The sequence below is a fragment of the Salvelinus alpinus genome, chromosome 13 (assembly GCF_045679555.1).
Source record: "Salvelinus alpinus chromosome 13, SLU_Salpinus.1, whole genome shotgun sequence".
In the NCBI taxonomy this organism is placed as follows: Eukaryota; Metazoa; Chordata; class Actinopteri; order Salmoniformes; family Salmonidae; genus Salvelinus; species Salvelinus alpinus.
This window is the reverse complement of record NC_092098.1, coordinates 22,341,042-22,485,220: the sequence shown is the minus strand read 5'-3', so window position 1 is coordinate 22,485,220 and position 144,179 is coordinate 22,341,042. Positions and strand designations below refer to the sequence as shown.

At 42.6% G+C, this 144,179-nt stretch overlaps 5 protein-coding genes and 1 pseudogene across 7 annotated transcripts; 2 read left to right on the top strand and 4 right to left on the bottom strand.

The window, feature by feature from the left end:
* The first annotated feature begins 33,775 nt into the window (after positions 1-33,775).
* Positions 33,776-36,212, top strand: LOC139536677 (olfactory receptor 5J3-like). The gene is made up of 3 exons (XM_071337295.1): positions 33,776-33,919; positions 34,233-34,895; positions 35,601-36,212. The coding sequence occupies exons 1-3, from the start codon at positions 33,776-33,778 to the stop codon at positions 35,763-35,765; spliced, it is 972 nt and encodes a 323-aa protein (XP_071193396.1). The 3' UTR covers positions 35,766-36,212.
* Positions 36,213-36,712: 500 nt separating this feature from the next.
* On the bottom strand, positions 36,713-40,452 carry LOC139536717 (olfactory receptor 13H1-like; annotated as a pseudogene).
* Positions 40,453-45,632: 5,180 nt separating this feature from the next.
* Positions 45,633-46,577, bottom strand: LOC139536716 (olfactory receptor 52N5-like). Its single transcript, XM_071337321.1, has one exon. The coding sequence runs from the start codon at positions 46,569-46,571 to the stop codon at positions 45,633-45,635; it is 939 nt and encodes a 312-aa protein (XP_071193422.1). The 5' UTR covers positions 46,572-46,577.
* Positions 46,578-60,595: 14,018 nt separating this feature from the next.
* Positions 60,596-61,540, bottom strand: LOC139536715 (olfactory receptor 8G17-like). The gene has a single exon (XM_071337320.1). It carries the CDS (start codon positions 61,538-61,540, stop codon positions 60,596-60,598), a length of 945 nt encoding a protein of 314 aa, XP_071193421.1.
* A 19,289-nt stretch (positions 61,541-80,829) lies between these two features.
* LOC139537396 (olfactory receptor 5AC1-like) lies at positions 80,830-84,838 on the bottom strand. The gene is made up of 2 exons (XM_071338631.1): positions 84,586-84,838; positions 80,830-81,836 (listed from the first exon to the last, which is right to left on the bottom strand). The coding sequence occupies exon 2, from the start codon at positions 81,817-81,819 to the stop codon at positions 80,875-80,877; it is 945 nt and encodes a 314-aa protein (XP_071194732.1). The 5' UTR covers positions 81,820-81,836; positions 84,586-84,838; the 3' UTR covers positions 80,830-80,874.
* A 12,453-nt stretch (positions 84,839-97,291) lies between these two features.
* Positions 97,292-125,667, top strand: LOC139537402 (solute carrier organic anion transporter family member 2B1-like). 3 transcript variants are annotated; one of them, XM_071338646.1, is made up of 16 exons: positions 97,292-97,413; positions 100,234-100,322; positions 100,978-101,043; positions 112,585-112,722; positions 112,972-113,134; positions 113,254-113,478; positions 114,012-114,110; positions 117,972-118,102; positions 118,732-118,828; positions 119,089-119,253; positions 120,424-120,613; positions 120,715-120,865; positions 121,335-121,492; positions 122,663-122,727; positions 123,142-123,262; positions 123,526-125,667. In XM_071338646.1, exons 2-16 carry the CDS (start codon positions 100,236-100,238, stop codon positions 123,710-123,712), a joined length of 2,043 nt encoding a protein of 680 aa, XP_071194747.1. In that variant the 5' UTR covers positions 97,292-97,413; positions 100,234-100,235; the 3' UTR covers positions 123,713-125,667. The 3 variants fall into 3 exon arrangements, with proteins under 3 accessions (XP_071194747.1, XP_071194748.1, XP_071194749.1); XM_071338647.1 differs by lacking the exon at positions 100,978-101,043; XM_071338648.1 differs by lacking the exons at positions 100,234-100,322; positions 100,978-101,043 and having other exon boundaries at positions 97,321-97,413.
* The last annotated feature ends 18,512 nt before the right edge of the window (positions 125,668-144,179 follow it).

Here is a 144,179-nt window from a genome sequence, read left to right as displayed (position 1 = left end):
GCGGCGCTGGGCAGACGGGCAGCGCAGGCGGCGCTGGGCAGACAGACAGCGCAGGCGGCGCTGGGCAGACGGGCACACCTGTAGGGAGGAGACGGAGAGACAGCCTGGTGCGTGGGGCTGCCACAGGACCCACCAGGCTGGGGAGACCTACAGGAGGCTTGGTGTTAGGAGGAGGCACCTGAAGGACCGGGCTGTGGGGGAGCACTGGAGCTCTGGTACGCAGTCTTGGCACCACTCCCCCAGGCTGGAATACTACTCTAGCCCAGACCCTCCAGAGTGCAGGCACAGGTTGAACAGGGCTGTGGGTGAGCACTGGAGATCTAGTGCCTACTACGCACACCTCTCCCTTAGGCTCCACTCCCACATTTGCCCGGCACGAGCGGAGCGCAGGCATAGGACGCACTGCACCCTCCCAGCGACCCGGAGACACAGCACGCAGAGCCGGCGCAGGATACCCTGGACCGAAACGGCGTACCGGAGACCAGACACGCTGAGCAGGCACAATACGCCCTGGCTGGATGCCCACACTCGCATGACACTTTCGGGGGGCTGCCCTATAGCGCACCGGGCTATGGGCACGTACTGGCGACACTGTGCGCTTAACCGCATAACACGGTGCCTGACCAGTAACGCGCTGCTTAATATAAGCACGAGGAGTGAGCTCTGGTCTGCTACCTGGCTTAGCCACACTCCCCGTGTGCCACCCCCCAAAACATTTCTGGGGCTGCCTCTCGTACCTGTCGCGCTGCCGTGCTGCCTCCTCATATCGCCGCCACTCAGCTTTCGCTCCCTCCAGCTCAGCTTTGGGGCGGCGATATTCCCCAGCCTGTGCCCAGGGTCCTTCTCTGTTTAAAATCTCCTCCCATGTCCAGGAGTCCTGATATTTCGGCCGCTGCTGCTGCTGCTGTTGCTGCCCATTACCACGCTGCTTGGTCCTTTTGTGGTGGGTGATTCTGTAACGACTGTCTTCGGGTGAAAGAGAGGAGGACCAAGATGCAGCGTGAATATCATCCATATTTAATGGGAAATACTTAAACACCGAACAAAACAACAAACCGACAAAAAAGGAACGAAGACGATACAGTCCCGTAACGTGAACACTAAACACTGGTACACTGGAACAGGAACAATCACCCACAAACAAACAGTGAAAACAGGCTACCTTAATATGGTTCCCAATCAGAGACAATGAAAACACCTGCCTCTGATTGAGAACCATATTAGGCCAAACAACAAACCCAACATAGAAACACAAAACATAGACTACACCCACCCAGCTCACGTCCTGACCAACTAAACAAAGACTAAACAAAGGAAATAAGGTCAGGAACGTGACATTACCCCCCTCCCCCAAGGTGCGGACTCCGGCCGCAAAACCTGAACCTATAGGGGAGGGTCTGGGTGGGCATCTCTCCACGGTGGCGGCTCTGGCGCTGGACGTGGCCCCCACCCCACCATAGTTCATTCCCGCTTCCGTGGCCTCCTCTTAACGGCGACCCTCCAAATTAACCCCACTGGACTGATGGGCGCCTCTGGACGGAGGGGCAGCTCCGGACTGAGGGGCAGCTCCGGACTGAGGGGCAGCTCCGGACCGAGGGGCAGCTCCGGACTGACGGCTCTGGCAGGTCATGGCTGACTGACGGCCCCTGCCGGTCCTGGCTGACTGACGACTCTGGCCGGTCCTGGCTGACTGACGACTCTGGCCGGTCCTGGCTGACTGACGACTCCGGCCGGTCCTGGCTGACTGACGGCTCTGGCGGCTCCTGACTGGCGGGCGGCTCTGGCGGCTCCTGACTGGCGGGCGGCTCCTGACTGGCGGGCGGCTCTGGCGGCTCAGGACAGACGGGCGGCTCTGGCGGCTCAGGACAGACGTTCGGTTCTGTCGGCTCAGGACAGACGGGCGGCTCTGGCGGCTCAGGACAGACGGGCGGCTCTGACGGCTCAGGACAGACGGGCGGCTCTGACGGGGCTGGGCAGACGGACGGCGCAGGCGGCGCTGGGCAGACGGACAGCTCAGACGGCGCTGGGCAGACGGGCAGCGCAGGCGGCGCTGGGCAGACGGGCAGCGCAGGCGGCGCTGGGCAGACAGACAGCGCAGGAGGCGCTGGGCAGACGGGCACACCTGTAGGGAGGAGACGGAGAGACAGCCTGGTGCGTGGGGCTGCCACAGGACCCACCAGGCTGGGGAGACCTACAGGAGGCTTGGTGTTAGGAGGAGGCACCTGAAGGACCGGGCTGTGGGGGAGCACTGGAGCTCTGGTACGCAGTCTTGGCACCACTCCCCCAGGCTGGAATACTACTCTAGCCCAGACCCTCCAGAGTGCAGGCACAGGTTGAACAGGGCTGTGGGTGAGCACTGGAGATCTAGTGCCTACTACGCACACCTCTCCCTTAGGCTCCACTCCCACATTTGCCCGGCACGAGCGGAGCGCAGGCATAGGACGCACTGCACCCTCCCAGCGACCCGGAGACACAGCACGCAGAGCCGGCGCAGGATACCCTGGACCGAAACGGCGTACCGGAGACCAGACACGCTGAGCAGGCACAATACGCCCTGGCTGGATGCCCACACTCGCATGACACTTTCGGGGGGCTGCCCTATAGCGCACCGGGCTATGGGCACGTACTGGCGACACTGTGCGCTTAACCGCATAACACGGTGCCTGACCAGTAACGCGCTGCTTAATATAAGCACGAGGAGTGAGCTCTGGTCTGCTACCTGGCTTAGCCACACTCCCCGTGTGCCACCCCCCAAAACATTTCTGGGGCTGCCTCTCGTACCTGTCGCGCTGCCGTGCTGCCTCCTCATATCGCCGCCACTCAGCTTTCGCTCCCTCCAGCTCAGCTTTGGGGCGGCGATATTCCCCAGCCTGTGCCCAGGGTCCTTCTCTGTTTAAAATCTCCTCCCATGTCCAGGAGTCCTGATATTTCGGCCGCTGCTGCTGCTGCTGTTGCTGCCCATTACCACGCTGCTTGGTCCTTTTGTGGTGGGTGATTCTGTAACGACTGTCTTCGGGTGAAAGAGAGGAGGACCAAGATGCAGCGTGAATATCATCCATATTTAATGGGAAATACTTAAACACCGAACAAAACAACAAACCGACAAAAAAGGAACGAAGACGATACAGTCCCGTAACGTGAACACTAAACACTGGTACACTGGAACAGGAACAATCACCCACAAACAAACAGTGAAAACAGGCTACCTTAATATGGTTCCCAATCAGAGACAATGACAAACACCTGCCTCTGATTGAGAACCATATTAGGCCAAACAACAAACCCAACATAGAAACACAAAACATAGAATGCCCACCCAGCTCACGTCCTGACCAACTAAACAAAGACTAAACAAAGGAAATAAGGTCAGGAACGTGACAGTACCCCCCCCCCCCCAAGGTGCGGACTCCGGCCGCAAAACCTGAACCTATAGGGGAGGGTCTGGGTGGGCATCTGTCCACGGTGGCGGCTCTGGCGCTGGACGTGGCCCCCACCCCACCATAGTTCATTCCCGCTTCCGTGGCCTCCTCTTAACGGCGACCCTCCAAATTAACCCCACTGGACTGATGGGCGCCTCTGGACGGAGGGGCAGCTCCGGACTGAGGGGCAGCTCCGGACTGAGGGGCAGCTCCGGACCGAGGGGCAGCTCCGGACTGACGGCTCTGGCAGGTCATGGCTGACTGACGGCCCCTGCCGGTCCTGGCTGACTGACGACTCTGGCCGGTCCTGGCTGACTGACGACTCTGGCCGGTCCTGGCTGACTGACGACTCCGGCCGGTCCTGGCTGACTGACGGCTCTGGCGGCTCCTGACTGGCGGGCGGCTCTGGCGGCTCCTGACTGGCGGGCGGCTCCTGACTGGCGGGCGGCTCTGGCGGCTCAGGACAGACGGGCGGCTCTGGCGGCTCAGGACAGACGTTCGGTTCTGTCGGCTCAGGACAGACGGGCGGCTCTGGCGGCTCAGGACAGACGGGCGGCTCTGACGGCTCAGGACAGACGGGCGGCTCTGACGGGGCTGGGCAGACGGACGGCGCAGGCGGCGCTGGGCAGACGGACAGCTCAGACGGCGCTGGGCAGACGGGCAGCGCAGGCGGCGCTGGGCAGACGGGCAGCGCAGGCGGCGCTGGGCAGACAGACAGCGCAGGAGGCGCTGGGCAGACGGGCACACCTGTAGGGAGGAGACGGAGAGACAGCCTGGTGCGTGGGGCTGCCACAGGACCCACCAGGCTGGGGAGACCTACAGGAGGCTTGGTGTTAGGAGGAGGCACCTGAAGGACCGGGCTGTGGGGGAGCACTGGAGCTCTGGTACGCAGTCTTGGCACCACTCCCCCAGGCTGGAATACTACTCTAGCCCAGACCCTCCAGAGTGCAGGCACAGGTTGAACAGGGCTGTGGGTGAGCACTGGAGATCTAGTGCCTACTACGCACACCTCTCCCTTAGGCTCCACTCCCACATTTGCCCGGCACGAGCGGAGCGCAGGCATAGGACGCACTGCACCCTCCCAGCGCCCCGGAGACACAGCACGCAGAGCCGGCGCAGGATACCCTGGACCGAAACGGCGTACCGGAGACCAGACACGCTGAGCAGGCACAATACGCCCTGGCTGGATGCCCACACTCGCATGACACTTTCGGGGGGCTGCCCTATAGCGCACCGGGCTATGGGCACGTACTGGCGACACTGTGCGCTTAACCGCATAACACGGTGCCTGACCAGTAACGCGCTGCTTAATATAAGCACGAGGAGTGAGCTCTGGTCTGCTACCTGGCTTAGCCACACTCCCCGTGTGCCACCCCCCAAAACATTTCTGGGGCTGCCTCTCGTACCTGTCGCGCTGCCGTGCTGCCTCCTCATATCGCCGCCACTCAGCTTTCGCTCCCTCCAGCTCAGCTTTGGGGCGGCGATATTCCCCAGCCTGTGCCCAGGGTCCTTCTCTGTTTAAAATCTCCTCCCATGTCCAGGAGTCCTGATATTTCGGCCGCTGCTGCTGCTGCTGTTGCTGCCCATTACCACGCTGCTTGGTCCTTTTGTGGTGGGTGATTCTGTAACGACTGTCTTCGGGTGAAAGAGAGGAGGACCAAGATGCAGCGTGAATATCATCCATATTTAATGGGAAATACTTAAACACCGAACAAAACAACAAACCGACAAAAAAGGAACGAAGACGATACAGTCCCGTAACGTGAACACTAAACACTGGTACACTGGAACAGGAACAATCACCCACAAACAAACAGTGAAAACAGGCTACCTTAATATGGTTCCCAATCAGAGACAATGACAAACACCTGCCTCTGATTGAGAACCATATTAGGCCAAACAACAAACCCAACATAGAAACACAAAACATAGAATGCCCACCCAGCTCACGTCCTGACCAACTAAACAAAGACTAAACAAAGGAAATAAGGTCAGGAACGTGACAGGGCGGGTGCGGGCAGCAATCGGTTGAAGAGAATGCATTTAGTTTTACCTGCATTTAAGAGCAGTTGGAGGCCACGGAAGGAGTGTTGTATGGCATTGAAGCTCGTCTGGAGGTTAGTTAACACAGTGTCCAAAGAAGGGCCAGAAGCATACAGAATGGTGTCGTCTGTGTAGAGGTGGATCAGAGAATCACCAGCAGCAAGAGCGACATCATTGATGTATACAGAGAAAAGAGTTGGCCCGAGAATTTAACCCTGTGGCACCCCCATAGAGACTGCCAGAGGTCCGGACAACTCTAAGAAGTAGTTAGTGAACCAGGCGAGGCAGTCATTTGAGAAACCAAGGCTGTTGAGTCTGCCGATAAGAATGTGGTGATTGACAGAGTCGAAAGCCTTGGCCAGGTCGATGAAGACGGCTGCACAGTACTGTCTTTTATTGATGGCAGTTATGATATCTTTTAGGACCTTGAGCGGGGCTGAGGTGCACCCATGACCCGCTCAAAAAACAGATTGCATAGCGGAGAAGGTACGGTGGGATTCGAAATGGTCGGTGATCTTTTTGTTAACTTGGCTTTCGAAGACTTTAGAAAGGCAGGGTAGAATAGATATAGGTCTATAACAGTTTGGGTCTAGACTGTCTCCCCCTTTGAAGAGGGGGATGACCGCGGCAGCTTTCCAATCTTTCGGTAATAGGCAATAGTCCAGCCTTGAGGAGATAAAAGCATGGACAAGCTCCTCTGAGTCAGACTGAGTGTGGGACGAACTTTGGCAATGTTCTTCAGGTATTGAATGGCATTTTACAGTTGTTTGATGTGGCTGTCAAAGGTCAGGGAGGAATCAAGCTTAAGTGTTACACACAAGTGTTTGAGAGTTAACCTGGGGCAGAATGTAGCACATGGAGTCCTTAGGGTGTACATGTGTGTGTACGTGCGTGAGTCTGTTTGATGTAATAGCTCATTAAGAGAGGTGATGGCCCCAGGTGTCTGCATTGAACATTCTCTGAAGTGAAGACTAATAGGGCAGTGTCAACATAAACACACTTTTCCTACTAATTAAAACCCCACTAACTATCATGAACCCTTATGACCTCACTATCACATACACAAAACAATCACACACATGAACGCACACACTTGCATGCTGCCAGGTTAATTGGGGAATAGCAAACTCCCCCTCTCTGTATCTCTGGCACCCCTTCTCTCGCTCACTAAATCTCTGTCTCTTTGGAAAAGAATGCAAATAAAGCCTTAATCTTGTAATTCCAGTATATAACAAACTGACGAAAACTATAAGGGCACAGGGCGAGACCCAGATGCAGACATGGTTCGAGTCTCTGATATTTATTAGTATCCAAGGGGCAGGCAAGAGAATGGTCGTGGACAGGCAAGATGATCATAACAAGGTCAGAGTCCAGGAGGTACAGAGTGGCAGGCAGGCTCGAGGTCAGGGCAGGCAGTATGGTCAGGCAGGCGGGTTCAGAGTCAGGGCAGGCAAGGGTCAAAACCGGGAGGACTAGCAAAAGAGAAAGAAGAAAAAGCAGGAGCACGGAAAAAACATGCTGGTTGACTTGACAAGACAAGACGAACTGGCACAGAGAGACAGAAAACACAGGGATAAATACACCTGGGAAAATAAGCGACACCTGGAAGGGGTGGAGACAGTCACAAGGACAGGTGAAACAGATCAGGGCGTGGAAAAAACACGACTTGTGCAGTGTTCCCTCTGCTGTTAATGTGTGTGGCCCTCCCAAAGGCAGACACAATATTCGGACCAGAGTTATAGTTACAGATGTAGGATCTTAATTTCAGGCAGTTTGCTAGAGCAGGAAAATAATGCTGCTGCAACAGGAAATGTGAATTATTATGTGGATTATAATTAATGGAATTTTTATTTAGGGGTTGATACATTTTTCTTTATGGCAAATTAGGTCGGAAATTTGACAGTAGAAATGACCAACTTAGAAGTTTGCAGTTCCTGTATTACAGGAAAATTCTCAGCAACAAAAGAGTGATCATAGTAAGATCCTACATCTGTACCTACATCTGTACCTACAAGTGAACTACCCTTCAGATTCATTCCCCCACCATATCCAAATGGAAGTCTACAGGTTTTAACATTCCCTGTGTTTCCAGAACTAGACCTACCCTTCTAAATAATTACATCATATAGCTCCGATACAGGTCACTGCCTCAGTAAGTTCTTTAAATCTATATCTCTCTAATGATTAACCTTGTTAAATCTGTCAGTCATTGTGTTGAGAGGGTCAGTGCTCCTGTAGGTTGTCTAACTCTCAATGGTTCTATTGAATCGGTGTTTAAAATCATACTGCCACTCTGTGAAGGGGAATTTCGACCTTGAGATGGTTCTCAGAGGTTCTTGCTTACTCCTTAATAACTCTGCTAAGATTCAGTCTTAGAGGGTGCCAGAGGAGGAGAAACAGCCATGCTGCACTTCTGCCCTGATTACCACCAGAGCCTGATCTCCTGACTCAGAATCCTGCTCCCTCTCTCTCTTTCCTTCCCTCTCTGGTTGTCTGTCTGCTTCTTTCTACCTATTTATATACTTTGCCTTTTGTTCTCTCTTTCTTCCTGAACTGACCATTTCTCCTACAGCTACATTCTTAAGTGTACATGTGTCAACTAATACAACAAAATACCTTTGCTTTACATTGTCTTTATTACCTGTAAAGTAATCAGAGAGTGCTGTAATGACATAAAGATTCAAGAGGATGGGCTGAGGGAAGCTGAGGGTTGGTATTATAAATTGGAGACAAGTGGGAATGGAGTTACTGTGTGAGAGATAGAATGATGGTCAAAGATAAAAGTAAGAAAAAAATCCAATAAAAAGTCAAAATAAAACATAATATAAAGTACTAAGTGCCAGTGTTTTTACAACTAATGCCGGTTTGCCTGAGGCTGATGCCGTGCAGGTGTTTGTACACATGCATATACACACACTCTCATTCAAAAAAACACATAAAAGAACACACACATACATGTAATAGTGCCAGACATGCACACAAAAATATACAGTTGGCATTGCTGTTATGATTTTAGTTGTCCTTGATGTCCTTTGTTTTAAATGTATTGTTTTGTTTTATTTATTTTTCATTTTTTATTTTTGCATTGTTGTTTGCTGTTTTCTTCTGTCTTTTCCTTTTTTCTCTAGTCCATTCTCTTGGTTGTTGGTGCATTGGGGGGGTTCTTGGGGGTGGGGAATGGAATTCATTGTATTTTAACTTTTTTTTCTTCCTGGGGGGGAACTGTGGGAGGGGTACTGTGGGAGGGGTCTCGAATAGTTGAGGGACAGCTATTGGGGAACTGTGGGGGGATCTTGGAGGATTTGGGTTCACATTTTTTGGCCTGGTGGTAGATCGGTCAACATGCCCTTGAGCAGGGCATTGACCCTGGATGGTTCTGTGTGTCTCTCTGAATGGGAATCTGTGAAACGAACGTCGTCGGGAGAAGGAGAAGGAGAAGAGGACCAAGGTGCAGCGTGGTAAGTGTTCATTTTTAATGTTATAAAATAAACTGAACACTGAAATGACAAAAACAACAAAGAGAGAGAACGAAGCGAAACAGTTCTGTAAGGTATACACACAAAACAGAAAACAATCACCCACAACTCAAAGTGGGAAAACAGGCTACCTAAGTATGGTTCTCAATCAGAGAAAACGATTGACAGCTGCCTCTGATTGGGAACCATACCAGGCCAAACACAGAAATACAAAACCTAGAACAAAACATAGAATGCCCACCCCAACTCACGCCCTGACCAAACCAAAATAGAGACATAAAAAATAAACTAAGGTCAGAACGTGACAATCTGTTGGATGACTGGTATGATGTAGTTATTGAGCGGCTTCACTGCAGGTATATTGTATTGTTTCGAATATTCAATAAAGAAAAAAGGAAAAAAATAAATCAGACAAAAAACTGAACTTGAGTGTGCATAACTATTCACTCCCCCAAAGTCAATACTTTGTAGAGCCACCTTTTTTGCAGCAATTACAGCTGCAAGTCGCTTGGGGTATGTCTCTATAAGTTTGGCACATCTAGCCACTGGGGTTTTTGCCCATTCTTCAAGGAAAAACTGCTCCAGCTCCTTCAAGTTGGATGGGTTTCGCTGGTGTACAGCATTCTTTAAGTCATACCACAGATCCTCAATTGGATTGAGGTCTGAGCTTTGACTAGGCCATTCCAAGACATTTAAATGTTTCCCCTTAAACCACTTGAGTGTTGCTTTAGCAGTATGCTTAGGGTCATTGTCCTGCTGGAAGGTGAACCTCCGTCCCAGTCTCAAATGTCTGGAAGACTGAAACAGGTTTCCCTCAAGAATTTCCCTGTATTTAGTGCCATCCATCATTCCTTCAATTCTGACCAGTTTTCCAGTCCCTGCCGACGAAAAACATCCCCACAGCATGATGCTGCCACCACCATGCTTCACTGTGGGGATGGTGTACTCAGGGTGATGAGAGGTGTTGGGTTTGTGCCAGGCATAGCGTTTTCCTTGATGGACAAAAAGCTCAATTTTAGTCTCATCTGACCAGAGTACCTTCTTCACAATGTTTGGGGAGTCTCCCAAATGCCTTTCGGCAAACGTGTTTGCTTATTTATTTATTTATTTAACTTCTACCTGCTACGCATCCTGGATCCGGGAGCACCCCCATCAGTAAAAAAAGCTGACTAGCATAGCCTAGCATAGCGCCACAAGTAAATACTAGCATCTAAATATCATTAAATCACAAGTCCAAGACACCAGATGAAAGATACAGATCTTGTGAATCCAGCCATCATTTCTGATTTTTAAAATGTTTTACAGGGAAGACACAATATGTAAATCTATTAGCTAACCACGATAGCAAAAGACACAACTTTTTTTTCTCCACCATTTTTTTCCTGCATAGGTAGCTATCAAGATTTCGACCAAATAAAGATATAAATAGCCACTAACCAAGAAACAACTTCATCAAATGACAGTCTGATAACATATTTATTGTATAGCATATGTTTTGTTAGAAAAATGTGCATATTTCAGGTATAAATCACAGTTCTACATTGCAGCTGCAATCTGAAATAGCGTCGATGCAGCCAGAATAATTACAGAGACCAACGTCAAATACCTAATTACTCATCATAAATCATTTCTGAAAAATACACAGCGTACAGCAAATGAAAGCCCAACATCTTGTGAATCCAGCCAATATGTCAGATTTTTTAAGTGTTTTACAGCGAAAACACAATATAGCATTATATTAGCTTACCACAATAGCCAGAAACACAACCGCATTTACCAGCAGCAAATGATAGCGATCGTAACAATCCAGCAAAATATATATAATTGGACTAACCTTGATAAACTTCATCAGATGACAGTCCTGTAACATCATATTACACAATGCATATAGGTTTTGTTCGAAAATGTGCATATTTAGCAGCACAAATCGTGGTTATACAATGTGATCAGTAGCAGCATTTCATGCATTCTGGCCGGCGCCATCTTGGAGAGGCACCTAATCTAATCGATAAATAATCGTAAACTTGACTAAAAAATACAGGTTGGACAGCAAATGAAAGATGCATTAGTTATTAATGCAACCGCTGTGTTAGATTTTTAAAATTATCGTTACTAGACATACAGTGTGCGTTACAGCCAGACCAGTGCCGCAATAATGGCGGACAAATCCTTTTACATTTTTCCACATAAATACGGAATAACATCATAAATAGCTCTTACTTTTGGACGAGCTTCCATCAGAATCTTGGGCAAGTTGTCCTTTGTCCAAAAGAATCGATGCTCGGTTGTAAAACGTCCTCTTCAACTTTGGAACTAGCAGCTAACAATAGCTATGTGGCGCAGACATGCCCAAATGTTCAAAACGCAATACTAAGGAAATTCCGAAAATCACAATATACTCGCATAAACTGATATAACTCGGTTTAAAATAACTTCGTTATGATGTTTCTAACACCTATATCGAATTAAATCACAGACGGATATATCTTAGGCCTATAACGAGAGCTTTTGAGCATGCCATCCTGAGGTCCTCCTTTGCGTCTTGACGAACGTCGAAAAGAGCGCACCCCCCATGCCATGGCCTTTTATAAGGTCTGAGATCTACGTAGAAACTCCATTCCAATTCTCATTGGTTACTGACATCCAGGGGAAGGCGCGTGCAGTTCATGTCGACCCATAGGATACATACAGAGCTTTAAACTGATCTGAGAACAGAGCCTCGTTTTCAGACCTTCGCAGTTCCTGTCATGAATTTCGCTGCAGAAAGAGTTCTGTTTCACCCACAGACATAATTCAAACGGTTTTAGAAACTAGAGATTGTTTTCTATCCAATAGTAATAATAATATGCATATTGTACGAGCAAGAATTGAGTACGAGGCAGTTTAATTTGGGAACGATTTTTTACAAAGTGAAAACAGCGCCCCCATATTGACAAAAGGATAACTTAGAGATGTCTTCAAGAAAGAGCAACTTGCTCATATACATACGTTGCATCCTCTTCCACCACAGTGGTCAGGGGCATATTTGAGGACTTTCCAGAGGTCCTGCAACACATCAACCTCCTGAGTTTTCTGGCTTTTCATGACACTGTAAGCATAGAAAGAGAAGAAAATAAATAAACGATTGGCATTATGTGGGCATGCAGGATACGACAGAACCGTAACGCATAGTAAATAAAAGCACCAAAAATGTCTCATTGGCTATGTCAAATGTCTCATCTGCTCACATTTACTTACCAAATAGAATGGAGCACAAACGAGTGGTAGCAAAGGCATGTTTGCTCCTCTGTGTCTTCATATTGAAGTGGGACATTCATTCATCGGTAGTCTGAAACATTTTAAGAAAGAGGATATCAAAAAGTAGACAGTAGTTGAATAGATATATATATATTTTTAAATCTTTAAATGGTAAAGCTTTGCTTAATCCTAATACATGTTGTAATATTCAAACAACGTTTTATAAACACACCGCTCCATAATCCTGAGGACATTGTCCTGGACAGAGGTTCCCCCAATTGAAGACAGCTCTGCAGTCTTAAAAAAATAAATGTAAATACAAAAATTAAAGTATGTGTAAAGACAATAAAATATTATCTTTTTCAAAAGTTATGTGTGTATATCATATGATTCCTGCAACAAACATTGTTAGAAATGGGTGTAATTGGAAAATCTCTTCCTCTTCTCTGCAACTGAGCATGTGTGAGTTTGAGATAGCGACAGGGAGAATGGCCAAGAGAGAGATTGGGCTCTCGAGTGGCACAGTTGTCTAAGGCAATGTATCGCAGTGTAAGATGTGTCACTATAGTACCTGGTTCAAATCCAGGCTGTATCACATCTGGCTGTGATTGGGAGTCCCATTGGGCCAGCTTTTTCCGGGTTTGGCCGGAGTACACCGTCACTGTAAATAAGAACTTGTTCTTAACTGACTTGCCTAGATAAATAAAGGTTAAATGTATATATTTTTAAATCAACAATTGAAATGGACAGTTGAGAGGTGTAACGTTAGAATGAGTGTTGAGGGGGAGCAGGGATAGGCAAAATGTATGATTGTCAAACACAAAATACACAAAGATACAAGGATCCCTGATGAATCAAGGAAAACTTCACGTCTATATTGGGGGTGTAAGGGACATTTTTATGTTTGTGCTATTCTTATGACTAATAATATTCTTATAACTAATTTCTGTGTTCTATTCATGTGCTGTTCTATAAACCAACTTCTGTGTTCATGCAAGTGGTTGTACAAATCACACCTATCAGTAGCTGCAATTTGGCAGTACGCCCAAACGTTTTCTTGAGAACGAATGACCGTGTTTTAAGAACAAACGAAAGATATCTCAGTTTCAAGGTCTCAGCTTAGAGAGAAGAGGCCTCGTGAGGTGTTGGTCTGTCACATGTAATGAAACTGTATTGGTCGGTCACATGAATGAAACAAAATGGTAATGATTTAATAATTATGCTAAACCATGCAAATATAACTTGTTTGTCTATAGCCGTATATAAGACAACTGTTGGGACTGCTACGGCAGAGTTTTCTGACAGACACGTGTACTATGGTGCATTGAGTTGGTTGGAACCTCTCCAGCAGGCTGACAATAAACAATGATTCATTTAAGATTGACTTTGAGTGTCTCTGTGTAAGAATTTCCATGACAGGGGGTACAACTTTCAAGAATTAGGCTAGCTAGCAATCTCTCTCTCTCTCTCGCTCACACACACACGCTCACACTCTTTTCTATAAGTTATTGTGATCATCATTACCTCCTCACTTAGCTACTGAATTAAAATAACTGTACGCATTATATTAATTGCTTAAAAGCTTTCAGAGAAAATATGATTGTCAAATTTTCAGAGTCAAATTCAGGTGCAATAATTTGGATAAAATAGGGATTGGAAAATCCTGGTGGATGGTAGTAGGATATTTCAGTGTGTGATCATAACTGAAGGGGCCTATACTTCAGTCAGAGCAGCAGAAAATGCCATCTTTGGTCTGTGAAGACAGGAGAGAGAGTACACTGAGAGACATTTCCCAGAATTGCTGTAAATAACAAACATCATCCTCATTTGCTGAAGCTCGAATATTCCTTCAACGTTTTATTAAAACATACCCTATTGTCAGTGCTTGACTTTCTACTGCTTTTGTTCCTTCACTTCTTATGGAATATAAGCTAAAATGTATTGCAGTTCCTGCACCTAAATATAAACAGTATATTCACACCCATTGACTTATTCCACATTTGTGTTACAGCCTGAAATTGATTACAATGAGATTTTGTAATGACCAAGTGGAATTATGTATTTAGAAAATGTTACAAATTAATCATGAAAAGCTGAAATGACTTGAGTCAATAAGTATTCAACCCCTTTGTTATGGCAAGCCTAAATAAGTTCAGGAGTAAACATTTGATTAAGAAGTCACATAATAAGTTGCATGGACTCACTCTGAGTGCAATAACAGTGTTTAACATTATTTTCGAATGACTACCTCATCTATGTACCCCAAACATACAATTATCAAACACAGATCCAACCACAAAGACCAGGGAGGTTTTCAAATCCTCGCAAAGAAGGGCCCCTATTGGTAGATGGGTAAAAAATACTAGATGGCTACAAAATAAGCAGACATTGAATATCCCTTTGAGCATGGTGAAGTTATTACACTTTGGATGGTGCATCTGTAACGGCTTTCGTCCTCGTCTGAATAGGAGTAGCAAGGATCGGACCAATGTGCAGCGTGGTAAGTGTCCATAATAGATTTTTAATAAATCAAAATGAACACAGAACAAAAATAACAAAACACGAACAAACAACCGAAACAGTCCCGTATGGTGCAAACACTGAAACAGGAAACAACCACCCACAAAACACAATAGAAAACAGGCTACCTAAATATGGCTCCCAATCAGAGCCAACGACTGACACCTGCCTCTGATTGAGAACCATACTAGGCCAAACACATAGAAATATAACAACAGAACAAAGCATAGAAAAACAACATAGAATGCCCACCCCAACTCACGCCCTGACCAACTAAAATAAAGACATAAAAAAGGAACTAAGGTCAGAACGTGACAGCATCAATACACCCAGTCACTACAGAGATACAGGAGTCCTTTTTAACTTAGTTGACAAGGAAGAAGGAAACCGCTCAGGGATTTCACCATGAGGCCAATGGTGACTTTAACCTTCCTATTATGTTGCGGCTCAATTTGACACATTTTCACACATTTTCACTTTTGAGTTGTCTAAAATATTAGTTAACCTTTCTTTTTCTCCATGAAACTAAATTACTTTTCCTAATTTACGGTCATGAATCTAACTTCAAAATGTGGACACGGATGTGTTCTGGAATGTCTGTGTAGATTTTGTATACAAACATGATGTTGTAGGTCATTTTGACCCAGAGGTTTCATGTGTATAGATATTTGCACAGGTCCAAAATAAACAAGTGTCTTTGATGTATTTTGTTTTGATTGGTTCTGGTTGCACTTTCATAATTATGTTTGGGTGAAAAGGAGCTTTCCCAAGCTTCTACTTCACAGTGCAAGAGCAGCAGATCTCTGATACAGACACTCAAATGAGCTCCAAACAGAAAATGCTTGTTTGTGAGAAAGGAAATATGTTTAATAAATAGTTCTTAAATGTAGAGTTTTTGAAACCAAATGTTCTTGTATTTCCTCTGTCTGAAAGGTCTGATAAGACAAAATAAAGTTTTGCCTGTTTTTACTTGATTCTTTGACTGTCTTGAGTATTACATCTGCTCCTGCCACGCCCTTACTGCTCATCCTGTGTCTCCTTGACCTGCCGCCACTCTCCCAGTGCCCTCTCCCTCTCCCTCTCCCTCTCCCTCTCCCTCTGTGTGTGTGAATGTGTGGGCGGAGACAGATGTGCTGGAGCCAGAGCAGATCCCCACCAGCTGCAACCTGTTCCATAATCAAGACCTCTACAAATACTCAGTCCTGCCACTTCCACACTGCCAGATCGTAATCTCTGCTCAGTCAGTCTATGTTTCTAGCCGTTTGTTACTATTTAGATCCTGTTATTCTGTTGTGCCTGTTTCCTTGCCTGACACGGTTTTCCTCTCCGCTACAGTTCTGCCGCTCTGACTCTGGTCCCTGTCTCCAGTCCCACGTCTCCTCATCCTGCTACTCTGCCCTGGATTCCCCACTCTACAGCTCCCTTGTATTCCCCTCCGGGCCTGCTTACCCTGTCCCAACCCCTCTCGCTCCAGCCTCAGCCTCTGCACCTGGTTTCCTGCAACCCACCCGAGCTTCCCCTGGCCTGCACTCCATCTTCCCCCTGTGTTTCAATAAATACCTTGGTGATAAAGGAATTTGATTTCCTATATGTTCGTTAACCAATTTAATTATAATAAAGCAAACACTCTGTCCGTTTCTAAGAATTTGTAAGATCCTTATTTGCATAAAATAGACAAAGACCAGCCACCAAATTAATCAATAGCGTTTATTCTCGAGAGATCTCTACTCAAAAAGCCATGTTCATTAGGTTATATATCACACACAGCGTCATAGCTTTCTAAATGTCCCTCCTCTTCTCCGACAAGGACAAAACGGACCAAAAGTCCATTCCAACACACTAACGCACATACCTTAAACACAATATCTGGATTATCTCCTGAAGTCTCACCACAGTTTATTACCACTTAGCTGACAGTTCCAGTCCCCCCCCCCCCCACCCCCCAGATGTGGAAAACCTAGAGGGGCTCTTGCTGTCTTCCCTTATCTCTACAGAGTTATAGCTTGGTCGGTTCAAACATAGGTTAACTTCTTATGGCTGCAGGAGCAGTATTGAGTAGCTTGGATGAAAGGTGCACAGAGGTGCCTAGAGTAAACAGCCTGCTCCTCAGTCATAGTTGCTAATATATGCATATTATTAGTAGTATTGGATAGAAAACACTCGGAAGTTTCTAAAACTGTTTGAATTATGTCTGTGAGTATAACAGAACTCATATGGCAGGCAAAAACCTGAGAAGTTCCACTTCCTGTTTGGATTTTTTCTGAGGCTGGTTGATTTTCAAACAAGCTCCCATTGAAATTACAGCGAGATATGGATGAGTTTTCACTTCCTACGGCTTCCACTAGATGTCAACAGTCAATAGAACTTTGTCTGATGACTCTAATGTGAAGGGGAGCTGAAGGAGACAGGAATGATTCACCACTGCCATGAGGTGACCACGCATTGAACACGCGCGTTCACGTGAGAGGCAGCTCCATTCCATCGCTCAACTGAAGTCAATGTAATTCTCCGGTTGGAACGTTATTCAAGATGTATGTTAACAACATTCTTAAGATTGATTCAATACATCGTTTGACATGTTTCTACTGACTGTTACGGAACTTTTGGACATTTTGTCACGTTATAGTGGACGCGCTTTGTGACTTTGGAATTGTTTACCAAACACGCTAACCAAAGTAGCTAATTGGACATAAATAACGGACATTATCGAACAAATCAAGCATTTATTGTGGACCTGGGATTCCTAAGACTGCATTCTGATGAAGTTCATCAAAGGTAAGGAAACATTTATCATGTATTTTCTGGTTTCTGTTGACTCCAACATGGCGGCTAATTTGACTCTTGTTCTGAGCTCCGTCTCAGATTATTGCATGGTTTGCTTTTTCCATAAAGTTTTTTTGAAATCTGACACAGCGTTTGCATTAAGGAGAGGTATATCTATAATTCCATGTGTATAACTTGTATTATCATCTACATTTATGATGAGTATTTCTGTTGAAACGATGTGGCTATGCAAAATCACTTAATGTTTTTGAAACTAGTGAATGTAACGCGCCAATGTAAACTCAAATTTTCTGATATAAATATGAACTTTATCAAACAAAACATGCATGTATTGTGTAACATGAAGTCCTATGAGTGTCATCTGATGAAGATCATCAAAGGTTAGTGATTAATTTTATCTCTATTTCTGCTTTTTTTGACTGCTATATTTCGCTGGAAAATGGCTGTGCTTATTGTGGTTTGGTGGTGACCTAACATAATCGTTTGTAGTGCTTTCGCTGAAAAGCATATTTGAAATCGGACACTTTGGTGGGATTAACAACAAGATTACCTTTAAAATGATATAAAACACATGTATGTTTGAGGGATTTTAATTATGAGATTTCTGTTTTTTGGATTTGGCACTTTCACTGGCTGTTGTCATATCGATCCCGTTAGCGAGATGCAGCCATAAGAAGTTAACCTCTTGACGCTAGGGGTCAGATTTTTTTTTAAATAACGTTCCCAAGGTAAACGGACTATTTCTCAGGTCCAGATCGTAGAATATGCATATAATTTACAGATTAGGATAGAAAACACTCCAAAGTTTCCAAAACTGTCAAAATATTGTCTGTGAGTATAACAAAACTGATTCTGCAGGCGAAAACCTGAGGAAATCTAACCCGGAAGTGATTTTCTTTATTTTTTTATCTGTGTTTCCTTGACCGTCTTTCTTCCATTTAAAGGGGTATCAACCATATTCCTTTTCCAATGGCTTCCTCAGGCTGTGACCAGGCTTTAGACATAGTTTCAGGCTTTTATTTTGAAAAATGAGCGAGATTTTTCAAAAGTAGTCAGGTGTCCTTTGATTAGTTCCTGCGCGCGAGAGGGGTAGCTCTCCATTTTCTATCTCTCTTTTATTGAATAGGTTACGGTCCAGTTTTTAAAAATGTATTTGGAACTTTTAGCAACTTTTGAAAAGTGTCTCAAAGCTATAATGCACGCATTATCCCTCTAATATGACACAAACAATTTTCTCTGTCACACCCTCAGTCACAACATCATTGCCTGGCTGCACCAGTGCATTGTGAGTGACGTCAGCAGCAGGCGCTCAGCCTGTACCCAGGCAGCAGCAATTTCAGCGATTTGCAAATCATTATTGGCTGACTGTAGCAGCAGTTCTACAGGTTCGACAAGCCAAACCCAATTAATATCGTTGGTAACGAATGTTTGATTTTGAACAGAACTTACAACATCAATCAACATCTCCCAATCAAAATTGTACTGCCAGAAGTACAGAAAAGAGTGGGAGTCTTTCAAATCAATTTGAGTACCGTTATTGTATATTCTACGTAATGACACAGTTTTACTACGTTATCACGCAATGATATCACAATGTCATTTAGCAACAACTCAACCTGCCTCCAGCACTTACCCTGAAAATTAGTCGGCAACACTGCAACCCAACTCTCTTATTCTTGCCTCTAGGCAAAAATATACCCCCTCCTCAAACTGAGTTCTGCTTTAGTTCTATCGTATCTATCTATAGTTCTAAGACTAAAATCAAACTTTCCAACTTTCTCTACTCCAAAATTGAAAAGTACCATGTACTTCGCTAAATTTATATGGTATGTCAGTCAATCTATAAGAATAAAAACTTTCGATGGGCACAACTATCGTAATTATCTCTCCGTTATAATTTAGAATTCATTAGATTTAGGTAACTGTCTCTTCTATGATTCAGTAATTTAAATACGATTCCTTTCCCAATACGTTATTCCAGCGGACCATTTAGGCAAGACAACTTATTTCATCGAAATCGACTTACTATTATTTAGAATGGATGAGTCTTTCAATATAACCTAAACAAGCTATTAAAACGTTCAATTTATATCCTATCCAAACACTAGCGACCGTATCTTTCCAGGCAAAACATATCAATAGTTGAATTACAATCCAAATTAATTTTAGTCTATTGGTGCATAGTCTGAGATGCAATCCCGAGTCTCCCGTGTTGTAGGCAAGAGTTCTAACGCTGCACCACCAACACTATTCAAATGATGAAAACTTCTCGCGTATAACCCTATTTATAATTGTCTAATTAGTCGTAAAATCAGTCACGTTCTACCGAGATAATTCCCAGAAACTTGCCCTAAATTTAAGGTCCAAGCGTTTCTCCAACGATGATTCTCCTTCCTCACTTTACCTTTTTTTTTCTTTTCTCGGTCACAATGTTTACAGGGAGCCTTACACTCCCGGGCGACATATCCTGTCTCATCGCAATTTAAACCTTTTCTATCCTTCTTGGTTAGACACTCTCGGTTATTATGTCCTGTTTTGATACAATATTCACACGGTGCCTCACAATCCCTGGCTAAGTGCCCGCTCTGGCTACAATTATAACATTTGTCATTATTTCTATCTGTCCCCTTTCCTCCCTTGCGGGAAGGTTTCTGTTTACAATCGCGGTGATTATGGCCCTTTTTATCACAATGTTTACAAGGTGTCTTACATTCTCTGGCGAAATGTCCAGTTTTATTACAATTGAAACATCTCAGCTCATTATTTCTCCCTCCCTCTTGGTCTACTAGAGAAGGATATAGTTTTTTTACTCCCACCCCCGCCCAATTGGCTAACTTTTTCGGCTGCGGGAGCGGAGGGCAGCGTTTCTTGGCTCTCTGTTTCTCTCTGTTCCATGAAGCACTCATCTCCCGTTAATTCCGGGACCTCCTTTGAGAATATTCTGCCCATTGTTAGTAAAACTTTATCTCTAGTTGTCTCACAATTAATGTGTATGTCACTACTCCCTATGTGCGTGTGTCTATATTATGATCAATATATCTATCGCACACGCAAATTATTATCTTCTTATTCTATGTGTGTGCTTTTTAAAACTCTGATCTCTTCACACACTCTATGGTGTGTGTGTCTATATTAGGTCTCTATGATCTATGTGTGTGCTTCCTACTGTTATCCAATTACAATAGTTATGTTCTATGGTATTTTTTACACACTCTATGTGTATGTAATGTTTAATGTGTGTTTCTCCTTTCTGGAAACCTTATCTATAGAGGTGCATTTATTGGACATTAAATCTTACCTGTACAACTATAAGATATTTCCCCGGGGTCGTAAAGTCCCAGTTAACAACCTATTTTCTGTTGTGTCAAAGGACTTTTAAAGTTAATATCTCGTATCTTACTCCGCTACTTTAGGCCTCCCTCTCCTCCTTTTTGGATATTAATTTATTTTAGTATTGAATAGGTTAAGTTATTTTGTTCGCCTAGAATTACCTTCCTTTCTCACCAAGCCTAGTTTATATCCTCACCTGTTTTAATATATCTATCGCTACTTTTCATACTCCCGGACTACTTCCCATATACAGATAGACTATTTAGGTCTTAGGACTTTATTTAGGTATGTCTTTTGAATTTATGGCTGTCCTATTTGTACAAAACGACCGTCCTATCTAACAACACCGATTATATCCCTTCCTTCCGTTATTTTTATTTGTGGTAGTGCACATTACCTCAGGTCTTTTCGGACCTGCCTTCCTTCCTTTCGAATTTGGTTAAACTACAAAGTAGAAACCTAGTGTATTTGTTTAGAATAACCAAGCACCTATTATTGATTAATTCAAAAAATTTCTAGAACATCCAATCAAAGATATCTTAAATCATTCCCCCCAAATTCGAGAATAAAGACTACTGACCTTTAGCTGACAGTCCCAGTCCCCCCCCCCCCCCCCCCAGATGTGGAAAACCTAGAGGGGCTTTTGCTGTCTTCCCTTATCTCTACAGAGTTATAGTTTGGTCGGTTCAAACATAGGTTAATGATCTACTTTGTTTTCTTTAGGCAAACACATACATTCCTTTCTTCCACAATGGTTATCATTTTTAATTACCCCTTGTCCATGCTACAAAACCTCTAATCCTAATGGTTAAGTTTCTGAGTAGAATTATTTAATAATTTATCTTAAACCTTGATAAAATATCTTAACACTTGGTTACTTCATCCCAGTCTCCTCGTCTGAGTCTGCTCTTGGGATTCCCTGTTCCACTCCGCAAAACATTAAGTGTGTTTAAACTATGTGGGTCAATCTGACCCATACCACAATGGACGTAAAAAAAATTCAGCAAAGCACAAGGGTTAAAACAGCTACAGATTTTAATGGCTGTGATAGGAGAAAACTAAGGATGGATCAACAACATTGTAGTTACTCCACAATATTAACCTACATTACAGTGTGGAAAGAAAAAAGCCTGTACAGAATAAAAAATATTCCAAAACATGCATCCTGTTTGCAATTGGCACCAATGTAACACTGCAAAAAAATGTGGCAAAGAAATTAACTTTATTTCCTGAATACAAAGCGTTATGTTTGGGGCAAATCCAACACAACACATCACTGACAATCACTTTTTATATTTTCAAGCATGGTGGTGGCTGCATCATGTTATGAGTATGCTTGTCGGCAAGAACTAGGGAGTTTTTTGGGGGGATACAAAATAAACACATTAGAGCAAAGCACAGGCAAAATCATAGAGAAAAACCTGATTGTCTGCTCTCCAACAGACAATGGCTGACAATTTCACCTTTGCAGGACAATAACCTAAAACACAAGGCCAAATATACACTGGAGTTGTTTACCCAATACGACATTGAATGTTCCTGTGTGGCCTAGTTACAGTTTTGACTTAAATTGGCTTGAAAATCTATGGCAAGACTTGAAAATGGCTGTCCAGCCATTGCAACAATCAACTTGAAGGAGCGTGAATACTTTTTTTGAGAATAATGTGCAAATATTGTACAATGCAACTGTGGAAAGCTCTTAGAGACTTACCCAGAAAGACTCACAGCTGTAATTGCTGCCAAAGGTGAATCAGGGGTGTGAATACTTATGTAAATGAGATATTTCTGAATTTCATTTTCAATAGCATGTTTTCACTTTGTCATAATGGGGTATTGTGTGTAGATAGGTGAGAATATTTTTTTATCCATTTTGAATTCAGGCTGTAACACAACAAAATGTGGAATAAGTAAAGGGGTATGAATACTTTCTGAAGGCACTGCATTTTAAATTATAAACCAGGTAGTTTTGCTCCTGAATTCTGATTGGCTGAAAGCTGTGGCATATCAGACAATATACCACTGGTATGACGCAAAATTACTTTTTTACTTGTCTGATTATGTTGGTAACCAGTTTATCATTGTAATAAGGCACCTCGGGGGTTCATGGCCAATATACCATTGCTAAGGGCTGTATCCAGGCACTCTTTGTGGCATTTTGCCTAAGAACAACAGGAGTTCAAACGTTCCTACATTTGAACATAAAAATTGCTTTTATCAAACAAAACTATGCTACATTTTATCTCTGGGACCCCCAGGATGACAAATCAGAGTAAGATTACTGAATGTAAGCACATTATTTACCTTCAGAGGTGAATGTATCAAAAAGGTTGCCGTGATAAAAGTTATTTGTTGTTGTGCACTCTCCTCAAACAATAGCATGGTATTTGTTCACTGTAATAGCTACTGTAAATTGGAGTTAGATTAACAAGAATTTAAGCTTTCTGCCCATATAAGATATGTCTATGTCTTATATGTTCTTGTTACTTACAACGTCATGCTAATCACATTAGTGCACGTTAGCTCAGCCGTCCTGGTGGAGAGACACCGATCCCGTAGAGGTTAAATACACCTTAATTCTTTATTTTTATCTCCACTTCGCTCTCACTGGCACTGTCTACCTTCCAAGACTATAATCATAATAATATTTTTTATAATCTAAGCCCCTCACAAATATTAGATAAAACAAGTTTAGCAATGCTTTACCTGCAGTTTCACTTTTACTCTGTCATTCTGTCCTCCAAGGCTGACAGTTCTGCTTCTTGGGCTTGAATAACAATCAATGTGAAGTGATTTATATAGGCCTAACTCAAGTTTGTGTCATTTTGCCTGTATTCTCTCTCTTCAGCTCATCTACCTGGTTCTCGCTGACATTCAATCTGACAGCTAATGCTGCAGTGGAGAGAAACATGGACAAACCTAACCATCTTATTCAAAATATAATAATAGTAATAATTATTATTATTATTATGAATTTGTAGACCACCTTTCCCACCCTCAAAATATGTTAGCCTATCATAAACGTATTACTTAACACATACAGTTGAAGTCGGAAGTTTACATACACCTTAGCCAAATACATTTAAACTCAGTTTTTCACAATTCCTGACATTTAATCCAAGTAAATATTCAGTTAGGATCACCACTTTATTTTAAGAATGTGAAATGTCAGAATAATAGTAGAGAATTATTTATTTAAGTTTTATTTCTTTCATCACATTCCCAGTGGGTCAGAGGTTTACATCCACTCAACTAGTATTTGGTAGCATTGCCTTTAAATTGTTTAACTTGGGTCAAACGTTTTGTGTAGCCTTCCACAAGCTCCCCACAATAAGTTGGGTGAATTTTGGCCCATTCCTCCTAACAGAGCTGGTGTAACGAAGTCAGGTTTGTAGGCCTCCTTGCTCGCACATGCTTTTACGTTCTGCCCACACATTTTCTATAGGATTGAGGTCAGGGCTTTGTGATGGCCACTCCAATATCTTGACTTTGTTGTCCTTGTCCATTTTACCACAACTATGGAAGTATGCTTGGTGTCATTGTCCATTTGGAAGACGCACTTGCGACCAAGCTTTATCTTCCTGAATGATGTTGCTTCAATATATCCACATAATTTTTGTTCCTCATGATGCCATCTATTTTGTGAAGTGCACCAGTCCCTCCTGCAGCAAAGCACCCCCACAGCATGATGCTGCCACCCCCATGCTTCACGGTTGGGATGGTGTTCTTTGGCTTGCAAGCGTCCCCCTATTTCCTCCAAATATAACGATGGCCAAACAGTTCTATTTTTTTTTTTCTCCATCAGACCAGAGGACAGTTGCAAACCGTAGTCTGTCTATTTTATGACTGTTTTGGAGCAGTGGCTTCTTCCTTGCTGAGCGGCCTTTCAGGTTCTGTCAATATAGGACTCGCTTTACTCGTTTTATTCTTGTACCTGTTTCCTCCAGCATCTTCACAAGGTCCTTTGCTGTTGTTCTGTGATTGATCTGCACTTTTTGCACCAAAGTACATTCATCTCTAGGAGACAGAACATCTTCCTGAGCGATATGACGGCTGCGTGGCCCCATGGTGTTTATACTTGCGTACTATTGTTTGTACAGATTAATGTGGTACCTTCAGGCATTTGGAAATTGCTCCCAAGGATGAACCAGACTTCTGGAGGTCTGCAATTTTTTTCTGAGGTCATGGCTGATTTCTTTTGATTATCTCATGATGTCAAGCAAAGAGGCAGTGAGTTTGAAGGTAGGCCTTGAAGGACATCCACAGGTACACCTCCAATTGACTCAAATGATGTCAATTAGCCTGTCAGAATCTTCTAAAGCCATGACATAATTTTCTGGAATGTTCCAAGCTGTTTAAAGGCACAGTCAACTTAGTGTATGTGAACATCTGACCCACTGGAATTGTGATACCGTGAATTATAAGTGAAATAATCTGTCTGTACACAGTTGTTGGAAAAATGACTTGTGTCATGCATAAAGTAGATGTCCTAACCGACTTGTCAAAACTATAGTTTGTTAACATGAAATTTGTGGAGTGGTTGAAAACGAGTTTTAATGACTCCAACCTTGTGTATGTAAACTTCCGACTTCAACTGTATCACATATTCTTACCCACATTTTCTCTCTCAGTGGTGGTCACTCTGGCCTCCAAGGCTGCTACTTGAGCTGGAAAACAAAATGAATTACATGGATCAGTATGTGAATCTTCATCATAACTAAATAGGTTGCAAAATTACTTCAAATCCCCAACAGGGTATTCATTGCCTGTTGTCTCTCTCTCTACAGCTCCCCAACCTGCTACTCTGTGTTCCTCAGCTCCCCTCTCTGTTCCACCACCACGTGTCTCAGCACTCTCAGTTCAGCCCAGATGTCAGCAGAGGTCTGACCTTTCATCTGTTTGTGAGTTGTCTCCTCAGACTCCGTTACTTGACCCCACTCCCTGTTCGCTGTAGGCCTGTGGTGTGATGTCAGACCCCTCCCCTCTCTCCCTGAGCCTATGTCCCGAACAGACCGAACAGCCAAACCAGCAGACCTACAGCACCCCTCATTCTGAAACTAATCCTGTTCAGAAATGTACTCTCTGTGGCTGCATCTGTGTCCTTATATTCATAGGTGACCAATACATGAGAATCTAACACTTGTCTTCATTGGAATACAGTGCCTTGCAATATTATTCACCCCCTTGGCGTTTTTCCTATATTGTTGCATTACAACCTGTGGATTTCATGTTATGGACATACACAAAATAGTCCAAATTCAAAATAGTCCAAATTGGTGAAGTGAAATTAGAAAAATTACTTGTTTGAAAAAATAAAAAATATCCTGTCTAGGACATGCGTTCCGCTAGCGGAACCCCTCGACAACACTCCGCTGAAAAGGAAATTCCATTTTTTTTTTGTTGAAATATGTAACTTTCACACATTAACAAGTCCCATACAGCAAATTAAAGATAAACATCTTCATAATCTACCCATCGTGTCCGATTTCAAAAATGCGTTACAGCGAAAGCACAACATATGATTATGTTAGATCACCACCAAGTCAAAAAAAGACACAGACATTTTTCCAGCCAAAGATAGGAGTCACAAAAATCAGAAATAGAGATAAAATGCATCACTAACCTTTGATGATCTTCATCAGATGACACTCATAGGACTTCATGTTACACAATACATATATGCTTTGTTCGATAAAGTTAATATTTATATCCAAGAACCTCAGTTTACATTGGCGCCATGTTCAGAAATGCCTCCAAAATATCCAGAGAAATTGCAGAGAGCCACGTCAAATAACATAAATACTCATCATAAACTTTGATGAAAGATACGTGTTTTACATAGAATTAAAGATACACTTGTTCTTAATGCAACCGCTGTGTCAGATTTAAAAAAAACTTTATGGAAAAAGCAAACCATGCAATAATCTGAGAAGGCGCTCAGAAAATAAATAAAATTCCCGCCATGTTGGAGTAAACAGAAATCAGAAATTACATTATAAATATTCCCTTACCTTTGATGATCTTCATCAGAATGCACTCCCAGGAATCCTAGTTCCACAGTAAATTGTTGTTTTGTTCGATAATGTCCATTATTTATATCCAAGTAGCTACTTTTGTTAGCACGTTTAGTACACATAGCCAAATGCTCGTGCAGGTCCAGCCGAACGTCGGACGAAAACTTCAAAAAGTTATATTACAGGTCGAAGAAACTTGTCAAACTAAGTATAGAATCAATCTTTAGGATGTTGTTACCATAAATATTCAATAACATTGCAACCGGAGATTTCCTTTGTCTGTAGAGAAGCAATGGAACGCAGGTCGCTATCATGTGAAATGCGCATGACCAGGACCTGGCTCTCTGCCAGACCACTGACTCAAACAGCTCCCACCCGGCTCCACATCACAGTAGAAGCCTCATTGAAGGTTCTACAGACTGTTGACATCTAGTGGAAGCCGTAGGAAGTGCAAACAGATCCATATCCTACTGTGCATTCAATAGGGACTGAGTTGAATATCGACCAACCTCAGATATCCCACTTCCGGGTTGGATTTTTCTCAGGTTTTTGCCTGCCATATGAGTTTTGTTATACTCACAGACATCATTCAAACAGTTTTAGAAACTTCAGAATGTTTTCTATCCAATAGTAATAATAATATGCATATATTAGCATCTGGGACAGAGTAGGAGGCAGTTCACTCTGGGCACGCTATTCATCCAAAAGTGAAAATGCTGCCCCCTATCCCAAAAAAAGATATATAAATACGGAAAGTGGTGCGTGCATGTCTATTCACCCCCTTTGCTATGAAGCCCCTAAATAAGATCTGGTGCAACCAATTACCTTCAGAAGTCACATAATTCGTTAAATAAAGTCCACCTGTGTGCAATCTAAGTGTCACATGATCTGTCACATGATCTCAGTATATATACACCTGTTCTGAAAGGCCCCAGAGTCTGCAACACCACTAAGCAAGGGGCACCACCAAGCAAGTGGCACCATGAAGACCAAGGAGCTCTCCGAACAGGTCAGGGACAAAGTTATGGAGAAGTACAGATCAGGGTTGGGTTATAAAAAAATATCTGAAACTTTGAACATCCCACGGAGCACCATTAAATCCATTATTAAAAATGGAAAGAATATGGCACCACAACAAACCTGCCAAGAGAGGTCCGCCCACCAAAACTCATGGACCAGGCAAGGAGGGCATTAATCAGAGAGGCAACAAAGAGACCAAAGATAACCATGAAGGACCTGCAAAGCTCCACAGCGGAGATTGGAGTATCTGTCCATAGGACCACTGTAAGCCGTACATTCCACAGAGCTGGGCTTTATGGAACAGTGGCCAAAAAAAAAGCCATTGCCTAAATAAAGAAATAAGCTAACATGTTTGATGTTTGCCAAGAGGCATGTGGGAGACTCCCCAAACATATGGAAGGAGGTACTCTCGTCAGATGAGACTAAAATTTAGCTTTTTGTTCTTCAAGGAAAATGTCTGGCACTAACCCAACACCTCTCATCACCCTGAGAACACCATCCCCACAGTGAAGCATGGTGGTGGCAGCATCATGCTGTGGGGATATTTTTAATCGGCAGGGACTGGGAAAATAGTAAGAATTGAAGGAATGATGTATGGCGCTAAATACAGGGAAATTCTTGAGGGAAACCTGTTTCAGACTTCCAGAGATTTGAGACTGGGATGGAGGTTCACCTTCCAGCAGGACAATGACCCTAAGCATATTGCTAAAGCAACACTCAAGTGGGGAAACATTTAAATGTATTGGAATGGCCTAGTCAAAGCCCAGACCTCAATCCAGTTGAGAATCTGTGGTATGACTTAAAGATTGCTGTACACCAGCAGGAACCCATCCAACTTGACGGAGCTGGAGCAGTTTTGACAAAAATCCCAGTGACTAGATGTGCCAAGCTTATAGAGGCATATCCCAAGAGACTTGCAGCTGTAATTGCTGCAAAAGGTGGCTCTACAAAGTATTGACTCTAGGGGGGGGTGAATAGTTATCTTCTCACGAGTCACCATCCCGGATCCGGGAGCACCCTCATCAGTAAAAAAGCTGACTAGCATATCCTAGCATAGCGCCACAAGTAAATACTAGCATCTAAATATCATGAAATCACAAGTCCAAGACACCAGATGAAAGATACACATCTTGTGAATCCAGCCATCATTTCCGATTTTTGAAATATTTTACAGCGAAAACACAATATGTATTTCTATTAGCTAACCACGATAGCAAAAGACTCAACCACATATTTTCACAATTCTTTTACCGCATAGGTAGCTATCACAAATTCGACCAAATAAAGATATAAATAGTCACTAACCAAGAAACAACTTCATCAGAATGACAGTCTTATAACATATTTATTGTATAGCATATGTTTTGTTCGAAAAATGTGCATATTTCAGGTATAAATCATAGTTTTACATTGCAGCCACCATCACAAATCTCACCAAAGCAGCTAGAATAACTACAGAGACCAACGTGAAATACCTAAATACTCATCATAAAACATTTATGAAAAATACATGGTGTACAGCAAATGAAAGACAAACATCTTGTGAATCCAGCCAATATTTCAGATTTTTTAACTGTTTTACAATTAAAACACAATATAGCATTATATTAGCTTACTACAATAAACTACCACACAACCGCATTCATTCAACGCAACGTTAGCGATAGCGAATAAACCAGCAAAATATATAAATTTTTTCACTAACCTTCACAATCTTCATCAGATGACAGTCCTATAACATCATATTACACAATACATATATGGTTTGTTCGAAAATGTGCATATTTAGCGGCACAAATCGCGGTTTTACAATGTGAATACATAGTCAAAATGCAGAAATATTGTCCGGATAAATCTTGGAGAGGCACCTAATCTAATCAAATAACTAATCATAAACTTTACAAAAAAATACATGTTGGACAGCAAATGAAAGATACACTAGTTCTTAATGCAACCGCTGTGTTAGATTTTTAAAAATAACTTTAGTACGACATACAGCTTACGTTATAGCGAGACAGCGCCCAAAATCAGGGCGGAAAAAACGTCTAAACATTTTCGACAGAAATACGAAATAACATCATAAATGGTTCCTACTATTTGATGAGCTTCCATCAGAATCTTGTACAAGGTGTCCTTTGTCCAGAATAATCGTTGTTCGGTTGTAAAATGTACTCTTCATCTGTCGAATTAGCAAACAAAGCTAGCCATGTGGCGCAGGAGTGTCCAACTCACCATAACGCAAAACAAAGAAAAGGCCGAAAATCGCAATAAACTGATATAAACTGATATAACTCGGTTTAAAATAACTACTTTCTGATGTTTTTAACACATATATCAAATAAAATCAGAGCCGGATATATCTAACGTCTATAACGAAAGCTTTTCAGAACGCAATCCAGAGGTCCTTCTCGCGCCACGCTGAACAATGAAAAGACTGGTCACGTCATTCCAAGAGGTCTTATTCGGCCTCAGATAAAGCTATACACCCCATTCCACCTCTCACTGCCTATTGACATCTAGTGGAAGGCGTATGCAGTGCATGTAGACCCATAGATTTCATGCAAATTAATAGGATGGCCCTGGAACAGAGCCCCCGATTTCAGATTTTTCAGTTCCTGACAGGAAGTTTGCTGCAAAATGAGTTCTGTTTTACTCACAGATATAATTCAAACGGTTTTAGAAACTAGAGAGTGTTTTCTATCCAATAGTAATAATAATATGCATATTGTACGAGCAAGAATTGAGTACGAGGCAGTTTAATTTGGGAACGATTTTTTACAAAGTGAAAACAGCGCCCCCATATTGACAAAAGGTTATGCACGCTCAAGTTTGACGTTTTTTTGTCTTATTTCTTGTTTGTTTCACAATAAAAAATATTTTGCATCTTCAAAGTGATAGACATGTTGTGTGAATCAAATGATACAAACATCCCAAAAATCTGTTTTAATTCCAGGTTGTGTCGGGTTCACCTAGGGGTCATAAAAAGGGTTTTACCCAAATGTTTGATGTATTAGAAAAAATGTATTATGCATATGTTTTATTAATAGAAGGGGAGGGGTTAAAAGACCCCTCCCTCCTTACATTTATAGGGTTTTAGACTACTGATTAACAATAGATATATTCATTGTAGAAGTTTAGTATTGTTCTACAGTTGTATTTTAGTTCTCTCTCTCTCTGCCTCATTATAAAGAGGCCCTTAGACAGAACTCTGCAGGGGAGTGAAGGAGATAAGACTAGGTAAACATTCCACAATGGGTCAACTTTGGGGGAAGGGGACATTTACTGCTAAGTGTTTAGCTAACAATAAAGGGCCTGTTTATACAGCTTTGTAGGCATGGTTTTGGTCCCAGGAGTAGAGGATGATGATATAGGCAGTGACATCACCAGGGCGCGACTTAGGGCAGTGACATCACCAGGGCGCGATTTAGGGTTTAATAAAAGCACTGGAGACCTTTTGGTGGGGGCAGAACTTACTCAGAAACATGCATGCTATGTTGCTGTTTGTCAACTTCTGTCTAAAATTGCATTAATAAAGGTTTTTGAATGATTTAATTAAAGATATTGTCATAATGCTAATTTCACCAATGAACCAATGATTGACAAAGAAGGACGTAAGGAACGAACCCTAACAGTTGTAAGGCAACAAAATAGGAAAAATGCCAAGGGGGTGAATACTTTCGAAAGGCACTGTACATTTAAGAACTCTGATAAACCAGAGAACATAAAGGAAGAGGACCTTACAACAGGGTATTCTAATGTTGATATTGTACAAGGCTGTGGGAGAGGTAAACCTGTTGTTTTATCTGAAGGTCTGTGTCTCAAATGAGCCCTTATTCCTAACTTTTGACAAGAGAACAAATGAGGCCCAAAACGTGTACACTGAATGTGGAGGACGTCATTTGAAATTTGCCTTGAGGCCTCTTTTTCTTCTGCTTATGTCCAGTTGTTAATTTATCTGTTTCTGTTCCCTAAGTAAAAAATGTATATTCTCAGAGTCACAAGTACAATGCCATGTGTTACAGTTCTGGCCTTTGTTTATCCACCGTAGGAATAGAAGACAGTGCACAGTAAGAGTTGTTAAACATGACGTTTTTACGGACAGTTCCACCAGTAACAAAATCCAAATTTAACATCTGTTTGCAGCTAATGAGGCCATACATAATTACTCACAAGAGAAGTAAACACATACACACAAACACCACCAATTACAGTTAAATACAGTAGCTAAATTACTTTTTATGATTAATATTCTGTAATGATGCAATTTACCTGGAGTTTAATGTAAACATACGTTGCATTGGAGTTCTCTTGTTTAATTAATCCAGGGAAAGTTCTTAATGAATGTAGTGTAGACGTACAAACTAGATAAATAACAAGTCCCTTCGGCCTCTCACATCGTCTTGTGGAAAAACAGGGACTATGGGATGCTGGTAAAATAATTGTATTTAAGAAGCTGCTCAGCTTCAAGATCACTGAGTGTGACCTGCACTCACTCAGGTAAGAGGTTAACCCTCCAATACTGCAAAATTATCATTTAGATTTTGTTTTTTAACAGTTGGATTTGTGGATTTGTCTGAAAATATTTCCGTAGGAAACACTATGTGAATTTGTATAGATAACTCATAGAGATATTATTTATAAATGAGCGTTAAGTGTAAATGTGTGTTTTGTTTACAAACTTTTATGTTATAGTAATCAGGTTTCAACAGATTAGTGCACAACATTTGCATTCACTAACACATTTTGAATTCAGTGTTCAATCTTTTGGCTGGAATTGTTAAAGGCCGAATGCAGGCATTTTTATTTCAATATCAAATCATTTCTGGCTAACAAATAAGTACCTTACTGTAATATTTTTCCATAAAAATTGTCAAAAAGAAACAAAAATAGCTTTTCAGCAAAAAACTATTTCTCAAGCAATAATTTTTCTTGGACTGTCTGGGAGTGGTCTGAGTGGGGAGAGGGATGAATATGTCATCTGAACGGTAATCTGTTATTGGCAAAAAGGTTTGGAACTGTTTGTTATTGGTCTATATTAACAAATGTTACTATATATATATATATATATATATATATATATATATATATGTATATGTATGTATATTTGTGCATATGTGGCTATGTATGTATGTGTATATATATTTACCAAAAAATATATATGGGGGATTAGAAATTATGCAGACAATTACATTGATGGAAGTTACAATCTATCTGCAATATTAAAGCTGACCTTTAATAATGTAACTTTCAGGACAACTGGGAACTCAAAAACAAGGTAAAATCATGATGTCAGTGATCTCCAGGTGGCAAAGTCAGAGGGCTAGAAAGATGTCGGTTTCCGACTTGAAGATGGAAGTTGGAGTTCCAAGTTCCCAGTTGTATAGATCGAGGCATTATAATGCCTCGATCCATACACATCTCCACCCATACAAAACCTCCCGATTAGAAGGTCTTGTGTAGATTGTATTTTCAACTAGCAACTATCAGGAAATAACACTGATCAAATTTCTTCACACTTGTACAGTCTGCGTTTTATCAGCTGTTGTACAATATGATACAAAACACAGGAAAACAGAATTTTGACTGCATAGGACCTGTAACAAAACATAATTGAGAGCCACTTGCTGTGAATTATTATACATGTTTGTGTTATATCACATTGAATATATCACAGATTTCCCCACTCTGACACCACCCAGGTTGAAAATCTGAAATAATAAGAGTTATATTTTTTGCTTCTATAGGCAACACTTTCCATAGAAATTATAGTTACACCATGGATTATTGTAGATACTTTCGTAACAAGAATATAACTGTACTAAGCCATGTTTGTTAAGAAAGAGCTTCTTCTATCTCTAGGCTACAAGGTATCAATGTATCTCGCTGTCTGCACCAGGTTTGTCTGAGGTCCTATCAGGCCCACTGGTCCAGAGGTATGAACAGCACCCAGTCCAGCCCTGTCGCCTTCTTCATCATCCAGGGCCTGGCCAGTCTGGGGGAGAAGAAGATGGTCCTGTTTATCATCTTCCTGCTGGCCTACACCATCATCCTAGGTGGAAACATCATGATCATCTACCTGGTACTGTACATTGTACACGCACAGCCAGAACCAGATCACAATAACATTAGATAGAGATTATGTTATAAGAGAGACCATGAGGTGTAGTTAGTGTAAGTAATCAAAAGGTTTTGTTCAGGTCCTCTCACTTAGAATTTGCTCTAAGTGCCCGTAGACTACACTATACTCCTCAGGAGTCAGGAGTTTTGTACTCTTGAGATTTATGGCTTGGGCCCAGAGTTTCCCCTGGTCAAGACATGTTGTCAGGAGAAAGTCTCTGCTGGGCCTATCTATGACATCACTGTCTAACCGCTTTCTTTATCTCGTCCTAAAGGTCCGGACTGACCCGAAGCTGGGCTCCCCCATGTACTTCTTCCTCCACAACCTGTCCATCGTGGACATGATTTACACAACGGTCACCATCCCCAACATGTTGTCAGGCTTCCTGACTGAGGTCAAGACTGTGTCCGTCCCCGGCTGCTTCCTCCAGATGTACTGTTTCATCCACATGTCTGTTACTGGCCGCGCCCTGCTGACCGTTATGGCCTATGACCGCTATGTGGCCATCTGTAATCCTCTCCGCTATGCCGCTGTGATGACCCGCCCCGTCTGCCTGCTACTCATCATTGGGGCGTGGACCTTCGGCGCCATCTGCACCTTCCCAACCACTAGCATGGCATTGCAGCGTTCATACTGTGGACCCAACGTGGTGCGCCACTGCTGGTGCGACCCGTCCTCAGTGAGGCTGCTGGTGTGTGGGGACACTCAGGTGGACAGCATCGTGTCACTGTCTTCTGCTCTCGTAGCGCTGCTCACCACGGGTGTGCTCATCCTCACTTCCTACATCCTCATCGGTGTGAAGATAGCTAAAATGGGCGCCACAGAGCAACTGAAGGCGTTTAGCACCTGTGCCGCCCACCTGACGGTTGTGTCCATTTCTTACAGCTCTGCCTCATTTGTCTACATCTCCTACCGTGTGGGAAACTTCTCTCCAGAGGTGACCCTCCTCTTCATCCTCTTTCTCCCCCTCCTCCTTTCTCTGTTCTATTGACTGTTTAACTCTACCATCAGTCACCTTCAGTCAACACTGTGAATCTTACATTCACCAGTTGAAGAGTTTGACTGATATTTGTGCCATTACTCTGGTTACCCATGTCCTCTCTGATTTGTCATTCACTGTTGATGTCTAATGGTACGCAAAAGGCATTCCCACCAGGAGATGGCACTGTTGTATTAATTGTGTGTAACATACTGATGCTCTTCAGTCATTGTAGATTTGTGTCATGGTGGCAGTACTGTGAGAATCCTAATAACAAAGTTGGGGTCTAATTCCATCTAATTCCATTTTCAGTCAACTAAGAAAGTATACGAAATTCCAATTGTAATTCCATTTTCCTAATTGAAAAGCATTGAGGATAATTGGAATTTCAGAGTACTTCCTGAATTGATTGGAATTTAAATGGAATCCAACCATCCAACCATAAGATTATTAATCTTATGTATATGTTTATGGTTGAATATGATCAAGGTCATACTGTTAATAACGTTGTGATAAGGTTAGATAACGTTGTGTTGATGTTGTTAGTGCGTATCATTGTTGTTTAATAATGTGTAACTTTTTGTTTATTATATTGTGGTTGTGGGTATCATTGTTGCATTGCGGTTGTCTTAATGTTGTATTCATGTTGTGTTATTGTTGTAGGTGCGTATCATCGTGTCGGTGCTGTACTCGGCTCTGACTCCTTTCCTGAACCCGATGATCTACAGCCTGAGGAACAAGGAGCTGAGAGCGGCCATCAAGAGGGCCTTCTGCCGACACAGAGACGTCTCACCGCGGGGCCGCAAAACACTCAACACACTGTCTTGACAGCAAAACATTCAATACAATCTCCTTTAAAATAGTTTAGTATGGGCTAAAAAGTGTGATAATTTTCAGAGATTCCAAAATAATGCCAAGTCACTGTTTCCAATTATTGTTTGTTCTTTGGAAGGCAGAAGAGCTAAATGTTTCATTATCATGCACTTATAAACGAAACCGAACAATAACAGTGTTTACCATTTGGTTCATGGTGTAGGTTACACAACTGTATACAACTGTTTAATAGTTTTAAGTTTATTGATAAGAACCACAAAAATGAAATAACAACTATACAGTCCTGTTCAATCGCATTGTACAACTACCAGATACAGTACTAAATGGTATGCGATTATACTTGTTTTTAATCAATACCAAAGAAACAACAGTAATTGTTAGGTGATTATTGTGTAATTACAATCTCGTAATATAATTTCTAAATATCAGGGAAATAGCACACTGTCAAATAAAGTGTACCAACAGATTTTGGTTTTGTGCCTCTGCCTTCTCTGTAAGCGTCGCACAATAAAATATTCTATGATGGTTTGCATGTGGAAATTAAATCTATAAATGATTAATGGAACACCCCCCAAAACGTTGCACCACCTAAAATAAATGTCAGTTTGAAAACATACAGTAGTGTTCTTCCTAGTTATGTATTTTACAGTAGATTTGCATTATGCCAGGAATTAAGATTTTTTTTCCATCAGTACTAACCCAAACCGGGGCAGCTGTATGTTTTAATTGTTACAACAGGCTTTGAATATGCATACCATCAATGAAATAATGTCTCTCAGCTAATGTTAGGGTCCAATTCAACAGAACCCTTACAGGTCCCTCAGGTGGTGGTTGAGAAGAAACTCCACCCTTGTTTTATGAACGCCACACACATACACTGCAGTTCTCATTATATTATATATTATTTATTTTCCCATCAAATTTAACACAAAATCCTGCGTCTACCTTGGCTCTTTGAACACCCTAAATATCCTCTGTTTAATCTCTTTAGTCTGTAAACCATATATTATGTGGTTGACACAGGTAGGGACCACACTACCCAGCACACTATTCAGTTTGCGCAGGTCTGCATAGGCTAGGAAGCGATGGAGGATGATAATGGTAAACCCACATCCCAGCACAATATGGTAGACCAGTAAGCGTGTGCTACAGGTTGTCAGGACCTTGCTGTTTAAAGAGCTGTTCTACTACTCAGACAAACAATGGCAATCTTCAGATAGGCGAGACTGATGCTGCCTATGGACGAGACAAACAGCATAACAGTAAATGTTAAGACATATATGTTATTTATAAACCCGGTCTCGCAGGAGAGCTTGAAAAAGGAGGCACTGTCGCAGTACGGGTTAAATGTGTTAGACCTACAGCGTGATAGGCGGATATGATGCCCAGCAGAATCCCCACTAAGACTATGGCCACCCCCCAGGCAGACACTGACAACCTGATTACCATTTTGCTGTTCATGATGGTAGCGTACGGCAGGGGGTTGCAGATGGCCACATACCTGTCAAAGGCAATGATCATGAGAACGGTGTGTGATGTCGTAGCATAAACATGAGCACAGAAAGCCTGAATGACACAATCTATGTAGGTGATATATCGCTCAGGAGCTGCGGTCAAAATGTCCCCTAACAGACGAGGTATCATCGCTGTAGCCCCGACTATGTTATTAAGAGACAAGTTTCAGAAAAGGATGTACATGAGATGATGCAGGCTCCTCTCCATGGAGATCAGTACTATGAGGCTGATGTTGGCCACAAGGTGAAGATGTAGATAATAAGGAAGAGGATTAGGTCAGGGTAGGAGGTCTGTTGAGTGACCTTTAAGTGATTGAAGGGAAGTTCAGGATTTTATAACTTGATAGAAGAACTGTAATCATGATTTGTAATCCATAACCTTATCAGTCCCGAGACCCATCTGACTTTCATTTATCTGCATGTTTATATATTTTTATTATTAAAAAACCTGATAAAAGGAATTTATATGAATGCTGTAAGTACAGAAATTGTTTGCTCAGTGGGAAATAAATATCCAACTAGTCAGTGACAACTGTGTGGAGTTTGTGACAGCAACTATGTGAGTTTATTACAGTATTATAGACACTACGTCCTGGGATTTCCTATGATCTTTCTGTGTTATTTGATTGTTGTTTCCTTAGGTTACTGCTAGAGGGCACCCTTACCCTGTTTTCTAGTTTTCAGGTTACCCTGATTATTACTTATTGGATTTTCCTGTGTTTAATTACCTTCTCTGTTCACCTGGTTGCCTTGTTATTTAGGTTCCTCAGTTGGTCTGTATCTTTGCTTAGGTCTCATGTTTTATTAGTGTGCTCTTGTGCGGTTGCCTTGTTTCTGTTAAGACTAAGTAAAAGTTCTGGATTTATCCTTACCCCTGCTTGCTGTGTTTCTCTGCGCCTGGATTCGAGTTCGTACTAGCATTATTGGTACAGTAGTCCTAAGCCTACAATGGACCCAGCAGAGATTTTTCAGTCATCCGAGGAACACTCTGAATTCTATCATTTATGGTCGGCTCACACCCACCATGGAACTGTGATTGGATGTGCATGTACATGCCTAGTTAAATAAAGGTGAAATAAAAAAATAAAAAACATTGGTCGCAATGAGGCGCGGCTGCAGACATTGTCGGATGATTTTAGAACTCTTGTGTCCGCTCTGCAGACAGGACAGTCGGTAGCAACGGCTGCTGCACCTGTGGCTGTTCCTAATCCTCCTCTCCCTACCAGCTCAGCGTCTTCCTCCCTTTGGGAGCCTCATCTCCCGGCACAGGAGCGCTATGAGGGGCATCCTGGGAGGTGTCGTGGGTTACTGCTCCAATGCTCACTGGCCTTCGAGCTGCTAACAACAACGTTTCCCACCAAGCGTTCCAGAGTGGCATATGTCATCTCCTTGCTCTCAGGACAGGCTCTGGCCTGGGGTACGGCCATATGAGAGAAGCAATCAGACATTTGTTTTAATTGGCAAAGCTTCACCCAGGAGATGAAGAGGGTTTTTGATCACCCCATCAGTGGCAGGAACGCTGCTCAAAGACTCATTATGCTTCGACACGGCAGCCGGAGGGTAGCAGATTACACCATTGACTTTCGGACGCTTGCCGTTGAAAGCGGTTGGATACAGAGGCACTTCACTCAGCCTTTCTGAACGGACTCAGCGAGGTTCTCAAGGATGAACCGGCTTCCCGGGACAACCCGGACACTCTGGATGAGCTTATCATTCTGGCCATCCGGATTGACAACCGGCTTCGGGAACGTCGTCGTGAGAGGACGGAGGGGATCAGAGTTGTTTTGGGTTCCGCTGAGGGAGTCGATTCTTTGTTTGTTCCACTGCCTTATGCTGCGTCTGCTTGTCCTGTACCCCGTCAGAGTCCTCAATTCGGCTCTGGTTCTCCTTCATATACTTCAGAGAGCCAATGCAATTGGGACGCACCAGGTTTCCGCTCTGGAGAGATGGTGCAGGATTAACAAGCAACGTTGTCTTTACTGTGGTCAGTCTGGACATGTCCATGCCTCCTGTCCCAAGCTGACGGGAAATGGGATGACTCGTCAGTAGACGGGAGAATACTGGCGAGTCAAATACAGTCTTCAGCTGCCGACACGGTACGCACCTTGCTTCCTTCCAACCTGTGGTGAGACAATGGGCAGTTGGACATTCCTGCTTTCATAGACTCTGGGGCTACCTGTTTTCTGGATCACACATTAGCTCGCCAACAGGGGCTGCCTCTCACTAAGCTGGAAGTTCAACCCCTTGGGTCTGGGAAGGTGAAGCAACTCACCATGCCTATTCAGCTACGAGTTCTGGATTATCATGTGGAGTTTATCCAGTTACATTTGTTGGACTCTCCTGAGCTTCCCCTGGTTCTTGGACATCCGTGGCTTTCTATCCATAATCCTCAAATTGACTGGCCTTTGGGAAGAGTTCTGTGATAGAATCCTTCATGCCAGTCCACCTGCCAGTAACTCTCTCTACATCTTTCCAGCCCTGCTCGTCTGGAGGCTTCTGATTCTCCTGTTCCCCCGGCTAGGGATGACAAGCCTGATCTTTCCCGCGTACCTCGGGATTACTGGATTCTGGGTCAGGTCTTCAGTAAATGAAGGGCCAGCGAACTGCCTCCTCACAGGTCCTACGATTGTGCCATCGACCTCCTGCACGGCACCACTCCTCTGAGAGGAGTGCTGTATTCTCTCTCAGGTCCAGAGACTGCAGCCATGAACAGTTAAATTAAGGAGGCGCTGGCGGCTGGTTTTATTCGGCTGTCCACTTCACCTGCAGGAGCGAGGTTTTTTCTTTGTTGGAAAGAGGGATGTGGGATTCCGTCCCTGTATCAATTACCGGGGTTTAAATAACATTACCATCAAGAACCGTTACCTTCTTCCTCTTATGTCGTCAGCCTTTGAGAGACTCCAGGGAGCTACATTTTCTTCAAAATTTGATTTACGGAACGCATACAATGTGGTGCGCATCAGACAGGGAGACGAGTGGAAGACAGCGTTCAACACTCCAAATGGACATTATGAGTACCGTGTCATGCCGTTTGGATTTACAAATGCTCCGGCCATTTTCCAGGCCCTGGTTAATGATGTGCTGCGCGACTTACTTCACCAGTTGTGATTGTGTACCTGGATGACATCCTCATCTTCTCCAGGTCCATGGTTGAACACATCCAACATGTTCGCCAGGTTCTTCAAAGACTCCTCTCCTCTCGCTTTTTGCAAATGCATTCGAATGATCTAAAGTTGTGCTGTTGCAACTTTCTGTAAACACACCTTCCAATTCAAAGTGAATGGCAGGCCTGTGTGGCAAATTTCTTGTTGGCATGAAGGCCTACTGTAGCTCTGATTGGCTATGGTGCACCGGTCTGCGTAGACTCCGTTCCTGGACAAGACAGGTTTTATTTACTGCAGTGTCTATTAAATGTCCAAACGCACGGCTGCTTTTAGGTCAAAATGTTGTGGGATCATACCAAGAAAAACCTTTTAAAGTCAAATGGCAAGTCTATGCCACATCCTCAGATTATTCAAGAGTGGGAGGACGATATGAAAAAATGGCCACATATCACCAACGAAGACATCTTTAATTATTTATTCTTGTCTCTCAGTGTGGATGGGACAGAGATGAGGAGCTACAAAAGCACAGAGAAATATTAATACCTCCACAGTGGCAAAGTTGGGTGCGGGCTTATTCACTGTCTTGAGGATGACAATCTGGTATACCTCAAAGCAGATGTCCAGCCCAGTCTGAGCTAAACACACCATCATTCTGCCTGGATTCTTGTGTCATCTGTCGACATGGTGGAGACTGCAGGATGTTCTTCTGTTGCAGGGCAGGTCGAAGACTTGCAGTCATGCAGCTGCAATACTATGGAAGGTAGCTAGCTCACTGGCTTTTTATTTATCATAACTTGCCTAACTTGCCTTTCTATGACTGATACGTTACTTAGCTAGCTAGCTGATTGTGATGATACCATATCACTGACCAGAACTGACAACGTTAACTATTACAACATGCACACATGGTTCTTGGTTTCAATGGCTCATTGTGTAAGTATATCAGTCTAATCTCGAATGGCGATGAGGTAGGTACAGAATCAAGGTGAGTTTTACAATTAAATAGGAAATTACCAACATAAAACCTAAACTTTTTACCCCCTATTTCGTGGTATCCAATTGGTAGTAGTTACAATCTTGTCTCATCGCTGCAACTCCCATACGGACTCGGGAGAGACAAAGGTCGAGAGCCATGCGTCCTCCAAAACACAACCAGCACTGATTCTTGACACAATGCCCATCGAACCCAGAAGCACCAATGTGTCAAAGGAAACAACATACACCTGGTCAGCGTGCACAACACCCAGCCCGCCACAGGAGTCACTAGTGCACGATGAGACAAGGATATCCCTGCCGGCCAAACCCTCCCTAACCCGGACGACGCTGGGCCAATTGTGCGCCACCCCATGTGCCTCCCGGTCACGGCCGGCTGCGACAGAGCCTGGAATCGAACCCAGAATCTCTGGTGGCACAGATAGCACTGCAATACAGTGCCTTAGACCACTGCGCCACCCAGGAGGCCAACATAACCTAAACTTACTAGTTAAAAGGGAACTGTGTAAACTAGTCAACTGTGAACACCATGTTAACGAGTGTTCCATACTGTAATTGACTATTCTAACAATAGGTGCAATGCTGGGTATGGATGATTGACAGGGGTGTCCTGTACAGATGAGCAATGCCAGTGGAACTCGGGGACGCAGCGGAATTTCACTCACAAAAGGTTGAGCGGGATCTGTTTTAAAGTTCACAAACCAAATGACGAGTTCTCTGACAGCACCCCAGCTGCTTCTCCATCTCTACCTCCAACTCCTGTATACCACTCCCACAACGCACTTAAGAAGAGTTTGGAAGGGGCCAATGTTCTGCACGAGTGCATCAAAGCTAAACCAGTCATCAAGTTCCAGCAGCAGCCACACAGCTACAGCAGCCTAATGGTTTACATGGCATCAACATGCAGTGTCAGAAATGCTTGTCATTTTATTATGTTTTTGCTAAGCTGAAGGAGTGTAAACGTGCCAGCTTGGAGGAGGTCACTAAAGGACAGAGTTCCTCCCGTGAGTAGTATGATGCACGTAAACTTTGCATCACTGCTAGCTCAGCAAAGAAAGTTCCTGTGCGCACCTCAACAAATCCTTACAACTTTGTGCAGGAGCATCTCTTCCCCAGGTTCCATGGGAACTCAGCAACCACATATGGCAAAGAAAACGAGCAGGTGGCCTACACATGGATGGGAGAGCTGTGGGTTTAGTCTGGAGAGTAGAGGCACAGTAGTGTGTCAAGGAGCCATGGTTTCTGCAAGCCCAGATGGAGTGTTAAACTCTCAAGAACTTCTAGAAATCAAATGTCCTGTTCTGAGTAAGTCTCTGACTGAACTGTTTTCTGGCAAACTCACCGATGTGAAGCTGGTGGATGGAGTTCCTCAGCTGCAACCTAATGGAGCCTGTGGGTACTACATGCAGGGGCGAATGGGCATGTTCTGCACAGGACTGGAGAGATGCAAACTACTGTCTGGGCTCCATCCGGGCAGGTTGTTATTGTTGATGTGAATGTCAGTGCTGATGTTATCCCTGAACTGAAGACATTTTATTTCATACATATGCTGCCAAGGACAGTATATGAGTTCCAGTCAGGCAGACTAACTCTGTGCTCCAAATATGTTAAACTATGTGGTATTTAGGCTCAGGGCCTAATACTTTGTGTTTTTAAATAGTTCTCATATTTTGTGCCTTCTACAGCTCTCTTTGTCAGCTCTACCTTATTATCTAAACATAACACTTGATTTTTCTGTCTTGCACAGTTCTCTTCATATGCATATTTACATGATTATATTTGCATAATTGTTTTATGGCTTGCCTTGTACAGCTCTCTTCATACATGTTTATCTAATGCCTAAGGATAACTCCTTATGATTTATGAATATTTGTATTTATTGTTTAGCTCTTTTCATATGGCACTTCATGAACTAAGCATACCGTAACTCATCTTGCACTTGGCAAATTATGGTGTTAATAAAAACACTATGAAATTCCACTTTGTTGACATTTTCTTTAATACTTAACATTTTGAAATGAAGGAATAGGAGAGTTTCAAATGTGTTTTCAGTTTGATTCTGGGTTTGGTTTTCAAGTGGCACAAATTATGAAAAACAATGTGGCACTTGATAAACAGTTGTCTTCCCTCTTGGTCTGTTAGAGACATCTTGGTATGATTGCAGCACCATGCAGGGGTGGGCAACTCCACTCCTCGAGGGCCTGATTGGTGTCAGACTTTTTCTCCATTCCTAGCAAACACAGCTGATTAATCAAATTGCATTCTAAACTGAAGATCATAATTAGGTGATTATTGGAGTCAGGTGTGTTAGCTGGGGCTGGGGCAAAATTGTGACACCAATCAGGCCCTCGAGGACTGGAATTTGCCCACCCCTGATCCTAGTGGATCCCTGTAATGATCAGGAACAGGCAAAGGTACAGTACATGTAGGAGCATTAAAATGAATCAGATTAAACAGGAAACTATAATACAGTATATATTTAAGCAATAAGGCCCGTGGGGGTGTGGTATATGACCAACATAAATCAAATCAAATTTTATTTGTCACATGCTCTGAATACAACAGGTTGTAAACCTTACAGTGAAATGCTTACTTGCAAGCCCTTAACCAACAATGCTTTAAGAAGTTAAGAAGCCTTTTGGACCTAGACTTGGCGCTCCGCTACCTCTTGCTTTACCGCAACAGCACTCCCTCCTCTAAAAAGTTTGGTGGTCAAAACACTCCTGCTCCATGAACAGCTTCCTTTTCTGTCAGTTATTGTGGCATCCCTTACTGAACATAAAAGGCACATTTTGCGTGAATCCATGTTTGGGAAGTTGTGATAGCGATAGCGAGTTAGTTAGCTAAATGCAAACTATTGTCCGGAAGTGTTTTAACGGTAAGGCCCCCACAAAAAAACTAGAGACCCTGCCCATATTTCCATTGAAAATGAGGCAAATAGAATTTTCACAAATGCTTTAGTATACGTAATTCCCAAACATTGTACGAATTTATGAAAACATGAAAATGACCATATCTAAGTGCTCGCTTGTCAGAGAAAAAAAATTAAAAGATTTCATGTTGATAAAATGCTGCCAGTTCCACTTTAACTAAACAATGGAAGTTGCACAATCCATGACTACTCTGTAAATTAGCTTGACGTGCTAAAAAATAATAGAAACAAGTTGAGAAAAAAAGTAACTAAAATAAATGTTTTATCTTCTGATCCAGATCATTATCTTCTGAATCAATTCTCCTGTCTTGAATATAGAAGTTCTATTTTGCGATCTCCCAAAATAAATGTGATATCTTTGATGAGAAGTTCAGTCAGTGAAGGTCATCTCCATGGTAACCAGAAACTCATTCTTCTGTACATGCCTTCAAACTACCGTACAACCCCTTAAGTATGCCCTAACCTAAGAAAAACTTTGAGGGTATTGACCTTAATGTAATGACCTTAAATAATTCCCTCAGGTAAGGGAAATTCTTCCTTTCAGTAAAACTATTTTTGCATGCACCAAATTTCGCCCCCAGCTTTGGTTCCATTGAAAATGAGTGGGCCACCAACTCGCCGTTTTCTGTCTTTATTTTATTCAGACGGTTGATTAGAATCAAGCTTTCAGAACATTCCCATCTGGCATATTTATCATTCAGCAGACAGCAGTGGTCTCCTTTTCATATCCGAAACAATGCAACTGGTAGCCTAGAGCAATGGCCCCCCCATCCTGCAAAAAAAAGAGGAACTGAGTCCATCTTTAAACTTACTCTTGAATGTTGTAATACAATAGTCTAAATTGAAATTGGGTAGTGCATCATCAGTTCCTCTATACATTGTAACATTGCAAAATGTACAGAATTGTATGAAAATTAGCTTAAAAACTGCATCAGTTTGTGTCATGAACAGTGCTTGTGCCCATAGAAATAGATGTTGCACAGGTGATGTTCCTCCGAGTGAAAATGTGAACCCCTGGCCTAGAGGGTGCAACAATTCAACACCAATGTCAGTTGGCTTTTCATAACGAGAGAGAGAGAGAGAGAGAGAGAGAGAGAGAGAGAGAGAGAGAGAGAGAGAGAGAGAGAGAGAGAGAGAGAGAGAGAGAGAGAGAGAGAGAGAGAGAGAGAGAGAGAGAGAGAGAGAGAGAGAGAGAGAGAGAGAGAGAGAGAGAGAGAGAGAGAGAGAGAGAGAGAGAGAGAGAGAGAGAGAGAGAGAGAGAGAGAGAGAGAGAGAGAGAGAGAGAGAGAGAGAGAGAGAGAGAATTAATACACATTCATCATACAGTCACTTTATTATTATGAAACTTGTTGAAGATTTTCTGTCTGATCTCTTTGGTCTGCAGACCGTAGATAATAGGATTGAGCCAAGGAGGAACCACATGAAACAAAATGGCTGACAGTTTCCTGTGGTCGGCCCACTGAGGGAAGCGATGGAGAAAGATGATGGTGAAACCGGACACCAGCATGATGATGTACACAGACAGGTGTGTGGAGCAGGTCTGCAAGGCCCTGCTATTCAGAACCCTGTTTTTGTTTCTCACACACACAATAGCTATCTTAAGGTATGTTAGTGTCACACTCCCTATGGAGGACCCCAGGAGTAGGACGGTAAAAGTGAGTCCATAGATATTGTTAATAATAATGCTTTCACAGGAGAGCTTGAATAACGAGGCATTGTCACAGAAGGGGTTGAAGATTTCAGATCTGCATCGTGACAAGCTGAGTGTGAGGCCCAGGAGGACCCCCACAAGCAGAAAGGCAGACCCCCAGGCAAAAGCAGTCAGTTTTGCAATCATCCTTTTGGTCATGATGGTGGCATATCGCAGGGGGTTGCAGATGGCCACATATCTATCAAAGGCCATGATAATCAGTATTGTATGTGATGTTGTGCCAAACATGTGGGCGCAAAATGCTTGGACGGCACACGCAACGTCGTTAATGTAGCGGTCTGTGCTTGCCACAAATATGTCACTCAGCAAACGAGGGACGATAACCGTGGCTCCAAGAGCGTCATTGAGAGGTAGGTTGCAGAAGAGGATGTACATGGGCTGGTGCAGGCTCCTCTCCATGGAGATCAGTAGTATGAGGCCGATGTTGGACACCATCGTGAAGATGTAGATGATGAGGAGAAGGATGAAGGCAGGGTAGGAGGACTGTTGAGTGACCTTTAACCCCTCCAGGAGGAACATGTTCTTAGGGTAGGTGTGGTTCTCCATTTGCCACCCAGAGTGAATGTCACAACCTGGAGGAGAATGCAATAAAGTTATTTAATAATAAATACCAAATAAATAGCAGTGGTATTATGACTTTAAAAAAATCTACCAAGCAACAAATACAATTTGATAATCCTTGTTCATTACCTTGCCTCTCATTAATATCGCTCATTAAATACTGTTTTAGAACAATTACTGTCAATATATTTAACCAAATGATTTCATGAAAAAGTGAAAAAAGTAACCAAAAACAAACCAACATAATATATTTCACAAAAGAGAACAACAACTGACTATAATTCAATGTTGTATAATTCAATAGATGTAGATACAATGGACACAATAACACTTTCAACTCTAACAGATATAAAACATCAGCATCACAACAAGCACATTAGATAACATAAGAAGGATTGTACCTGACATAAATTGTTGAAGTATAACACTAACAAAAAGGGTGAGATGATCTTCCACCCCTCAAGACTGAAACAGCATCACAGCCTTTTATCCAAAACTCTGAACATGGTAATACTCCCAACCCAAACTCCCATGGTTACAAGGTTGGAGGCCTCTGGTGAAATCAAACTCCAGGAAAAATAATTGGCAACTGCTTCAGATTGTAACTTGAGTGATGTAAGCTAGTCCATTTAGGCATTGTGTGTGCAGTCAATTTTTCATGTTAGTTTTTAAAGGCAAAATGGAATTACATTGCCCTTTTCAGGAAGAATAGTGGGTGATTGGCATAGGTGGACAAAACATAAACAGGATTTGAACCTCAGTCTCCAGTAAGGGATATGTGTTCTCTAGACTTGACGGTTTTACCACTCAACCAACCTCTGTCACCTCATGTTTCTTTTTGACAGTTATGTATATAAATGATGACTGACAGGGTGCACTGTTTTGAAGCCACTGCACCACAATGTTTGTTATCCTCCACTATTGTTTGAAAGGTTTTGGAAGATATAGAAATGCATTTATTAATGTCTACATTCATTTTTGCCAACTATTTTATATTACAGACTCCTAATTAATGCATACTTTTAAATTATATTCCGTGAACAAACACATTTTTGTGAAAACCTTTTCCTTAATCCTTTACTGAAAATACTTTGGATTGTCACGTTCACTGTCTTCAAACTCCCTGTCATAGATGAGCCAAGGCGCAGCGTGCATGTAATTCCACATTTCTTTTAATCGTAGTGAAACCTTCACAAAAAGAACAGGTAAACAGAAACAAACGTGGCGCACACAAACACACAGAGAAAATAAATAATTACCCACAACATAGGTGGGAAAAAGGCTGCCTAAGTATGATTCCCAATCAGAGACAACGATAGACAGCTGCCTCTGATTGGGAACCACACTCGGCCAAAAACAAAGAAATTGAAAACATAGAATGCCCACCCAAATCACACCCTGACCTAACCAAATAGAGAAATAAAACGGCTCTCTAAGGTCAGGGCGTGACATGGATACTGTACATTCAGTAACATAATAACAATATTTATGGAAAATGTCAGGTAGGTGCAACATAAGACAAAAAAATGACAAGGGTTTGCGTAAAAGGACTAACTGGCGTCTCCAAGTGGTCACACACCTCTCCAAAGTTTGCGCTATTACTAAATTCACGAGGTTCAGCTTTCCACCATTTGACAAACATGTTGGCAGGGGTGGTAGTTGTTAGAGTTTTGTTTGAGGGTTTTGGCGTGGATGGTGGTCGAGGAGGCCAGCCCTCAGTCATAAACTGTTGTTGTGGTGAGCATGCTGGCAGGATGTGAACGTGTAGCAAACCAAACCTCATTAATCACACATTTTCAGTATTAATTTTACGGTGCCTTAGGAAAGTATTCAGACCCCTTGACATTTTCCACATGTTGTTATATTAATGACTAAATAAAACAATTTCCTCATCAATCTCCACACAATACCCCATAATGACAAAGCGAAAACAGGTTTTCAGAATTTTCTGCAAATTTATTAAAAACAGGAATACCTTATTTACATAGGTATTCAGACCCTTTGCAATGAGACTCGAAATTGAGCTCAAGTGCATCCTGTTTCCATTGATCATCCTTGATTGGAGTCCACCTGTGGTAAATTCAATTGATTGGACATGATTTGGAAAGGCACACACCTGTCTATATAAAGTCCCACAGTTGACAGTGCAAGTCAGAGCAAAAGCCATGAGGTCGAAGGAATTGTACGTAGAGCTCAGAGACAGGATTGTGTTGAGGCACAGATCTGGGGAAGGGTACCAAAAATGTTCTGCAGCATTGAATGTCCCCAAGAACACAGTGGCCTCCATCATTCTTAAATGTATGAAGTTTGGAAACACTTCCTAGAGCTGGCTGTCCGGCCAAACTGAGCAATCAGGGGAGAAGGGCCCTGACAGCGCTCCAGACTTCCTCTATGGAGATGGGAGAACCTTCCAGAAGGACAACCTCTCTGCAGCACTACACCAATTAGACCTTTATGGTAGAGTGGCCAGACGGAAGCCACTCCTCAGTAAAAGGCACATGACAGCCCGCTTGGAGTTTGCCAAAAGTCACCTAAAGGACTCTCAGTACATGAGAAACAAGATTCTTTGGTCAGATGAAACCAAGATTGAACTCTTTGGCCTGAATGCCAAGCGTCAGTTCTGGCGGCAACATGGCACCATCCCTACGGTGAAGCATGGTGGTGGCAGCCTCATGCTGTGAGGATGTTTTTCAGTGGCAGGGACTGGGAGACTAGTCAGGATTGAGGCAAAGATGAACAGAGCAAAGTACAGCGAGATCCTTGATGAACACCTGCTCCAGAGTGCTCAGGATCTCAGACTGGGGTGAAGGTTCACCTTCCAACAGGAGAGCGACACTAAGCAGACAGCCAAGACAATGCAGGAGAGGCTTCGGGACAAGTCTCTGAATGTCATTGAGTGGCCCAGCCAGAGCCCGGACTTGAACTCGATCGAACATCTATGGAAAGACCTGAAAATAACTGTGCAGCAATTCTCCCCATCCAACCTGACAGAGCTTGAGAGGATCTGCAGAGAAGAATGGGAGAAACTCCCCAAATACAGGTGTGCCAAGCTTGTAGCATCATACCCAGGAAGACTTGAGGTTGTATTCGCTGCCGAAGGTGTTACAACAAAGTACTGAGTAAAGGGTCTGAATACTTATGTAAATGTGATATTTCAGTATTTTAGATTTTTATAAATTAGTAACCTTTCTAAAAAAGCAGTTTTTGCTTTGTCATTATGTGGTATTGTGTTAATATTGATGCGGGGGGGGGGAATATTTAATCAATTTTAGAATAAGGCTGTAACGTAACAAAATGTGGAAAAAAATCGAAGGATCAGAATACTTTCCGAAGGCACTGTATATAAAATTGGAAATTTTGACTGTAAAATGTTGTTGACCTCTAAAACATAATTTTGGAATGATGAAATTATTCAAATGTTGTTTTATCATTTTAGGAACGCTAGAAAAATGTTGTCTACCAGGTGGTTGAGATGTCCATTAAATGAATGTTATTTGGACAATGGAGAAATATTGTTATGGAATTTTTTGGTCTGTGTAAATAGAATAATATTTTCATATTCATTTCAGTATTTACTGTTTGCCTGTTATCTTCAATATGTTTCACAATATTATTCAGTACATTTAATTTTACAGGTAGTATTACATTTCGCTCCACAGGTAGTATTACATTTCATTTCATTTCATTACAGTACAACGGTTTGATTTGTTTGATCTTAGCAATTTTTTCTTAGCTAGCTACATAGCCGTCTTTGTATCAAAGATAATTGTGTAGTTTAGAGTAATTATCGAGGTTAGCTAGCCAGCTATTTTCGTCCTTCTAACGTAGTAAACACTGCTAGCTAGCCAGCTAGCCAACTCCTACCGAATAGCAGCACTGTAGAAACTATTACATTACAACGGAACGACCTGATTAGTGTAGTGTTAGCTAGCTACATAGTTGTCTTTGCTGTCTTTGTATCCAAGATAATTGTGTAGTTTAGAGTAATTATCGAGGTTATCGAGGTTACCTAGCCAGTTATCGAGGTTACCTAGCCAGCTACACTTTCAAACAAAGTCAACAACGCAGCCACTGCTAGCTAGCCTACTTCACCAGCCAGCAGTACTGTATCATTTTAGTCAATAAGATTTTTTGCAACGTAAGCTTAACTTGCTGAACATTCGAGACGTGTAGTCCACTTGTCATTCCAATCTCCTTTGCATTAGCGTAGCCTCTTCTGTAGCCTGTCAACTATGTGTCTGTCTATCCCTCTTCTCTCCTCTCTGCACAGACCATACAAACGCTTCACACCGCGTGGCCGCTGCCACTCTAACCTGGTGGTCCCAGCGCGCACGACCCACGTGGAGTTCCAGGTCTCCGGCAGCCTCTGGAACTGCCGATCTGCGGCCAACAAGGCAGAGTTCATCTCAGCCTATGCTTCCCTCCAGTCCCTCGACTTCTTGGCACTGACGGAAACATGGATTACCACAGATAACACTGCTACTCCTACTGCTCTCTCCTCGTCTGCCCACGTGTTCTCGCACACCCCGAGAGCTTCTGGTCAGCGGGGTGGTGGCACTGGGATCCTCATCTCTCCCAAGTGGACATTCTCTCTTTCTCCCCTAACCCATCTGTCTATCGCCTCCTTTGAATTCCATGCTGTCACAGTTACCAGCCATTTAAAGCTTAACATCCTTATCATTTATCGCCCTCCAGGTTCCCTTGGAGAGTTCATCAATGAGCTTGACGCCTTGATAAGTTCCTTTCCTGAGGATGGCTCACCTCTCACAGTTCTGGGTGACTTTAACCTCCCCACGTCTACCTTTGACTCATTCCTCTCTGCCTCCTTCTTTCCACTCCTCTCCTCTTTTGACCTCACCCTCTCACCTTCCCCCCCCTACTCACAAGGCAGGCAATACGCTTGACCTCATCTTTACTAGATGCTGTTCTTCCACTAATCTCCTTGCAACTCCCCTCCAAGTCTCCGACCACTACCTTGTATCCTTTTCCCTCTCGCTCTCATCCAACACTTCCCACACTGCCCCTACTCGGATGGTATCGCGCCGTCCCAACCTTCGCTCTCTCTCCCCCGCTACTCTCTCCTCTTCCATCCTATCATCTCTTCCCTCTGCTCAAACCTTCTCCAACCTATCTCCTGATTCTGCCTCCTCAACCCTCCTCTCCTCCCTTTCTGCATCCTTTGACTCTCTATGTCCCCTATCCTCCAGGCCGGCTCGGTCCTCCCCTCCTGCTCCGGGCCTCGACGACTCATTGCGAGCTCACAGAACAGGGCTCCGGGCAGCCGAGCGGAAATGGAGGAAAACTCGCCTCCCTGCGGACCTGGCATCCTTTCACTCCCTCCTCTCTACATTCTCCTCTTCTGTCTCTGGTGCTAAAGCCACTTTCTACCACTCTAAATTCCAAGCATCTGCCTCTAACCCTAGGAAGCTCTTTGCCACCTTCTCCTCCCTCCTGAATCCTCCTCCCCCCCCCCCCTCTTCCCTCTCTGCGGATGACTTCGTCAACCATTTTGAAAAGAAGGTCGACAACATCCGATCCTCGTTTGCTAAGTCAAACGTCACCGCTGGTTCTGCTCACACTGCCCTACCCTGTGCTTTGACCTCTTTCTCCCCTCTCTCTCCAGATGAAATCTCGCGTCTTGTGACGGCCGGCCGCCCAACAACCTGCCCGCTTGACCCTATCCCCTCCTCTCTTCTCCAGACCATTTCCGGAGACCTTTTCCCTTACCTCACCTCGCTCATCAACTCATCCTTGACCGCTGGCTACGTCCCTTCCGTCTTCAAGAGAGCGAGAGTTGCACCCCTTCTGAAAAAACCTACACTCGATCCCTCCGATGTCAACAACTACAGACCAGTATCCCTTCTTTCTTTTCTCTCCAAAACTCTTGAATGTGCCGTCCTTGGCCAGCTCTCCTGCTATCTCTCTCAGAATGAACTTCTTGATCCAAATCAGTCAGGTTTCAAGACTAGTCATTCAACTGAGACTGCTCTTCTCTGTGTCACGGAGGCGCTCCGCACTGCTAAAGCTAACTCTCTCTCCTCTGCTCTCATCCTTCTAGACCTATCGGCTGCCTTTGATACTGTGAACCATCAGATCCTCCTCTCCACCCTCTCCGAGTTGGGCATCTCCGGCGCGGCCCACGCTTGGATTGCGTCCTACCTGACAGGTCGCTCCTACCAGGTGGCATGGCGAGAATCTGTCTCCGCACCACGTGCTCTCACCACTGGTGTCCCCCAGGGCTCTGTTCTAGGCCCTCTCCTATTCTCGCTATACACCAAGTCACTTGGCTCTGTCATATCCTCACATGGTCTCTCCTATCATTGCTATGCAGACGACACACAATTAATCTTCTCCTTTCCCCCTTCTGATAACCAGGTGGCGAATCGCATCTCTGCATGTCTGGCAGACATATCAGTGTGGATGACGGATCACCACCTCAAGCTGAACCTCGGCAAGACGGAGCTGCTCTTCCTCCCGGGGAAGGACTGCCCGTTCCATGATCTCGCCATCACGGTTGACAACTCCATTGTGTCCTCCTCCCAGAGTGCTAAGAACCTTGGCGTGATCCTGGACAACACCCTGTCGTTCTCAACTAACATCAAGGCGGTGACCCGTTCCTGTAGGTTCATGCTCTACAACATTCGCAGAGTACGACCCTGCCTCACACAGGAAGCGGCGCAGGTCCTAATCCAGGCACTTGTCATCTCCCGTCTGGATTACTGCAACTCGCTGTTGGCTGGGCTCCTTGCCTGTGCCATTAAACCCCTACAACTCATCCAGAACGCCGCAGCCCGTCTGGTGTTCAACCTTCCCAAGTTCTCTCACGTCACCCCGCTCCTCCGCTCTCTCCACTGGCTTCCAGTTGAAGCTCGCATCCGCTACAAGACCATGGTGCTTGCCTACGGAGCTGTGAGGGGAACGGCACCTCCGTACCATCAGGCTCTGATCAGGCCCTACACCCAAACAAGGGCACTGCGTTCATCCACCTCTGGCCTGCTCGCCTCCCTACCTCTGAGGAAGTACAGTTCCCGCTCAGCCCAGTCAAAACTGTTCGCTGCTCTGGCACCCCAATGGTGGAACAAACTCCCTCACGACGCCGGGTCAGCGGAGTCAATCACCACCTTCCGGAGACACCTGAAACCCCACCTCTTTAAGGAAGACCTAGGAGAGGAGAAAGTAATCCTTCTAACCCCCCCCCCCCCCCCCTTACAAGAGTTAGATGCACTATTGTAAAGTGGTTGTTCCACTGGATATCATAAGGTGAATGCACCAAATGTAAATGTAAATGTTAATGCATTCATTTACGTACATACCAGTCAAATGTTTGGACAAAAGTTTGGCCTGATTCACGCAGTCTCCTCTGAACAGTTAATGTTGAGATGTGTCTGTTACTGGGACTGCAATCTGAAGTCCAGTTAATTGCAGATTTCTGAGGCTGGTAACTCTAATGAACTTATCCTCTGCAGCAGAGGTAACTCTGGGTCTTCCTTTCCTGTGGTGGTCCTCATGAGAGCCAATTTCATCATAGCGCTTGATGGTTTTTGCGACTGCACTTGAAGAAACTTTCAGAGTTCTTGACTGACCTTCATGTCTTAAAGTAATGATGGACTGTCATTTCTCTTTGCTTATTCTTGCCATCATATGGACTTGGTCTTTCACCAAATAGAGCTATCTCTGTATACCACCCCTAACTTGTCACAACACAACTGATTGGCTCAAATGCATTAGGAAAGGAAAGAAATTCCACAATTAACTTTTACCAAGGCACACCTGTTAATTGAAATGCATTCCAGGTGACTACCTCATGATGCTGGTTGAGAGAATGCCAAGAGTGTGCAAAGCTGTCATCAAGGCAAAGGCTGGCTACTTTGAAGAATCTAAAATCTGAAATATATTTTGATTTCTTTAACACTTTTTTTGGTTGCTACATGATACCATATGTGTTATTTCATAGTTTTGATGTCTTCACTATTATTCTACAATGTAGAAAATAGTAAAGATAAAGAAAAACCCTTGAATGAATAGGTGTGTCCAAACTTTTGACTGGTACTGTATATTTACATTTTCATGTTTTGGCACACAAATGTATCTTCCATTATGAGTAACTGAAGCAGACATAATGTTAAGTAAATTTTTAAAAGTCTATGCAAATTCTAATACTAATTCCTAATTGGGCAACTCAACCGTCTGGTTGAAACGTGCTTTATATATCACGTTTTAAGTAGGCATTTAAGTCTAAAAACATCATTTTTATATTTGTTTCTTGGTGAGCCAGTTAAAGCGCAAATCCTGAGACATTCTTAAAACCAATTTTTTAGGGAATTGCAAATTGAACCTTGTAGTTCTGTAATGTCAATCTGGGTTTAGTAAAAAGGTTCTATCTGGTACAGAATGTTACAATTATTTCAATTTTTGAAGCAATAGTTCACTAAAATGACAAGTACACTATATCCTTTTCTTCCCTGTATGGGACCTCCTATGTGGATTTTTTTTAATGAGCTGAATAGTAAAGACATGTAATTTAACTGTAACCAGGAATTTATGTTATCATATGATTGTTAAACAAATCACTTCAAAAAGTAGGCTACCTGTGCACATTTGTTCAATCTAAAATAATTCAAATCATGGCACCTGCCATTTGATGAACGGAAAGAGACGTCAATTAAAACACCAACATTTTTTATGACATTTGCTGACTGGCATTAGGCACACTTTTAGCCTGAATTGTTTGATGCGAATCCACTGCTGTCCGCACGCGTCTCAACCCCAGCCAGTCATCTTTGCATTGGCAAGAATGTTGTGTTCATGTAGAACCACATCGCTTATACCACCTGTTTTTAAGTGCATTTGCTAATTTTTCATGCGTCTGACAGGCGTAAATGATAAATGATGGTGTAATAGCCTACAGTTTTCTATTCATCTTTGTTTTAATTATTGTGATAAGCTGACGTTTTACCGGTACCAGCACTATTTATTTGGCTTGTACTGTCACATCTGCTCCCGTTCTTCCCTCCCCTGGCGCCCTCTGCCCTGCATCACGCACTCCTGCCATCAATTACGCACACCTCGTCACGCGCTTCAGCGATATTTCTACTCACCTGGACTCACTTATCATCTGTTTATTACCTCACCTATATTTGTCAGTTTCCCTGCTCTGTTCCCTGCTGATGCATTGTTTTGTGTCTTTCTTTTCTTGTATGCTGACTTGATCAAATCAAATCAAATTTATTTATATATCTCTTCTCATATCAGCTGATATCTCAAAGTGCTGTACACAAACCCAGCCTAAAACCCCAAACAGCAAGCAATGCAAGTGTAGAAGCACAGTGGCTAGGAAGCACGGTGGCTTGATCACGTTGAGGGAGAGTTTGTTATCCTGGCACCACACGGCCAGGTCTCTGACCTCCTCCCTATAGGCTGTCTCATCGTTGTCGGTGCTCAGGCCTACCACTGTCTTGACGTCGGTAAAGTTAACGATGGTGTTGGAGTCGTGCTTGGCCATGCAGTCATGAGTGAACAGGACGTACAGCAGGGGACTGAGCATGCACCCCTGAGGGGCCTCCGTGTTGAGGATCAACGTGGCAGATGTGTTGTTACCTACCCTTACCACCTGGGGGCGGCCCATCAGGAAGTCCAGGATTCAGTTGTAGAGAGAGTTGTTCAGTCCCAGGGTCCTTAGCTTAGTGATGAGCTTGGAGGGCACTATGGTGTTGAACGCTGACCTGTAATCAATGAATAGCATTCTCACATAGGTGTTCATTTTGTCCAGGTGGGAAAAGGCAGTGTGGAGTGCAATAGAGATTACATCATCTGTGGATTTGTTGGGGCGGTGTGCAAATTGGAGTTGGTCTAGGGTTTCTAGGATAATGGTGTTGATGTATGCCATGACCAGCCTTTCAAATCACTTCATGACTACAGACGTTAGTGCTACGGGTCGGTAGTCATTTAGGCAGGTTACCTTGGTGTTCTTGGGTCTGCTTGGAACATGTTGGTATTACAGACTCGGTCAGGGACAGGTTGAAAATGTCAGTGAAGACACTTGCCAGTTGGTCAGCCCATGCTCGGCGTACACGTCCTGGTAATCTGTCTGGCTCTGCGGCCTTGTGAATGTTGACCTGTTTAAAAACTCACATCGGCTACGGAGAGCATGATCACACAGTCGTCCGGAACAGCTGGTGCTCTCATGCATGCTTCAGTGTTGCTTACCTCGAAGCGCGCAGAGAAGTAATTTGGTTTGTTTGGTAGGCTCATGTCACCGGGCAGCTCACAGCTGTGCTTCCTTTTGTAGTCCATAATAGTTTGCAAGCCCTGCCATATCCGACAAGCGTTGGAACCGGTATAGTAGGATTCAATCTTAGTCCTGTATTGACGCTTTGCCTGTTTGATGGTTTGTCGGAAGGCATAGCGGGATTTCTTATAAGCGTTCGGGTTAGAGTCCTGCTCCTTGAAAGTGGCAGCTCTACACTTTAGCTTAGTGTGGAAGTTGCCTGTATTCCATGGCTTCTGGTTGGGGTATGTATGTGCGGTCACTGTGGAGATGACGTCATCGATGCACTTATTGATGAAGCCATTGACTGTACTCCTCAATGCCATCGGAAGAATCCCAGAACATATTCCAGTCTGTGCTAGCAAAACAGTTCTGTAGCTTAGCATCTGCGTCATCTGACCACTTCCTTATTGAGTGATTCACTGGTACAATTTCTTGTTTGCTTATGGCCTTACACAGCTAGTTGTGTGCGGTCTTAGTGCCAGGATCGGTTTGTGGTAGTAAATAGACAGCTATGAAAAATATAGATGTAAACTCTCTTGGTAGATTAAAAAAATATATATTTCACCTTTATTTAACCAGGTAGGCAAGTTGAGAACAAGTTCTCATTTACAACTGCAACCTGGCCAAGAGAAAGCAAAGCAGTTCGACACATACAACAACACAGAGTTACACATGGAGTAAAACAAACATACAGTCAATAATACAGTCGAAAAATAAGTCTATATACAATGTGAGCAAATGAGGTGAGATAAGCGAGGTAAAAGGCAAAAAAAAGGCCATGGTGGCGAAGTAAATACAATATAGCAATTAAAACACTGGAATGGTAGTGTCACGCCCTGACCTGAGATATCTCTGTTTTCTTTCATTTTTGGTTAGGTCAGGGTGTGACTAGGGTGGGTACGTTAGTTTTTGTATTGTTTAGTTTTTTTTGTATGTCTAGGGTTTTTGTAGGTCTAGGGGATTTGTATGTCTATGGTGGCCTGATATGGTTCCCTTGCAGTGGAAGAATGTGCAAAGTAGAGATAGAAATAATGGGGTGCAAAGGAGCAAAATAAATAAAAACAGTAGGGGTTAGAGGTAGTTGTTTGGGCTAAATTATAGATGGGCTATGTACAGGTGCAGTAATCTGTGAGCTGCTCGATAGTGTAGATAGTGTGGTCTACAGCTTATCATGAGATACTCTACCTTAGGTGAGCAAAACCTTGAGTCTTCATTAATGTTAGATTTCGTGCACAGTTATTAACAAATAGACACAGACCGCCACCCATTGTCTTACCGGAGGCAGCTGTTCTATCTTGTCGATGTACGGAAAACCCAGCCAGCTGTATGTTATCCATGTCGTTGTTCAGCTACGACTTGGTGAAACATAAGATATTACACTTTTTAATGTCCCATTGGTACGATAGTCTTGATCGGAGCTCAGCCAGTTTATTATCCAATGATTGCACGTTGGCTAATAGGATTGACGGTAGAGGCGGGTTACCCACTCGCCATTGGATTCTTACATGGCCTCCCCGACCTACGACCCCTATATCTCTGTCTCTTCTTCATGCGAATGGCGGGGATTTGGGCCTTGTCCGGTGTCTGAAGTAAATCCTTTGCGCCCGACTCGTTAAAGAAAAAATCTTTGTCCTGTACGAGGTGAGTAATAGCTGTTCTGATATCCAGAAGCTCTTTTCGGGTCATAAGAGACGGTGGCAGAAACATTATGTACAAAATAAGCTACAAATAATGCAAAAAAACAATAGCACAATTTGTTATAAGCCCGTAAAACAACAACCACCTCCTCCAGCGCCATTATAGGATGTTATAGGATGTAACATGTTGTAAGTTTGTAATTTTAGGAAAATACCCCTTCCATGGAGGTTTTCATATTGATATAAAAAATAGCAATGCCTCTCCAATGGGCCTTTCATTTAATATGTTCTAAGACACCTGTATTTATTTGTTTTTACCAGAAAAAAGCTTAAGTTATGGCCATTCTTCTGAAAAAGTGGTGAAAAAAATTGGAGTAATTGCAAATGAGGACCAGAACCAATGCTATGAATAATCAAGGACTTGGGACTATAGGGTTCTATCTGGAAAATGTATAGTTTTGAGATATTTAGTACTTTTCAAGTCCCAGATCTCTGAACTATTTTGTGATGTCTTCCTCTTTTATGACTCAATAAGTACATCACCTTACATTATAGTATTAGAACCTTATAGAAGCAAGTTCAAAGATGTTTGCGCAGATGGAAAAAAAAATCTGACATACAGTATCTCACATGTGAAGGACCACCTAAAGAGCAATTCTACGTGAATAGAATTTTTGACCAAAATGCCAGATAGAACCTTATAGTCCCAAGGTCTCAATATTATAGATTCTGCCTATTATTTACTTCTACCATCTACCAAATCAAAAGTGGTAATTTCAGATGATGTAGATTCAGTTATAAATTCAATAATATTTCATAAACCTCATGGCACGAGGCAGGACTGACCACTGTCCACTCGTGTTTTCTGGATTCAGTTGGGTCAAATACTTTCTCAATATTTTCATTTACAGCGTGGCACTAGGAAGGGCTGACCACTGTCCACTCCTCTCTTCAGCATAATCGTCGAGCCACTTGCCATAGCTTTACACAATGATCATGTGTGTGATGTGTCAACATTCATCAATTAGCCAGCTAGCTATCCCATGCAAGATTTGGTCCTGAAATTACTATCAATGTGGCTTTCACATGTACACCCATATTTGACATGTGTTTATTTGAAAAGATTAGATGATGGGGTACTAAATGATTCACAGAATACCCCTGAATACTTCTGTGTTGTTCAATAGTCAACAGCAGAGGGCAACTCAACCTAAATAGTGACAATGCTGGGATAGAATAAATAACTCATTCAGATTTTGGAAAGACCCTTTATTTTAATACAAAAATATAAATGATATGCTATAATTCATATATTACATTCAAGTATTGCTATACTGACATCGATTATACATACACTGTATATATATTTATATATAGATGTGGGGTTGAGGATAGGGAGATTAGGAGAGGATAGATACTTTGTTGTGGACAATTAAAAAGTGCTGCTGCTTCTACATAGAATACATAATCATACTACATAGAATACATCATCATACACCCCCCTCCCCACCCACACAAAAACATGTTATGCCATGGAAAGGTTGTCACTTGTTGGCAGTTCTACATTATTAAAGCCTGCTAGCCAGATATATGTCATGCCTATGAGCTTCCCTGCTGTCTAGGTCAGTCTCAGGATTTGGGCTTTGAGCTGCACTTTCAGGATGCCAAACCAAGTAAAAATGCTGTAGCGTAGGATCGACTCCAATGGTTGTTCTATAGAAGAGAAGCATTATGTTCTTGTTTACTCCATAGACCCTGAGTCGATACAGGAAGTACAGGCGCTGTTGGATGCGTGAGCACATGTTCTCCACATGGTGCACCAACACAGCATGCTGTCAATGTGAAAACCAGGATACCTGTATGAGCTCACCTACTTGGTGTCAAGGACGCAAAGGGAACAGTTCCTCCTATTCACCCTTAGCCTCAGTAAACCACACTGGTGCTTGAGGTCGAGGATTGAGGATGAGGATTGAGGATGATAATGACAAATTATGAGTAATAATGTAAATGTTTCTCTCCTCTTGGCATACGATTTAATTTATACATACAGTACATACATACATATACGTATGTTTGTACGTATGTGAACAATATAATGTGTGTTAAACTAATGGAGAAACTTTCTTGCAATGGGAGATATTTACAACTAGTTTGCGAATGTCTTTGGACTGCATCCCATAGATAATGGGGTTCAGTGCAGGAGGAACCACATAAAACATAATTGATGCAAGTTTCCTGTGGTCTGACCACTGTGGGTACCGATGAAGAAAGACAATGATGAAACCTGTCATCAGCATAATGAGGTATACAGCCAGGTGTGTGAAACAGGTGTGCAGAGCTTTGCTGTTCAGCGACTTGCTCTTACTCCTCACACACACCATGGTGATTCTAATGTATGTCAGAGCCATACTCCCCATGGAGGTGATGAAGAAGATAGTGGTGAAAAATAGTCCATAAATGTTATTTATAAGCACACTCTCACAGGAGAGCTTGAATAATGAGGCATTGTCACACCAAGGGTTGATGATTTCCGACCTGCAGCGTGACAAGCGGAGGGTGAGGCCCAGGAGGACAGCCACAAAGACAAGGGACACCACCCAGGCAAACACACACAGCTTAACCAGCATTTTGTTGTTCATGATGGTGGCGTATCGCAGAGGATTACAGATGGCCACATACCTGTCAAAAGCCATGATCATCAGTATCGTATGGAAGTTTGAACCAAACCAGTGACCCAAGAATGCTTGGGTGAAACACTCATTGTAGGTAATATATCTGTCTGATCTAGGTGTTAAAATGTCGAACAGCACTCGAGGTATGATGGTTGTGATACTGAGAGCATCGTTGAAAGACATGTTGCAAACGAGGATGTACATGGGCTGGTGCAGGCTCCTCTCCATGCAGATGAGCACTGTGAGGCCGATGTTGGCCACCATTGTGAAGATGTAGATGACAAGGAGGATGATGAAGGCAGGGTAGGTGGACTGATAAATTACTTTAACCCCCTCTAGCTTGAGAAGGTCCATGCTGAATGTGTGGTTCTCCATCTGTGGGGCGGAGAGCCGAGACTGAAATACCAACTGAAATGTGCTCCGTTACACTATTGTTTCACCTCAATGATTCCGTCCATGCATACCTTCACTGAAACAGTTGGGGTTTTGTGCTTGTTTCTGAAGTAATGCTAATTGGACCTGCAATTCTTTTGCTGATTCCAAGTCCTTCTCAATTGGAGCAGGAACAGTAGTGAACAGTAGCAATATTTAGCGTGTATTCCAGGCTATGGAGAGCCTAGAGAAAATACGACAATATGAATCAGTCAACCACACAGTCAACAATACACCAGATACAGCACCAATAAATCCAATATCCTTATTTGATCATACTGTAATACTATTTTAACATCTCTTACCATTGACAAAGAAAGAGACAGTTGGACTGTCTGTGTGTCCTGTTCACCCGGTCTGACACACAACCCCACAACTGAGGCCAGTCAAATAACATCACCACCTTTTATTAGGTTAGGTGTTGAATCTCTAACATTGGGGCACATCCTGTGCACTCTGTGAGGCAAACCGTTTCCAAGCAACAAGCTCTCAGTTTGTCTCATCTCTCAGGTACTGTCTGTTTACAGTACCTCCCATTACAGTCAGTCCAATGTGGGTTTTATGGTGTTGACTGAATCTATAACCAACAGAAAGGCTATGACATTATTTAAGGCAGGTTGAAAGACGATCAATTTGTTGTTATCTTGCTAAGAAAAGGCCAGTCTAGGATTGTTATGTTTGTTCCTTATATAATGACAAACCGGGGTGTAGGTTTAACTACTTTTAATGAACATATACTTCAGCTAGAAACACTCCATGTTTAGCCATGCAAGACATTCTTCAACCCCCTGCCCCCCGCATAGCTTGCTGGGTAACGTAGTCTAAATGTTATTAACACATAACAACACAAGGATGAAGCTATTGTAATGTATGGGAGGTGGTACCATACGTAACAATTTATGCACGCTTGACTGTAAGTCGCTTTGGATAAAAGTTTTATAAGTAACATTAAAGTAATGAAATGTAATGGGGGTTTTCAAATCAAATCAAATCAAATTTTATTTGTCACATACACATGGTTAGCAGATGTTAATGCGAGTGTAGCGAAATGCTTGTGCTTCTAGTTCCGACAATGCAGTAATAACCAACGAGTAATCTAACCTAACAATTCCACAACTACTACCTTATACACACAAGTGTAAAGGGATAAAGAATATGTACATAAAGATATATGAATGAGTGATGGTACAGAACGGCATAGGCAAGATGTAGTAGATGGTATAGAGTACAGTATATACATATGAGATGAGTAATGTAGGGTATATAAACATAAAGTGGCATAGTTTAAAGTGGCTAGTGATACATGTATTACATAAAGATGGCAAGATGCAGTAGATGATATAGAGTACAGTATATACATATACATATGAGATGAGTAATGTAGGGTATGTAAACATTATATTAAGTGGCATTGTTTAAAGTGGCTAGTGATACATTTTTACATACATTTCCATCAATTCCCATTATTAAAGTGGCTGGAGTTGAGTCAGTATGTTGGCAGCGGCCACTAAATGTTAGTGGTGGCTGTTTAACAGTCTGATGGCCTTGAGATAGAAGCTGTTTTTCAGTCTCTCGGTCCCTGCTTTGATGCACCTGTACTGACCTCGCCTTCTGGATGATAACAGGGTGAACAGGCAGTGGCTCGGGTGGTTGTTGTCCTTGATGATCTTTATGGCCTTCCTGTGACATCGGGTGGTGTAGGTGTCCTGGAGGGCAGGTAGTTTGCCCCCGGTGATGCGTTGTGCAGACCTCACTACCCTCTGGAGAGCCTTACGGTTGTGGGCGGAGCAGTTGCCGTACCAGGCGGTGATACAGCCCGACAGGATGCTCTCGATTGTGCATCTGTAGAAGTTTGTGAGTGCTTTTGGTGACAAGCCGAATTTCTTCAGCCTCCTGAGGTTGAAGAGGCGCTGCTGTGCCTTCTTCACAACGCTGTCTGTGTGGGTGGACCAATTCAGTTTGTCCGTGACGTGTACACCAAGGAACATAAAACTTACTACCCTCTCCACTACTGTCCCGTCGATGTGGATAGGGGGGTGCTCCCTCGGCTGTTTCCTGAAGTCCACAATCATCTCCTTTGTTTTGTTGACGTTGAGTGTGAGGTTATTTTCCTGACACCACACTCCGAGGGCCCTCACCTCCTCCCTGTAGGCCGTCTCGTCGTTGTTGGTAATCAAGCCAACCACTGTAGTGTCGTCCGCAAACTTGATGATTGAGTTGGAGGCGTGCATGGCCACGCAGTCGTGGGTGAACAGGGAGTACAGGAGAGGGCTCAGAACACACCCTTGTGGGGCCCCAGTGTTGAGGATCAGCGGGGTGGAGATGTTGTTACCTACCCTCACCACCTGGGGGCGGCCCGTCAGGAAGTCCAGTACTCAGTTGCACAGGGCGGGGTCGAGACCCAGGTCTCGAGCTTGATGACGAGTTTGGATGGTACTATGGTGTTTAATGCTGAGCTGTAGTCGATGAACAGCATTCTCACATAGGTATTCCTCTTGTCCAGATGGGTTAGGGCAGTGTGCAGTGTGGTTGCGATTGCGTCGTCTGTGGACCTATTGGGTCGGTAAGCAAATTGTAGTGGGTCTAGGGTGTCAGGTAGGGTGGAGGTATATGGTCCTTGACTAGTCTCTCAAAGCACTTCATGATGACGGAAGTGAGTGCTACGGGAGGATAGTCGTTTAGCTCAGTTACCTTAGCTTTCTTGGGAACAGGAACAATGGTGGCCCTCTTGAAGCATGTGGGAACAGCAGACTGGGATAAGAATTGATTGAATATGTCCTTAAACACACCAGCCAGCTGGTCTGCGCATGCTCTGAGGACGCGGCTGGGAATGCCGCCTGGGCCTGCAGCCTTGCGAGGGTTAACATGTTTAAATGTTTGGGCCGTGTCAGTGGCACTGTATTGTCCTCAAAGCGAGCAAAAAAGTTACTTAGTCTGTCTGGGAGCAAGACATCCTGGTCCGCGACGGGGCTGGTTTTCTTTTTGTAATCCGTGATTGACTGTAGACCCTGCCACATACCTCTTGTGTCTGAGCTGTTGAATTGCGACTCTACTTTGTCTCTATACTGGCACTTAGCTTGTTTGATTGCCTTGCGGAGGGAATAGCTACACTGTTTGTATTCGGTCATGTTTCCGGTCACCTTGCCCTGGTTAAAAGCAGTGGTTCGCGCTTTCAGTTTCACGCGAATGCTGCCATCAATCCACGGTTTCTGGTTTGGGAATGTTTTAATCGTTGCTGTGGGTATTACGTTGCCGATGCACATAAGGTAAGTGGGACGTTATTCAGCTAAAGTTGTGTAAAAACATAATGGGGATGTATTCTAATCAGTTTTTGTGTGCTTTAAGGAGCTACAAATTTGCATGCTAAAATGTTGTGGTAATATGTACTATGTATTTCTTACATTGTTATCCCAGAAAATGTTATGTGTTATTACATACAGCCTGGAATAACGATTGGGTATCAGAACAGCGGTAACTCACCAGTATTATCAGCATTACGACCAGGAAAACGACTTCCCCGAGGCGGAGCCTTTGTTTCAGTGCAATTGAACTTATTCCAGAGGCCGACCCAAAACAACGCCGGCAGAGATGAGGTAGTCGGAGCAGTCTTCTAGTCACTTAGGAGGCGCGCTCACCACCCACCACTTCCGAGTATATTACTCGCTAGTGTTCAGCCCCTGGATAACAAGGTTTATGAGATCAGGGCAAGAGTTTCTTTCCAGAGAAAAATCTGGGATTGTAACATACTCTGTTTCACGGAAACCTGGCTCTCCCGGGATATACTGTCGGAGTTGGCCATCTGGATTCTCTGTCCATCGCGCCGACAGGATTAAACATCTCTCCTTGAAGAAGAAGAAGGGGGTGTATGTTTCATGATTAACAACTCATGGTGTACTGTAATAGCATACAGGAACTCAAGTCCTTTTGTTCACCCGAACTTGAATACCTCACAATCAAATGCTGACCGTATTATCCTTTCACGAGCCTCTACCCCGGGTCCGGGATCACCCCCCACCCCCCCCACACACTGATTAGCATAGCTAGCATAGCTTCACAAGTAGATAGTAGCATCTAAATATCATTAAATCACAAGTCCAAGACACCAGATGAAAGATACAGATCTTGTGAATAAAGCCACCATTTCAGATTTTTTAAATGTTTTACAGGGAAGACAAAATATGTAAATCTATTAGCTAAACACGTTAGCAAAATACACCACTTTTCTAACTCCATCAGTTTCTTACTACTTCAGGTGCTATCACCAATTCGGCTAATCTAAGATATTGATAGCTACAAACCAAGAAAAAAACTCATCAGATGACAGTCTGATAACATATTTATGGTATAGGATAGGTGTTGTTAGAAAAAAGTGCATATTTCAGGTAGAAATCACAGTTTACAATTGCACCGACCATCACAAATCGACTAGAATTACTAGATAGAGCAACGTGTATGACCAATTTACTCATCATAAAACATTTCATAAAAATAGACAAAGCATAGCAATGGAAAGACCCAGATCTTGTGATTCCAGACAATATTTCAGATTTTCTAAGCGTTTTACAGCGAAAACACAATAAATCGATAAGTTAGCATACCACATGTGAAAACGTTACCAGAGCATCGATTCCAGCCAAAGAGCGCTATAACGTAATCACCGCCAAAATATATTAATTTTTTCACTAACCTTCTCAGAATTCTTCCGATGACACTCCTGTAACATCATTTTACAACATACATATACAGTTTGTTCGAAAAGGTGCATATTTAGCCATACAAAACCGTGGTTATACAATGGAAATAGTCACAACTCAAGCCTCAAAATGAGGAACGTCAGCTTTCAGAGTGATCTAGTTTAATCGAAAGCTAATCATATACTTGACTAAAAAATACAGGGTTGACAGGAATCGAAAGACAAATTAGTTCTTAATGCAACCGCTGATTTACATTTTTAAAATTATCCTTACTTTTCAATACAGGGTTCGCCAAGTGAAGCTATACCAAACAAAATGGCGAAATATGCGTTTAAAATATTTTGACAGAACAACGATTTATCATATTAAATATTGCTTACTTTGAGCTGTTCTTGCATCAGATTCTTGGGCAATGTATCCTTTCTATGTTATAAACGTCTTTTGGTCGATAGATGTCCTCTGTCCTTGGAAATATCCACTAACGATCGAACGGGACCACAAAACGTGTCCAAAGTTTCAGAGTGCACAACAAAGAAATTCCTCAAAATCGCACTAAACGGATATAAATTGCTATAAAACGGTTCAAATTAACTACATTATGATGTTTTTAACAACTATAACGACTGAAAACATGACCGGAGAAATATTGCTGGTTAGACAACGATTTGGAATGAGGCAAGTCCGATGTCCTTCACGCTTCAGGCGCGCGACGAGAAAGGGAGGTCCCTATACATTTTGTGGTTTTATAATGGCTGTGATTGTGCAATCGATTCCATTCAAAACGTGATGACGTACAGACACCCAGAGGAAGACGTAGGCAGTGTCGGTTTCTTCATAGCATTCACTGTCGCCTTAAAAACAGACTCCAGATCAGGGGTAAAAATTTCTGAAATCTGACCCCTGTCATGAAAAGTGCTGTAGATATTGTTCTGTACCACTCAGAGACAAAATTCCAACTTCTATAGAAACTAGAAGGTGTTTTCTATCCAATAATAACAATAATATGCATATTGTACGATCAAGAATTTAGCACGAGGCAGTTTAATTTGGAGACCCAAATATGCTAATGCGGAACAGCACCCCCTATAGTTCCAAGAAGTTATCTCCCAAGAGAATTCTCTTCGGTTATTGTCACAATGTATATACCCCCTCAAGCTGATACCACAACGGCCCTCAAGGAACTTCACTGGACTTTATGCAAACTGGAAACCATATATCCTGAGGCTGCATTTATTGTAGCAAGGGATTTTAACAAAGCAAATTTGAGGAAAAGGCTTCCTAAATTCTATCAACATATCGATTGTAGCACTCGCGCTAGAAAAACATTCGACCATTGCTACTCCAACTTCCAGGATGCATACAAGGCCCTCCCCCGCACTCTTTTCGGCAAATCTGACCACGACTCAATTTTGCTCCTCCCTTCCTACAGGCAGAAACTTTAACAGGAAGTAAGGACTATTCAACGCTGGTCTGACCAATCAGAATCCATGCTTCAATGTTGTTTTGATCACGCGGACTGGGATATGTTCCGGGTAGCTTTGGAGAATAATATTGACATATACACCAAGACGGTTACTGAGTTTATCAAGCAGTGCATAGGATATCTTCTACCTACTGTGACTATTAGAAACTATCTTAATTAACCAGAAACCGTGGATAGATGGCAGCATTCGTGCTAAACTGAAAGCGTGAACAATCGCATTTAACCATGGCAAGGGGACTGGGAATATGGCAGAATACAAACAGAGTGGTCATTCCCTCCGTAAGGAAATCAAACAGGTGAAACGTCAGTATAGAGACAAAGTGGAGTAGCAATTTTAATGGCTCAGACATGAGACGTATGTGGCAGGGTCTACAGGCAATCACGGACTACAAAAGGAAAACCAGCTACGTCGCTGACACCGACGCCTTGCTCCCATACAGCTAAACACGTTCTTTGCCCGCTTTGAGGATAGCACAGTGCCACCGACGAGGCCAGCTACAACTGTGGGCTCTCCTTCTCCGTGGCCGACGTGAGTAAAACATTTAAACGTGTTAACCCTCTCAAGGCTGCCGGCCCAGAAGGCATCCCTAGCCGCGTCCTCAGAGCATGCGCAGACCAGCTGTTTGGTGTGTTTACAGACATATTTAATCTCTCCCTATCCCAGTCTGCTGTCCCCACATGCTTCAAGATGGCCACCATTGTCCCTGTTTCCAAGAATGCAGAGGTAACTGAACTAAATGACTATTGCCCCGTAACACTCACTTCTGTCATCATGAAGTGCTTTGAGAGACTAGTCAAGGATCAGATCACCTTCACCTTACCTGTCACCCTAGACCCACTCCAATTTGCTTACCGACCTAATAGGTCCACAGACAATGCAATCGCTGTCACACTGCACACTGCCCTATCCCATCTGGACAAGAGGAATACCTATGTAAGAATGCTGTTCATTTGACTATAGCTCAGCATTCAACACCATAGTACCCTCCAAGCTCATAATTAAGCTCGAGGCCCTGTGTCTGAAACCTGCCCTGTGCAATTAGGTCCTGGACTTCCTGATTGGCCGTCCCCAAGGTGGTGAAGGTAGGAAACAACGCCTCCACTTCGCTGATCCTCAACACTGAGGTCCCGCAAGGGTGCGTGCTCAGCCCCCTCTTGTACTCCGTGTTCACCCATGACTGCGTGGACATGCATTCCTCCAAATAAATCATCGAGTTTGCAGATGACACAACAGTAGTAGGCTTGATTACAAACAACGATGAGTCAGCTTACGGGGAGGAGGTGAGGGCTCTGGGAGTGTGGTGACAGGAAAATAACCTCTCACTCAACGTCAACAAAACAAAAAAGATGATTGTGGACTTCAGGAAACAGCAGAGGGAGCACCCCCCGATCCACATCGACGGGACACCAGTGGAGAAGGTGGAAGGTTTTAAGTTCCTCGGCGTACACATCACCGACAAACTGAAATGGTCCACCCACACAGAGGTTGAAGAAATTCTGCTTGTCACATAAAACCTTCACAAACTTTTACAGATGCACAATTGAGAGCATCCTGTCGGCTGTATCACCACCTGGTACGGCAACTGCACCGCCCACACCCGCAGGGCTCTCCAGAGGGTGGTGCGGTCTGCACAATGCATCACCGGGGGCAAACTTCCTGCCCTCCAGGACACCTACAGCACCCGGTGTCATAGGGAGGCCAAAAAGATCATCAAGGACAACAACCACCCAAGCCACTGCCTGTTCACCTCGCCATCATCCCGAACGCGAGGTCAGTACAGGTGCATCAAAGCTGGGACCCGAGAGACTGAAAAACAGCTTCTATCTCAAGGCCATCAGACTGTTAAATAGCCAACACTAGCACAGAGAGGCTGCAGCCTACATACACACACTTGAAATCATTGGCTACTTTAATAAATGGAACACTAGTCACTTTAAATAATGTCTCTTTATTAATATTTACATATCTTGCATTACTCGTCTCAATCAGTATGTATATGCTGTATTCTATACTATCTACTCTATCTCAGTCTATTGCGCTCTGACATTGCCCATCCATATATATATTCTTAATTCCATTCCCTTACTTAGATTTGTGTGTGTTAGGTATTTGTTGTGAAATTTTTTGATATTACTTGTCAGATATTACTGCACTGTTGGAGCTAGAAACACAAGCATTTCGCTACACCTGTATTAACATCTGCTAAACAGGTGTATAACAAATATAATTAGAATTGATTTGATTTAATATTATGTAAAACTTTAACATTTTCGAAATGTTTTTGCAATGTTCTGAGGACCTCTAAGAAAGGTATAATGTATATTGCGTGAACATCTATGGAATATTATGATAAACCGAAAACAAATATGCCCATGAACGAAATATACAGACTTATTTGGAAATCATAGAACATTGTGCAACATTGAGGGAATGTTTTGTGCAACTTATATATCACAAGAATATTCTTGCAACATCCCCAGACAACTCCCATAACTTAATTAAATGTTCTGGGAACCTGTAGCCTTTTCCTGCAGTCAAATGAGTGGTCTCAATGGTGGAATGTTATTCATATTTTTCATAATTAATACTTTTAATTAATACATTTCATAATTAATACACCTCACAATGTTCCCACCAGACTGTTCCCTCAACCTAATAAAACATTCTGATCATCTTTAAAGAACAGATTACATGTGTTCTAGGAACGTTTCCACAACACCAGGTGAATGTTTTTTTACAAACATTCTATAATCATCAGCACGACAGGACAGTTTTATGTTATGAGAACATTTTCCGCGACCTAACGAATGATGTGGAAACTTCAATGAACAAATTTGGGTTTGCTGGAAATGCTCCGTTAAATGAGTTAACAATTGTAAAAAATTAAAAAAAATGATGCGAACTCCCCGTTTTTCCGTAGCGCTCATAAGCTTCCATGAATTTCAAAAGAAAGCTTGACCTGGGCCTGAGCATCAGACTCCAGAGCCCTTTATTGCAGAGTTGTGTCAATGACGTGGTCAGTTTACAATTGGCTAACATTTATCATGTGGTATGCGCAGGCTAAAACATGGTGTGTTCAGAAGCAATCGTAAACTTGAACATTTGAAACAAGCATGGTAACAAATTTTAAGCATCAGCTGTCAGAGCAGCTTACCGATTACTGCACCTGTTGTCAAGGCCGTTGTAAGGAGGAAACCAATGCGCAGCGTGGTAAGCGTACATTCTTCTTTATTATAAGAACGAACACTGAACAAACAAACAAAATAACAAAACGAACCGTGAAGCTAATATGAGTAGTGCAGACAGGCAACTAAACATAGAACAAGAACCCACGAACACCAAAGCGAAAATGGCTATAAACGATAAACAGCTGCCTCTGATTGGGAACCATATCAGGCCACCATAGACATACAAATCACCTAGACCTACAAAAACCCTAGACATACAAAGAACCCTAGACAATACAAAAACTAACGTACCCACCCTTGTCACACACTGACCTAACCAAAATATAAAGAAAACAGAGATATCTCAGGTCAGGGCGTGACACCTGTACACAGCCCATCTGTAAATAGCCCACCCAACTACCTGAAACCCATATTATAAATGTTTTGCTCTTTTGCACCCCAGTGTCTCTACTTGCACATCATCATCTGCACATGTATCACTCCAGTGTTAATGCTAAATTGTAATTATTTCGCCACTATGGCCTATTTATTGCCTTACCTCCCTAATCTTACTACATTTGCACACACTGTACATAGATGTTTCTATTGTGTTATCGACTGTATGTTTGTTTATCCCATGTGTAACTCTGTGTTATTGTTTTTTTGTCACACTGCTTTGCATTATCTTGGCCAGGTTGCAGTTGTAAATGAGAACTTGTTCTCAACTGGCCTACCTGGTTAAATAAAGTTTAAAAAATAAAAAAATAAATTATTACAATCAATTACAATACCTGTTACACTGTAATTTGATATGTAATTACACACTGTAATAACAACCCCTTAAAATCCAAAGGTATGTATGCTCTCTCTAATTCTCTCTTTCTCTCTTTCTTTCTCTCTCTCGAAGGACCTGAGCCCTAGGACCATGCCTCAGGACTACCTGGCCTGATGACTCCTTGCCACCTGGTCGTGCTGCTGCTCCAGTTTCAACTGTTCTGCCTGCGGCTATGGAACCCTGACCTGTTCACCGGACGTGCTACCTTGTACCAGACCTGCTGTTTTTGACTCTCTCTCTCTACCGCACCTGCTGTCTCGAACTCTGAATGCTTGGCTATGAAAAGCCAACTGACATTTACTCCTGAGGTGCTGACCTTTTGCACCCTCTGTTGCACCCTCTACAACTACTTGGATTATTATTATTTGACCCTGCTGGTCATCTATAAACGTTTGAACATCTTGGCCATGTACTGTTGTACTCTCCACCTGGCACAACCAGAAGAGGACTGGCCACCCCTCAGAGCCTGGTTCCTCTCTAGGTTTCTTCCTAGGTTCTTTCCTTTCGAGGGAGTTTTTCCTAGCCACCATGCTTCTACATCTACATTGCTTGCTGTTTGGGGTTTTAGGCTGGGTTTCTGCATCACACTTTGTGACATCAGCTGATGTAAGAAGGGCTTTATAAATACATTTGATTGATTGGTTGATATTTATTAATTGTTAATGAGTGCATTTGTAAATGTGGGTACATGCTCTGACTAATACTTTGAGAGGCTATTAGCCCATACAAATGCATTGAATGACATATTCACTACAGATTCACCCCCCCAAAAAATTGAAAGGAAGTTTGTTCTGAGGTGTCTGTCCTATATCTGAGAGATACATGAAATATCAGGAAACATTTTTTTTATTTTTTTTTATGTATGTAACCCCTCATTTTTGGCACTAAGCTGTCTCCATATACAGTATACTTCCATAAAAAAATTCAACTGGTAACGGGGAACGTTTAGACAAGTCTTGTGCGACCTGTGGGTATCCTAGAGCAAAACCGACATGTACGTGTTCGTGAGAGTCTCACCTTTCCACAGAGGGGTCATTAGTGTGTAGCCCAAACTGTTCGGACGCTACAGACAGAAGTTGGCAGATTAGCTGTACCGACTTCAGACGAGTTCCAAGATGCGTGTGGGGGTTGTAGAGCAAAACGGAGAACACCATCATTTTTGTGAGAGTTTCATCATTCCATAGAGGGTCATTATAGCTTGTAGGTCAAACCATTCGGATGCTATAAATTATTTGTGAATTTTGTGAGAAGAAAGATTTTCGGGTTGTCTGATGGTCTGAAAAACACCGCTCTAGCTCTGTCAACTTTCACCACAGATACAGATGTGCAACATACAGTAGGTGGATGCAGTGGATTGAGATGCAGCCAATGCAAAACAACTGATGTCTCTAGCCTAAATTTACAGATTTTTATGGGGATACTCTACCTACATGTACATATTACCTCAATTACCTCAACTAACCTGTGCTCCCGCATACTGACTCTGTACCAGTACCCCCTGTATATAGCCTCGCTATTGTTATTTTTCTGCTGCTGTTTAATTATTTGTTACTTTTATTTTCTATTTTTTAACACGTATTTTTCTTAAAACTTATTAAAGCATTTTTGGTTAAGGGCTTGTAAGTAAGCATTGCACTGTAATACCTGTGTCACGTTCTGACCTTAGTTCCTTTGTTATGTCTTTATTTTAGTTTGGTCAGGGCGTGAGTTAGGGTGGGCATTCTATGTTGATTTTCTATGTTTTGTTCTGTAGGTAATTTTCTTTGTGTTTGGCCTAGTATGGTTCTCAATCAGAGGCAGGTGTCAGTCATTGTCTCTGATTGGGAGCCATATTTAGGTAGCCTGTTTTTCATTGTGTTTTGTGGGTGATTATTTTCTGTGCTGGTTTTTGTTTCACCGTACAGGAGTGTTCGTTTGTCGGTTTATTGTTTTTGTTCAGTGTTCATTTATTCGTATTAAAACAATATGGACACTTACCACGCTGCGCATTGGTCCTCCTCTTCTTCCAACCACGACAAGCGTTACAACCTGTTGTATTCGGTGCATGTGACAACAACAAAAAAAATTGATATTATTATTATGCTAATTCAATTTCTGTGGGGGTGTGGACATTATGGGGTTGACAAACTATTTTGCAGATCCTCATCTAAAGTGTGCACTATATACACTTTATAAACATTTATACATTACTTGTTACTCCCCAAAAGCTGGCCACATTAGTAGACAGTACCTGATTCTCCACCAATGGCAAAATATAAACTAAAACATGCAATTTTCAAGGACATTCAGACTTGGCTGTGTGTTTAGGGTCGTTGTCTTGCTGGAAGGTGAACCTTCGCCCCAGTCTTATGTCCTGAGTGCTCTGTAGCAGTTTTTCATCAAGGATCTCTCTGTACTTTGCACCAATCATCTTTCCTTCGATCCAAACTAGTCTCCCTGTTGTCATGACGTTGGCCTGTGGGTAAGGTTTATGACCCCCCCCATAAATACCTTTCTCCCCTCTCTCTCTTGACTCTACTGAAGGACTCTTGAATAGCCTTTGTTAAACATAGAGAGTCTGGGAACATCAAACAAGTGGGGGAAAGGAACCATATTTCGGTAATAGAACCAGTTGAAAATATACGTTGGTACTTAATGAATATGATGTCAGATCGGGACATTATGTCATCTGAGACATAATCTCAGACATCATCTCAGTCATAATGTCATCTGAGACATTATGACTGATGACAGGACGACATAAACTGTATCTGGGAAAGTCTACACATTCTAGTTATCAGATTCACATGGAATTATTGTGCAATTTAAATGTTTAAAGATGACACTATTTGTGAAAAGATTAAATGTAAATTTAGCTTCCAAATGAGAGATTTGGGTTTTCATAAAGTTAGAGCTCTGCTCAATCAGTGGCACGCCCCTGTGAAGAGACATGGGTTATAAACTATGAAACACACCCTTCTCTCCCTCCACTATATAAGCCCTTGATGAAAATGTAACTATCTGTTCCGAGGACGATAGGACGATGGTCCATACGTTGAAAAGGACTAACATGTCAACTACAGAACTAAGGTATAAACTTTGAACTCTTATTCACTAAATAAGTGAGACATCCTAGCCGTTGAGTTAGCAACAGCAGCTGTAAACGTGGGCTAGGAAAGGACGGACGACCTATCCCGTCTACCACACAACGACAATACTACAACGTATACAATTTACCACCAGTGACATTCTTCCGAGGACAGGAAGATCTCTGTTGGCCAACACGGCCAGCATCTACGACCAACCTACCGAAGCGCAGCTCAGAGTAAATATTTATTGCATTTTCCTTTTCCAAATGGGCGGTAATTTAGAATGCATGATACTGTATTTACGATAGCAGAGCTTATCCATTTGTTCCTCAGTTTCCCCCTCTTTCACTCAAACCCAATCCCCTTTCCTTTGTGTAACCAGAAATTATGTCGGCTCCGTCCACCAGGGACGTTTTCTGTATGACATCATTTGCATTCTGTGTATATGTAATTCTGTGTGATTAGTTAGTTATTTAGTAAATAAACAACTAAACCCAATTTTGTATTGCTGATTCAACTTGTTAGCCAGGGTTCGTGAAGAATTTGCAACTTTCAGATGAGACTGAAATAAGGTGACGATTAATATTGATGCAATTGATGTAAAATATTACTTGGTCTTTAAGAGTTTATTCGGGAGATAACAGCTCTATAAACACTCTTTCGTGGTGCCACGAATTTCTAATTAATTACATTTACATGATTAGCTCAATCAGGTAATATTAATCACAGAGAAAGGATTTTATAGAATAGCATGTCATATCACTTAATCCGGCATAGCCAAAGACACGACACTGTCAATGGTGTGCGTACTGGTAGCGAAGTCAGGTGCAGGAGAGCAGAGGGTTGTGAACAGGCGCACACTTTATTGAGGCAGGAGAAACCAACAGAAGGACGCAACTGTGTCAAAACCTCCAGCCAATTGGCAAAAGTGCAAAAGCGCGCAAACAGTCACAAAATGTATGTTTAACAAATAAACATACCTCGTGAACAACACGGAATATAAGAATACCAGTCAGGCGCGTCACAAAGGAGGAGAGGAGCCGAACAAGGAGCCCGAACAAGGAGAGGAGAGGAGCCGACTTCGGTGGAAGTCGTGACACTCCAAGTCCCTGCCGCTGAAAAACATCCCGACAGCATGATGCTGCCACCACCATGGTTCACTGTAGGGATGGTGCCAGGTTTCCTCCAGACATGACGCTTGGCATTCAGGCCAAAGAGTTCAATCTTGGTTTCATCAGACCAGAGCATCTTGTTTCTCATGGTCTGAGAGTCCTTTAGGAGGCTTTTTCGCAAACTCCAAGCGGCTGTCATGTGCCTTTAACTGAGGAGTGGCTTCCATCTGCCGACTCTACCATAAAGGCCTAATTGGTGTAGTGCTGCAGAGATTGTTGTCCTTCTGGAAGGTTTTCCCGTCTCCACAGAGGAACTCTGGAGCTCTGTCAGAGTGACCATCGGGTTCTTGGTCACCTCCCTGACCAAGGTCCTTCTCCACCGATTGCTCAGTTTGGCCGGGCAACCAGCTCTAGGAAGAGTCTTGGAGGTTCCAAACTTCTTCCATTGAAGAATGATGGAGGCCACTGTGTTCTTGGGGACCTTCAATGCTGCAGAAAAAAATGTTGTACCCTTCCCCAGATCTATGCCTCAACACAAACGTGTCTCGGAGCACTGCGGACCATTCCTTCTACCTCATGGCTTGGTTTTAGCTCTGACATGACCTGTCAGCTGTGGGACCTTATCAAATAATGCCCAATCAATTGAATTGACCACAGGTGAACTCCAGTCAAATTGTAAAAACATCTCAAGGATGATCAATGGAAACAGGATGCACCTGAGCTCAATTTCGAGTCTCATAGCAAAGGGTCTGAATACTTATGTAAATAAGGTATTTATGTTTTTGTTTTTTGCTTCATTTGCAAAAAAATCTTAAAACCTGTTTTCACTTTGTCATTATGGGGTATTGTGTGTAGATTGATGAATAACATTTTGTATTAAATCCATTTTAAAATAAGGCTGTAACGTAACAAAATGTGGAAAAAGGGAGGGGTCTGAATACTTTCAGAATGCACGGAACTCACCTCTTTACCCCACACATACAATTACCTGTAAGGTCCCTCAGTCAAGTAGTCGATTTCAAACACAGATTCAACCACAACGACCTGGGAGGTTTTCCAATGCCATGCAAAGAAGGGCACCTATTGCTCGATGACAAAAAAAAATCAAAAGCAGACATTGAATATCACTTTGAGCATGGTGAAGTTATTAATTACACTGTATGGTGTATCAATACACCCAGTCACTACAAATATATAGGCCTCCTTTATAACTCAGTTGCCGGAGAGGAAGGAAACCACTCAGGGATTTCAGCATGAGGCCAATGATGACTCAAAAACAGATACAGAGTACAATATCTGTGATATGAGAAAACTGAGGATGATCAACAATATTGTAATTGCTCCACATTACTAACCTAATTGACAGAGTGAAAAGAATGAACCATGTACAGAATACAAATATTCCAAAATTGGCATCCTGTTTTCAACAAGGCACTAAAGTAATACTGCAAAGAATGTGACAAAGCAATTAACTTTTTGTCCTAAATACCAAGTGTTATGTTTGGGGCAAATCCAATCAACACATTAATAAATTAATAAAAAATCCTACAATGTGATTTTCTGGAATTTTTTTCTCTCATTTTGTCTGTCATAGTTGAAGTGTACCTATGATGAAAATTACAGGCCTCTCTCGTCTTTTTACGTGGGAGAACTTGCACATTTGGTGGCTGACTAAATACTTTTTTGCCCCACTGTATACAGTATTCATACCCATTGACTTTTTCCACATTTTGTTGTGTTACAAATTGGGATAAAAATGTATTGAATTGTCTTTTTTTAATTAATGAAAATTAAACTGTAATATATTTTCATTTGATAAGTATTCAACCCCCTGAGTCAATACATGTTAGAATCACCTTTGGTAGCAATTACAGCTGTGAGTCTTTCTGGGTAAATCTCTAAGAGCTTTGCACACTTCGATTGTACAATATTTGCAGATTATTCTTTTTTAAACTCCTCAAGCTCTGTCAAGTCGGTTGTTGATCATTGCTAGACAGCCATTTTCAAGCTGATTTAAGTAAAAACTCTAACTAATTAATAACTTCACCATGCTCAAAGGGATATTCAGTGTCTGCTTTTTTTACCAATCTGCCAATAGGTGCCAGTCTTTGCAGGGCATTGGAAAACCTCCCTGGTCTTTGTGGTTGAATCTGTGTTTGAAATTCACTGCTCGACTGAGGGACCTTACAGATGATTATATGTGTGGGGTACAAAGATGAGGTTGTCATTAAAATATAATGTTAAACAGTATTATTGCACACAGAGTGAGTCCAAATGTTTACTCCTGAACTTATTTAGGCTTGCAATAACAAAGAGGTTGAATACTTATTGACTCAAGACATTTCACTTTTTCATTTGTAAAAAAATATTGAAAAACATTACTCCACTTTGACATTATGGGGTATTGTGTGTAGGCCATTGACCCAAAAAATCTTAATTCAATATCATTTTAATTCAGGCTGTAACACAACAACATTTGGGAAAAGTGGTGTGAATACTTTCAGAAGGCACTGTACTTACGTAACCGCAGTTCTATGAACTAAGTAGCTTATTCAGTGGATTTAAAATCTGGCTAGAATATCACTTATATGCCGATGCGCCTATGCTTTTCAGCTGTCTTCCAATGATGATTCTCTTCCGACTACTGATTGGATTTGTCAAAGTGTATATATCAATATACAGGAGTGAGGTTGTGGGCAGGCTGAATTGATAGATTAATGTTAATGGCAAGGAGGAGAAAATTTGGCCTCAGCAAATCCCACTGCTGCTTTGACAGATTTTATTTGCTAACCCTTATTAAACCTCTATGGGATTGGTGTTCCTCCACCGGGATGGTTGAGCTAACGTGCGCTAATGTGATTAGCGTGACGTTGTAAGTAACAAGAACATTTCCCAGGACATAGACATGTCTTATATGGGCAGAAAGCTTAAATTCTTGTTAATCTAACTGCACTGTCCAATTTATAGTAGCTATTACTGTCACTGGTGTAGAGAGGAGTAGGCAGAAGGCAGTCGCAGGTTTAGAACTACTGAATTTATTTAAGCACCAGAGATCAAAGAGGGACGAAACCCAAACGCTGTTGTGCTCAAAATATATCTTCATAAACAAAAGGCACAGGGCGAACCCAAAGTGCAAAATATAAAGTGCACAGGAAATAGTAGGAGAGATTCCTCTCAGGAAATCAAGTAACATTTACAATGACCAACAAAGACAAATGGCAGAGGGAGTATGTATAGATATACAGTGATAGAGTGGGGATTGGAACCAGGTGTGTGTAATGATGACGAGAGTCCGGGGTTGATGAGTGAAGGGCGTTTGCCAGCAGTAGGTTCGGCAGCAGCTAGAAGGCCGGCGACCCCGAAAACCTGAGCTGAACTAGAGGGGGAGCCAAAGTGAAGGCTGGTGTGACAATTACAGTGAAAAAATAGCATGCTATTGTTTGAGGAGAGTGACCATCAACAAAAAATGTATCACGGCAACTGGTTTGATACATTCACCTCTGAAGGTAAATAATGTACTCACATTCAATAATCTTGCTCTGATTGGTCATCCTGAGTGTCCCAGAGATAAAATGTAGCATAGTTTTGTTTGATTAAATAAATGTTTATATTCAAATGTAGGAAATGGGTTTCAAAGTTTGAACCCCTTGTTACGAGGTGAGGAGCAGGTGAACCCAAATGCAGACTCAGATGAGGAGACAAGGACAGGTAACCAATGTATTTATTGAAAAGTGGGAGAGGAGATGGGGTGCAGTCCAGGAGAATCTCGGGCAGGTAGTAGGGAATCCGGACTGAGGCTGAGGGCAAGGAGATTAGGAACCGGGTAAGCAGGTCTGGAGCGGAATCCAATGAAGCAGTAGAGCGGGGATCCAGGGCAGGGAAGCAGGACTGAGAAGACGAGGGACTGGAGACAGGTACCAGAATCAGAGTAGACGGGACTGTACGTGAGGCTAGGGAAAACAGGCACAACAGGATAACAAAATCTATGCAGGAACCAACAGCTAGAAATGCAGACTGACTGAGTAGAGGCTATGATCTGGCAGCGTGGAAGTGGCAGGGCTGAGTATTTGTAGGGTTCTTGATTATGGAACAGGTTGCAGCTGGTGGGAATCTGCTCTGCTTCCAGCACACCTGTCTCCACTCACACAATCAGATATACACAGAGAGAGAGAGAGAGAGAGAGAGAGCACTGGAAGAGTGGTGGCAGGTTAGGGGGTCCAGGATGAGAAGTAGAGGGCGTGGCAGGAGCAGATGTAACACCCCTGCTGTTTCTGGCCCCACACCCACCCCGTGTGAAGATTAGTGTCTTTTCTGTAGGGAAGCAAATTTTCCATCACGTAGAACCTTCCTGGGAGTGTGTAAACTGAAAATGTTTTATTACCATATCATTTTTGTATGTTCTCTATAGATATGTACTTTAAAATGTATCAATTGACCAATTCGGCACATTTGCGCAGACTTGTTACAACATTTTCTGATGTATTGCAACGCTTCACTGGATCAGTTTGAAACTTTGCACATACACTGCTGACATCTAGTGGCCAAAATCTAAATTGCGCCTAACTGAACATTTTTATTATGGCCTTTCTCTTGCGTTTCAAAAATGATGGAACAAAAAATGTATTTAAAGAAATCTTGTTTTTTTGTTTGTATTATCTTTTACCAGATCTAATGTGTGATATTCTCCTACATTAATTTATATTTCCACAAACTTCAAAGTGTTTCCTTTCAAATGGTATCAAGAATATGCATATCCTTGCTTCAGGTCCTGAGCTACAGGCAGTTAGATTTGGGTATGTCATTTTAGGCGAAAATTGAAAAAAAGGTGATCCTTATTAACATTGTGCCTGGTTTACAAAGACAGCATTACAATTGGGGCATTTCAATTTTATTCACCTTTACACATTAAAAAGTATATTACAATCGAAGAGACATAATCTTGGACTGGAACATATTCTTTCCCACTTTGTAAATCTCTTTGGACTGCAGCCCATAGATAATTGGGTTAAGACAAGGAGCAACCAGAGGAAATATAATGGACGCCATTTTCCTGTGGTTTGACCACTGTGGGTACCGATGACGAAAGACAATGATGAAACCTGTCATCAGCATAATGAGGTATACAGCCAGGTGTGTGAAACAGGTGTGCAGAGCTTTGCTGTTCAGCGACTTGCTCTTACTCCTCACACACACCATGGCGATTCTAATGTATGTCAGAGCCACACTCCCCATGGAGGTGATGAAGAAGATAGTGGTGAAAAATAGTCCATAAATGTTATTTATAAGCACACTCTCACAGGAGAGCTTGAATAACGAAGCGTTGTCGCAGAAAGGGTTGAAAATGTTTGACCGGCAGCGTGATAAGCGGACAGAGAGACCTATAAGGCCCGCCACAAAGAGAAAGGCCACACCCCAGGCAAACACACACAGTTTTACCAGCATGGTGTTGTTCATGATGGTGGCGTATCGCAAAGGGTTGCAGATGGCCATATACCTGTCAAAAGCCATGATCATTAGTATTGTATGTCCGGTCGTAGCAAACATGTGACCGCAGAATGCTTGTATGGCACACTCAACATAGGTAATATATCTTTCTGCACTTGCTTTGAAAATATCACTCAGCACTCGAGGTATGAAGGTGGTGATACTGAGAGCATCGTTGAAAGACATGTTGCAAAGGAGGATGTACATGGGCTGGTGCAGGCTCCTCTCCATGCAGATGAGCACTGTGAGGCCGATGTTGGCCACCATTGTGAAGATGTAGATGACAAGGAGGATGATGAAGGCAGGGTAGGAGGACTGGTGGGTGACGTTTAACCCTTCTAGGAGGAGAACATGCTCATTGTATGTATGGTTCTCCATCTGAGGGGCGGAGAGACCTGAAAGAGAGAAGATAATTAATAGAAAAACACATAAGATACAGTTCCAATCAATCAAAAAAGTAACGATAGTATAATCAAATTCCGACACTGCCACCAATTTAATGTGAAATTTAAAGAAAATTTAAATGGCTAATGAAAAATGTGTATACATAGACGCCACTCACTTAATTTAGTGAACGGCCCCTGCTACATAAACATACAGGCTATGTTCTACATCTCATACCATTGACAGAGAGAGTGAGAAGTTATTCACTAGATTCCTCTGTGTCCAGTTCACCCTATCTGAAACACCAGCCAGAAAAAGTAACACCACCACCTTTTATTAGGTAAGGGGTGGTATCTCTAATGCTGGGGTATGTACCGTCGGTTCGGTCACAGTACTCTGTGGGGAAACCGTTGTCAAGCAACAGGCTCTAAGTTTGTCTCATCTCTCAGGTTCAGTAACTCACCTACAGTCTATAACCCTAACCCGCCAGGGTTCAACATTGACACTCTGGCCCAGTGCCAGTATACACTGCATTCGGAAAGTATTCAAACCCTTTAGATTTTTCCACATTTTGTTAGGTTACAGCCTTATTCTAAAATGTATTACATTGTTTTTTCCCCTCATCAATCTGCACGCATTACCCCATAATGACAAAGCAAAAACTGGTTTAGAAATTTTTGCTAATTTATACAAATAACACAACTGAAATATTACATTTACAGTACTTTGTTGAAACACCTTTGGCAGCAATTACAGCCTCAAGTCTTCTTAGGTACGACGCTACAAGCTTGGCACACCTGTATTTGGGGAGTTTCTCCCATTATTCTCTGCAGATCCTCTCAAGCTCTGTCAGGTTGGATGGGGAGAGTATAACCGGCATCAATTGTACCGGAACTTTAACACACTTCACACGGTGAGTACAAGGAGTTGGCACAGGACGTACTGGGCTGTGAAGGCGTACTGGAGACTTGGTGCGCAGAGCTGGCACAGATGGTGCCGGGCTGAAAAGGCACTTTTCAACGGGCTTGTGCTGAAGCATACTCCTTTCCACAACCTCTCTCCGGTATCTCTCATTACCTTCTTCTATCGACTCCCACACAGGCTCTGGCTCACTCCCCGTTTCCGCCGACAACCCCATGTGCCTCCCCCCCAAAAAATACATTTGGGCTTGTTTTTGGGCTTTCTCTGTGGCCGCGAACCCTGGCGTCGTCGCTGTCCTCCCTTCTCTTCTTGCGTCTCCCGCCAAGGAAGGCGATTCTGTCCTACCAGGATTTCCTCCCAAGTCCAGGATCCCTTCCCGTCCAGAATCTCCTCCCAAGTCCATGTTACCCTCTCCTCCTGGGCACGCTGCTTGGTCCTGTTGTGGTGGGATATTCTGTCACGCTCGTCGTACGAACTGGAAGCATACTCGGACCAACGTGCAGCGTGATCTGGGTTCCACATCTTTATTTAGTGAAACGCACAAAACAATAAAGCAAGAACGAAACATGATAACAATGGAGTGCTGACATATAACTACCCATAAACAATATCCCACAAAACACAGGTGGAAAAATGCTACTTAAATATGATCCCCAATTAGAGACAACAATTACCAGCTGCCTCTAATTGGGAATCATACAAATCACCAACATAGAAAAAATAAAACTAGAACCCCACATAGAAAATATAAACTAGACTAACCCCCCAGTCACGCCCTGACCTACTCCACCATAGAAAATAAGGACTCTCTATGGTCAGGACGTGACAACAATGCATACTGGGTTTCACGTAATCGTCTGTCGGACTAACGATGTTATAACAAAATGAGGTGAGTAAGGGTTCACTCATTTTTCGAGAACTTCCGGAAGTGAACGATGGTAGACGACACACCCCCTTCAACATGCATACTATAAATAGACCAAACTCATCTAGTCTCCTCTTATTATCTTTGCTTTCTGTGAAAAAACAAACATCGTCGGATTACTTTCTATTCCTAGAAAGTGTTTTACTCAATTATTTCAATCAATGGTGAGCTCACACATGATGGGATTAATTATACATAGTAATTGCTATTAGCTAATTCATATTGTAGTTTATGTCAGCCGAGAGTTAGAAAAATATGACCGCTTGTGTTACCTCAATCTTTCCTCAGTTAGCGCTATGACAAATGTAGCCTACATTTTTCTGATTTGGATGATTGTGTTATGTTGTAGCTACTTCTGTGAATGTCTGAACATTGCATCAAAAAATAAACTAATCACATTCTGGACATAACTTTGTAAGGACTGTGTTTGTGCAAAATATTTCTGAAAAAACAGTGTGGCCAGCTCAAATGCTGATTGTTGCGTCATACCGAAACTGATCGTAAGCTACAGGGACCACTGTAGAATGATCACACCGTGTGTGTGTTGGTACATGTGAAAAGGTTAAATAGAAGACTAGAGTGAATATTTAAACCCCTGTATGAATAGAACACTGGTGTAGAGGAGGAATTTGTGATGTGATGTGGGTTACTCGAGATAAAGTAACATAATATTGAGTATAATGGGTTACTAGAAATCTGATGAAGTAACAATAGAAAAAAATATATATATACAACTTGCACACCCTCACGTACATGTACGTAAGTGGTGTAAAAAGTATTCTGAGAAATGTTCAGGGTGGTCCCTTTATGGATCATTTGATAAAGATAAGGTTATTAAAAAGCATTGTACGGTACTTGACTTACCCCTAACCAATAAAACTATAAACAATTTTTATTTTATAAAATGTATTTACCCTTTTTCTCCCCAATTGGTAGTAGTTACAGTCTTGTCTCATCGCTGCAACTCCCGTACCGACTCGGGAGAGACGAAGGTCGAGAGCCATGCGTCCTCCGAAACACAACCCAACCAAGCCGCACTGCTTCTTGACACAATGCCCATTCAACCCGGAAGCCAGCCGCACCAATGTGTCGGAGGAAACACCGTAACCCTGGTGACCTGGTCAGTGTGCACTGCGCCCGGCCCGCCACAGGAGTTACCAGTGCACTATGAGACAAGGATATCCCTGCCGGCCAAACCCTCCCTAACCCAGACGACGCTGGGCCAATTGCACGTCGCCTCATGGTCCTCCCGGTCGCGGCTGGCTGCGACAGAGCCTGGGCTCGAACTCAGAATCTCTGGTGGCACAGCTAGCACTGCGATACAGTTCCTTAGACCACTGCACCACCCGGGAGGCCAACATAACCTAAACTTACTAGTTAAAAGGGAACTGTGTAAACTAGTCAACTGTGAACACCATGTTAACGAGTGTTCCATACTGTAATTGACTATTCTAACAATAGGTGCAATGCTGGGTATGGATGATTGACAGGGGTGTCCTGTACAGATGAGCAATGCCAGTGGAACTCGGGGACGCAGCGGAATTTCACTCACAAAAGGTTGAGCGGGATCTGTTTTAAAGTTCACAAACCAAATGACGAGTTCTCTGACAGCACCCCAGCTGCTTCTCCATCTCTACCTCCAACTCCTGTGTACCACTCCCACAACGCACTTAAGAAGAGTTTGGAAGGGGCCAATGTTCTGCACGAGCGCATCAAAGCTAAACCAGTCATCAAGTTCCAGCAGCAGCCACACAGCTACAGCAGCCTAATGGTTTACATGGCATACCTCATCCCCATACAGTATTTATTTATTTATCTTGCTCCTTTGCACCCCAGTATCTCTACTTGCACATTCATCTTCTGCACATCTACCATTCCAGTGTTTAATTGCTATATTGTAATTACTTCGCCACCATGGCCTATTTATTGCCTTAACTCCCTTATCTTACCTCATTTGCACTCACTGTATATAGACTTTTTCTTTTCTTTTCTTCTACTGTATTATTGACTATGTTTTGTTTATTTCATGTGTAACTCTGTGTTGTTGTATGTGTCTAATTGCTATGCTTTATCTTGGCTAGGTCGCAGTTGCAAATGAGAACTTATTCTCAACTAGCCTACCTGGTTAAATAAAGGTGAAATAAAATTAAAATTAAAAACAACATAGAGAATAAAAGCTTTCTATGGTCAGGGAGTGACAGTATGTTCAATGTCCACGGACGTCTGAGTCAGACAGGGCTCACTGGGACAGTGTTTGTTTACATTTACAGTGTTTGCAGTGTTTAAACATTGGAGTAAAACAAGCTTATATTTTGGCTTCTGGTGGAGCTCATGGAGCTTGTATATCATTCATTTCTAAGTCCAAAAATGTATGTAGAAACTGCGGATCCCAGCTTTAATAACTGAAACCACATTGTGTCTGGATTTGCAAATACATATCAGAAATGTCTGTGTGTACAGTATGTCAAATACATATCAAAAATGTCTGTGTGTACAGTATGTCAAATACATATCAGAAATGTCTGTGTGTACAGTATGTCAAATACATATCAGAAATGTCTGTGTGTGCAACTCTGTGTGTTTCTTACTATGCTTGTTGTTTGAAGCAGGGTAGAGGTCAATTTAAATTAAGTTCACTCAATTCAGGAAGAGATTTTAATTTAAAAAAGGAAAAACTTGAAATAATAGATTCCATTTTCAGTCTATTGAGAAGTAGATTATGGAGTGATATTAATGCCAACAGAAATTTGAATTTCAGTTTACTTGGAATTAACTCTAACCCTGAATTAACTCTAACCCTGTGTAGGCATATTGGTGTGTAAGAGTGACTCTGCTGTTTCATCACACATGTTTGTTTGTTTGTCAGTGTTGCAACTTTTTGCTGCAGTAGAGAGGCCATGTCTGACTAATGAGTACCCCAATCACAGTCACAAAGCCACTAATCACGCCATGTAACACCAGGGGGTTAATGAGGCCTCTATAGGGACACAGCCTCAAGAAAATATGTATGTAACATCTAGCACTCTGAATCAGGTGATTCAATCTTTGGTTCTATGAGACTTAGAGTACTGTCCAGTCATATGGTCATCTGCAGCAAAACAATATACAAAAAGCTCCAACTCACTCAAAACAGGGCGGCCAGATTGGCTCTTCATTCTTCTATGAATGTCAACCAAATTCATCATAATCTCTTATGGCTTCCTGTTGAAAATATTTTACAATCCAGTCTTTGGGTTTTCTTTAGAAATGCTATATTTTTCAAGGAAACATAGTATTTTTCAGACCAATAAGTGTATACGAGCAAAAAACATAACCATTAAACCAAACAGGCAAATTCTGGGCATCTGATACCCCCCAGGCCAAGGACAAATCTCCTCAAATCTACAATTTTATACAGAGCGATCACTGAATGGAATTCTTTACCAACTCAAAAGTAAATCCACCTTCAAGAAAACAATAAGAGAACATCTAATGTGATCGACCGTATGACTGGACAGATTCTGTTCCCAAAGAGCATTTACTGAATGTTAAATTACCTGTCAGGTATTTTAATTGTTTGAAATGTTTTTTTAGTTCTGTGTTGGACCCCAGGAAAAAGTATAATTAATCCCCTCCATACAGTCAGTAGTGACAGCACTGTGCAGAGACTCAGTCAATGTCCAGTCAATTAGACTAACAAACTAAAGTTTTACTTCACAAATTGACTGCACTGTACCAATTTAGGAACTATGGTTGATGTGGTCAGTGTGAGTGTGTGTGCTTCTGTATGTATGTGTGAAGGAGGTGGTGTGTGTGGTTTTGCAGGCAGTGAGCAGTCCCTTTGGCCTCAGAGGTGTTGCAGATGGCCCAGAGATAATTGAATTAGAGGAGGTGAAGTGATGCACCCTGGGATGACCCTCCAGGGCTTGGGACAGGGAATAGATTGGCCCCTCTGGACGGACTGTTCAGTTTGGCCTGTCCCTCTCCCCCTCTCTCATTGTTCCCCTGCACACACCCCTTTCTCGCACTCTCTCAGCCTGGATATCCACTGGACACTTCTGCAGGGTTATACAGCATACTAATGAGGACACAGACAATAGTGTCACACAGAAACCTACAGACAAAAAATGAAAACAGGAAATGCAGGTCAGTTTACATAATGCAACTTTATGTAGGCCTATTATTGTCGGAAATAAGAGTAGGATTCATTATGAAAACATATAATACTGACTGAGCAAAAATCTAAGTTTGAACTATTGTCTAAACTATGTCACCTTAGTAGGTTATACAGGAAAAACCCAATGCCCAAAAGCCAAACAGCAAGCAGTCTTGTGACTGTGAGGTAGAGGTGGAGATGTTGGGCCTCAAATACCAGGAGACATCATTATGGCCTCATCTCATTAGTGTGAACATAGACGGGTGGTCCCGTGTGGCTCAGTTGGTAGAGCATGGCGCTTGCAACGCCAGGTTTGTGGGTTCATTCCCCACGGGGGGTCCAGGATGAATATGTATGAACTTTCCAATTTGTAAGTCGCTCTGGATAAGAGCGTCTGCTAAATGACGTAAATGTAAATGTAAATGTAATAGCCATCAGATAAACACAAATTACCTGGTGAATCTCTGGCTCCCAAAGGACTAATTACAATCAGACACTGTTAATAGGTTTTGCTGAAGCCATCCCGCAGTGGAGCTCATTAACGACAGTGCAACAGTCTCATTATGGATCATCCAGTCGCTCCTAGGGCTATTAAAATGGGTGGTGTTGCGACTGGGTCAGGGGTGATGAAACGGCATTAGGCATTAGGGGAGCCAGCTGTTTCCGTGAGCCCATTGTGAATAACAAAGTGTTCGTGATGCTTAGTTGTCATAGAAACTGAAACACATGAGAATAAGAATTTAACAACATAACATAATAAATTCATTAAAAATCCTACAATGTGATTTTCTGGATTTTTTTCCCTCATTTTGTCTGTCACAGTTGAAGTGTACCTATGATGAAAATTACAGGCCTCTCTCATCTTTTTAAGTGGGAGAACTTGCACAATTGGTGGATGACTAAATACTTTTTTGCCCCACTGTACCTGTGTGAAAGAGAAGCTGTGATAGTGTAGCAGAGGCACATAAGGTCTTATCTGATGCCATGAAGTCTGAGCTTGCTAAACATATCAAGAATCTCGTGGAGCCTCAAATGCAGAGAACTTGCCAACAAATTGGCAAATCAAAACAACATCCCTGTCCCAGACAACTGGTCAACAAATGGAAGGGTCAGTGATATTGTAGGCATACATTTAAGATATACAATATACCACACCCTCATTCCATGAATTAAACCCACTGTCACAGGACACTAACACCCACTTACCCCAAGGGGGCTCAACTTTCCCAGTCCCTATGCTCAACTGACCCCATACCCGGGATAAGTTGAGTCAAGAGATCACTTTTAGATAAGCTGTGTTTTCAAAACTGTTATGTTTACATGAATTCTGATAATTTCCAGAGATACACAACATCCTGAAATATATGTAGATATCTTTGTCAGAAAGAATACTATATTTCCCTTGACCTAGTGATGCTGAATGTAAAAAATGGCATACCCCACTATCCCCTACACAGGTAAATGTACTGTATGGTTATCTTATAACATTCTTCCTTTTTTCCCTCTTCTTCCACTGCTTCACTCTCTCAATTGTCTATGCTGCTGTGGGCTGGAAACATCAACAAATGTGATGCTAATAGAATAAACAAGCTGATGAGTAGAGCTGGTTCCACTATAGGGTTAGAGTGGAGGACGTAGTGGTGAATAGGAAATGCAGTCAGTATCACATGCAATGTCTTTGTTCTGGTAGCAAAAACTAGAAATGTTTGTCAGCAGTGTGTGGCAGCCTCTTCTCTTTGCTAGGGAATCTGCAGACCATATTGGAATTAGAATGTCACCTTTTACCCTGGATTTTGCAGAAGGAATTTTTGAAAGAAGTTATACTAAGGGGGGTCCAGTGGTATATTTTTGGGGGTATCTGTACTTTTACTATTTATAATTTTGACTGCTTTTACTCCACTACATTACTAAAGAAAATATTAACTATTTACACCCAGTATTAACCTTTTTACATTTTCCCTGACACTCAAATGTAGTATCTAAATTTTGAATGCTTGCGGGACAGGAACATTTTCCAATTCAGGAGAACACGTGGTTGGAGTGGTTGGAGGTGTGCCCCTGGCTATCTGTCTTGCTGTTGTTTGTTTAGTACAGGTTCTCTCTGGGATTTTCTGTAGTGTGCTCCCCTTCAGAAAATATTTGTTGTGGGTCCTCAGATCCTCAAAAAGTTCTACAGCTGCACCATCGAGAGCATCCTGACCATTTGCATCACCGCCTTGTATGGAAACAGAGGGTAGTGCGTACGGCCCAGTACATCACTGGGGCCAAGCTTCCTGCCATCCAGGACCTCTATACCAGGCGGTGGCGGAGGAAGGCCCTAAAAATTGCCAGACTCCAGCCACCCTAGTCATAGACTGTTCTCTCTGCTACCGCACAGCACTGTATCCCCACCTGCTGGAGATATGATGCCATTGTAGCCTAGAGTCCTGGGGATATTCAATGAAACCACTAGAGGCCAATATCAGACAAGTGCTATTAATTACAAGGTCTATTATCTCTTATTAAGGGAACACATATCACACCGAATTAACCATCTAATGGTTGTGCTCAGTCTTTACTGTAAGCCAGATAAACAATGTGCATAGCTGTCTAACAACCAGTACAGGATGTTATGTTTAGACACTCACCCACATCCCACACAAACAAAATACTACAGTATTCACTGTATTGCTTTTGTAGACTTTACTGTGGTATTCACTGTAGTGTTTTTTCGGGACTACAGTATGTACTGTGGTATTGACTGTAGTATACTGTAGTATTTACACTTAACTATAGAATAAATACCATAGTAAAATTCAACTGTAGTATATACTATTAGATGGTACCCTCCAAGCTCACCCTGGGTCTCAACCCCGCCCTGTGCAACTGGGTCCTGGACTTTCTGACGGACCGCCCCCAGGTGATGAAGGTAGGAAACAACATCTCCACTTCGTTGATCCTCAACACTGGGGCCCCACAAGGGTGCGTGCTCAGCCCCCTCCTGTTCTCCCTGTTCACCCATGACTGCGTGGCCATGCACGCCTTCAACTCAATCATCAAGTTTACAGACGACACAACAATAGTGGGCTTGATTACCAACAGTGACGAGACAGCCTACAGGGAGGAGGTGAAGGCACTCGGAGTGTGGTATCAGGAAAACAACCTCTTACTCAATGTCAACAAAACAAAAGAGATGATCGTGGACTTCAGGAAACAGCAGAGGGAGCAGTCCCCTATCCACGGACAAACTGAAATGGTCGACCCACACAGACGTGGTGGTGAAGAAAACAGGCGGTTGCATTTTCTTCACCACCACCTATTCAACCTCAGGAGGTTGAAGAAATGTGGATTGTCACCTAAAACCCTCACAAACTTTTACAAATGCACAATAGAGAGCATCCTGTCGGGCTGTATCACCGCCTGGTACGGCTACTGCACCGGCCTCAACCGCAAGGCTCTCCAGAGGGTAGCGCGGTCTGCACAACGCATCACCGGGGGCAAACTACCAGCCCTCCAAGACACCTACAGCACCCGATGTCACAGGAAGGCCAAAAAGATCATCAAGGACAACAACCACCCGAGCCACTGCCTGTTCACCCCGCTACCATCCAGAAGGCGAGGTCAGTACAGGTGCATCAAAGCTGGTACCAAGAGACTGAAAAACAGCTTCTTATCTCAAGGCCATCAGACTGTTAAACAGCCATCACTGATACAGAGGCTGCTGCCTACATACAGACTCGAATCATTGGCCACTTTAATAAATGGATCCCTAATCACTTTACATAATGCCACTTTAATAATGTTTACATATCTTACATTACTCATATCATATGTATATACTGTATTTTATATCATCTACTGCATCTTGCCTATGTCGCTCGGTCATCATACATCCATTTATTTGTATGTACATATTCTTATTCCATTCCTTTAGATGTGTGTGTATTAGGTAGTTGTTGTGGAATTGTTAGATTACTTGTTAGATATTACTGCACTGTCGGAACTAGAAGCACAAGCATTTCACTACACCCGCGTTTACATCTGCTAACCATGTGCATGTGAACAATTGTCACGACTTCTTCTGAAGTCGAAGCCTCTCCTTGTTCGAGCGGTGCTCGGCGGTCGACGTCACCGGTCTTCTAGCCATCATTGATCCTTTTTTCATTTTCCATTGGTTTTGTCTTGTCTTCCTACACACCTGGTTTCAATCCCACTCATTACCTGTTGTGTATTTAACCCTCTGTTTCCCCTCATGTCTTTGTCAGAGATTGTTTGATGTTCAGTTTCGTGTTTTTGTATTGGTGTGCGACGGGTCCTCGTACCCACTTTGTTTTATTGTTATTATAGTTTTGGAGTTATGTTTTATTTATTGTTATTAAACAACTCCATTACCTTAAGTTTTATTCTCATGCGCCTGACTTTCCTGCCACCTATACACACGACTTTGACAGAATCAGCAGGAAGTCAGCAGGAGTCAGCAGGAGAAGGTACACCGGTCATGGAGGTGGAGGAGCGCGTCATGGAACATACGGAGATGATTTACAATCTGAGTGCCGCCATGGATCGCGTTGTCCAGAATATGGACCGCTGGGAGACACTGAGTTTTTCCAGCGCCTCCACCAGCACAACCGGGGTCTCCCCTGAGCGTCTTTTCCCCGCCTGAACCCAGCAGGATCCATTTATCCCTGGCACAGGGGTACGACGGAGATACTGCTGGCTGCCAGGGTTTCCTTCTCAAACTAAGCTTATATCTGGCCACGGTCCACCCAGCTCCATCAGACCGTGAGAAGAGTTACGCCCTCGTCTCGTGCCTCACCGGGAAAGACCTGGAGTGGGCCAGCGCTGTGTGTGGAGAAGAGGATGCGGCGTTGGACCGTTTTGAGGAGTTCACCCGCCACTTCCGGACAGTATTCGACCACCCACCCGAAGGCAGAGCGGCGGGTGAGCACCTCTACCATCTGAGGCAGGAGACGAGGAGCGCACAGGAGTTTGCTCTGGAGTTTAGGACCCTGGCTGCCGGCGCTGGATAGAGCGACAGGGCCCTGATCGACCATTACCGCTGTAGTCTACGCGAGGATGTCCGTCGGTAGCTGGCCTGCAGAGACACCACCCTCACCTTCGACCAGCTGGTGGACCTGTCCATCAGGCTGGACAACATGCTGGCTACTCGTGGACGTCTAGATCAAGGTCTGGTTGTTCCATCCTCCCACACCCTCTCTCCTGTACCCATGGAGTTGGGAGGGATGGTGCACAGGGAGAACGGAGGGGGTTCCCGCTCGTGCACCATATGTGGTCGCAGAGGTCACACTGCTGGTCGGTGCCGGGTTGGTTCCTCTGGGAATCGAGGCAGCAGGCAGGGCACTCTGGCGTCACCCCAGGTGAGTAGGCACCATTCTCATCCAGAGCCCTCCGTTGCACATATGTTTGTCTCTGTCACTTTTCCTGAATTTTCCCCGCGTTCCCAGCATAAGGCGCTAGTAGATTCAGGCGAGGCTGGGAATTTCATTAATAAAGGTTTAGCTCATAGTTTAGGGATCCCCATTGTTCCTGTGGATATGACTTTTCCCGTTCATGCCTTAGATAGTCGACCATTAGGGTCAGGGTTTATCAGGGAGGCCACCGCTCCTTTGAGTATGGTAACCCAGGGGGGTCACAAGGAGAAGATTAGTCTTTCCTTATTGATTCTCCTGCGTATTCTGTGGTGCTGGGCCTACCCTGGTTAGCTTGTCATAACCCCACTGTTTTGTGGCCACAGAGAGCTCTCACGGGGTGGTCGCGAGAGTGCTCAGGTAGGTGTTTAGGGGTTTCCGTTAGTGCTACTACGGTGGAAAGTCCAGACCAGGTCTCCACCATGCGCAACCCCCCAGAATATGCCGATTTGGCTCTTGCCTTCTGTAAAAGAGGGCGACTCAATTACCACCCCATCGACAGGGGGATTGTGCGATAGATCTCCTGGTAGACGCTGCATTTCCCAGGAGTCATGTGTATCCCCTGTTGCAAGCGGAGACGGTGGCTATGGAGACATATGTCTCCGAATCCCTGCGTCAGGGGTACATTCAGCCCTCCATTTCCCCCGTCTCCTCGAGTTTCTTTTTTGTGAAGAAGGATGGAGGTTTGCGCCCGTGCATTGATTATCGAGGTCTAAATAAAATCACGGTGAGGTATAGTTACCCGCTACCTCTTATCGCTACGGCGATTGAGTCAATGCACGGGCTCGCTTTTTCACTAAACTGGATCTCAGGAGTGCGTACAATCTGGTGCGTATTCGGAAGGGAGACGAGTGGAAGACGGCATGTAATACCACCTCAGGGCATTATGAGTACCTCGTCATGCCGTATTGGTTGATGAATGCTCCATCAGTCTTCCAATCATTTGTAGACAAGATTTTCAGAGACCTGCATGGGCAGGGTGTAGTGGTGTATATCGATGACATCCTGATATACTCCGCTACACGAGCCGAGCATGTGTCTCTGGTGCGCAAAGTGCTTGGTCGCCTGTTGGAGCATGACCTATGTCAAGGCTGAGAAATGCTTGTTCTTCCAAAAGTCCGTCTCCTTCCTAGGGCATCAAATTTCCACGTCAGGAGTGGAGATGGAGAGTGACCGCATTGCAGCCGTGCGTAATTGGCCGACTCCCACCACGGTAAAGGAGGTGCAGAGATTCTTAGGGTTTGCCAACTACTACCGGAGGTTTATCCGGGGTTTTGGTCAGGTTGCTGCTCCCATTACCTCACTGCTAAAGGGGGGCCCGGTGCGCTTGCAGTGGTCAGCTGAGGCGAACAGGGCTTTTAGGCACCTGAAGGCTTTGTTTACCTCGGTTCTGGTGTTGGCTCATTCGGATCCCTCTTTGCCGTTCATAGTGGAGGTGGACGCATCCGAAGCTGGGATAGGAGCAGTGCTCTCTCAGCGCTCGGGTGCGCCACTGAAGCTCCGCCCCTGTGCCTTCTTTTCAAAGAAGCTTAGCCCGGCGGAGCGAAACTATGATGTGGGGGACCGGGAGCTGTTGGCTGTCGTAAAGGCTTTGAAGGCGTGGAGACATTGGCTTGAGGGGACTAAACACCCTTTTCTCATCTGGACTGACCATCGCAATCTGGAGTACATCCGGGAGGCGAGGAGACTGAATCCTCGTCAGGCAAGGTGGGCCATGTTTTTCACCCGTTTTGTGTTTACCCTCTCTTACAGACCAGGCTCCCAGAACGTTAAGGCAGACGCACTGTCCCGGCTGTATGACACAGAGGAGCGGTCCATGGATCCCACTCCCATACTCCCAGCCTCTTGTTTGGTGGCGCCGGTGGTGTGGGAGCTGGACGCGGACATTGAGCGGGCGTCACGTGCAGAACCCTCTCCCCCTCAGTGTCCAGCTGGGCGTCTGTACGTTCCGTCTGCTGTCCGCGACCGACTGATCTTTTGGGCCCACACGTCATCCTGGGATAGGTCGGACGGTGCGCTGTCTTGAAGGAGGTACTGGTGGCCCACTTTAGCTAAGGACGTGAGGATTTATGTTTCCTCCTGCTCAGTGTGGGCCCAGTGCAAGGCTCCTAGACACCTGCCCAGAGATAAGTTACAAACCTTACCCGTTCCACAAGGGCCGTGGTTGCACCTGTCGGTGGATTTTTTAAAATGATGTTCCACTTTCACAGGGTAACACCACGATCCTGGTCGTTGTAGATTGTTTTTCTAAGTCCTGTCTCCTCCCTTTGCCCGGTCTCCCTACGACCTTACAAACTGCGGAGGCCCTGTTTACACACGTTTTCCGGCACTATGGGGTGCCTGAGGATATAGTGTCTGATCGGGGTCCCCAGTTCACGTCAAGGGTCATGGAACGTCTGTGGGTCTCAGTCAGCCTTACCTCAGGTTTTCACCCCAAGAGTAATGGGCAGGTGGAGAGAGTTAACCAGGATGTGGGTAGGTTTCTGCGGTCTTATTGCCAGGACCGGCCGGAGGAGTGGGCGAAGTTCGTGCCATGGGCAGAGATGACCCAGAACTCGCTCCGCCACTCCTCCACTAACCTTTCTCCCTTTCAATGTGTATTAGGGTATCAGCTGGTTCTGGCTCCTTGGCATCAGAGTCAGACCGATGCTCCTGCGGTGGACAATTGGTTCCGGCGCGCGGAGGAAACCTGGGACGCCGCCCACGTCCACCTTCAGCGCGCCATACTACGCCAGAAAGTTGGCGCAGACCGTCACCGCAGTGAGGCCCCGGTGTTCGCACCAGGGGACAGGGTCTGGCTCTTGACCCGAAACCTGCCCCTCCGCCTGCCCTGCCGGAAGCTGGGTCCGCGGTTTGTGGGGACGTTTAAAGTCCTGAGGAGAGTGAACGAGGTATGTTATAGGTTACAGCTATCCGCTAATTACCATATTAACCCCTCGTTCCATGTGTCTCTCCTCAGGCCGGTGGTGGCTGGCCCGCTCCAGGAGGCTGAAGTGCGAGATGTTCCTCCGCCCCCTCTGGACATCGAGGGGGTCCCGGCATACTCCGTTCGATCCATCTTGGATTCGAGACGTCGAGCGAGGGGCCTTCAGTACCTCGTGGACTGGGAGGAGTTCGGTCCGGAGGACAGATGCTGGGTTCCGGTGGAGGACGTGCTAGATCCTTCCATGCTGCAAGATTTCCACCGTCTCCATCCGGATCGCCCTGCGCCTCGCCCTCCGGGTCGTCCCCGAGGCCGGTGCCCGGGGGGGGGTACTGTCACGTCGAAGCCTCTCCTTGTTCGGGCGGTGCTCGGCGGTGACGTGGTCTTCTAGCCATCATTGATCCTTTTTTCATTTTCCATTGGTTTTGTCTTGTCTTCCTACACACCTGGTTTCAATCCCACTCATTTGTTGTGTATTTAACCCTCTGTTTCCCCTCATGTCTTTGTCAGAGATTGTTTGATGTTCAGTTTCGTGTTTTTGTATTGGTATTTAGTATACTGTAGTATTTACTGTAGTGTTTTTGCAGACATTACTGTAGTATTTACTATAGTGTTTTATTATCTTTGACATAGAAGTGGAGGCTTTTTCCTTCAGGAAACCTACTGGGGTTTACTAAAAGAGCAAATTTGCTTTAACCTGTAGGTAGGACTGAGGTCTAAAAGGATAGTTCAGAGCTTCTGCTCTTTTCTATAACATGTAGCGAACACAATATACGATAAATATACTTGGCATGTAGGTTTCTCACTTATGGGTGGCATGTTTTGGGAAATGGATATGGGAATGGGCCGGGTACATGCAAATTAAATACTTTCGTTTTTACTATAGTTTTAAAAAGTCTAGTGCTTTTGCAGACTAGTGTTTTTGCGAACATTATCGTAGTATTTACAACAGTGTTTTTTTGTGGATAATACTGTAGTATTTACTATATTATTCTATAGTATATTACAACATTCTATAGTAAGTACTACACATGATCGAGGGATACTACAGTTTACTATAGAATTCCCCCTCCCACTTCTAGCCCCACTCAACACAGGTCATGGAATTCCTTAACAATGAGCACGCCTATTTCATCAAGTGAGAGCTACCTCCTGTGATTCCAAGCTTAGTAGTGTTCAGAGTGAATGAGGAGTGGATACTGAACGCAACACTACACCATAGCTCTATGACAGGACTGGACACAGAACACCCCTACACCACAGCTCCATCTACAGAGTAAGTAAACAACTGTACTGTTCTGTACTACTGCTTTTAACTGTGATCCACTAACTCCAGTAGTGAGGACTCAGACACTATTATCTCAGTTAGTGTGCAGTGTGTAGTGCGTATGTGTGAAAGGAAAGGTTGCTGTTTGGAGCATGTGTGTGGTTGAACTGTCCTTCTGGCATTTAGAGCATGCGCCTAACAATTAACACCAAGGGGTTAGTAATACCTCATCTTAAAAGTATTGCTTTTGTGTGTATGAATTTGAGGAGTCTGAAATGAAGGTTGTTATTTCCATGACCCGTAATTCCAATCCCGCTGTTGTGGTATATGATGGTTCAGAATTTGTTTTTGATGACATTCCACATCTGATTGGTAGTTATCTCCCACTCATCTTATCTCTGCTGACAGCAGATGCAACAACTCCTGTGTTACACAAACATACAAAACTCCCTACAAAACACTATATATGGCAGCATAAGTGCATTGGCCCTTTTTAACATCAAAACTATGAAATTACACATATGGAATCATGTAATAACCAAAAAAGTGTTAAACAAATCAAAATATATTATATATTTGAGTTTCTTTAAAGTAGCCACCCTTTGCCTTGATGACAGCTTTGCAAACTCTTGGCATTCTCTCAACCACTTTTTTGGTTACTACATGATTCCATATGTGTAATTTCATAGTTTTGATGTCTTCACTATTATTCTATAAATAGTACAAATAAAGAAAAACCCTTGAATGAGTAGGTGTGTGCAAACTTTTGACTGGTACTGTATTTGTTTTTTTTGTGTGTGAAATGTTCATTGTTGGACATTAAAAAAACACCAGGAAATCAGCTCCAAGTGATTTTAATTTACGAAATCTGTTCCCAAGTATTCCCACTCATAACAGAGAGGCACAACGTGATCGTATACAAATGTAAGCAAGGTTTGAAATTATTATGTTTTAGTCAAACATTATATATGTTTGGGCTTCTTGCAGTCAATTTCCAGTTTACAAATTATATGTAATTATGTTCCCTGACCATCCGCTCAAGAAAAAATTGTCCCGTGGCTGAATCTAGTTGATGATACCGGCAGTATGTAATGCATCTGACTTGCCTAGTTAAATGAAGGTCACACATCTGGAAATGCTTCTCCATAGTGTGTTTCAGTGGGCAGTGCTACGCAACCTCTACTCTTTGTGGTCTGCAGGTCAGATCTTTTTTTTTACTGCATTGTTTGGTCTGATCTTGTGTGTAATATGCACAGTAATTTACCAAACTGTTACAATTCAGAGGAAAGCATGTCATTACAGCTTGGGAGTCTTGAGGGGAGGAGTGATGACTTTCATTGACTATCTATCTACTGTATCTATCTATCTATCTACTGTATCTATCTATCTACTGTATCTGTCTGTCTGTCTGTCTGTCTGTCTGTCTGTCTGTCTGTCTGTCTGTCTGTCTGTCTGTCTGTCTGTCTGTCTGTCTGTCTGTCTGTCCCCCCTCTCTCTTTTTCTTTCTCTCTCACTCCCCCTCTCTTTCTCAGCATTGTGCAATTTGTGGGGGAGAATGGACAACCACACTACATCCCATATTCCAGAAATCTCCCCTGGACAGGAAAACTAAACTAGCAGAGTCAGTCCAAGGGGGATTTACCCCTTAATAGTAATCTGTACCATACACACACATATTTCAATATGATTCAATATGTTGGAGTGGGGATTTGCTTAGAGTCAAGGCTGTCAAAATGGTGTGTTGATTTTATCTCACACATGTACAACCACACACACACACACACATTGCAATATGAGTGAGTGAGAGTTACTTGGGAGTCAAGGTTATCTTAATATCTGTAATCCAGATATATTTCTCCCCTACACAGACAACCACATGCAACTGATGCAAGTTAAAATCCTATATCTGTAGTCCTGGAGGATCTCCAGCTGTTTCAGTTAAACACCATGGAGCTGCAGACATGTGCACTTTGACAGGGCATAAAACTCCCCATCTCAAGTCATATAACACACCTGCCTGGGTATACAGGAAACCTGACCATGCACAGGGAAACAGCTTTTTTTCCCCATTCTAATGAAAATGCAGATCATTTCTCTTCAATCTGAATACTAACACAGAGCACCGTGTCTCAATATGATTTAAATGAATAGCACATCTGCATTAAACAATAGCAGTAGATACATAACACCAGCGGAGATTAAAGTAAGCAGAAGTCCAAAGTATAGAGATACAAAGTGAGTATAAAGATTGAGGATACACAGTAACCAGAGTACAAGGAATATAGTCTGACTGGAATTATTGTGTAATTTCTATAGTATTTTAACGAAGGCCACTGGAATTCGCACATTGTTTGTTGACTAGCGAAAACAGTCTAGTACACTGATTTACCATGAAATAATCAAGTTGTGTTTTATTTGGATGAACAGATTGTGCGGCTGGTCAGTGCTGGGGTGCACTAAATGCCTTCCCAAAAACTCTCTCTTAGCATGCCTCCCACATACAGCAACTCATTTGCATAACATTGTGTGATAGGGTGAGAGACTTTCAAAAGTGTAAACATTACAATAATTGTTTATATTCCCTGGGTCGGATCAGTAAGTTGGGCAAGTGTGACAGACAGGTATCAACAACGGTGGATAAATTAAGATATCCTACTCAGGCCGTTAACCATTAGAAAAAATGGTCAGTTTCAGTCTGCTTAAGGGGGTGACTCTTCCATCGGCACCAATGCGTTAGCAGCTGGGTCTGTTCTGCTTAGTTCATTGGCAGTATATGAACCAGAAAAAACTAGCGAGTGTGATGTCTCGCTTCCTCCTCCGTCTCTGCAGATATGACAGCCAGCGACCTCCAGCTGAACTCTGATTCACAGAGGTCGACTCCTCCCTCAAGAAGCAGGGGCCCCTTCAACAGCATCAAGGTAGGCTCAAGAGTTACATGTATCATTTTCACCTGCAACTAGCTCCAAATGTCAATTCAATACCAGAAGTAGCAAAGGAATAGAAATCCATGAGAGTAACATACTTTTTAGAACGCCACGTGATGCTGCTAATTAGCATTTTACCGTCTGGCTGTTGCTGTTGTGTACAACTTCCTAAATGATTGGTTCTTGTTTGCGAGGTTGACAATAGCAAAAACATTAACAAGACAAAACCTCTTCACATCCTTGCTGCAACTGATGCTATTTGGATTATGAAAAGGTAAAAAGCAATACTAGGCAATTTTAGGTGTTTCTAAGCAGGGTCTTTTAAAAAAACACCAAGAAATCTAATATGTCTTAAATATTACATACTGCTCCTGTCTATCACCTCATCTACCTGTCTCACCTCTCATCATTACTCCCAACTCTCAGTTAGTGGCCATGTTAGAGAGCATCAAATCTGCAATACTTTGTGGGTAAAATGTAACTGACTGACTGATTGATCTACAAATAATAATGAGTAGCTATTTAGGTTGCAAGCTGATTTGAGGATAATCTGTAATGTCGAATAAGCCCAAGTAATGTATCGGTCTGATTTATGGGTCGTGCTGTCACAGAACTGAGACAAAATCTGAGGTAAAATCTGTGTCTACAGATTGCTGTTCAGGAGTCCAGACATGATGACCTCGTGGGGTTAGAGGAGCATGCTAGCATGCTAACAGTAAGGAAATTAACCTACCTTCATTGACAGGATATGTTTTAGGACTGGAGAAAAAAAATCTTCAGAGAGGAAAGGGAGTGAATCTTCCTTATTTTACGATCTGTATTTTAGTTTATTTCTTACTGTAGTGAAAACATTGATGTTTTGGCATCCCGTACTGTGATTTTCCTCTATAGTCCCAGCTGGGGTTGTGTTTCCTGGTGTTTTTAGCACATCCTTGTATTGTTTCCACATTTAGAAACACATAAACATGTCCTCTGAATGGGGTATGCATGGGAAAGCTTCTAGACACTTATGAAACCGATTAACTAGCCTGCTAATACTGTTGCACTCGCTAAGTCTAGGGGTCTTAGGCCTAGTTAACTGGTCTGTAACCGAATTTAAGATGTGCATCTAAACTCAGCAAGAAAAGAAACGTCCCTTTTTCAGGACCTTGTCTTTCAAAGATAATTCGTAAAAATCCAAATAACTTCACAGATCTTCATTGTAAAGGGTTTTAACACTGTTTCTCATGCTTGTTAAATGAACCATAAACAATTAATGAACATGCACCTGTGGAACATTCGTTAAGACACTAACAGCTTAGACGGTAGGCAATTAAGATCACAGTTATGAAAACTTAGGACACTAAAGAGGCCTTTCTACTGACGCTGAAAAACACCAAAAGAAAGATGCCCAGGGTCCTTGCTCATCTGCGTGAACGTGCCTTAGGCATGCTGCAAGGAGGCATGAGGACTTCAGATGTGGCCAGGGCAATACATTGCAATGTCCATACTGTGAGACGCCTAAGACAGCGCAACAGGGAGACAGGAAGGACAGCTGATCGTCCTCGCAGTGGCAGACCACGTGCACCAACACCTGCACAGAGTCGGTACATCCGAACATCACACCTTCGGGACAGGTACAGCATGGCAACAACAACTGCCCGAGTTACACCAGGAACGCACAATCCCTCCATCAGTGCTCAGACTGTCCACAATAGGCTGAGAGAGGCTGGACTGAGGGCTTGTAGGCCTGTTGTAAGGCAGGTCCTCACCAGACATCACCGGCAACAACGTTGCCTATGGGCACAAACCCACCATCGCTGGACCAGACAGGACTGGCAAAAAAGTGCTCTTCACTGATGAGTCACGGTTTTGTCTCACCAGGGGTGATGGTCGGATTCGCGTTTATCGTTGAAGGAATGAGCGTTACACCGAGGCCTGTACTTTGGAGCGGGATCGATTTGGAGGTGGCGGGTCCGTCATGGTCTGGGGCAGTGTGTCACAGCATCATCGGACTGAGCTTGTTGTCATTGGAGGCAATCTCAACGCTGTGCGTTACAGGGAAGACATCCTCCTCCCTCATGTGGTACCCTTCCTGCAGGCTCATCCTGACATGACCCTCCAGCATGACAATGCCACCAGCCATACTGCTCGTTCTGTGCGTGATTTCCTGCAAGACAGGAATGTCAGTGTTCTGCCATGGCCAGCAAAGAGCCCGGATCTCAATTCCATTGAGCACGTCTGGGACCTGTTGGATCGGAGGGTGAGGGCTAGGGCCATTCGCCCCAGAAATGTCCGGGAACTTGCAGGTGCCTTGATGGAAGAGTAGGGTAACATCTCACAGCAAGAACTGGCAAATCTGGTGCAGTCCATGAGGAGGAGATGCACTTTAGTACTTAATGCAGCTGGTGGCCACACCAGATACTGACTGTTACTTTTGATTTTGAACCCCCCTTTGTTCAGGGACACATTATTCCATTTCTGTTGGTCACATGTCTGTGGAACTTGTTCAGTTTATGTCTCAGTTGTTGAATCTTATGTTCATACAAATATTTACATATGTTAAGTTTGCTGAAAATAAACACAGTTGACAGTGAGAGGATGTTTATTTTTGAGAAATCAGTTTATGTGCGTAGTTGTTGAATGTACATGTGCCCAGGGAGACAGCAACCTTAGCTTGGTCCAGGGCCAGCTCTGTCTCTCTTGACCTCTTGGTTGGGCAGTCCAAACAGATTGTTGATTTGCGCAGATGTTGACAATAAATACAAAAAGAAAACAAACAGCATGCCCAAAGTAAAGAAACAAAACCAAACTAAAGGCCTCATGGCCACCAACCAGCAGCCTCACGACTCCAAGCTGGTACTCTGACTGACAATAACTTTTATTGGCAGTACATGTGCTTATAAATAGCCTAGTGGTTAAAGCATTGCGCCAGTAACCAAAAGTTTGCTGGATCAAATCCCCGAGCTGACAAAGTAAAAATCTGTTGTTCTGAGCAAGGCAGTTAACCCACTGGGCGCTGAAGATTTGGATTTTGATTAAGGCAGACACCCGCACCTCTGATTCAGAGGGGTTGGATTAAATGCAGAAGACATTTTTCAGTTGAATGTATTCAGTTGTACAACTGACAAGGTATCCCCCTTTCCCTAAACCAGGGAAAGTCTGTCCTAACACTAACCTTACCCCATATCATAACACCACATAAATGCTTCTGTGTGTCTCTTTTAACTACACTGTTTTATGAGTCTACTGCCTCATGAATGCACTTGTATTACAATAAAACTGTACCTCAGCAAATTAAGAATTACTTTAAATAAAGTTGAGGGATAGGACGCTTGTACTACAGGTGCAGTACCAGTCAAAAGTTGACACACCTACTGGCAAGGCTCAGGAGAAGACCCAGATGAAGACAGTTTTGAAGTAACAAAAGTGTATTACTCAAACAAGGGGGCAGGAGAACAACAGGTCAAGGGCCGGCAGAGGTCAGTAGTCCAGAGCAGAGTCCGAAAGGTACAGAACAGCAGGTAGGCTCAGGGTAGGCAGAGTTCAGTAATCCAGGGTGGTATTGCAAGTTACAGAACGACAGGCAGATTCAGGGTCAGGGCAGGCAGAATGGTCAAAACCAGGAAACCAGGAACTAGAGCCAGCCAGGAGCACGGACAAAGACGCTGGTAGGCTTGACGAAACAAAACAAACTGGCAACAGACAAACAGAGAACACAGGTATAAGTACACTGGGGTTAATGAGGAAGATGGGCGACACCTGGAGGGGGGTGGAGACAAACACAAAGACAGGTGAATCAGATCAGGGTGTGACACCTACTCATTCAAGTGTTTTTCTTTATTTGTACTATTTTCTACATTGTAGAGTAATAGTGAAGATATCAAAACTATAAAATAACACGTGGAATCATGTTGTAACCAAAAAAAGTGTTAAACATTTTAGATTTTAGATTTTTTACAGTAGCCACCCTTTGCCTTGATGATAGCTTTGCACACTCTTGGCATTCTCTCAACCAGCTTCATGAGGTAGTCACCTGGAATGCATTTCAATTGACTGGTATGCCTTGTTAACCTCTCTTGGGCACGTGAGACGGTAGCGTCCCACCTCTTCAACAGCCAGTGAAACTGGTGGGCGCCAAATTCATATACAGAAATACTCATTATAAAAATTCAGAAAACAAAACATATTTTACATAGGTTTAAAGATGAACTGCTTGTGAATCCAACCACGGTGTCAGATTTTTTAACCTGTCTAGCCCCCACATTCCACTGAAAAGGCAGCGCGCGAAATTCAAAAAATATTTTTTAGAAATATTTAACTTTCACACATTAACAAGTCCAATACAGCAAATGAAAGATAAACATCTTGTGAATCCAGCCAACACGTCCGATGTTTTAAATGTTTTACAGCGAAAACACCACGTATATTTATGTTAGCTCACCACCAAATACAAAAAAGCACACACATTTCTTTCACAGCACAGGTAGCTTGCACAAAACCCCCAAATAGAGATCGAATTAGTCACTAACCAAGAAACAACTTCATCAGATGGCAGTCTTATAACATGTTATACAATAAATCTATGTTTTGTTCGAAATATTTGCATATTTCAGGTATAAACCATAGTTTTACATTGCAGCTACAATCACAAATAGCACCGAAGCAGCAAGAATAACTACAGAGAGCAACGTGAAATACCTAAATACTCATCATAAAACATTTATGAAAAATACATGGTGTACAGCAAATGAAAGATAAACATCTTGTGAATCCAGCCAATATTTCAGATTTTTTAAGTGTTTTACAGCGAAAACACAATATAGCATTATATTAGCGTACCACAATAGCCAACCACACAACCGCATTCATTCACCCCAAAGGTAGAGATCGCAAAAAAACAGCAAAAGATATAAAATTATTCACTAACCTTGACAAACTTCATCAGATGACAGTCCTATAACATCATGTTACACAATACATATATGTTTTGTTCGAAAATGTGCATATTTAGCGGTACAAATCGTGGTTTTACAATGTGAATACGTAGCCAAACTGCACAAAATTATCCGGATATATTTCTGACACTCACCTAATCTAATCAAAGAACTCATTATAAACTTTACTAAAAAATACATGTTGTACAGCAAATGAAAGATACACTAGCTCTTAATGCAATCGCCGTGTTAGAATTCTAAAAATAACTTTAGTACGACATACAGCTTACGTAATAGCGAGACAGCGCCTGCAATGAGGGCGGAAAATAGTACTAAACATTTTCCACAGAAATACGAAATAACATCATAAATGGTTCCTACTTTTGATGTTCTTCCATCAGAATCTTGTACAAGGAGTCCTTTGTCCAGAATAAATCGTTGTTTGGTTTTAGAATGTCCTCTTCTCCTGTCGAATTAGCAACCAAAGCTAGCCAAGTGGCGCAAAGTTGTCCATCTTCACCAAACGCAGAGAACGGAAAACGCCAAAACTCCCGATATAAACGTTCAATAATCTGATAAAACTATATTGAAAAAACATACTTTACGATGATATTATCACATGTATCAAATAAAATCATAGCCGGAGATATTAGCCGTCTATACCGAAAGCTTTTCAGAAGGCAATCCAGGGTTCCTTCCCGCGCCTTGCTGAACAAAGGAAATTTGGGGTCACGTCATTCCAAGAGCTCTTGTTCGACCTCAGATCAAGCTAGACACCCCATTCCACCTCCCACTGCCTGTTGACATCTAGTGGAAGGCGTATGAAGTGCATGTATATCCATAGATTTCAAGCAAATGAATAGGAAGGCCCTGGAACAGAGCCTCGATTTCAGATTTTTCACTTCCTAACAGGAAGTTTGCTGCAAAATTAGTTCTGTTTTACTCACAGATATAATTCAAACGGTTTTAGAAACTTGAGAGTGTTTTCTATCCAATAGTAATAATAATATGCATATTGTACGATCTAGAATAGAGTACGAGGCCGTTTAAATTGGGCACGATTTTTTCCCAAAGTGAAAATAGCGCCCCCAATCCCAAAGAAGTTAAATGCTTTACGGCGAAAGCATACATTACGATTATGAGAACATAGCCCACTAAACAAATCATTACAAACAGTAGCCAGCCAGCTAGAACAGTTACACAATTTAGAAATAGAGATAAAATTAATCCCTTACCTTTGATGATCTACATATGGTTGCCATCAGCAGACATTCATTTACTCAATAAATGTTATTTTTGTTCGATAAAGTATCTTTATACCCAAAAACCTCCGTTTTGTTTGCGCGTTTTCTTCAGTAATCCACAGGCTAAAACGCAGTAAAAACAGGAAGACAAAAAAATCCAAATTGTATCCGTAAAGTTCATAGAAACATGTCAAACGATGTTTATATTCAAACCTCAGGTTGTTTTTAGCCTAAATAATCAATAATATTTCAACCGGACAATAACGTCGTCAATATAAAATGTAAACACGAAACGCACTCTCTCGGTCTTGCGCAGGAAAAAGCTCTGTGACACGGCAGGGTCCACTCATTCAGACTGCTCTTACTTCTTCATTTTTCAGAATACAAGCCTGAAACATTTTCTGAAGACTGTTGACATCTAGTGGAAGGCATAGGAACTGCATTTTGAGTCAATGGATACTGTATTGGCATTGAATAGAAAACTACAAAACCAAAAGAAAACTACTTCCTGAATGGATTTTTCTCAGGTTTTTGCCTGCCAAATCAGACACTATTTTAACTTCTTCTGGCTGCAAGCCCGACGCCGGTACACTTATGACAACAGCCAGCTCAAGTGCAATATTTAACTTTCACACATTAACAAGTCCAATACAGCATTTGAAAGATAAACATCTTGTGAATCCAGCCAACATGTCCGATTTTTAAAATGTTTTACAGCGAAAACACCACGTATATTTATGTTAGCTCACCACCAAATACAAAAAAGGACAGACATTTTTCACAGCACAGGTAGCATGCACAAAACCAACATAACTAACCAAGATCCAACCAAACTAACCAAGAAACAACTTCATCAGATGACAGTCCTATAACATGTTACACAATAAATCTATGTTTTGTTCGAAAAATGTGCATATTTGAGGTATAAATCAGTTTTACATTGCTGCTACCATCACAGCTACCGTCAGAAATAGAACCGAAGCAGCCAGAGTAATTACAGACACCAACGTCAAATACCTAAATACTCATCATAAAACATTTCTGAAAAATACATGGTGTACAGCAAATGAAAGACAGGCATCTTGTGATTCCAGCCAATATTTCCGATTTATTAAGTGTTTTACAGCGAAAACACAATATAGCATTATATTAGCTTACCACAATAGCCAGAAACACAAGCCATTTCCCAGCAGCAAAAGTTAGCGATCGTAACAAACCAGCAAAAGATATATAATTTTTGACTAACCTTGATAAGCTTCATCAGATGACAGTCCTATAACATCAGGTTATACATACACTTATGTTTTGTTCGAAAATGTGCATATTTAGAGCTGAAATCAGTGGTTATACATTGTGCTAACGTAGAATATTTTTCCCACAACGTCCGGATATTTATCTGACACTCACATATTCTGACCAAATAACTATTTATAAACATGACTAAAAAATACATGTTGTATAGGAAATGATAGATACACTAGTTCTTAACCTCTAACGAGTCACAAACCCGGATCCGGGATCCCCCCATCAAAAAAGCTGACTAGCATAGCCTAGCCTAAAGCTACAGGGATATCATATAATAAAATGTTCATGAAATCACAAGTCCAAGACACCAAATGAAAGATACAGATCTTGTGAATCCAGCCATCATTTCCGATTTTTTAAATGTTTTACAGGGAAGACACAATATGTATTTCTATTAGCTAACCACCATAGCAAAAGACACAACTTTTTTTTCTCCACCATTTTTTTCCTGCATAGGTAGCCATCACTAATTCGACCAAATAAAGATATAAATAAATAGTCACCAAGAAAAAACTTCATCAGATGACAGTCTGATAACATATTTATTGTATAGCATATGTTTTGTTAGAAAAATGTGCATATTTCAGGTATAAATCACAGTTCTACATTGCAGCTGCAATCTGAAATAGCGTCGATGCAGGCAGAATAATTACAGAGACCAACGTCAAATACCTAATTACTCATCATAAAACATTTCTGAAAAATACACAGCGTACAGCAAATGAAAGCCCAACATCTTGTGAATCCAGGCAATATGTCAGATTTTTTAAGTGTTTTACAGCGAAAACACAATATAGCATTATATTAGCTTACCACAATAGCCAGAAACACAACCGCATTTACCAGCAGCAAAGGTTAGCGATCGTAACAATCCAGCAAAAGATATATAATTTGACTAACCTTGATAAACTTCATCAGATGACAGTCCTGTAACATCATATTACACAATGCATATAGGTTTTGTTCAAAAATGTGCATATTTAGCAGCACAAATCGTGGTTATACAATGTGATCAGTAGCAACATTTCAGGCATTCTGGCCGGCGCCATCTTGGAGAGGCACCTAATCTAATCGATAAATAATCGTAAACTTGACTAAAAAATACAGGTTGGACAGCAAATGAAAGATGCATTAGTTATTAATGCAACCGCTGTGTTAGATTTTTTAAATTAACGTTACTAGACATACAGTGTGCGTTACAGCCAGACCAGTGCCGAAATTAATGGCGGACAAATCCTTTTACATTTTTCCACATAAATACGAATTAACATCATAAATAGCTCTTACTTTTGGACGAGCTTCCATCAGAATCTTGGGCAAGTTGTCCTTTGTCCAAAAGAATCGTTGCTCGGTTGTAAAACGTCCTCTTCAACTTTGGAAATAGCAGCTAACATTAGCTATGTGGCGCAGACATGCCCAAATCTTCAAAACGCAATACTAAGGAAAATCCGAAAATCGCAATATACTCGCATAAACTGATATAACTCGGTTTAAAATAACTTCGTTATGATGTTTCTAACACCTATATCGAATTAAATCACAGACGGATATATCTAAGGCCGATAACTTGAGCTTTTCCGAACGCCATGCTGAGGTCCTGCTTTGCGCAATGACGAACAATGAAAAGAGTGCACCCCCCATGCCATGGGCTTTTATAAGGTCTGAGATCTGCCTAGAAACTCCATTCCAATTCTCATTGGTTACTGACATCCAGGGGAAGGCGCGTGCAGTTCATGTCGACCCATAGGATACATACAGAGTTTTAAACTGATCCTAGAACAGGGTCAACATTTTCAGATTTTGCAGTACCTGTCAGGAATTTCGCTGCCAAATGAGTTCTGTTTCACTCAGAGAAATAATTCAAACGGTTTTAGAAACTAGAGATTGTTTTCTATCCAATAGTAATAATAATATGCATATTGTACGAGCAAGAATTGAGTACGAGTTTGAAATGGGCACCTTTTATCAGAGCTACTCAATACTGCCCCTGCAGCCCAAACAGGTTAACAGTTTTGGAAACTTTAGAGTGTTTTCTATCAAAATCTACCAGTTATATGCATATCATATATTCTGGGCCCGAGATGCAGGCAGTTTAATTTGGGCATGCATTTCATCCAAAATTCCCGAATGCTGCCCCCTACCCTAGAGAAGTTAAAAGTTAATTTGTGGAATTTCTTTCCTTAATGCGTTTGAGACAATCAGTTGGGTTGTGACAAGGTAGGGGGGGTGTACAGAAGATAGCCCTATTTGGTAAAAACAAAGTCCATATTATGGCAAGAACAGCTCAAAGAAGCAAAGAGAAACGACAGTCCATCATTACTTTAAGACATGAAGGCCAGTCAATTTCGAAAAATTTCAAGAACTTTGAAAGTTTCTTCAAGTGCAGTCTCAAAAACCATCAAGCGCTATGATGAAACTGGCTCTCACGAGGAGCGCCACAGGAAAGGAAGACCCAGAGTTACCTCCAGAGGATAAGTTCATTAGAGTTACCAGCCTCAGAAATTGCGTTCTAAATAATTGCTACACAGAGTTCAAGTAACAGACACATCTCAACATCAACTTCAGAGGAGACTGCGTGAATCAGGTCTTCATGGTCGAATTGCTGCAAAGAAACCACTACTGAAGGACACTAATAATAAGAAGAGACTTGCTTGGGCCAAAAAACACGAGCAATGGACATTAGACCGGTGGAAATCTGTCCTTTGGTCTGATGAGTCCAAATTTGAGATTTTTGGTTTCAACCGCCGTGTCTTTATGAGATGCAGAGTAGGTGAACGGACAATTTCCGCATGTGTGGTTCCCAGCATGAAGCATGGAGGAGGAGGTGTGGGGGTGCTTTGCTGGTGACACTGTCAGTGATATATTTAGAATTCAAGACACATTTAACCAGCATGGCTACCACAGCATTCTGCAGCGATATGCCAACCCATCTGGTTTGCGCTTAGTGGGACTATCATTTGTTTTTCAACAGGACAATGACCCAACACACCTCCAGGCTGTGTAAGGGCTATTTGACCAAGAAGGAGAGTGACGGTGATGCATCAGATGACCTGGCCTCCACAATCACCCGACCTCAACCCAATTGAGATGGATTGGGATGAGTTGGACCACAGAGTGAAGGAAAAGCAGCCAACAAGTGCTCAGCAAATGTGGGAACTGCTTAAAAGCTGTTGGAAAAGCATTCCAGGTGAAGCTGGTTGAGAGAATGCCAAGAGTGTGTAAAGCTGTCATCAAGGCAAAGGGTGGCTACTGTAAAAAATCTCAAATCTAAAATATATTTTGATTTGTTTAACACTTTTTTGGTTACTACATGATTCCATGTGTTATTTCATAGTTGTGATGTCTTCACTATTATTCTACAATGTAGAAAATAGTAAAAATAAAGAAAAACCCTTGAATGAATAGCTGTGTCCAAACCTTTGACTGGTACTGTATGTAAAAGATTTTGCTCTGGTTGTGAAAATCCTCATAAAGTTACTCATAGGCCTCCAGACCCTCTTGACTACTGTAGCAATATGTTTTGTTGCATTCCATACTTTCTTTACAAACTTCTTAGGGATAGGGGGCAGTATTTTCACGTCCGGATGAAAAGCGTGCCCAAAGTAAACTGCCTGATACTCAGGCCCAGAAGCTAGGATATGCACATTATTAATAGACTTGGATAGAAATCACTCTGAAGTTTATAAAACTGTTTGAATAATGTCTGTGAGTATAACAGAACTGATTTGGCAGGCGAAACCCCGAACACAATCCATCCAGGGGGGAAAAAATTTGAGGTCAATCTGTTTTCCATTAGTTTTCTATGCTTAGGCATCTGGTTGCAGTTCCTATGGCTTCCACTTACATGTCAACAGTCTTTAGAAATTGGATGATGTTTATCCTTTGAGAAATGAAGAAGTAGCCCTGTTCTTTCCATGTGAACACAGTTTATCCCGTCTTAAATTGTATCGATTATTTATGTTTTACGATACCTAAGTTTGGATTAGGAACGTTGTTTGAAATGTTTGGACCAAGTTTACAGGTAACTTATTAGATACTTTGTAGTCATGTTGGGCGAGTTGGAACCGGTATATTTTCTGAATCGAACGTGCCAAATAAATTGACATTTTGGAGATATAAAGAAGACATTTATCGAACAAAAGGACCATTTGTGATGTTTCTGGGACATTTGGGAGTGCCAACAGAAGAAGATCTTCAAAGGTAAGGCATGAATTATATCGTTATTTCTGAGTTTTGTGTCGCACCTGGCTGGTTGAAATATTACTTTCATGTGTTTGTATGCGGGGTGCTGTCCTCAGATAATCGCATGGTCTGCGTTCACTGTAAAGCCTTTTTGAAATCTGACACTGAGGCTCGGTTAACAAGAAGTTAACCTTTATTTTGATGTATTATACATGTATGTTTTGTGAATTTCTATTATGAGTATTTCTGTTCTTGAATTTGGCACGCTGCAATTTCACTGGATGTTGTCAAATCAATCCTGTTACTGGGATCTGAGCGGGAAGGGATCACTAAGAAGTTTTAAAGGTGTCAAATGTGCAACTAGATGTAGTGCCCCGTGTGGAACAAGAAGTTCTCCTGAATATTTAAATCAGACATTTGAGCTCTCTGTAGTTCATTGATCAGATCATATTATTTACTACTTAGAGTAAGCTGGGAACAATATTTTTAATACACTTCATGTATCTACAGTCTGTCTGCATACTGATGAAACTATAAACAAATATATACCATGGTTTTCCTCTCTCTCTCCCTTCCCTGTCTATCCTCTCTCTCCTATCTCTCCTCTAGTTATTTGTGCTGTGCCATGGGATGCTCCAGCTGGCCCAGCTGTTGGTGTCTGGATATCTGAAGAGCTCCATCTCCACCATAGAGAGACGCTATGGCTTCTCTAGCCAGAAGTCTGGCATCTTGGCATCCTTCAATGAGGTAAGCCTAAACCTAACCCTGACCCTATCCCACCACTCTTTTGGGCTGATCAAGATAACAGGAAGATTGACTGAGAAATTCCAGATCCATATAGGTTCAGATTATTATTTGTATTTATATATGAAAAAATTGTATACTTTAAATGTTTACATGTGAGAGTGGGCACATGAGTGTGTTAATGGTTGTGTTTGTTTGTGTGAGTGTGTTGTGCTCATGATTCTGTGTGTGTGTGTTTATGTGTGTGTGTAGGTGGGGAACATAGTCCTGATAGTGTTTGTTAGTTTCTTTGGTAGCCGTGTCCACAGACCACGGTTCATTGGTGGAGGGGCACTGGTGGTCAGTCTGGCTGCTCTGATAATGGCCATGCCTCATTTCATCAGTGGCCCCTACCAGTACACAGACCACATCAGCGGTAAGTCACATACACACACACACATACAGTACATACACATATTTGTTTGAATCTCAAAACAAAAATAGTAGTTATCACCTAACTCTTAACTCCTTCCTACCTCTACCTGTGTTCAATAGAATCCAAGGATGACGACTCTGGCCTCTGCCAATTAGAGAGCTCTTTCCAATCAACCTTGTCCAATCATAGCTGCACTCAGCAAGAGAGTCACTCCCAGCAGGGAGTATTCCCACTCCTGCTCCTAGGACAGCTACTCCTGGGAATCGGCGGCGTTCCCATCCAACCCTTCGGAATCTCCTACATTGATGACTATGCCAGCAAGAGGAACTCTCCTCTCTACCTCGGTATGAGCACTGGGAGTGACTGGGAAACAGGGAATTCTTGGAATACAGGAAATACACATTCTGATGCAGGTCTTTTAGGTTTTTAACTAGGAATCAATAGTATCACTGTTGTTCTTTTTAAATGGAGAGTTGCACCATTCTTCTCTAACGTTCCCGCAATTTTGGGCTCCACTCAATCCCCTCCAATTCTGAGAATACTTACAGGGACATTAGAAGGAGTTACATTAGGAATTTCACACATAACCCTGGTGCAGGATGTGGAAAAATAGTAATGAAACTAAAGTGAATGTTTTGTATCCAATCATTGTTTTGCTGCTCTCAAGGCTGTTTCATGTCAAGTGTGTGTCATGTCATGTCAATCTATATGATAAAATGATACTTGAGATCAGCAAACAATGGGCATTCTTTCATTTTCTTTTCATCAACTTCGAAGTATGATCTGGGGAGAAACTAAACGATAAGCAGTCTTTTCCGTGTCACTGTATTGATCCCACAACAGGGGTGACATGTCTGACTGTGGTTCCCCCCTGCAGGCATCCTCCTGGCTGTCACGTCTATTGGTCCTGCTTTTGGCTTTATGATGGGCTCCTTCATGTTACGCTTTTATGTCGACATCGACAAGATGTCCAAAGGTGAGCACATACACAAAATGCATCATACTGTGACACTTTCTGTAAGTTCTACAGTGCCTTCAGAAAGTACTCACACCCCTTGACTTTTTCCCACATGTTGTTGTGTTATAGCCTGAATTTAAAATTGATTAAATTGAGATTTGAGATATGATACCCCATAATGTCAAAGTGGAATTCTGCTTGAAATTAATTAAAATTGAAAAGCTAAAATGTCTTGTCAATAGGTATTCAACCACTTTGATACAGTATGACTGAAACGAGCTGCAAAAAACAGTCAAACTGGACAGTTTTATCTCCGTCTCTTCATTCAATGACTCAATCATGGACACTCTTACTGACAGTTGTGGCTGATTCGCGTGATGTATTATTGTCTACCTTCTTGCCCTTTGTGCTGTTGTCTGTGCCCAATCATGTTTGAACCATGTTTTGTGCTGCTATCAAGTTGTGCTGCTGCCATGCTGTTTTGCTACCATGTTGTTGCATGTTGTGTTGCTACCATGCTGTGTTGTCATGTGTTGCTGCCATCCTATGTTGTTGTCTTAGGTCTCTCTTTATGTAGTGTTGTGGTGTCTCTCTTGTCGTGATGTGTGTTTTGTCCTATATATTTTTTTTTTATCCCAGCCCACCCCCCAGGAGGCCTTTTGCCTTTTGGTAGGCCGTCATTGTAAATAAGAATTTGTTCTTAACTGACTTGCCTCGTTAAGTAAAGGTTCAATAAAAAACTTAAACAAAAGATATAGCAAGCTTAAATAAGTTCAGGAGTAAAAATATGCTTTACAAGTCACAAAATAAATTCCATGGACTCACTCTATACATGTATATTTGCAATAATATGCAATAATAGTGTTTTTCAGAATGATTTTTGAATGACTACCTCATCTCTATACCCCAAACATACAATTATTTGTAAGGTCCCTTAGTTGAGCAGAGAATTTCAAACACAGATTCAACCACAAAGACCAGCAAGGTTTACCAATGTCTCGCGAAGAAGGTAGAAGGGCACCTATTGGTAAAAAAAAGCAAGCATTGAATATCCCTTAGAGCTTGGTGAAGTTATTAATTACACTTTGGATGACGTATCAATACAGCCAGTCACTACAAAGATACAGACGTCCTTTCTAACTCAGTTTCCGGAGAGGAAGGAAAACGCTCATGGATTTCACCATGAGGCCAATGGTGACTTTAAAACAATTTAATGGCCCTGATAGGAAAAAACTGAGGATGGATCAACAACATTGTCGTTACTCCACAATACTAACCTAAATTACGGAGTGAAAAAAAGGAAGCCTGTACAGAAAAAAAAATATTCCAAAACATGCATCCTGTTTGCAAACAGGATGTATGTTTTGGAATATTTTGTACGGGTTTCCTTCTTTTCAATCTGTGGTTTCGATTAGTATTGCAGAGTAAATGCAATGTATGAGGTATACAGAGATGAGGTAGTCAGTCATTCAAAAATAATGTTAAACACTATAATTGCACACAGAGTGAGTCCAAGCTACTTAACTTGTTAAGTAGATGTTTAACCCTCAACTTGTTTAGGCTTGCCATAACAAAGGGGTTGAATACTTACTGACTCAAGACATGTAAGCTTTTAATTTTTAATGAATTTGTAAACATTTCTAAAAACATAATTCCACTTTGACATTATGGGGTATTGTGTGTAGGCTGTAACACAACAAAATTAGGAAAAAGCCGAGGTTTGTGAATATTTTCTGAAGGAACTGTATTTACCTTTAAATACGATAATTTCCATTCTCAGAGCTTTAAAACCTCCCAGGAAAACCTCCCTACAACTTAAAAACAGCTTTAGTTCTCAGAATGTTTAAAAAACGTTCAGTTTTACCGGTCAGGAAACTTAGGGCTTCGTTCCCGGAACCAATCTGAAACCAAAAAACACATGTTCCCACAACTTCCAAGGAACCAAATGTGCCAAGTCTCTTACTCAATCACTCACTGACTCATTCACTCACACTCTCTCTCTCTCACACTCACACACACACACACACACACACACACACACTCCCAGGAGGTCCTCAGATGTTCACAATATGTCAGGAGTGTCTCATCTGGAGCTGATATGGGTTAGGGTTGTGGTTGAGGCTAGGGTTAGGATTGAACCGGGATGTGGACATGAAGCTAGGGTTAGGGTTAGAATACAATATTGGGTGGGTAATGTACCAAAGGTTGGTGTTAAGGTGTGCTACAGGTCAACTTCAAGGTGCATGCAATAATTTTTTTACATTTATTATTTAACCTTTATTTAACTAGGCAAGTCAGTTAAGAAAAAAATCGTATTTACAATGACGGCCTACACCGGCCGATGATGCAGGACCAATTGTGCGCCGCCCTATGGGACTCCCAATCACGGCCGGTTATGATACATTCTGGAGGTCCTCCTCTTGTAGTTTCCTTTACAAGCCAAAATAAAACTCTGAGTGATTGTGTTTTAATAAACAGAGTTTAATGGAGACTAGCTGGAATAATGTCAATGATAACGACCATCTTATCTTTACTCCACTCCTGTGAATTCTAACAGGCAAACATTTACAGTGCATCGGGAAAGTAATCAGACCCCTTGACTTTTTCCACACTTTGTTACGTTGCAGCCTCATTCCAGAATGTATTAAATTGTTCTTTTTTTCTCATAGATTTACACACAATACCCCATAATGACAAAGCAAAAACATTTGTTTCGATTTTTTTGCAAATTTATTGAAAATAATAAGCTGAAATATCACATTTACATAAGTATTCAGACCCTTTACTCAGTACTTTGTTGAAGGAACTTTGGCAGCGATTACAGCCTTGAGTCTTCTTTGGTATGACGCTACAAGATTGGCACACCTGTATTTGGGGTATTTCTCATTCTTCTCTGCAGATCCTTTCAAGCTCTGTCAGGTTGGATGGGGAGCTTTGCTGCAGCTATTTTCAGCTATTTTCAGGTCTGGCTAGGCCACTCAAGGACATTCAGAGACTTGTCCCGAAGTCACTCCTGTGTTGTCTTGGCTGTGTGCTTACGGTCGTTGTCCTATTCGAAGGTGAACCTTCGCCCCAGTCATAAGGACCTGAGCGCTCTGGAGCAGATTTTCATCAAGGACTTTTCCAATCCACCTCATTCTGTGTGAACCACAGCTTTCCCTGCAAGCTTCAGACACCTCAGAAACTGGATTTACCCCAGTCATGGTCATGGACCAGTGTCCTGTCTTTCCAGTTTCATGTAATTGAACTCGTTCTTCCAGTTTGATGCATCTCGTTTATCAAGGTGTGAGAGCATTGTTAGTGATTGTGGACATGTTCAAACTGTTCAAACGCCTGCTGAAGTATGTATGTGTGTGTGCGTGTGTGTGCATGTGTGTATGGCGTGTGTGGTGCATATCTATAGTTATTTACTTCTGTAGAAAAGTGCATGATATCAGACTTATTTCTGTGACAGAAATTAGCTTATTCCCTTTTTGGAGGAAAATTTGTTCTTAACTGGAATCTCGGTCTCTCTGAACATCTGGTATGACCTCATTCACTCAGTCTTTCACTTTAGTCATTCAGAATGAATGTGGAGTTTCTCACAGTGAAAAAGAATATGACTTCTTCCTGGAAGCTGCTGTAAGTTAGAAAGAGATTCAATGTTCTGTTGAAAAATGCCAAGGAAAAATATGTACTTTCTTTCCTAATATCAACATTTTGTCAAAAGGTTATAACGTTTTAAACCAGGAAGTGTTCTCAGGGTGCACTTCAAAACATACAGTACCTTTGATTGCATTGGTTATTTCATTGAATAGTTGATTGAATATTGTTATTTTATTATTTTTGAATACTTTACTTTGCCACTAATACAGTAACATGTCTTTCTTCTATCTGCAGATCAGATAGGTCTGGAGCGAGGAGACCCTCGCTGGGTGGGAGCCTGGTGGCTAGGCTTCTTGGTGGCAGCCTCCTTCCTCTTCCTCACCTCCCTGCCCTACCTCTTCTTCCCCCGGCAGATGCCCAAAGAGGTGTAGTATGGGATACAAGCTGACACGTTGTCACAGTCATGATATATATTTGTGATTGATTGATTTTATGTCTTATTAAGCATTAACTTAGAAAATGTAATGAAAGTTGAACAATCTTCTCTTATAGAAAAATTTGGTTCAGAGAAAGAGTGATGAGGTTTGACCTTGTTGAATAAGGTCCTGGCTGATATCTATCATTCTGTAAGGGAATGTTTCAAAAGAGGTTGAGTCTTTGGTTCATGTTTCGCTCATCAGTCATCTGGCACAAAGAAGAATCATTGTGCCAGGTCTTGCTCAATAGCATAGCATAGCCGCACACACATACAAACACACACACACACAGTCTCTTGAATGCTGGCCAAGGCTTTAAAAGCTCTGAAGCTTGGCGTGTAACTTGAGTGCACTGCAGTGTTACATACACTTTAAATGTTACCATTTCGCAATCAGCGATCTTGTAGGCAAAACTCTCTCTTTCCCACATCATGTTCCCTAGACCTGACAAAGGCTATTAGAGAGTTAATGCAATAATGACAGGATTACATGTTTGCTGTGCCGTGATCCAACTCTAATCTGTTGTAATACAGGTACAGCGCATAATTGCGGTGTGGTTCTTTCTCTCCCCTGGTTAGGAAAATGGAGGCGATGTCACAGAGCCCAGAGCAGAAGAGGAAAAGAAACCACTGCCAGACCCCGTTCAGGAACTCACCCTCACACAGTTTCTCAAAAGTGAGACACTTTTATAAAACCACACCCGTCTGTTTTCTTTCCGTTTCTCTTCACTGTGTCTATGGGTGACTACAGGGCATTAAGGGTGACAGTCACTGATATACATACTGATAGTATATAAAAAGTAGAAGTGGTCACATTGTGTCCTCTCTCTTCCTCTATTGTTGCAACCCCCGTGGTAAATATTATATTAAGCAGTGAGGTCATTAGCCATTAGCCCCTCTCTCCCTCCCTCCCCTCCCTCCCCCTCTTTCTCCCAGGTTTCCCTCGTATTGCCCTGCGGACCCTGCGGAACCCCATCTACCTTTTGGTGGTGCTGGCACAGGTCCACCTGGCAGCGATGGTAGCCGGCCTCGCCACCTTTATGGCCAAGTTCATAGAGCGCCAGTTCACCCAGACTGCCTCCTTCTCCAACATGATGATCGGTGAGAGACATTATTCGTTATCTCTGTGAAACATCTTGATTTAGATTAAGGTTAGGGTTTGTCTAATAAAGAAAAAATAGAACCAATATACAAAATTAAAATTCCACTCAATGGAGAGTTATTACTTTAAAATCAAATCTGCAAAACTCAAGTATTTGGCATGTGTATTTAACTCGGGTCTGATGGGAATAAGAAATATGGGTAATATCACATTATATACACACTTAATACTAGCTGAGATTAATAATAGAGTATGCTCCAACTCTCCAGGGGTCTATGAATAGCACAGAGAGCATGGAATTCTACCACAGAAACACTGCTATTGAGCAACTGGAGGTAATCATTCCAGAAGACAAAGACTCAGAGCACAGGCAATCAAACCCCTGCCGCCCACTACTGTTTATAGCAGGGTCAAATCTGGATGGGATTTACTTTCCCTTTACCCCAGTGTTTTAGTTCTTTGGCAGGGTGCAGAATCTCCAGCGTTTGCACCTGAAGCTGCCAATATCAACATTTTACAAGACTACAAAATAAGGCCAACTATTATTTGGAGGGGGTTAACAGAGCTAGGCTGAGGGGAACCACCCTGCCTATGTAAGGGGAAACACTGGTTGCGTTCCAGGTTCTTTTTCAAAGGCAGGCAGCACAGAGCTCATGTCTCCAGAACCATGTTGTCTTCTGAGATCTAACTTCTGAGATGTGCAGGGCGACTGCAAAAAACACAACCTTAGAACGTTTTCACAACTTATATCGGAGTGACTATTATGCTTTATTAATAAACAAATTAGGCACATTTGGGCAGTCTTGATACAACATTTTGTTACAGAAATGCAATGGTTCATTGGATCAATCTTAAACGATCCTCGTACACTGATGCCATCTAGTGGCCAAAATCTAAATTGTACCTGAGCTGGAATAATACATTATGGCCTTTCTCTTGCATTTCAAAGATGATGGTTAAAAAAAAATACAAAAGAATGGTTGGTTTTTTCTTTGTATTATCTTTTACCAGATCTGTTGTGTTATATTATCCTACATTCCTTTCACATTTCCACAAACTACAAACTTTCAAATGGTACCAAGAATATGCATATCCTTGCTTCAGGGCCTGAGCTACAGGCAGTTAGATTTGGGTATGTCATTTTAGGCGAAACCTCTGTGTGCCTGTAGGTGGGGTGAGTATCCCTCTAGCGGTGCTGGGCATCGTGCTAGGTGGGGCTTTGATGAGGAGGCTGAGTATGTCTACTAGAGGCTCCGCCCTCATGTGCACGGCAGCCATCTTGATGTGTATGCTCACCGCTCTGCCTCTCCTCCTCCTCGGCTGCTCCACACAGAGTGTCACTGGCGTCTACCCCACCACGTAGGTTACCATCACCTCTCCTTAAAACAGCACTGAAGCCTTAAGTTGCCATTGTGAACTCCACCAGGTACCATTCCTCTTTCTTCTTCCTCTGTTCTCAGACAGAAAGGCTCCTTGGGGTGTAAAGCTGGGTGCTCCTGTCCGACCGAGACTTTTAACCCGGTGTGTGGCTCAGACGGGGTGGAGTTCATATCACCCTGTCATGCAGGCTGCATGACCAAAGTACAGGACAACAACACCATCAAAGTCCTGGTAAACCACTACACCTGCCTGTTCATGAATAGGCTGAATCCTAACTTTCCCAGGCCAATCATATTGAGGTTAAAAAGAACACAGAGAGAAAACTAAATCACATAACATGCAGAAACATGAAGAAACCCAAGATTATGAATTTCCAGGAAGTAGACATGTCAGACATACACAGCTCTAAAGGGGCCTCACTTCTGCTTTACTGCCAGATGTCTACTCAATGGAAAACAGGGTTACCAGCCAGACTCAGTATTATTTAGAATACTCACACACACTCCACCACCATACAAAGCTCGGGAGAAGAATATTCCCTTGCCTTGAAGCTAGAGAGACTATCAAGCCAGTTTCTTGATAATGTACTTTTATTTTGTGAGATGAGTGATTCTCATTCACACCTACTATGTTAACAGTTACTGCCAGATGCAATGGTGATTGGCTGGTGGTTAATGTCATGTGACTCTTTCTCTGACAGAACTACACAAACTGTGGCTGCATCAACGGGTCCCATGCGTTGCCGGGGACATGCGGTAGCAACTGTGAACACCTCCTCTTGCCCTTTATGGTTCTCTCTGCCCTCACCTGCTTCATCGCATCCTTCTCACAGACGCCATCATACATGATGATACTGAGGTACAGCACACACACACACACACACACACACACACACACACACACACACACACACACACACACACACACACACACACACACACACACACACACACACACACACACACACACACACACACACACACACACACACACATATGAACACACACACTAATCACCTACGTACAGAGAAAGAGAGAGAGTCATGTGCAGTCGTGTCCCCATGGTAAAGCCTGAGGTATCTGAGTTCTCTCACGCACTCCCTTAGTTATTATTGCAGGGACACAGACACTAGTTCTATTGCTTAGCCCTGAGGCAGTAGTTGCCACTGTATCATAACATTATCATCCGTCATGATGGCTCAGGTGGTTCAAACGCATTCCTCCTTCGTTTCAGCATGTTTGAGCCTACCCAAACCACACACACACACACACACACACACACACACACACACACACACACACACACACACACACACACACACACACACACACACACACACACACACACACACACACACACACACACACACACACACACACACACACACACACACACACAAACCATACACACGTCCGCACTGTGTGTGTCTGTTGGTTGGTCTATGATCAGCATGATTGGGCCTGTGGGGATGATAGCAAACATAATAAGGGTATAAAGAACAGAGCTTTCCGCTTCCTCACTGGGTAACACTTAGACAGTCCGCTAAACATGACCTATAGATGTTTAACCAACTCTTCACACACTGTCACTCTCATTTATCAGACAGCAACTGCACATGCAACAACAAAGATTTCAAGATAAAGTGGATGGGGGTAGTTTTTGCATATTGATATTTAAGCAACACTGTGTGTGTGTGTGTGTGTGTGTGTGTGTGTGTGTGTGTGTGTGTGTGTGTGTGTGTGTGTGTGTGTGTGTGTGTGTGTGTGTGTGTGTGTGTGTGTGTGTGTGTGTGTGTGTGTGTGGGGGTGTGATACGTCTGACATAATTTACTGCATCCGTTCAGCTGTTCTGTTTCACTCTGAACTAAACGCAAACTCCATCCAGCTGGTCAGTAACTTCTTCACGCCAGAACTGGCACGGTTACTGTGACTGATGTTGACCCGCTCCCATCCTTTTCCTCTTCATCCCCTTTACCCTCTTCTTCACTTTTTCCTTCTGTCTCGCTCTCTCCCTCTATCTCCCCTGCAGGACAGTGAAAACAGAGGATAAGTCTTTTGCTGTGGGAGTTCAGTACATGCTCTTCAGAATGCTGGGTGAGTTATATCAACATTTCACAGACAGCCACACTATCACATCTTTGGCTGGGATTCCAAGAAATGTAGATAAACGACCAATGCACAGTGATTCACTTTCACAGTGATCAACCTTTCTGCTCGACATCCACGGTTTGAACAGAAAACGTCTTGGAAAAAATGCCTTTTCAAAAATCCATCCCCGAAATTCCTCTCTGGCTGTCCTGTTAGGTGACGTGAAGCAGGACCATGTAAACTCAGAAAACACATCTCTACAGGGATAATGACACATATCAACACTGCCACTCAGAAGAATCATCTCACAGCCTCTCAGCCAATTGTGTATGTGTGTGCACGTGCGTGTGTGCATGCATGTCTGTGTGTGCGTGTTCACATGGATGTGTATTTGTAATTGGTGTATGTGTGTGTCTCCAGCATTCCTGCCTGCCCCAGTCCTGTACGGCATTGCCATAGACACCACCTGTATCCTCTGGGGGAAGAAGTGTGGGAGGAACACATCATGTCACTACTACAACATGGACCTCTTCAGACAGAGGCAAGCACCAGCAGATATACCCTCCACCTGCACAATGACTCATGCCTCCATGTCAGCCATATCAGCCATACTTAGAGTTTGCACTTTTGGGACCATTCCATTGCACTTTTGGGACCAATTTACCAGGCAACCTAAATCAGCCACAGCTTCATTTTTTTTAAAGTATTTGCCATACAGTATGTATTTTGACGCAGGTTTGTTATAGAGTATTCAGAATATCTTGGATGTATGATATTTACAGTTTCCATCTCTTTTATGGCCAGGTTCCTGGGACTGCAGGTGTTGTTTGTTTGCGGAGCGTTCATCTGCTTCCTGCTCTCTCTCCTCATCCTGAGACATAGGGCAGGACAACAAGGCCAGCAGGCGGGACAGAGATACACTGTGGTGAACGGAGTAAAGAGTCCAGACAACAACACCGCCTCCAAAGAACTGCAGAGGATGCCAGCATGAGAGAGGACTGAGAGAGAAAGATAATTGAACTGAATTGCAAGCTGGGTAGACAGAGAAGAAAAATGTATCAATCTAATTCTCTAGAGAATCATGAAGAAGACTACAGAGATGAGAAGCGGTCCGTGGGCATCTTTCTCAGTGAGAGTCCATCTCTTACTTTGTGTCCTCTATTTTGTCCATGGGAGGACCTGTTTCTCTCTCTCCTCCCGTTGGCCAATGAGGAGTGTTTAAATATCTCTACACTATTACTGCTCCCAAACTGCCAGTGCTGTATCTGAGCCATGGTAACATAGCGTGTCATTCTCTGGAACCAGTCTGAGGGGTCCCCTTTCCACTGATACAGGGTCAGATCTTTGTCCATCTTTCTTATGCTTAAGGTTAGGACATGGGGAGGGTAAGCTGCTATAAACTGATCCTAGATCTCTAGACGTTTTTTTATATTAGAATTTTATTGTCACATCCACCGATTAGGTGCAGTGAAATGTTGTTGTTTTACAGGCTCAGCCATCGTAGTACGGCGTCCCTGGAGCAAATTTGGGTGCCTTTCTCAAGGGCACATTGACAGAATTTTCACCTTGTCGACTCGAGCCACCAGACCAAAGCAATCAGGCCAAAGACAGCATTAGAAAACCAAACTCCCACTAAGCTAATACTCTTCAGGTGTTGGTTGTTTTTAGAAAACATGTATATACCATATATTTTTCTTTGTTTTTTAAAATGCTTTCTTGGCCTTTGTAAACAATATAAAATTGTGAATTTATGCTTTCAAAGAAAAGGATCATTATAGATTCAGTAAGCAAGTGCCTTACATTTATACAACTCCAATAAGATATAATGCTTTGAATCTTATCATGTGAAACATAATGTAAATATTTTTACGTACAGTTTACAGTATTCTTGCAATTCTTGTCAGTGGGATTTTTATTTGATGGACATTTATGCACAATGCATCTGTTTCTCCATTGCTCTTGTCATATAATGAGTTATGGTAGGCAAGCATAGATGTGGTAATGCAGATGTTCCATTGACCAGATTGGTGCACATTCAACAAATCTGATCTAACAAAGTGGATATTCGTCAAATCTGTCATGATTGATGTATTGTAACAGACCCACAATGTTGTTACTTAAGTCCGATTTTGATATATTTGGCTGTTTTCGTTGCAAACCTTTTCAGGTTTAGAAGAAGTGACTGATAAATGCTAACTGCTATTTGTATAAGCTGGTTAGCATACAGAAATCGTTGATGGTAGTCAAAGTCGTTTTTAACTGTAATGCATTTGATTGGTACCAATGAAGATATGAACATGTGTTGGGGTTGACATCCATACTTTTATTTATTTATTTCACCTTTATTTAACCAGGTAGGCAAGTTGAGAACAAGTTCTCATTTACAATTGCGACCTGGCCAAGATAAAGCAAAGCAGTTCAACACATACAACAACACAGAGTTACACATGGAATAAAACAAACATACAATCAATAATACAGTACAAAAATAAGTCTATATACAATGTGAGCAAATGAGGTGAGATAAGGTAGGTAAAGGCAAAAAAAAGGCCGTGGTGGCGAAGTAAATACAATATAGCAAGTAAAACACAGAATTGGTAGTGTCACGCCCTGACCTGAGATATCTCTGTTTTCTTAATTTTTTGGTTAGGTCAGGGTGTGACTAGGGTGGGTACGTTAGTTTTTGTATTGTCTAGGGGTTTTTGTATGTCTAGGGTTTTTGTAGGTCTAGGTGATTTGTATGTCTATGGTGGCCTGATATGGTTCCCAATCAGAGGCAGCTGTTTATCATTGTCTCTGATTGGGGATCATATTTAGGTAGCCATTTTCCCTTTGGTGTGTAGTTTCCTGTCAGCACTCGTTTTGTATAGCTATAGTGTCATTTTGTTATTTTGGTTAGTTTGTTCAGTGTTCATTCTTATTATAATAAAGAATGTACGCATACCACGCTGCGCCTTGGTCCGATTCATACGACGAACGTGACAGGTAGATTTGCAGTGGAAGAATGTGCAAAGTAGAGATAGAAATAATGGGGTGCAAAGTAGCAAAATAAATAAATACAGTAGGGGAGAGGTAGTTGTTTGGGCTAAATTATAGATGGGCTATGTACAGGTGCAGTAATCTGTGAGCTGCTCTGACAGCTGGTGCTTAAAGCTAGTGAGGGAGATCAGTGTTTCCAGTTTCAGAGATTTTTTTTGTTCGTTCCAGTCATTGGCAGCAGAGAACTGGAAGGAGAGGCGGCCAAAGGAATAATTTGTTTTGGGGATGACCAGAGAGATATACCTGCTGGAGTGCGTGCTACAGCTGCTATGGTGACCAGCGAGCTGAGATAAGGGGGGACTTTACCTAGCAGGGTCTTGTAGATGACCTGGAGCCAGTGGGTTTGGCGACGAGTATGAAGCGAGGGCCAGCCAACGAGAGCGTACAGGTCGCAGTGGTGGGTAGTATATGGGGCTTTGGTGACAAAACGGATGGCACTGTGATAGACTGCATCCAATTTATTGAGTAGGGTATTGGAGGCTATTTTGTAAATGACATCGCCGAAGTCGAGGATCGGTAGGATGGTCAGTTCTACAAGGGTATGTTTGGCAGCATGATTGAAGGATGCTTTGTTGCGAAATAGGAAGCCAATTGTAGCTTTAACTTTGGATTTGAGATGTTTGATGTGAGTCTGGAAGGAGAGTTTGCAGTCAAACCAGTCACCTAGGTATTTGTAGTTGTCCACATATTCTAAGTCAGAACCGTCCAGAGTAGAGATGTTGGACGGGCGGGCAGGTGCAGGCAGCGATCGGTTGAAGAACATTCATTTAGTTTTACTTGTATTTAAGAGCAATTGGAGGCCACGGAAGGAGAGTTGTATGGCATTGAAGCTCGTCTGGAGGGTTGTTAATACAGTGTCCAAAGAAGGGCCAGAAGTATACAGAATGGTGTCGTCTGCGTAGAGGTGGATCAGAGACTCACCAGAAGCAAGAACAACATCATTGATGTATACAGAGAAGAGAGTCGGCCCAAGAACTGAACCCTGTGGCACCCCCATAGAGACTGCCAGAGGCCCGGACAACAGGCCCTCCGATTTGACACACTGAACTCTATCAGAGAAGTAGTTGGTGAACCAGGCGAGGCAATCATTTGAGAAACAAAGGCTATCAAGTCTGCCGATGAGGATGTGGTGATTGACAGAGTCGAAAGCCTTGGCCAGGTCAATGAAGACGGCTGCACAGTATTGTTTCTTATCGATGGCGGTTAAGATATCGTTTAGGACCTTGAGCATGGCTGAGGTGAACCCATGACCAGCTCTGAAACCAGATTGCATAGCGGAGAAGGTATAGATATAGGTCTGTAGCAGTTTGGGTCAAGAGTGTCCCCCCCCTTTGAAGAGGGGTATGACCGCAGCTGATTTCCAATCTTTGGGAATCTCAGACGACATGAAAGAGAGGTTGAACAGGCTAGTAATAGGGGTTGCAACAATTTCGGCAGATAATTTTAGAAAGAAAGGGTCCAGATTGTCTAGCCCGGCTGATTTGTAGGGGTCTAGATTTTGCAGCTCTTTCAGAACATCAGCTGACTGGATTTGGGAGAAGGAGAAATGGGGAAGGCTTGGGTGAGTTGCTGTGGGGGGTGCAGTGCTGTTGACCGGGGTAGGGGTAGCCAGGTGGAAAGCATGGCCAGCCGTAGAAAAATGCTTATTGAAATTCTCAATTATAGTGGATTTATCGGTGGTGACAGTGTTTCCTATCCTCAGTGCAGTGGGCAGCTGGGAGAAGGTGCTCTTATTCTCATTGGCCTTTACAGTGTCCCAAAACTTTTTTGAGTTTGTGTTGCAGGAAGAACATTTTTGCTTGAAAAAGCTAGCCTTAGCTTTTCTAACTGCCTGTGTATATTGGTTTCTAGCTTCCCTGAAAAGTTGCATATCACGGGGGCTGTTCGATGCTAATGCAGAACGCCATAGGATGTTTTTGTGTTGGTTAAGGGCAGTCAGGTCTGGAGAGAACCAAGGGCTATATCTGTTCCTGGTTCTACATTTCTTGAATGGGGCATGCTTATTTAAGATGGTGAGGAAGGCATTTTTAAAAAATAACCAGGCATCCTCTACTGACGAGATGAGATCAATATCCTTCCAGGATACCCCGGCCAGGTCGATTAGAAAGGCCTGCTTGCTGAAGTGTTTCAGGGAACGTTTGACAGTGATGAGTGGAGGTCGTTTGACCGCTGACCCATTACTGATGCAGGCAATGAGGCAGTGATCACTGAGATCTTGGTTGAAAACAGCAGAGGTGTATTTAGAGGGCAAGTTGGTTAGGATGATATCTATGAGGGTGCCGTGTTTACGGCTTTGGGGTTGTACCTGGTAGGTTCATTGATAATTTGTGTGAGATTGAGGGCATCAAGCTTAGATTGTAGAATGGCTGGGGTGTTAAGCATGTTCCAGTTTAGGTCGCTTAGCAGCACGAGCTCTGAAGATAGATGGGGGGCAATCAGTTCACATATGGTGTCCAGAGCACAGCTGGGGGCAGAGGGTGGTCTATAGCAGGCGGCAACGGTGAGAGACTTGTTTTTAGAGAGGTGTATTTTTTAAAGTAGAAGTTCAAATTGTTTGGGTACAGACCTGGATAGTAGGACAGAACTCTGCAGGCTATCTTTGCAGTAGATTGCAACACCGCCCCCTTTGGCTGTTCTATCTTGTCTGAAAATGTTGTAGTTAGGGATGGAGATTTCAGAATTTTTGGTGGTCTTCCTAAGCCAGGATTCAGACACGGCTAGAACATCCGGGTTGGCAGAGTGTGCTAAAGCAGTGAATAAAACAAACTTAGGGAGGAGGCTTCTAATGTTAACATGCATGAAACCAAGGCTATTACGGTTACAGAAGTCATCAAAAGAGAGTGCCTGGGGAACAGGAGTGGAGCTAGGCACTGCAGGGCCTGGATCCACCTCTACATCACCAGAGGAAGAGAGGAGGAGTAGGATAAGGGTACGGCTAAAAGCTATGAGAATTGGAACGCCCGGAACAGAGAGTAAAAGGAGGTTTCTGGGGGTGATAAAATAGCTTCAAGGTATAATGTACAGACAAAGGTATGTTAGGATGTGAATACAGTGGAGGTAAACCTAGGTATTGAGTGATGGTAAGAGAGATATTGTCTCTAGAAACATTGAAACCAGGTGATGTCATCGCATGTGTGGGTGGTGGAACTGAAAGGTTGGATAAGGTATAATGAGCAGTGCTAGAGGCTCTACAGTGAAATAAGCCAATAAACACTAACCAGAACAGCAATGGACAAGGCATATTGACATTAAGGAGAGGCATGCTTAGTCGAGTGATCATAAGGGTCCAGTGAATAGTGAGGTTGGTTGGGGTAACGGCGATTCAGACAGCTAGCCGGGCCATCGGTAGCAAGCTAGCAAAGGATGGAGGTCTGTTTTTAGCCACCTCGTGCGTTTCCGTCGGTAGATTAATGGGGTTCCGTGTGGTAGAGGGGATCAATCCAATTGGCAAAATAGATATAGTTATAGTGACCCAAGAAAAAATTGTCCGATAGACCTATTCAGATAGCAGCCGATAAGACAGCTAACGATTAGCGGGCCGCAGATGGGCGTTCAGGTAACTTCGCGACGGAGAGGCCAGTTGGATAACTCCCTCGGGCAGATAACGTCGGTGGTCCAGTCATGAAGGCCCGGTGGGGCTCCGCATCGGCAGTAAAACGGGTCCGGATAGGTGATTGTAGCCCAGGAGTGGCTGATGGAACTCTTCAGCTGGCTAGCTCCGGAATAATTGATGTTTGCTCCGGGATCGACGTTAGCCAATAGTCACACGGATAGCAGCTAGCTGCAAGATCCAGGTGTAAATGTCCATAGCTTGCGGTAGAAATCCGGGGATATGGAGAGAAAATAGGTCCGGTATGTTCTGGTCTGAGTCGCGTTGTACAAAACTGGCGATAGCTTTTCGAGCTAAAGGATAGCTGATGACCACAAACCGTGGTTAGCTGAATACTAACGCTAGCCAGTAAACTGGCTAGCTTCTGGTTAGCTTCTGGCTAGCTCCTGGTTAGCTTCTGATTAGCTTCTGGTTAGCTTCTGGTTAGCTTCTGGATAGCTTCTGGCTAGCTTCTATTGTGGATTTCAGATTTGAGGTAAATAATACTTTCTACAAGCATTATACTCTGATTTTGACCTCAACATAGTGTGAAATACACATATAAACAATAGCCTAAATGTAGGATCATTTTGCTGTGGGGCAATGAGGAGACACGGGATCTTTCCCCCACACGTTTCCATGGTAATTACATTGTTTTGGTCGAGTTCAATTGACCTCTTTATCGCGTCTATTGTGAGTTTAAAGTTCCTTTCCAAACAGGGAAGAAATCATGCATGTTATAAACTAATGTGAACCCTTGTGACATGGAAGAGAGTATTGTTCTCTCAGAGAGGAGTTAGAGAGGATGTTGTGATAACTGAGCCAAGATTTTCTAACTGCCATCATGAGTGATGAAACACCAGGTTAATAAACTCTATCAGCAGACAGACATGTTCAGGCCTCATAGTTTGTGTAAATGAGTCATGCCAGGAGAGCAACCGTCTCTTGCTGATGTACTGTGTGGAGTTGCTCAACTGGGACCTGTCCAGACCTACCTAAGATTTTGTGATATGCACCTTAATCTCACAATATCTGACTTAACACCAGAGAATTCTGCCATGTCCTGCAGAGGCAAGGAGCAAAGAGGCCCAATTCATGTCATACCAGAGACAGACATCCTGCTTGAATTATCTGTGTGTTTGAGTGTGTGTGTATGCTGGCTGACTCCAACAACGCTGCTGCTTAGATAATCCAGAACCACGGTTTCAACATTCCAGGAACTTTTAATAAATTCTCTGGTTTTCCAGAAGTACTGCTTGAAAGATTCTGAATTTCTTGCTTATTCCCTTCTGATTCTGAGAATCCTCCAACCGGCATTTCGGAAAAACCAGGGAATTTATTGAAAGTTCCCGGAATTTTGCAACTCTATCCAGAACACACTGCTGCGATTTAGGGGAGTGAGTGAGGAGGGGAATTAGTAACACAAACACACACACAGGCTCAGTGAAGCCATCAGTAACTCTGGGACCTTTCCCCCAGTTTCAGATCCAGAAAGGGAGAACAGATATTAGCTTACACAGCAGCAGTCAAGATAGACTCACACTGGTGTTCTACTCACACTGTAAAGTGTTTGCTGTGAATTTGATAGTAATTTACAGGCAGCTCAGTGGCAAGTAAAATTCTGTTTTTCATATTGTAGTACACCTACTGTAATCTAAATACAGTATCAAAGCAAGTACTGTTTAATGACACACAGTACAATACCGTAAAGTCGACTGTATTATACTGTAAAAAAAAAGTAAATGGTACCGTAACTGAAATGAAGGAATGAATGGATGAATTATTTAAATTCATTTATGGAATGGGATTGTACTTCACAGTATTTCTTTGTAATTACAAGGCATTGTTGCAAGCTGGTTGGCTGCTAGGTATAGTGTTTACACATTACAGCATATTAATGAATATTTGGTGTTTTAAATGACTTGTATTTCTAGAGATCTTAACAAAGCCTTCCAAACTGGCAGGGCAAAACAGACTAAAAGAGACTTGCTCCCACTCCAATCTGTCCCTTATACATTATAAATTGATGGGGCACTACTACCACATACCAGTTAAACTCGTACAGAATTCTCACTCACTGGTGAAACAAATATAGCCTCTTACAAGGCACATGTCAAAATATGTTAATGATCCAAAACAACAATACCATGCAACCACTAGTGGTCAAACGCTCTTTGGCGCACCAAAGACACGGTATGGTTCTGAATTCTGTGGGATGAAATTACATAGAACAAATAGAACAAATCTTTCCCCGCCCAGTATGCTTCAGTAAAACATTTCTGAATATTTTAGTGTTGATAATACCGAAAATTACCGTATAAATTACAGTTTTCCGTTACAGTGCACAGACACGGCTGGATGGACATGGCAGACCCCTGCAGAGCATCCAGCACCCTCCACACACTCACACACTCGCACTCAGCCACACAGAGATACACACAAAACACTTACTAAACTAGAGACTGCCATTCTCTTTATATTACGTTTCAGCATGTCTTATTATTTGACATCATGTCTATTATGAGTGGCTTTTAATCACGTGTGCTGTGTGTTGTTTACAACGAGTGCCTTTCACTTAATTCCTTACATTCTCACGTGTGAAATCAAATTGAAACACATGGACTATTTTGCTTGCTTGTACTGTATGTTGTGATGTGATTCCAAAGATTGGCATGGACTAAAGTGATATTGAGACAGCTGTTGCCAATTCCTTATCACCTCTTCCCTCCCCAAACTAATTGCTAAACACACCCCAGAACTAGAGTCAAAAGGAACTGGAACTTTCCTTCAGTGCACCATTTGGACCGGGGACCTCTCGAATGACTGACATCTACCTCCTTGCTGCTCCTCTCCGCTAATCACCTGCTGTGGGAAAAAGACAACTCATACAATGTGATCAAAAGAAAGGTGGAACAAACTCCCTCACGACGCCAGGTCAGCGGAGTCAATCACCACCTTCCGGAGACACCTGAAACCCCACCGCTTTAAGGAATACCTAGGATAGGATAAAGTAATCCCTCTAACCCCCCCCCCCCCCTTAAAAGAGTTAGATGTACTATTGTAAAGTGGTTGTTCCACTGGATATCATAAGGTGAATGCACCAATTTGTAAGTCGCTCTGGATAAGAGCGTCTGCTAAATGACTTAAATGTAAATGTAAATGGGTTTCAACCATTTTGGCTGATAATTTTAGAAAGAGGGTCCAGATTGTCTAGCCCAGCTGATATGTAGGGGTCCAGATTTTGCAGCTCTTTTAGAACATCAGCTAGCTGTCTGCATTTGTGTGAAGGAGAAGCGAGAGGGGACTTGGGCAAGTTGCTGCATGGGGTGCTAAGCTGTTGGCCGGGGTAGAGGTAGCCAGGTGGAAAGCTTGGCCAGCCGTAGAAAAAATGCTTATTGAAATTATTGATTATCGGTGGTGACAGTGTTTCCTAACCTAAGTGCAGTGAGCAACTGGGAGAAGGTGCTCTTATTCTCCATGGACTTTTGTGTCCCAAAACTTTTGGGAATTAGTGCTACAGGATGCAAATTTCTGTTCGAAAAAGCTGGCCTTAGCTTTCCTAACTGACTGAGTATATTGGTTCCTGACTTCCCTGAAAAGTTGCATATCGCGGGGGCTATTCGATGCTAATGCAGAATGCCACAGGATGTTTTTGTGCTGGTCAAGGGCAGTCAAGTCTGGGGGGAACCAAGGGCTATATCTGTTCTTAGTTCTACATTTTTTGAATGGGGCATGCTTATTTAAGATGGCGAGGAAAGCACTTTTAAAGAGCAACCAGGCATCCTCTACTGACGGGATGAGGTCAATATCCTTCCAGGATACCCGGGCAAGGTCGATTAGAAAGGCCTGCTTGCTGAAGTGTTTTAGGGAGCGTTTGACAGTGATGAGGGGTGGTCATTTGACCGCAGACCCATCACGCACGCAGGCAATGTGGTGCGTGATGGGTGTATTTAGAGGGCAAGTTGGTCAGGATGATATCTAAGAGGGTGCCCATGGTTACGGATTTAGGGTTGTACCTGGTAGGTTCCTTAATAATTTGTGTGAGATTGAGGGCATCTAGCTTAGATTGTAGGACGGCTGGGATGTTAAGCATATCCCAGTTTATGTCACCAAACAGTACGAACTCTGAAGATGGATGGGGGGCAATCTATTCACATATGGTGTCCAGGGCATAGCTGAGGGCTGAAGGGGGTCTATAACAAGCGGCAACGGTGAGAGACTTGTTTCTGGAAAGGTGGATTTTTAAAAGTAGATGCTCGAATTGTTTGGGCACAGACCTGAATAGTATGACAGAACTCTGCAGACTATCTTTGCAGGAGACTGCAACTCACCCCCCTTTGGCAGTTCTATCTTGTCGGAAAATGTTATCGTTAGGGATGGACATTTCAGGATTTTTGGTGGCCTTCCTAAGCTATGATTCAGACACGGCTAGGACATCAGAGTTGGCAGAGTGTGCTAAAGCAGTGAATAAAACAAACTTAGGGAGGGGGCTTCTAATGTTAAAATGCATGAATCCAAGGCTTTTACGGTTACAGAAGTCAACAAATGAGAGCGCCTGAGGAATGGGAGTGGCATGTGTAGCCAAGTGATCATAGGGTCCAAAGAGTAGCCCTAGATGAGTCAGGGAGCCAATTCCGTAGTCGCTGCTACTCTAGGCTAGCAGGAGACACGGCGATTCAGACAGCTAGCGGGCCGGGGTTAGCAGATCGGCATCCGGTGACGTCGCAATGAAAGAGCCTGTTGAAACCACCTCGTACGGTTACGTTCGCCGACCAGTCGTGATGGATCGGCAGGGCTCCATGTCGGCAGTAAAGGGTCCAGGCCAATTGGCAAAAGAGGTATTGTAGCCCAAGAATTGGCTGGGGGACCTCTTTGGCTAGCCGGGAGATGGGCCTAGCTCGAGGCTAGCTCAAGGCTAACTGGTGCTTGCTTTGGGACAGCGACGTTAGCCAGGAGTAGCCACTCAGATAGCAGCTAGCTAGCTGCGATGATCCGAAGTAAAGGTTCAGAGCTTGCGGTAGGAATCCGGAGATGTGGTAGAGAAAAAGCAGTCCGATATGCTCTGGATTGATATCGCGTTGTGCAGACTGGCAGGAATTGACCGGGATGAGGCTGGCTGATGTCCGAGTTAACGGTGATGACCGCTAACAGTGGCTAACTGACAACTAGCTAGTAGCTAGTTAGCTGGCTAGCTTCTGATAGGGGTTCCGGTTTTAAAGTATAAAAAAAGCAGATCCGTACCACATTGGGTGAGGCGGGTTGCAGGAGAGTATATTCAGTCCGTAAATGGAAAGTGAGATCAAAATATATACGAAATATATATGAAGAAAACGATATAAACACGGGACTGGACGGGACAAGACAATTACACACGTCCGACTGCTACGCCATCTTGGATTCACATAGATGAGCGCATGGTTGCCTCAAAGGCTTGAATTGGCTCGAAGCAATACTATATGAAAAATAAGCCAACCAAATGGGGCTACAAGCTCTTTGTGCGAGCCGACTCAGCCTCTGCCTACACATGGAACTTTTTAATCTATGAAGGCAAGGCGATCACACCCACAGGGGAGGGCCTTAGTTATGACACTGTCATGGAGCTGATGGTCTTTCCCTTACTTGGCAGTGGGTACAAGCTCTTTGTGGACAATTTTTATACTGGTCCCATGCATTTCATAGACCTCTTGAATAAGAAAATAGGGGCTTGTGGCAGCATTCGTCCTAACAGAATCGGTTTCCCCAATATCAATGTAAACAACATGACAAAGACAGCAGAGAGGGGGACTATACGTTGGATCAGGACTAACAAGCTGCTTTTTTCAATTCAATAACAACCATGTCTCAAGGAGAGTGAAAAATGCCTAGGTGGGGCATGGGTGAGGAAGAATGTCTCCGTTTCTGTGATGAACTACAATGTCAGCATGGTGACTGATCTGATGCTCTGATAAGCTACGAAACAGACGCCTCACAATTCTTCAACTGGCAGCTTCATTAAATAGTGCTCGCAAAACACCAGTCTCAACGTCAACAGTGAAGAGGCGACTCCGGGGTGCTGGCCTTCCAAAGTTGCAAAGAAAAAGCCATATCTCAGACAAAAGCCAATAAAAAGAAAAGATTAAGATGGGGAAAAAAACACAAACACTGGACAGAGGAACTCTGCCTAGAAAGCCAGCATCCCGGAGTCGCCTCTTCACTGTTGACGTTGAGACTGGTGTTTTGCGGGTACTATTTAATGAAGCTGCCAGTTCAGGACTTGTGAGGCATCTGTTTCTCAAACTAAACACTCTAATGTACTTGTCCTCTTGCTCAGTTGTGCAGTGGGGCCTCCCACTCCTCTTTCTATTCTGGTTAGAGCCAGTTTGCGCTGTTCTGTGAAGGGAGTAGTACACAGCTTTGTACGAGATCTTCAGTTTCTCGGCAATTTCTCGTATGGAATAGCCTTCATTTCCCAGAACTAGAATAGACTGACGAGTTTCAGAAGAAAGTTATTTGTTTCTGACCATTTTGAGCCTGTAATCGAACCCACAAATGCTGATGCTCCAGATACTCAACTAGTCTAAAGAAGGCCAGTTTTATTGCTTCTCTAATCAGAACAACAGTTTTCAGCTGTGCTAACATAATTGCAAAAGGCTTTTCTAATGATCAATTAGCCTTTTAAAATTATAAACTTGGATTAGCTAACACAATATGTCATTGGAACACAGGAGTGATGGTTGCTGATAATGGGCCACTGTATGCCTATGTAGATATTCCATAAAACATCAGCCGTTTCCAGCTACAATAGTCATTTACAGCATTAACAATGTCTACACTGTATTTCTGATCAGTTTGATGTTAATTTAATGGACAAAAAATTTGCTTTTCTTTCAAAAACAAGGACATTTCTAAGTGACCCCAAACTTTTGAATGGTAGTGTATATCTGTTGCTTTTATATTGTTTTTGTAAACAGTTGATTTGTATGTGGGACCAATACATTGGATATGCCAAGGCTAAACGATCAGGCACTTTGGAGAGGTTGAAAAAACATTTGCATATCCCCCATATGTCCCCTGACACCACCACAATGTTTGAGTGAGATTGATATGGTAGAACTTGTGTTAAAACCTGTTTATGGACAGGGGGCAGTGTTTCCACTTTGAACGAATTGCATACCCAAACGGAATTTCCTCCTACTCTGCCCCAGAAGGTAATACATGCATATTATTATTACTATTGTATAGAAAACACTCTGAAGTTTCTAAAACTGTTTGAATTATGTCTGTAAGTATAACAGAACTCATTTGGCAGACAAAAACCTGAGAAGACTTCCAAACAGGAAGTGAGAACTCGATTTTCAAAACAATGCCAAATGATACCCCATATAGTTATGGATAAGCAAACACTTCCTAGGGATTCCACTAGATGTCACCGTCTTTAGATTTTGGTTATATGATTCTACTATAAAGGAGGGGCTCATAGGAGCTATTTTACTGAGTGGTCTTCAGAAATTCTCAGTCTCATTTTGCGCGCGAGAGAGAGTGCTCTCGTTCTGATGCTCTTTCTTCAGATAATGAAATTCTCCGGTTGGATCCTTATTGATGATTAATGTTAAACACATCCTAAATATGGATTGCATACATCATTTGACTTGTTTCTACGACCTGTAACGGAACTTTTTGAGTTTTTGTCTGGAGGGATTGCTCGTGCGTCATGAAAATGGATTCGTGGGCTGAACATGCTAACAACAAGTGGCTAAATGATGGGCTTTATGGAACTTTTCAGTCATTTATTGTCGAACTGGGAATCCTGGGAGTGCCTTCTGATGAAGTTATTCGAAGGTAAGTGCATATTTATAGTGTTTTTGTAGCTTCTGTTGACGCAAAAATGGCGACTATTTCTTTGGCTGGATTGTGCTCTGAGCGCCGTTCTCAGATTATTCTTTTTCCGTAAAGTTTATTTTGAAATCTGACACAGCGGTTGCATAGAGGATAAGTTTATCTTTAATTTTGTGAATAACACTTGCATCTTTTATCAATGTTTATTATGAGTATTTCTGCAAAATCACCGGATGTTTTGGAATCAAAACATTACTGCACGTAACGCGCCAATGTAAACTGAGATTTTTTTTTATATATATGCACATTATCGAACAAAACATAAATGTATTGTGTAACATGATGTCATATGACTCATCTGATGAAGATGTTCAAAGGTTAGTGATTCATTTTATCTCTATTTGTGAGTTTTGTGAAAGCTATATTTGCTGTGAAAAAATGTCTGTGCTTTTTTGGATTTGGTGGTGAGCTAACATAAATATATGTTGTGTTTTCGTTGTAAAACATTTAAAAAATCGGACACGTTGGCTGGATTCACAAGATGTTTATCTTTCATTTGCTGTATTGGACTTGAATTTCGCGCGCTGCCTTTTCAGTGGAATGTTGTGGGTGTTCCGCTAGCGGAACCCCTGGGCGAGAAAGGTTAATTTACTGAAAAAATACTTGGAAACGCCCCATGACCACACCTGACACCACTTACTAAAACATTTCTAGTTGTTAGGTCTATCAATCACATATTTTTTTTTGATATTGTTCACATGTTGTGGAAGCCAATGAAAGATGACTTTCCCCCCCAAAAATATGTTATTTGTCTGTGCTTGATTTTGTGTATTCTGAACTATGTAACTCCTATCTATCTTCTGATCATTTCCTCATCTCCCAGATGTCTTCTTTCCAAACATACCACGTTTTTGCATGTCAGAATCATGTAATTGCACATGAATAGCAGTTACTTTTGGGTATGTCTATTTAGGCAGAAATCTACATTTTGCCATTACATTTAAGAGGCTAAAGTACTACTTCATTCTTTTTTGGAGCATCTGTACTTTACTTTACCATTTATATTTCTGGTAACTATGACTTTTACTTCCCTACATCCCTAAAGAAAATAATGTATGTTTTACTCCATACATTTTCCTTGTCACCCAATAGTACTCGTTACATTTTGAATGCTTAGCAGGACAGGAAAATTGACAAATTGACGCACTTACCAAGAGAAAATCCCTGGTCATCCGTACTGCCTCTGATCTGGCGGACTCACTAAACACAAATGCTTAGTTTGTAAAGATTTCTGAGTGTTGGAGTGTGCCCCTGGCTATCCGTAAATAAAATAACAAGAAAATGGCGCCGTCTTGTTTCCTAATATAAGGAATTTTTTATTATTTATACTTTTACTTTTGATACTTAAGTATATTGTAGCAATTACATTGACTTTTGATACTTAATCTTAAGGCTAGGGGTTCCGCTGAAAAGGCAGAGCGCGAAATTCAAAAATATTTTTGGGAAATATTTAACTTTCATACATTCACAAGTGCAATACACCAAATTAAAGCTTAACTTCTTGTTAATCTAGCCATCGTGTCCAATTTCAAAAAGGCTTTACAGCAAAAGCACACCATACGATTATGTTAGGTCAGCGCCTAGTCACTGAAAAACGTACAGCCACTTTCCAGCCAAAGAGAGGAGTCACAAAAGCAGAAATAAAGATAAAATGAATCATTAACCTTTGATGATCTTCATCAGATGGCACTCATAGGACTTCATGTTACACAATACATGTATGTTTTGTTCGATAAAGTTCATATTTATATCCAAAAATCTCAGTTTACATTGGCGCGTTATGTTCAGTAATGTTGTGCCTCAAAAACATCCGGCGAATTTGCAGAGAGCCACATCAATTTACAGAAATACATAAACTTTGATAAAAGATACAAGTGTTATGCATAGAATTAAAGATATACTTCTCCTTGATGCAACCGCTGTGTCAGATTTCAAAAAAGCTTTACGGGAAAAGCACACCATGCAATAATCTGAGTACAGCGCTAAGCCACAAAAACAAGCCATACAGATACCCGCCATGTTGTAGAGTCAGTAAAAGTCAGAAATAGCGTTATAAATATTCACTTACCTTTGATGATCTTCATCAGAATGCACTCCCAGGAATCCCAGTTCCACAATAAATGTTCGTTTTGTTCGATAAAGTTCATCTTTATGTCCAAATATCTCCTTTTTATTCGCGTGTTTAGTTCACCAATCAAAATTCACAAGGCGCGGGCAAGTCCAGATGAAAAGTCAAAAAAGTTATATTACAGTTCGTAGAAACATGTCAAACGATGTATAGAATCAATCTTTAGGATGTTTTTATCATAAATCTTCAATAATGTTTCAACAGGACAATTCCTTTGTCTTTAGAAATGAAAAGGAACGCAGCTCTCTCTCACGGCCGCGTGCGTGACTTAGCTCAAGGCCTTCTGCCAGACCCCTTGGTCAAACAGCTCTTATTCACTCCCCCTTCATAGTAGACGCCTGAAACAAGGTTCTAAAGACTGTTGACATCTAGTGGAAGCCTTAAGAAGTGCAATATGACCCCATTTACACTGTATATTCGAAAGGCAATGACTTGAAAAACTACAAACCTCAGATTTCCCACTTCCTGGTTGTATTTTTCTTAGGTTTTCGCCTGCCATAGTTCTGTTATACTCACAGACATCATTCAAACAGTTTTAGAAACTTCAGATTGTTTTCTATTCAAATATACTAATGATATGCATATATTAGCTTCTGGGCTTGAGTAGCAGGCAGTTTACTCTGGGCACGCTTTTCATCCGAACGTGAAAATACTGCCCCCTATCCCAAACATGCTAAGTATATTTAAAACCAGAGCCACTGGCAGTGAAAACTGGAATAGAAAGGCAGTCGGTTCACTCAACTGGGACAGGGTCACAGCTGAGAGAGCCAGGGGCCGAACGGCTGCGGGGGCAGCGGGACCTGAGAGGGAGAGAGCTGCGAGAGGCTGTGACAATAGTGCAGGTTAGTTAGCCGGGAGGCCAGAGCGGCCGGCAGTGAAAACTGGAACAGAAAGGCAGTCGGTTCACTCAACTGGAACAGGGTCGCAGCTGGGAGGGCCAGGGGCCAGGGGCCGGCAGGCACGTAACTGGCTGAGTAGGTGGATCAACAACATTGTAGTATCTCCACAATAATAACGAAATTGACAGAGTGAAAAGAAGGAAGCTGGTACATAATAAAAATATTCCAAAACATGCATCCTCTTTGCAACAAGGCACTAAAGTAATACTGCAAAAAATTTGGCAAAGCAATTAACCTTTTGTCCTGAATACAAAGTGTTATGTTTGGGGCAAATCCAATAAAACACATTACTGAGTACCACTCTTCATGTTTTCAAGTATAGTGGTGGCTGCATCAAGTTATGGGTATGCTTGTTAAGAACTTGGGAGTTTTTCATGATACAAAAATACATGGAATGGAGCTAAGCACAGGCAAATTCCTAGAAGAAAACCTGGTTTAGTCTGCTTTCCACCAGACACTGGGAGATGAATGCACCTTTCAGCAGGACAATAACCTAAAACACAAGGCTAAATCTCCACTGGAGTTGTTTACCAAGAAGACAGTGAATGTTCCTAAGTGGCCGAGTTACAATTTTGACTTAAATCTACTTGCAAATGTATGGCAAGACCCGAGAATGGTTGTCTAGGAATGATCAACAACCAATTTGACAGAGCTTGAAGAATTTTTTAACAGAATAATGGGAAAATGTTGCACAATCCATGTTTGGAAAGCTCTTACAGATTTACCCTACAAAGTATCGACACAAGGGTGTTAGTACTTATGTAAATGTGATATTTCTGTATTTGACTTTTAATACATTTTCAAAAAAATGTACTTGTTTTCACTTTGTCATTGTGGGGTATTGAGTGTAGATGGGTGAGGGGAAAGTAGATTGAGTCAATTTTGAATTCAGGCTGTAACACAAAATGTGGAATAAATCAAGGGGTATGAAAACTATCTGAAGGGGCTTTAGCTAGTAATGTAGTAGTATAAAGTTGTAATTTACAATCAACAATATAGTTATGAATACAAGTGGGTCAGATTTTCATTTTCCTTATTCTTACCTCACAAATGTATCGATTTGACATACATTTATTTTGGAAGGTAAAATCTAATCATGGATGTGGCTGTAAATACTACATCGTCATTCTCCATCAGCCAGTGTGCTTCAATAGGACAAAGTGGAAAGAGTCACTATGTGCTACCATTTGGAATTATAGTGCAGTGTACAATGCGCTGTTGAAATACCTGGATTATATATAACATTATATTCCACTCATCTGAATTTCATTGATACACTGTAAGCAGAGATATAGGCAATACTGTATCAGTTGACAAGACACGCAAAAAAGTGATCTTGTACAATGTTGCATTGGGCAGAAATGGCATACAACACTGTGCTACGATTTTACAGTAGCTAACTGCTTTACAATATCTCTATTTCTGATGATTTGTCCAACATACAGTATGTACTGTATAAGGATAATGAAACTGTAAGACTGACATGTTTCTCAACATGCTCACAACCTGCCAATGGATACAACAACAACAAAAAAATGGTCAACTTATAGTCAAATACCATATGGAAAATGTATATTTACCATCTACCATTCTTTCTATTTAGCACTTAAAAAATAACAGTTTTGAAATGTGTATCTTGTATTTTTTCCTTTTGGATTAAGTGGTAGTTCAAATTACTAAATGGTGAACCTATCATTATCTGATGTATTGTTGACCAAAAAATCCACGCAGCCAAACAAGTTGAAATTTCAGGCGGTCTTTTCAAACAGTGCATTATCATAATTTTCACAATTTCACAGTATTATTCCAACTTCACGGTGTGGAAATATATATAAAACACAGAAAAATCATGTTTTTGACTGCACTGCCCCTTTTAAATGAAAGTGTTATCCAGGATAAAGGTCGCCCTCTAGTGGCCACAATGGAAGAGGGAGAGAGAAATGTAATTGAAGAATCCATAGGCTCTAACCACTTCTGGGAAAATTGGAAAACACTGAACAAACAACAACACGAAGAGTTATCTATCCAAAATGGAGATGTATGGGAAAACCACTTCTCCAATCTTTTTGGCCCTGGAACAAAGAAAAAACAGCAAAAATATATACACGATCAAATACAAATCTTAGAATCAACTATTCAAGACTACCAGAACCTACTGGATTCTCCAATTACATTGAATGAACTACAGGACAAAATACAAACCCTCCAAACCGAAAAGACCTGTGGGGTTGATAGTATCCTAAATGAAATGATAAAATATACAGACCACAAATTCCAATTGGCTATACTTAAACTCTTTAACATCATCCTCAGCTCAGGCATATTCCCAATTTTTGTAACCAAGGACTAATCACCCCAATCCACAAAAGTGGAGACAAATTTGACCCCAATAACTACCGTGGGATATGCATCAACAGCAACCTTGGGGAAATCCTCTGCATTATCATTAACAGCAGACTTGAACATTTCCTCAGCGCAAACCATGTACTGAGCAAATGTCAAATTGGCATTTTACCAAATTACTGTACGACCGACTACTTATTCTTCCTGCACACACTAATTGGCAAACAAACATAAACAAAGGCAAAGTCTTCTCATGCTTTGTTGATTTCAAAAAAGCTTTTGACTCCATTTGGCATGAGGGTCTGCTATACAGATTGATGGAAGTAGTGTTCGGGGAAAAACATAAGACATAATAAAAATCCATGTACACAAACAACATTGGCAAAAAACTGTTAAAATTGGGAAAAAACACACATCTTTCCACAGGGCCGTGGGGTGAGACAGGGATGCAGCTTAAGCCCCACTCTCTTCAACATATATATCAACGAGTTGGCGAGGGCACTAGAACAGTCTGCAGCACCCGGCCTCACCCTACTAAAATCTGAAGTCAAATGTCTACTGTTTACTGATGATCTGGTGATTCTAATAGCCCTGATCATCAGGGCTATTTACCAAGAAGGAGAGTGATGAAGTGCTGCATCAGATGACCTGGCCTCCACAATCACCCAACCTCAACCCAATTGAGGTGGTTTGGGATGAGTTGGACCGCAGAATGAAGGAAAAGCAGCCAACATGTGCCCAGCATATGTTGGAACTCCTTCAAGACTGTTGGAAAAGCATTCCAGGTGAAGCTGGTTGAGAGAATGCCAAGAGTGTGCAAAGCTGTCATCAAGGCAAAGGGTGGCTAATTTGGAAGAATCTCAAATATAAAATATATTTTCATTTGTTTTACACTTTTTTGGTTACTACATGATTCCATATGTGTTATTTAATAGTTTTGATGTCTTCACTATTATTTTACAATGTATAAAATAGTAAAAGTATAGAAAAACTCTGGAATGAGTAGGTGTGTCCAAACTTTTGACTGGTACTGTATATACATACATACATACACACACATACACATACATACACACATACAGTGGGGAGAACAAGTATTTGATACACTGCCGATTTTGCAGGTTTTCCTACTTACAAAGCATGTAGAGGTCTGTCATTTTTATCATAGGTACACTTCAACTGTGAGAGACGGAATCTAAAACAAAAATCCAGAAAATCACATTGTATGATTTTTAAGTAATTAATTTGCATTTTATTGCATGACATAAGTATTTGATACATCAGAAAAGCAGAACTTAATATTTGGTACAGAAACCTTTGTTTGCAATTACAGAGATCATACGTTTCCTGTAGTTCTTGACTAGGTTTGCACACACTGCAGCAGGGATTTTGGCCCACTCCCCCCTACAGATCTTCTCCAGATCCTTCAGGTTTCGGGGCTGTCGCTGGGCAATACGGACTTTCAGCTCCCTCCAAAGATTTTCTATTGGGTTCAGGTCTGGAGACTGGCTAGGCCACTCCAGGACCTTGAGATGCTTCTTACGGAGCCACTCCTTAGTTGCCATGGCTGTGTGCTTCGTGTCGT

Excerpts from the sequence above, each read along its gene's own strand:
- LOC139536677 (XM_071337295.1), top strand. The coding sequence starts at position 33,776 with ATGAACAGCACCCAGTCCAGCCCTGTCGCCTTCTTCATCATCCAGGGC. Across the intron at positions 33,920-34,232 it reads ACATCATGATCATCTACCTG|GTCCGGACTGACCCGAAGCT; the intron begins GTACTGTACATT and ends CTCGTCCTAAAG. Across the intron at positions 34,896-35,600 it reads TGGGAAACTTCTCTCCAGAG|GTGCGTATCATCGTGTCGGT; the intron begins GTGACCCTCCTC and ends TTATTGTTGTAG.
- LOC139536716 (XM_071337321.1), bottom strand. The coding sequence starts at position 46,571 with ATGGAGAACCACACCTACCCTAAGAACATGTTCCTCCTGGAGGGGTTA.
- LOC139536715 (XM_071337320.1), bottom strand. The coding sequence starts at position 61,540 with ATGGAGAACCACACATTCAGCATGGACCTTCTCAAGCTAGAGGGGGTT.
- LOC139537396 (XM_071338631.1), bottom strand. The coding sequence starts at position 81,819 with ATGGAGAACCATACATACAATGAGCATGTTCTCCTCCTAGAAGGGTTA.
- LOC139537402 (XM_071338646.1), top strand. The coding sequence starts at position 100,236 with ATGACAGCCAGCGACCTCCAGCTGAACTCTGATTCACAGAGGTCGACT. Across the intron at positions 118,829-119,088 it reads CCTCACACAGTTTCTCAAAA|GTTTCCCTCGTATTGCCCTG; the intron begins GTGAGACACTTT and ends TCTTTCTCCCAG. Across the intron at positions 121,493-122,662 it reads TCATACATGATGATACTGAG|GACAGTGAAAACAGAGGATA; the intron begins GTACAGCACACA and ends TCTCCCCTGCAG.